Source organism: Amaranthus tricolor, chromosome 9, assembly GCF_026212465.1.
Source record: "Amaranthus tricolor cultivar Red isolate AtriRed21 chromosome 9, ASM2621246v1, whole genome shotgun sequence".
NCBI lineage: Eukaryota > Viridiplantae > Streptophyta > Magnoliopsida > Caryophyllales > Amaranthaceae > Amaranthus > Amaranthus tricolor.
The window spans coordinates 29,344,322-29,488,500 of record NC_080055.1 but is presented as its reverse complement, the minus strand read 5'-3'; the positions used below and the strand labels follow the sequence as shown (position 1 = coordinate 29,488,500).

General features: G+C 33.4%; 10 protein-coding genes, 1 long non-coding RNA gene and 1 pseudogene across 16 annotated transcripts in view; 6 read left to right on the top strand and 6 right to left on the bottom strand.

The window, feature by feature from the left end:
* Positions 1 to 6,889, bottom strand: part of LOC130823570 (RNA polymerase II C-terminal domain phosphatase-like 1) — an 11,266-nt gene extending 4,377 nt beyond the window's left edge. Inside the window, exons 1-11 of the mRNA XM_057688221.1 lie at positions 5,873 to 6,889; positions 4,826 to 5,302; positions 4,393 to 4,603; positions 4,091 to 4,248; positions 3,927 to 3,997; positions 3,569 to 3,674; positions 3,314 to 3,397; positions 2,363 to 3,091; positions 2,104 to 2,167; positions 231 to 361; positions 76 to 129 (exon numbers count right to left, since the gene is read on the bottom strand). Coding sequence (XP_057544204.1) covers positions 76 to 129; positions 231 to 361; positions 2,104 to 2,167; positions 2,363 to 3,091; positions 3,314 to 3,397; positions 3,569 to 3,674; positions 3,927 to 3,997; positions 4,091 to 4,248; positions 4,393 to 4,603; positions 4,826 to 5,302; positions 5,873 to 6,166 — 2,379 coding nt within the window. The 5' untranslated portion in view covers positions 6,167 to 6,889. The remainder of the gene's footprint in view (positions 1 to 75; positions 130 to 230; positions 362 to 2,103; positions 2,168 to 2,362; positions 3,092 to 3,313; positions 3,398 to 3,568; positions 3,675 to 3,926; positions 3,998 to 4,090; positions 4,249 to 4,392; positions 4,604 to 4,825; positions 5,303 to 5,872) is intronic.
* Positions 6,890 to 16,886: 9,997 nt separating this feature from the next.
* On the top strand, positions 16,887 to 19,744 carry LOC130823569 (late embryogenesis abundant protein D-29-like). Its single transcript, XM_057688220.1, has 2 exons — positions 16,887 to 17,282; positions 18,701 to 19,744. Exons 1-2 carry the CDS (start codon positions 16,970 to 16,972, stop codon positions 19,675 to 19,677), a joined length of 1,290 nt encoding a protein of 429 aa, XP_057544203.1. The 5' UTR covers positions 16,887 to 16,969; the 3' UTR covers positions 19,678 to 19,744.
* Positions 19,745 to 28,524: 8,780 nt separating this feature from the next.
* On the top strand, positions 28,525 to 42,734 carry LOC130823568 (wings apart-like protein 2). Its single transcript, XM_057688219.1, has 13 exons — positions 28,525 to 29,283; positions 33,666 to 33,765; positions 34,263 to 34,602; positions 35,892 to 36,004; positions 36,664 to 36,789; positions 36,957 to 37,053; positions 37,198 to 37,308; positions 37,449 to 38,098; positions 39,341 to 39,612; positions 40,807 to 40,951; positions 41,367 to 41,464; positions 41,560 to 41,641; positions 41,835 to 42,734. The coding sequence occupies exons 1-13, from the start codon at positions 28,736 to 28,738 to the stop codon at positions 41,916 to 41,918; spliced, it is 2,766 nt and encodes a 921-aa protein (XP_057544202.1). The 5' UTR covers positions 28,525 to 28,735; the 3' UTR covers positions 41,919 to 42,734.
* Positions 42,735 to 43,417: 683 nt separating this feature from the next.
* LOC130823567 (uncharacterized) lies at positions 43,418 to 54,089 on the top strand. Its single transcript, XM_057688218.1, has 18 exons — positions 43,418 to 43,823; positions 43,979 to 44,098; positions 44,192 to 44,317; positions 44,445 to 44,507; positions 47,114 to 47,221; positions 47,802 to 47,879; positions 48,888 to 48,980; positions 49,110 to 49,196; positions 50,570 to 50,671; positions 50,749 to 50,868; positions 50,985 to 51,047; positions 51,135 to 51,280; positions 51,635 to 51,716; positions 52,117 to 52,175; positions 52,292 to 52,343; positions 53,000 to 53,091; positions 53,260 to 53,329; positions 53,729 to 54,089. Exons 1-18 carry the CDS (start codon positions 43,572 to 43,574, stop codon positions 53,798 to 53,800), a joined length of 1,785 nt encoding a protein of 594 aa, XP_057544201.1. The 5' UTR covers positions 43,418 to 43,571; the 3' UTR covers positions 53,801 to 54,089.
* Positions 54,090 to 59,733: 5,644 nt separating this feature from the next.
* Positions 59,734 to 61,376, top strand: LOC130823566 (dof zinc finger protein DOF1.1-like). Its single transcript, XM_057688217.1, has one exon. It carries the CDS (start codon positions 60,087 to 60,089, stop codon positions 60,927 to 60,929), a length of 843 nt encoding a protein of 280 aa, XP_057544200.1. The 5' UTR covers positions 59,734 to 60,086; the 3' UTR covers positions 60,930 to 61,376.
* Positions 61,377 to 64,359: 2,983 nt separating this feature from the next.
* LOC130823565 (uncharacterized) lies at positions 64,360 to 65,857 on the top strand. Its single transcript, XR_009046593.1, has 3 exons — positions 64,360 to 64,495; positions 65,234 to 65,361; positions 65,643 to 65,857. It is a non-coding gene; the product is annotated as an uncharacterized LOC130823565 (long non-coding RNA).
* Positions 65,858 to 67,133: 1,276 nt separating this feature from the next.
* On the bottom strand, positions 67,134 to 92,924 carry LOC130823564 (protein MOR1-like). Its single transcript, XM_057688215.1, has 54 exons — positions 92,567 to 92,924; positions 92,345 to 92,450; positions 92,147 to 92,270; positions 87,290 to 87,369; positions 86,554 to 86,731; positions 86,399 to 86,463; positions 84,610 to 84,692; positions 84,249 to 84,334; positions 83,937 to 84,050; positions 83,705 to 83,824; positions 83,379 to 83,481; positions 81,854 to 81,990; positions 81,625 to 81,690; positions 81,415 to 81,532; positions 81,298 to 81,332; positions 80,807 to 80,878; positions 80,598 to 80,702; positions 80,399 to 80,504; positions 79,699 to 79,811; positions 77,865 to 77,952; positions 77,649 to 77,749; positions 77,324 to 77,431; positions 77,082 to 77,187; positions 76,922 to 77,001; positions 76,701 to 76,847; positions 76,490 to 76,565; positions 76,243 to 76,367; positions 76,021 to 76,131; positions 75,776 to 75,925; positions 75,587 to 75,661; positions 75,406 to 75,487; positions 75,196 to 75,323; positions 75,011 to 75,112; positions 74,825 to 74,899; positions 74,644 to 74,739; positions 74,470 to 74,571; positions 74,062 to 74,163; positions 73,369 to 73,551; positions 73,175 to 73,286; positions 72,378 to 72,454; positions 72,228 to 72,307; positions 71,590 to 71,652; positions 71,354 to 71,480; positions 71,039 to 71,161; positions 70,873 to 70,950; positions 70,638 to 70,796; positions 70,402 to 70,560; positions 69,235 to 69,332; positions 68,941 to 69,097; positions 68,719 to 68,835; positions 68,517 to 68,612; positions 68,347 to 68,418; positions 68,000 to 68,276; positions 67,134 to 67,917 (listed from the first exon to the last, which is right to left on the bottom strand). The coding sequence occupies exons 1-54, from the start codon at positions 92,727 to 92,729 to the stop codon at positions 67,655 to 67,657; spliced, it is 6,069 nt and encodes a 2,022-aa protein (XP_057544198.1). The 5' UTR covers positions 92,730 to 92,924; the 3' UTR covers positions 67,134 to 67,654.
* Positions 92,925 to 95,165: 2,241 nt separating this feature from the next.
* Positions 95,166 to 106,165, bottom strand: LOC130823562 (TATA-binding protein-associated factor BTAF1). 6 transcript variants are annotated; one of them, XM_057688212.1, is made up of 7 exons: positions 99,774 to 106,121; positions 98,933 to 98,988; positions 97,550 to 97,631; positions 97,264 to 97,336; positions 95,729 to 96,252; positions 95,559 to 95,625; positions 95,166 to 95,270 (listed from the first exon to the last, which is right to left on the bottom strand). In XM_057688212.1, the coding sequence occupies exon 1, from the start codon at positions 105,901 to 105,903 to the stop codon at positions 99,808 to 99,810; it is 6,096 nt and encodes a 2,031-aa protein (XP_057544195.1). In that variant the 5' UTR covers positions 105,904 to 106,121; the 3' UTR covers positions 95,166 to 95,270; positions 95,559 to 95,625; positions 95,729 to 96,252; positions 97,264 to 97,336; positions 97,550 to 97,631; positions 98,933 to 98,988; positions 99,774 to 99,807. The 6 variants fall into 6 exon arrangements, with proteins under 6 accessions (XP_057544195.1, XP_057544193.1, XP_057544194.1 ...); XM_057688210.1 differs by having other exon boundaries at positions 95,166 to 95,625; positions 99,774 to 106,165; XM_057688211.1 differs by having other exon boundaries at positions 95,166 to 95,625; positions 97,550 to 97,626; positions 99,774 to 106,165.
* Positions 106,166 to 112,636: 6,471 nt separating this feature from the next.
* Positions 112,637 to 114,711, top strand: LOC130823561 (polyphenol oxidase, chloroplastic-like). Its single transcript, XM_057688208.1, has one exon. The coding sequence runs from the start codon at positions 112,657 to 112,659 to the stop codon at positions 114,481 to 114,483; it is 1,827 nt and encodes a 608-aa protein (XP_057544191.1). The 5' UTR covers positions 112,637 to 112,656; the 3' UTR covers positions 114,484 to 114,711.
* A 2,625-nt stretch (positions 114,712 to 117,336) lies between these two features.
* On the bottom strand, positions 117,337 to 118,226 carry LOC130823560 (polyphenol oxidase, chloroplastic-like). Its single transcript, XM_057688207.1, has one exon. The coding sequence runs from the start codon at positions 118,056 to 118,058 to the stop codon at positions 117,546 to 117,548; it is 513 nt and encodes a 170-aa protein (XP_057544190.1). The 5' UTR covers positions 118,059 to 118,226; the 3' UTR covers positions 117,337 to 117,545.
* Positions 118,227 to 129,764: 11,538 nt separating this feature from the next.
* On the bottom strand, positions 129,765 to 131,622 carry LOC130823480 (polyphenol oxidase I, chloroplastic-like; annotated as a pseudogene).
* A 2,970-nt stretch (positions 131,623 to 134,592) lies between these two features.
* LOC130823559 (polyphenol oxidase, chloroplastic-like) lies at positions 134,593 to 136,617 on the bottom strand. Its single transcript, XM_057688206.1, has one exon. It carries the CDS (start codon positions 136,580 to 136,582, stop codon positions 134,762 to 134,764), a length of 1,821 nt encoding a protein of 606 aa, XP_057544189.1. The 5' UTR covers positions 136,583 to 136,617; the 3' UTR covers positions 134,593 to 134,761.
* Positions 136,618 to 144,179: the final 7,562 nt, after the last annotated feature.

The following is a 144,179-nucleotide window of genomic DNA, read 5'->3' as shown; positions in this document are numbered from 1 at the left end:
ATTAAGAGGATAAGCCACTAGGTCCACTACGATGGGAAAGCAAAATTCATTTATGCAGTAAGATGGATAGACAACCTCCATAGAAAACTTCAACTCCAGGGTAGCAGACAATCCTGGCTTAAATTCAACCTACAAAAGCACATACATAATTAAATCATGTGGCTTGTAGAAAAATGAGATCGAAAGAAAAATCAACACCATAAATCTCTTTAGAGAAACTCGGCAACTACCTTTGTTCCACATTTCATTGCAATGTCATGTAAAGCACCTGAAGGACTCTCTGCCAATGAACTGTTTCGTTCAGGCTCAACTTCAAAATCCTTGTTGCTCGAAGAATATCGGCTCAAAGTAATTTCATCCCCTTCAAAAAGGAAAACAATGCCAAAAACTTAATCCAAAACGGGCAACGGAAATGATGATAAAATTACACTTTCTGCCCATTGTCACCAAGACTATCACAAATGGTTCCACAGCATCTCAAAAAAAATAGCATTACCACTAAGCAAACATATCCTCACATCACATTTGTAAAGTGTTATTTCTCAGCAATGATATTTGAAACCACCAGGCTGTACGCCCAAAACACTTCAGGGGTGTTCTTTACAACAACTAATTCGTTGGGGAGAATAGTCCCTTCATCAACGATACCATTGGTGTTTAGGCGAAAATGATACCACTCAAACATGAGTACTCTATTTTGTGATCTAATTATGTAAAGCATGCATACAGACAATTGAAGTGGAAATTGCAGTTTGGCTGTATGAAAGTATGTTCACAATAACCAAAAAGGTAAAATAATACTCTATTGTCAAGCAAAAGAGCGAAAAGAAGTATCATGTGTGATTACTAAAAACCCATGAGCACATTGACAAAAAATTAAATACAGCATAAAAATGATGACAGCAAGATGCAAGATATAATCAAAAAATATTCAATATGGATCTCGCAACAGGCAAGCATTGACCTCAAGCATCAGCCGTGTTCAAAGCACAAATTAACACGTAGTGGAATCCTTTTAAAGGATGCTTTGACAAGCTAACAAAACAGCACACTGAATAATTAAAACACAGGCATTGACACTTGTATATACAAGTTATGAACCAACAATAGTGATAAAGTATGGCGACCAAACTTTTTATATGAAAAGAAAGGATAGACCATCGATCAAGCCATGAGATAAAGAATTCCGATAACAGCGGTAAGGGATTATCACGGACAAAGCCCAAAATTTTAACAACCAAAATAATCCCAACATTTTAAGAAGTATTATCAAAAAAGGTCACTGTAAAAAAGACTGAAGTATGACATTTAAACAAGCACCCTACTCAGTGCTCAATTCAAAACATCCAAAGCCTATAATTATGACACCTAAGCTTAAAGCAAGCAGAGCAATTATAAACTGGCCAATGGCTTCGAAGTGATATCTTGGCATTGGGCATCTACAACAAGGTGGCATAAATATGCGTGAGCTCTATCAGAATACAGAAATGACAGATCAAATATTCCCTTTTTATAATCCAACCTAGAAATAGAAGACAAAACAAAGAAAGTCAAAGTGCATGGTAGGAAAACTTGGCTGGAAGCCTGGAACATATGAACATTTATTTATATATAAGATACCTCATACCTTCAAGCGACCAAAGTCCAAAGGAACCAAAACCCTTAAAATTGCTCAAATTATACAATGATCTTAGTAACAGAACAAAGTGAAGCCAGTATAAGGGTGTCTAAATAAATTTTTTTAGAAAAACAATACTGGAATCCTGGCATTTTGTTGTGGTTTTTATTATTTCTACACAGAACCTGACCGAGTATGATTAGAATTTTAAAGGGCAATTAAGAGAATCCAAAAGGTAGCTTTTAGGAGAGAAGACAAGATGATTAGTCACCCAAATAGAACTTTCAGAAAATACTTAATATTTACAATGTCTAAACTCAAAGAGGAGATTCACTATTGGTAATGCACCACATAATAACAAAAAGAAAGCCATCACATCACTGCTCAAACTATTTCAAATTGTCACAAAACAAATACCAATCACATATATCAATGCACTCATCTCAAATACAAATACAAACTTTGTGACTTAAGTTCCTTGTTACCTCGAAATGACTGATGACTAGGCAGTGAATAACTTTGCCGCAATCTGTCCTCTCTACGAGAAGCCTGCAGATGAAGATTCTTAGCATGAAACAAAACTTTCCAGTACCAACGTCGAAGCAAAAAAAAATTATTAGTTACCACTATGTTATAAAAATAACATATGTATGTTGTTATAAGTAAGAAGGCTATGTTATTAAAATAACATATGTATGTTGTTATAAGTAAGAAGGCAGATGTATGAAATACAACAAAACTTACCTCCCTTGGTGGTCTTTGTTTTTCATTAAAAGTACGATCAGACCAAACTGAGCTTTCCACTTTTCGAGGAAATGAAGGCGGAGGAAGACGCTGCCTCTCAACAAGTAAATCAGAAGCTATAGGAAACTCTTTAGCTGCTACTCGAGACGGAGGACCAGGGCTCATGTGGTCCTCAACTGGAAACCAGCTCCCACGTGATTGTACCCGAGAAACTGGACCTGGGACAGGACCATGAATGGGACTAGGAATGGGGACAGAAACTGGGCCTGGACCAGAACCGGGGGCTGGAACAGGAACAGACACAGGAACTGGACCAGGGACCGGGACAGAACCTGGACCTGCAATGGGCGTTTGAACTGTGGGTCTTACTGGGAATGGGGGTTCACTCGGCATGTTTTCTCTCATATCTTGTCCATGCTGCAAAATGAGGAGTCGCCTCCTTGTATCAGGATCTAGCTCAGATTCAGGTACTTCACCTTCTTCACGGGCGGGGGAATTGTGCAGGCCTATATCCTGAGAACCAATGTTACCCAATGATCTAGCTAAGGGGCCTGCTTGCGAGAATAAATTAGAAGGGAAAGGTGAGATTGGCGCTTGAGGTACAGGCTGTGGAATTGTCATGGAAGTAGTAACAGTGTATGGAAGAGGTGATGCAAGCCTAGGATCAAAGTTAACAGTAGCTGTTGCTGAAGAAAGAGAAGAATCTGGAGAAGAGGACAAAGCTGCTTCCTGAAAAAGAGGAAAGCCAATATCATTTTTGTTACCATAAGAGCGTCTACAGTTAGGAAATCAAAAAACAGACAAAGCCAATAGGAATTATCTTCATAAAAACGAAAAACAGTGATGATTAAGGTCTAAATATTTTTGGAAACAGATTTTCACCCACAAAGAGAAAAGGATTAAGGGAAAGTGCAATTCCCACAGTTCTCCCCCAAAAGGCATAAAGATTACCTTAAGCCTTCTTTCGACCTCCGCATCTGCCATCCCGTCAAAACAAATTGATTCTTTGTTTCCATTAGAACCAGAGACATCATCCTGCAGACTAGATATTAAGAACTTGCAAGCGAAGAATACCAGCTGACAAACTGATCTCAATGTTGCCCGGGTACAAAAGCAGAGCAACAAACAACTGAGAACAATTCCAGATCTTCACAAAGGCCAGACAAATCAGTAAGAATGAAAACAAAGAAAAAAAGAGCATAATACCTCTGATACCAAATAATTGCTCACGTCAGGTGGAGAAGGAATATCTTTGGGATCGTCTTCAAATGAAACCTCAGACATCCGTTGCAAAAGGCCCTCGTCAAAATCTCTGGAAAACCCCACATGTCAGTTCCAGCAAAAAAAAAAAAAGCATGGCATAATACGCAACTACTCAAGAACAAAAGGTTTATTTAAGACCAGACCATGGTCAAAATTAAGGAAACTGTTTAAAAAACCATAAAATAAACAAGTTTTTGAAAATCAAGATTAGTATGGCATATGAGAATATAAAAGTTTATGTATGGTCCTTGCAAGATCAATACAATGAAAACTTACTTTTATGCAAATGAAAATTACTTACTTGAAAAAACCACCTCGAACATTACATGCTACATTTCTAGCCACACACAGAATAGGGATAGCATTGTTGGCCTAAAAAAGGAGATAAAAATAGTCAAGATGGAAGGTAATTAGTAGGAAGGACTATCAGCCATTAATGCCTCTAGTAAATACTTTGGTACATACCTCGGCTTGGGGAGCATAATAAGGAGCAAATGCGGGAACAACATGCACCCGAGGCTGATCTTTCTCATCCCACACGTTAAGGCGATCATCAATAACCAAAGCCATTTTGGGATGACAAATCCCACCATGGAAAACATTGAAAAGCGACTTCTTTGATCCTATCAAACACAAGAAATATTTTAAATGAACATCACATTCCAAACAAAAAACAAACTAGCCTAAGTGTGCAACCTCTTGTCATCAAAGGCAAAAGAGTAGAAGCAAGAGATTTTCAAATGCAGACTATATATTTCAACTCTTACCAGACTTCACACAAACAATGCGATCCAATAGCTCTCTCCCGCTGATCAAATTTGCATCTGGATCGAGAAGTCTCCACATTTCTAAAGCATAGTCTCTTTCAGCCATTGTACAAACATAAACTTCAAAGCGCTTCCGGCCTCTGGCAGTTAAATAGCTGCGTAGATCATCCCATGCAGGTCTTAGCCTTACAAGTACACTTGTGTCACGAATCTGAAGGCATACAACGGTTAAGCATATAAAGTTAATTACATAAAAACCAATTGGCTTTATAAAAACCAGCAAGTGCCATTTTCAATATGCTTGCAAGCAAAGAGGGCACATCTAATTGTCTATACTTGATTACAAGATGATATACAGCAAAAGATAAAAACAGAGGAAAACCAAGTGATACTAGCAGTCATAACTGCATAGACTATCTGACTGAGGATATACCTGGGGATTAATTCGAGTAAGGACAATATTCTTTTCCTGTAATCGAATAAGGGGGCGGACAACAGTTTGGTGATTGTCAGAAAGAGCTGGAATAACTTCTCCTTGAATTTTATGGATTTTCCCATTGTCTACCACTTGATCAGTATCAGCATATTGCTTGAGTATAGCTTTATCTTCCTGGTAGCGTTTCACTTCTGCCATCATACCAGCAATCCGTTGTGGGTCAGTTTCCACGCTTATTTTCCTCAGCAAGGCTTCAATTCTATCCTCAAAAGATCGCAGTGTGTTTGCAACAATTAGCGTTTCATCAAGATCAAACACAATACCCAGACATCTGAGGTTTAGCAAGCCAAGACAAGACTCATACAACCCTGGCATGACACAGAAACCCCAGAAAAAAGGGGTTACACTGCCTGTTCTTCTTGAACGCATTGCCACCAAATGAATCTCCTGCTCACCAAGTGGCACCACAGCAGTCTGCAAGCATTCATATAGTTTCATCACTGCAATCAAAACAATCAAAATTTACAAGTACAAGGTCCCCAGTCGATGACTTCAACACCCCAAACAAACCAAGCCACTGAAACATACAGACAAGACCCCAACTAAAATGAGCTCAAATCAAGTTTATTATTTCATTTTCTGGGATAGATTATCAAACAATGAAAACAGACCTTCAATTCCAACAACACTACACAACAAAACTCTGGTTTATTCAAAGGTCCAACATTTTTTTTTATCTCGAACTATGAAATGTTTCTTGAACAAACTATGTGTCCTATACCTTGTCATGATATGTGTCCTATGAAATGTTAGTCTTCACGTATTCATTCAAAGTCAAATCAAATTGGTACTTAGATTCCGTTAATTGTCAATAGCCACATTCCAATTTTACTTTCTTAGCTCAGTTTCATCAAATTTAATAAATTGCCCTAAATGAAAAATAATAATTCACTTCCATTTCTGTTTGAGCTGCTATTATCTTTTCGTTCTTCTAAATTATGTCAATATATCCGAGATGAAAGATTGATCCATTTAGGGTTTTACCTTGTTATCTCTGAGACAAGTGGCGTGCACAGCAAAAAGCTGAGATTCTTGCTGTTGTTGAAAATAAAGCATCTTGTTGTTTGAAGACTCCATCATTTTGAAGTAAAGTCCACCATTTCCATTACTGGTAATCGTATGAAGTACAGAAAGTGGTGTACATCGCTCACTTGCTTCTGAATAATAAGTTATCCTCATCCCCTTCATCAATCCTATTTCTGTATTGTTCTTATTGTTTTCAAAATATATATCTACTTCCCCCAGTAAGTTTTCCCCATGATATACTACTGTTTTCATTATTGTTCCCTTTTTTAAGAAAATCGAAATCAGGTTTAAGAAATCAACAATATCGTTCAGAAAATCTCGATCTGATAGGGTTTAGATTTATAATTTCATATTTCTTCGTCTTCCGTTAGACTAATCGACAGATCGATCTAATTAGAATCAAAATCTCACCAATGAAAACAAAAAAAACAAAAAAAATCGAACAACCAAATTAGGGTTTAGATTTCGGATTCGGATTCTTCGTCGTCTTCGTCGTCTTCCGTCAGATTCACAAATTCAACGATAGATCTAATTAGAACCAAAATCTCACCCAAAAAAGTTCAAGAAAAACAAATTAGGTTTTGTGAGTGATAATCGAAGCCAAATTTTAAGCAGATCTGTGAGAGGACGTACTTGGTCGTCAATGAAACCCAGAAAAGGATATCAAATTCAATTGATTTAGTCCGTCATATACGTGAAAATATTTTAATTAGGGTTTTTACGATTTCATTTTTGCTCTATGTAAATTGATGGATGACGATGATGATGATGGAATCTTCCTGAGAGAAAACAAAAAAAGAATTAGTGAGAGAGAGGGAGGGGTAGGAGAGAAGAGAGAAATAGAAACCCTAATTGTTCGATCGAAATCGACGGATTAGGGAAAATAGGTCAAATTCGGAAAACTCCGAAAGTCTGTGGTATTGGCCAGTGGGTGTTAGATTTTTGACATAGAAATTATAATATTTTCCTTTTTAAAACGGGACTATACTTCTTTATTTATCCAAGTAATAATAAAATGGGTTACTCAAAAAAAAAAAATTAATAATAATGTGATGGTTTTAATAATAAAGAATGGAGTAATCTAGGAGGGAGATTAGAGAGCACGAGTGGAGTGATTTCTTTGTTTTGTATTTGACCCTTCGGCAAGTCTTATATGAGACGGTTTCATATGAAAATGTCTTACCGTGTGATGGTCTTAATAAAGAATAGCTAGTCTCTTGAGAGACCGTCTCTTTGAGTTACGAATCTCAAATTCAGCTCATTAAAAATTAATATCTACTTACTGAATTCTTAATGCCTGCTTATATTTTCCGTAATGCTTACCTACTGTATCCTTAATGCCTACTTTCAATATCGAATCTTTTCCCAAAATATTGTAACTTAGGAAAATAATTCCCACTTTGCGTCAAAGGGAAAAATAATTCCCTATCTATCGTCCACGTCAGACAGATTTTTCGAAAAAAAAATATTCAAAGTAAACCGCCATCTAGGATGGCGATTTGGTAATTTTATTGAGATAAGGGTTTGCTTTATCCTATAATTTAAAAAATGCTGAAAATGTAGGGCATAGGTTTCAAATTTCAATCCCACAACCTCACAGCTTAGCAACTTAAGTGCTAACCACTAAAGCAACGGAACTTCTATGAAAAAATAATACCTACGCACTAATTTAACTTTGTATTTAGAAATGAGGTAAATCTCAAAATTATTACATGAAGCAAAAAGAATTATACTAAAGTTAACAGACATCTGAGATGGCGATTTGGTGTTTTCATCATTTGTATCAAATCGTGTTAATACCAACCGCAATTTTGGCATAAAACTGTTTTATGAACCAACTAAAACCGCCAGGTGGCGGTTTTGTAAATATTGTAATTTTTTTTTAAAGTACTGTTTTAAATAAAACGCTAAGTAAGGTAGCGTTTTATATTAGATGTTACACAAAAACCGCTGTTTTAAGTGGTGGTTCTAGCAAAAAAAGGCAAAAAAAAAAAAATCTCTCGGCCAGTCCTAAGTGGCCGGTAGATAAGGAATTATTTTTCCCTTTGACGTAAAATGGGAATTATTTTCCTAAATTACAATATTTTGGGAAAATATTCTTCAATATCTTAAAAGTCTATTTATATCATTTATAATGTCCACTTACAATATTTTTTGTCTAATTAAGGTCCAATTGACCCAATTAAAAATGGTCTCTCAAAGAAATCGTCTCTGACAGAAATTTGTAAATAAAGAATTATCGTTGACCAATACTTATTTTTTTGGCTAATTATGTCCCAATTAACCCAATTTAATTAATAAATAGCTTGAGTTCTGAATGATGGATTAGGGTCTGTTTGGAAATGATTATTGAGTATAATCCAATTGTTTAACTTAAAATTTAAGAAGATATTTGGTAAATAGTATTTGATGGTTGTTGATTATTTATTATAGAAATGTAGGCCAAAAATCAAAGAAAAATAATAGGTTTATAATTTTAACTTAAAAGTCCCTTATTTAACACTTTTTTTAATTATTTGACAAATATCCTCTAAGAAACTTGAATACCTATATGGAGATCACAAATTCTCCTTTGAAGTGTCTCTTAGAGAATTCACTCAAATGAGCCAGCCCAATAAAAGGGTTAAATTAAATACACAAAAAGAGAAATTAGAATAAAAAATGTACCTTCATTTACCATTTTATTTTGACACTCATTCAACTTTCATTGTTCACTATTTTCCTAAGATTTCCGCCACATAAATGCATTTTCTAGTTGAATTTTGTCATCTTTTTCAAGCCTATACACATGTCATCTTTATATTTTTGAATTCGTAATTTATTAGTTTTTTTTACCTATTTTGAATTATTAGGGTTTAATTTTATCATTTTACTATAGAACTTTGAACTATTAGGGTTTATTTATGATTCAATTTTTGTTTGCTTGCTCATTTTAATGCTAATACTTCCTTTTTGAGAAACATTATTTACATGATTTAATAGAGATTTAGACTCTCATGCTTCATAATAATTTGTTCAAATGCGGAGTTACTCTTATAAAATAGTTTTTTAAGTTTGCAAAGTAGTTGTTTTGTAACATAAAGTAAAGTTTTTGATACATAAAGTAGGAGTTTAGGATATGTCAGTAGGTTTAAATTACTCTCACAAAGTAGGTTTAAGGTATGTCAACACTAGTAGAAAAAACATCATTTGCTGCGTTTTTTGGTCATAATATGCTGCGGTTTTGACCCCAAGCATGAGTGATAGAAGTAGATGGCCTATTTTAAATGCTGCGTGTAAAACCGCAGCAGAAAAGTGCACTATATGCTGCGGTTTTGGGGAAGCAGTATATAGTGTATTTTTGATTTTTTTTAAAAAAACTATATGCTGCAGTTCTCCAAAAACGCAGCTTATAGTCTTTTTAAAAAAAAATCAAAAATACACTATATGCTGCGGTTTTGGGAGAACCGCAGCATATAGCATATATATATTTTTTTTGTTTTTTTTGTTTTATAAATAATCCAATGATTAATGTACAATGTAATGATCCAGTGATAATCACCAATTATCACCAATAATAACCAACTAATATATATATATATACACTCTTGATCGTATATATAATACATATATAATTTAGTTATATATATATATATATATATATATATATATATATATATATATATATATATATATATATATATATATATATATATATATATATATATATATATATATATATATATATATGTACGATCAAATAAGAAGGATCTTAAATTGAGAAGGGTGAGAAAGATTTTTGTTTGATTTTGTTTGGTTACTGTATATACAAAAAAGGATACTATGTTATAAATTAAGAACATTTTAAAAATTATTTCATAGTTACCTTTCTGTGTAACATAGTTGCTTTTACAATTATGATTTTTTTGGCTTAATCGTGACCATAGTTTTTTTTAGTGAAATCAAGGGTGTAGAGTCGTTCTTACCCTTCTCATTTTCAACCTCTTCTCAATGGATCCTTCCCCTATGTGTGTGTGTGTGTCTATATATATATATATATATATATATATATATATATATATATATATATATATATATATATATATATATATATATATATATATACCTAAATCTAAACTAATTACATTAATTACCAAGAACATAAATTAGCAAGATACGCGGCAATCTTGTCTTTCAATTCGCGCATTTCCCCATCTCTAAAAGCGCGTGTTTCCCTTTGAGTGTCGAATAAAACCTATAATATAATATTATATGAAATACTTAAAAAAGTTTAAATTAAATGATACATAAACATTAGATTTTACCAATAGTAAATATATAATATTATAATTTAAGAACATAATAAATATTTATGGCATCAATATTTTCAACTCCAACGTTCTTCACGGATTGTAAAATATCGTCCATGTATTTGAGAGTGTAGTAGCCGCAATCAACGGTATTATCTTGTCGAAATTAAAGCACTAAGAGAAAATAGATGTTAGTGCCAAAAACGCTTAAAAACCCTTAAAATCGCAACTTAGCACGTAATTTCAAGCATATGACTATGATTTTCAATTCTAACCACTTCAACACAATAATATATACCAAATAGTGTTGTGTGCCAAGTTTCGTGCAAAACAAACCAAGTTTGAGCTACTTTATGCGCGAAAGTGCCAATAAAGCTTAAAAACCTTAAAATCACAACTTAGCACATAATTTCAAGCATATGACTATGATTTTCAATTCTAACCACTTCAACACAATAATATATACCAAATAGTATTGTGTGCCAAGTTTCGTGCAAAATAAACCAAGTTTGAGCTACTTTATGCGCGAAAGTGCCAAAAACACTTAAAAAGCCTTAAAATCGCAACTTACCAAGTAATTTTAAGCATATGACTAAGATTTGCAATTCTAAATATTTCAACACAATAATATATATTAAATAATTTTGTGTGCCAAGTTTCATGCAAAACAAACCAAGTTTGAGCTCCTTTATGCGTGAAAGTGCCAAAAAAGCTTAAAAAACCTTAAAATTCATACTTCATGTACCCGCCCGTAGTATACCAATTTAGCATCAACCGGTGATTGATCCTTGGCACTCGCGTAAAATGTAGATGACGTCAAAATAGAAACCCCACTATTCTGTAGATAAGATGACATCTTATCTTGACCCTCAGTCCAAAATGTGAAGCCATTGACATCGTAACCGTCATATATGTTGACATCATCACGAGGACCAAAAGCTAACCATTTAACAATTTCAGATACACCCTTGAGTTCTTCACATATTACTCGATTATGAAACCAATTAATAAACGTCTTGTTATGCAATTGCATCAATCCCCTATCCCTTTAGAAGGATATTTTGAGCGCAATATATCTAAATGCTCATTCAAAAAAGGATGGACTTTAGGAATATGGTGCAACACATACAAGTGTGCTTGTAGAAGACTGTCTCGAGGAGGTGTGATCGATTTGGACCCAATTATTCCTTTTCCCTCAAGCCTTCCTTCATGTCTAGAGGTGGGAAGTCTAATAGGCTTTGCCATGGCCAAATACTCGACTATAAAGTTACCAATCTCATCGCTCATAGTCCCTTGAATCATACTCCCCTGAGGTTGTGCTGGATTCCTCACCTTGTTTTGTAAAACACCCATGTGTCTTTCAAAAGGATAACACCACCTTAAAAACTGGGACCCAAAAGCTTGATCTCACGAACGAGATGGACAATAAGATGAACCATTATGTCAAAGAAAGAAGGTGGAAAATACATCTCAAACTTGCATAAAGTTACAATCACGTCGACTTGAAGAGCATCAAGTTTAAAGGGATCAAGAACTTTACTACAAATTGTGTTGAAGAACGAACATAGCTCGGTAATAGCATATCTCACATGTTTTGGCAGTATTCTACATATTGCAATTGGTAAGAACACTTGCATCATTACATGGCAATCGTGAGATTTCATACTTCCCAACTTCAACTCACCATTTAGGGTCACAAATCTCTTCATGTTGGATGAGCACCCAGACGGAACCTTAATGTCATACAAAGACTCACAAAATGCCCGCTTCTTTGCTTTGGATAATGTGTAGCAAGCTGGAGGCAAATAAACTTTGTCATTACTCATCTTCTTCTTACCGCCCTTTCCCTTGTTACTGCCACCAACTTCATCAGCTCTATTTCTTTTCTTACTCACCTTAACTTATGCCCACAACTCCGGACGAATACCCTTACATTCAAACCAATCTTGCACGGCCTTAACATCCTTTGACTTACCCGGAATGTTCATGAGAGTCCCAAGTATGGCATCGCATATATTTTTCTCTATATGCATAACGTCAAGACAATGCCTAACCTGTAGATCTCTCCAATATGGAAGCTTCCAAAAGATTGATTCTTTTTTTCATAATCGGTCTTCACCCCCTTGCAACTGCCCTGTTTTACCAAATACAGTCTCAACTCCCTTAACCTGTTCATAAACCTCATAACCGGTCAACAGTCGAAGAGCTACACAATCCTCAACCTCCCTGTTGAACCTCTTCTTCTTCTTACGATATTAGTGATCTCGTGGGAGGAACTTTCGATGATGCATGAATACGTGTTTGCACTTAGGAATCCACGTGGATTCCATGTCATTGATACGTACTGGGCATGCTTTCTTCCCTTTGTTCTTGTACTCCGATAAGTTTCCATATGCCGGAAAATCATTAGCGGTGCATAAAAGCATTGCACGCAAGGTGAACTTCTCATTAGCATATGCATCAAGCACGGAAAAGCCTTCATCCCACATCTTTCTCAAATCCTCAACGAGAGGTGCAAGATATGCATCTATGTCATTGCCAAGTTGTTTAGGACCCGAGATAAGAAGCAAAAGCATAATGTAGTTACGCTTCATACACAACTAAGGTGGCAAATTATAGATCACTAAAAGTACCGGCCAAGTACTATGTCGAGAACTAAGATTGCCGAATGGGTTCATTCCATCCGTACACAGTCCAAGCCTTAAATTATGAACCTCATCCCCAAAGGTCTTATGCAACCTATCAATACTCTTCCACTCCGAAGAATCAGATGGATGTGTGAACAAGTGACCTTTCTTCACCCTATCTGCATGCCACCTCAAATTTAACGCGTCTTTCTTTATATAAAACAAGCGCTTGAATCTAGGTATTATTGGAAGAAACCACAATACCTTAGCCGGGGGCCCTTTAGCATCCCGAGCCCCTTTACGCTTGTAACGAGATAACCCACACTTAGAACACTCTTCTAAGTTCTCATTTTCATTCCGATACAACACACAATCATTCAAACACGCATGAATCTTCTGGTACTCTAAGCCGGAAGGACACATGAACTTTTTGGCATAATATGTCGACTTTGGAAGTTCATTTCCCTCAGGAAACATCTCACCTAACGCTTCTAATAACATTGTGAAACTAGCATCACTCAAATTGAACTTTGACTTAATGTTGAAAATTGTCAACACGGCTGTTAGTTTGGTGAACTTTGTACATTCAAGGTACAAAGGCTTTTGAGAAGCCTATGTCAACAAGTCAAAAACACGAGGACGTTTTCCTAACTCATCCTCGACTCTCTCCATCATCTCATCAACACGATCTACATCCTCATCGACGTACTCTTCATTTGTCTCATACCCATCAACACGATCTACTACATCCTCATTGACATCCACATTATTGACATTCTCAACGATACTTTTTTCTTTGTAAACTCCCTCCTCACCATGCCAAACCCAAACATGATATTGAGGCCTAAACTCACATCGAAGTATGTGCTCCCTAAGGATATCAACACTATCTACCTTTGATACATTGCTACACTTGACACATGGGCAATAAAAACCAACTCCCTCTCTTCCTAACTTGATGTTCAACGACAATACTACAAAATTTTAATACGCCGTCAATAATTTCTAACGATTCAATGCTTCCATACATCCAAGAACGAGCTTTTGTCATCCTAAGTGTGATTCATTAATTCAAAACAAAATTAATAATCACCTTTTAACATATATACTTAACCCTTATTTAACCATAAAATTAAGTAATAATCATTCATTTAACCCTAATTTACAATAATTAACTTTTATAATCTATAAATTGTTCCAAAAATATGTATATTCTAATAACAACATTGTTTTAACCCTAATTAACCCTAATAATAATACAACTTTTTTAAATTGTCCAAATTATATTTATTCTAATAACCATTATTAACATTCATACTAACAGCTAATACTAACATCATATAAAAACAATAAAAATAAAATCACATTCATAAATTTGGACAACTAAAAAATTCATATTAACCATAAACAACCCTAATTAACCCTAATTTACAAACTAATAATAAAAATTATGATAAATGTAAAACTTAAAAACAACAACATACATTCATGAATAAAATGAAGAAATTACTTAAAAATATAACAAAACATGATATATAAATAGAAATTACTTTGTGATTAAGAGGATAATGGTGTGCTCTACAATGAAGTTATATAACCTACAATGGAAAAAATCAACAACATTAGTACACAAATATTTGAAAAACACTAAGCCCTAACATTTAGATATTGAAGAAATTGAAATATAAAATTACCTTGAACAATAGCTTGAAGGAGTTTGGTTGGTTGAAATTTAATGGGTTTAGGTTGAAATTTTGTGGGTTTGTACTTGAAGAAAATGAAGAAAAGCTTGAAGAAAATGGCGGAACTTAGGTTCAAGACAATGGCGTTAAGCGTGAGTAGTAATACTACATTAAAGAAGAAAGCTTGAAGACAATGGCGAAATTTAAGAAAGCTTGAAGACGATGACAGAATTCTCAATGTCGAAGGTTTTTCAATGAAGAAGAAAGCTCGAAGAAGAAGAAGAAGAGGCGGGTTTTTTAATTTTACAACGAACACATACAGTAACTTATAATATTAGAGAGGCGGATTTTTTTTTAAGTAAGGGGTATAAGCTGCGGTTCCAAGAAAACTGCAGCATATAACAAATTATGTGCTGCGGTTCCCTTATTTGTTTTGAATTTTTTTAAGTAAGGGGTATATGCTGCGGTTCCAAGAATACCGCAGCTTATACCCCTTATTTTTTTCTTCATTTTTTCAACATATTTTATGTTGCGTCTCACACAAACCACAACATATGTTACGCAACACTTGACATTTTTTCCACTAGTGCAAGTAGGGGTTTAAGGTATGTCAAGAAGGGGTTTGATGTTTGTCAAGTAGGAGTTTAGAGTATATCAAATAGGATTTTAGGGATGTCAAGTAGGAGTTTAGGGTTTGTTAAGTAACGTGTTTAAAGTATATGTGTTTATGGTTTATGAAGTAGATATTTATACTATACAAAGTATGTATTTATTGTTTGTGTAGTAGGTGTTTGTTGTATATGTTGTAGTTTGTTTATTTGGAGTTGTTGCTTATGTAATTTTAATGTATTTTTTTTGTCGTTTTTTCAGGATTTACAAGGCTATATATACTAACTGCAAATCCCATATATTTTTGTACAACTGAAAAAAGGAGATGAAGCTCACATCATCAAGTTCAAGTTACTGATGTGACAGCTATTGGATGTTGAATTACAAAGATGAAAAGGTAGTGTTTATGGGGTATTAAATTTTGTAAAAAAAAAGTATATATATATATATATATATATATGTATGTATATATATATATAAATATATATATATATATATATATATATATATATATATGTATATATATATATATATAATATATATATATATATATATATATATATATATATATATATATATATATATATATATATATATATATATATATATATATGAATTTAGTTCAAAAATACTAGTTTTGTACTTGAAATGTAAGATTTTTATTGTGTGTAATACATTAAAGATTCAAATTAATAATTAATATCAATTATTTTTGATAAATTATGCATTTATTACAAAGTAGTTGCTAATGGTTGATAAAGTAGGTGTTTACTCTATTCCTAGTAGGTGTTTATAGTACCCATAATAATAATATCTGTGTATAATACATAAAGTAGATATTTGGGGAACTTATAGTAGGTATTAATGATACTTTGAGTTGGGTATTTATGATATTTTAAGTAGGTGTTTATGGTAACTTAAGTAGGTGTTTGTGGTAGATAAAATATGATTTGTATGACCAGTAAAATTGGTATATGTCATTTATATATTTAAATTTTTGCATAAAACAAATGTTATACTTGCCCCCCTCTTTGGTTTCCATTTTATGTTGTACAAAGTAGGGCTAACTTTAACTTATGTTATAATAGTCACTGATTTATGTCATTTATAGTAGCTGTATCCTATTCCAAATCAGACAATTAGTATTTTATCTTATATCAAGTGTTAGTAGAATATAAAGTAGATGTTCATGGACATTAAGTAGGTATTTATAATACCTTAATAGTATGTATCATATTTGTTTTTGATCATTAATAAAGATAAGAGTGAACTTAAAATTTTAACAAATTTCAATGACATTCCAAAAAAAAAAAAGAAGGATTTAATTTTGACACTGAATAATTTTGACATAAAAATTATGAAAAACCTCAAAGATTATCATCTAAAATTAAAACGCTTAAAATGTACTTCATAATATTTGGATTATAGTATATAGCCGTATATTTATTTAATTAATCATTTTTAAATTAGAAATGATGACTTACTAGATATTATATTTTAGCATTTATTAAAAATTTGCGTAATTATTATTATTATTATAAACTAAAAAGCTTTGTTATGTATTTTTTTTAAAGAATTGTTTAGGAAAAAAACTAAATTATGTATAAATGGTAATGTGTAACAAAACCATGAAGCCACGAAATCACCAAAATCCAAACCCAATTTATTGACAAGTGTCCATCTCTTTTAACACGTTAGTTACCACCAATTCCTTTATATTTATATATTTTCTCCCTTTCTTCCCATTCATCAAATACACCCCATTTCATATCATCTTTTTCCTACAAAAATCAATTAATTACGTAAAAATTAACGCAAACAAAAACGGCGACCATTTTTCGACGTAAAATGAAGGTATTACATGCAATCCTAATGGTGATGGTGGTGGTAATGGTGGCGTTGGCGAAGGTGAAGTGTAATTATTCGATAGCCTCGGGTGGAGGAAGGGCGGCGACAGATGAAATGAAAGGAGATAGCGATGCGGCAAGTAAGGGTTCGGCTCAAGTTGTTAAGGAGGTTTACGAGGAGGTGGGTGGTGGCGGTGGTGGTTCGTGGACAGAATGGGCTAAGGATAAGATTCAAGGTGGGCTTGGGTTGAAGAATGGTGAAAAGAATGAAGGTGTTGAAGAGGGGAATAACAAGATTCATCAAGTTATTGATGGTATTTTTTTTGATAAAATAATATCCACTTATTTTTAATGCATATTATTGGTATTTTTATTTTATAATTAAATGGGAATATAATAGAGGGACTATGTTAAAAATTAAAATTGGATTGTGTAACTTAAAAGGTGTTTAATTTGACAGAATGATAATATTTTAAATGTATAATGTTTTTATGTCTAATATGTCACATCAATTGTGTTTTATGCCTTGTTTCTTTTGAATTTAATTATATATTTATAAAAAAAGTAATTCAATTCAAAGTTTAAACTAAATATTATTGTGAAAGGTGGCAACTTTTTTTCATGTAGTGTTTTAATATTAATATGTTACATCATATGAAAAATAATTCAATAACAAATAGTTGGTTTTGAAGAGAAAAAGGTTTTATTTGGATAGTATGTCTATTAAATTTTTAATATCCTCATTCCCATAACAGTTTTTCTCTAATTAAATAAAAGAAAATTAATTATTATTTTTATCTTTTAACAAAATAGTTTTTCCATAGATTTTTAATATTATATCACCAAAACGAACATAATTAAACAGCCTTTATAAATGTTTATTGTGTTGTTATTTGGGTGTTTATATAATTTTATTATCAACTAGTGAATGGTTGAAAAAACAGAGGATTGATCAATAAATTAAATGTATATATTATATTAATTTTGGTACGTTTTTGGTTTTTTTTGGTTGGTTTAAGATTTCGGTAGCATTGGTTTTTAAGAAAATCAGTTCACTTTTTTTTTTTTTTTTTTTTTTTTTTTTGTCGATTTTGGATAACATGTTTCAGATTGGTTTAAATTCGAGTCTTATGTCTAAGGTTGGTCTTTATGTAAATGGTGGTCATTTTATTTTATGTTGGATCAAATTAAATTTGATTATAGAGTTACGTAAATATGGGGTATGTTTGGAATATAAATTATGAAAATATTGTCTCTCTTGTTTTAAGACATCTTGCACGAGAGTATCTGTTCATTTAATGGGTAAAAAAATGAATTTTATTTTGTGGAGGTGATAAAAAAATATTACTCTTAAATTGAAAGTTGATAATAAATAAAATAGAAAGTTGATTTATTTTCAATCTGTTTCATTATTATTTTTGAGTTTTACACAGTGCCATTAATTAATATTTTAATATATATCCTGTAGAATCAATTCAACTAAAAGTTTAAATTAATGGTTTGGTTCAGATCCTAGAATGTGTTATATATATATTTAACACGTGAGAGCCATTTAGGCCAAGATACAGCATAAGCCCTTCTTGACGAACTTGCAGCAAAATATTCTGCTTTCTGCTTGAATTTGAGGGATGGAATGATGGATATTGAATTTGAGGGATGGTTGGATTTCGACATATCAATGATAGGATATTGATATATAATCTAACATGTGATTGATTTGTTGTTTGTGTAGATACAGAAGAATTTATATCAGATGCAAAGGCCAAGTCATATGAAGCTTTCGACAATGCCAAGGGGACTTGTAACCAAGTAAAGGAGAAGACTTGCGAATCCGCTGAAGGTGCAGGCAACATGGCTTCAAATGTTAAGGATGCAGCAATCGAGACGACTCGAGAAGCAGCCGAGAAGGGGTACGAAACGGCTAAGGAGGCTGCTAACAAGGCTACATGGATTAAGGATGAAGCTGTCGAGAAAGCTCGACAAGCTGGTGAGAAGGTTCGAGACACGACAAAAGAGGGGTATGAAACCGCTAAAGAGGCAGCTAATAAGGCTTCGGCGATTAAGGATGAAGCTGTCGAGAAAGCCCGACAAGCTGGGAAGAAGGTTCGAGAATCGACTAAAGAAGGCGTAAAGAAGGCGAGTGAGACGACAAAGAATACGTCGAAAGTGATGAAAGATGGCGCATCGAACGCGAGCAAGAAGGCGAATGAGGCCGCAAACAAGGTGTCAGAAGCGACGAAAGAAGGAGCGAAGGAGGCGAGCAAGAAAGTGAATGAGGCCACAAACAAGGTGTCAGAAGCGACGAGAGAAGGAGCAAAAAAAGTGAGCGAGAAAGCAAACGATGTGGCAAACAAGGCATCATCAATGAAAGATGCAACCTTCGAGAAGGCCAAGGAAACGAAGGAGGAGGTCCAAGAGGGCGTAGAGGAAGCTTCAAATAGGGTGAAAAACAAGGCACACGAACAAGTAGAAGCAGCCTCAAAGAAAGGCAACGAAGCCAAGGATTACGCAACTCAAAAGGTCGAGGATGTGAAGGAGACGGTAGGCAATTCGACGCCCGATAAGCAAAGGGCGGAGACGGGCGAAAAGATGAGTTGGGCCAAGGAGAAGGCCAAGCAAGGATATGATGCTGCTAAGAAGAAGGTTAGTGATACTCTTCAAGGTGCCAAAGACAACGTTGATGAAATGCCTATGAATGAAGAACTTTGAGTATGTGTTTGTGTTGTGATTTCCTCTGTTAGGATTATGCCTCTGTCCTTGAAGACAAGGAAATGAAACTTGTATTAGCTATTAGGTTAGATTACTTTTCTTAAAGGAATCAACCACATATATATATATATATATATATATATATATATATATATATATATATATATATTTGGCTATTAAATTTTGATTTTTGTTTTATCTAATATCGATATAATGACATACAATAGAAGTAGTATTTTGTAACCAAAATATCAATGAGACATTATAATGACTATGATTAAGATAATATTATATAATTTAAAAATTAAATAATATGAATAGTATTTTGTAACCAAAATATCAATGAGACATTATAATGACTATGATTAAGATAATATTATATAATTTAAAAATTAAATAATATGAATTTTGCCTAGTTATAATATTTGTTTATAAAGCCGAGCTTTAATTTGCGTGTACAAATTTTATTTGGCCTTATTATGTGATCGGTCATTGAGAAACAGTTAAAAAAGTTATTCACTGTGTTTATTCATGATATATAGTTAAATATTAAAGCTCTTGCATATGGTCTATGGATGTTAATTGAGCTATAGAGGACTACATGTCATAAGGAGCAATAAATATGTTGAATTGTTGGTGAACAAGAAATCTATTTGATATATGATTTCGACAAAAATATTTTATGGAGAAAAAAAAAATTTGATTAAGCATGAGTATTTGCATATGATAGCAAAATTATATTAAAATTATACTCTTTTCGTTTTCATATGTTTTTCTCAAATAGAATTTACGAATTTTAGTATCAATATTTTAACTATGATTTCTCATTGATCTATATGAAAAAAACATATTCATATGGAATCTTGATAGATTTGTCTTAATATATACTTTTTTAAATATCAACTTTTAAAATTTTTGAAAAAATACAATTAAAATTATTTGACATCTAAGTTTACATTGTTCAAAAAATAAATGAAAAGAACAAATAAAAATAGATAGAATATTAATTTTCATTATCATTAATTTCATTATGTTAAAAACTTATTTGAAGTTAATGGTTAGCCTCAAAGTTGTGTTATATTGTTATTTAACTTAAAAATAAATATTTTATACCCTGTTACACTTTGAACAATGATAACAAAAAAACAATATTTATGACTCGATGATATTTGAGATGAAATTAAGCAGTTAAAAGCCCCAAAATTTATTATACAATTGTTATATTAATAAATCAAAAGGAATATTTAACATTTATGATTTAAATATTAAGTATCAACACTCCTAAACAGTTAGGGGTGTTCAAAAAAAACCCAGTTTGCAAAACTCGATTCGAATTATTCGGTATTCGATTTAAAGAATCGGATAATTAACCCGATTTGTCAAAATTGGGTATTTCGGACCGGGTACTCGGTATCCATTTAAAAAAAAAAAAATATTTAAATGCTTTTTCTTAATATATATGATATAATTAATATATTATAATCATTTTACCCTAAAAAAATTAAATGTGTTAAAATTCAAAGCAATGTGTTAAATTATATTCTATTACTGTCCTTAAATAAGAATTCAAACGGCATATTTCAAAATAATGTTTTCAGTAATTATTAGAGCGATAGCATGTTTCATAAAATATCTCATCCAATTATCAACTCAAGAATTTGAATTATTGAATACATGATTCGTTTAAGAAAAAATTAAATATTGATTTTTAAAACTATTTATCAAATACATCCCTTTTTCATTCAATTATACATCTATAAGTTTAGATCACCAAACACCAAGCTCTTTTTTTCGTTTATTGTAGGTCAATTTTAGAAATAGAATTCTAGATTGGTTAGTAATTGATGGTTAGAATTTGAATTTTATATAAAAAAAATGTTAAAAGAAATAAGGAAAAAACAGAATTTTTAGGAAATAAACAAAATCGGGCATCCAGTTTCGGTTTAAATCGGGTCAGAATCGAATCACATTTTTAGGTATCCCAAAAAGCGGGTACCCGATTTTGAACACCCCTATAAACAGTAGTGGTTTCGAAAAGTTTTCTTAATCTCGATCAAGGGATGAGAGTTGGGTGTACACAAAAATAAATTATTATGGTCTAACTAAAATTAAACTTTATTATCAACTGAATTAATAATATATTTTAAAATAAATTTTCAATTAATTCTACTCAGCCAACCTAATAATAAAAAAAATAATATTTATGACTCCCATAACACGTCAATCCCATAACGCCATATATAAACCTTTCACTTATACATATGTTCTATGTATCTAGCCCCAAATCTTTCATCACATCAAAATCAAAACTCTTCGAATAATTCACAAAAAATAACATAAATTTGATTAATAAAATTCAATTTACCTACTTAATATGTAATTATATTATATGGGATATATATATTTATAATATTTACTGCATATGTACTTAAATTTATACTAGCTAGCTAATCATGAAGTTGACGAGGATGATGCAAGGGTTGTTGTTACTAGAGGCTGTTGTGGGGGCGGTGGTGGTGCCCGTGAAATGCAACTATACGATTTCTTCGGCAGTGGTGGATGAGATGATGGATGATCCAGAAGAAGCCGCCGAAAGTTGGATTCGAGTCGGTAAAGAAGCAACTGAGTGGGGGAAGGACAAGGTTAAAGAAGGGCTTGGGTTGAAACAACCACATGACCATGAGGATAATATAGCCATATAGGTAATTAAAACAAACTTTGTGTTATTTATGTACGCACTAATTTAATCCTTAATTAGAAAATGTTCTGAGAGGTGTTTAATGGGGCGGGTCGCATTTTAACTAGTCATTAGTGGGTCGGGTCATTATCTGGCTTTGGTGTAAAGGGTCGGGCCAGGCCGATCCGGATAATTATAGAAATTGGTTGTAATATATTTTTCTACTTTTTTTTTCTATATTTTTATATAATATTATTATATAATAGGTGGATCGACCTAACGGGCCATAAAGTAGATTAAAATACTATTTTTATGAACTTTTAAAAACGGGTCAAAGTGGGTCGAATTCAAACGGGCTTTGATCCGCCCTACCCTGTTTAATATTTGACATCACCCGACCCGACTCGTCCCATTTATATTTTGATCCGACTCGGCCTATAGAATAACTCTAGTTCTGAGCGTGTTTGCTGAGCATATTTGACCGTATATGACCCTAAAAATGTAAGAGCCTTAATATTCAATTATGTAGTACTCCCTCCGTTCTCTAATATTCTTCCCATTTGGAATATTTCACTTTAAAGAAAGAGACATTTGATTAATATTTTTGTAACATTTGAGAAATTAATATTTTAAGACGAGTAAGTTTAAGAGAATTATCAGTGGAGAATGATCTTAAATACACATGACATGAAACATTCTCAATTTAATTTTTTCCCTCTTTTCCTTTTCTTTTATTTTGATTAAAATACCCAAAATTTTCTTCTCTTTCACGACATTGAACCCAAGCATCAACATAATCACAACCCTCATTCTTGAAGCTCTCCTTCGAACCTCAACAATGGCGCCACTTCTCTGATTCCTCCTTGATTCTCTTCTCCTTCCCTTGATTTTTCAAAGGTAATCTAACCATTCTTCACCCTCTTCGATTCCTATAGTCTGCGACACACAACTCGCACTTCTTCCTCCAGAAATTTCGAAATTTAGGGCATAAACCCTTTCTTCTTCGCACATTAGGGTAAAGCACGCCTTAATCATCTTTTACATTTGGTTTTCACAAGAGACACCGCAAAATCTTCCTTGCTTGCCTTCGTTTCATAGAATGAATCAATAGATTCCCTTTTTATTGGTGGCGTAAAATCAAGGTTCGAATCCTCTTAATTCTTATGAGTTATTGTTTTGATTCGTTCTCCTCCTATTCATTATGATTTCTTTTTCTTCTTTTCAAGAATCAAGCCATGGCCGTCTAAATGATAGGATAACTCGTGAAACAAATTGGTGGTGATTCTTCTTTCCCGACCTTCTCTAATTTGGGTGCTGCTGTCAAGTAAGAGCTCAACACAGTCTCAACCTCGACACTTCTTTGATGATTAATTGAGGTAATAGCTTAGCTCTAGTCAACCCTACATAATTACCTAGATTTCTTTATACATATATTCCTTATTTCCTTTAGTATGTTATTCATTTGCTTATTCTTCCAAGAATTTCGATCAAAAGGCAAGTATTAAGCCAAGATTTGTATTATGCTGGTTTTAGTTATATCTTTGGCCAAATTAAGTTTTTTTTTTTGGAGTATTGGATGCTTGTGGTTTGAATGGTTACTTTTATGTTTGATGACCTTATATAGAGAAATTATGGATGTTGAATTGAGTTGGTGGATCTTGATGATTAGTATGAAAAGTATGAACTTAGAAATTAAGAAATTGGTGAAAAGTGGTTATTATTTGTTAGGATTATGGATGATTTAAAGGTCTTGTATGAATTAGGAGGTACCTTGGAAAACCATTGATTGTGGGATAGAATACTTGTTCTATATGTTGATTAGATGGTTAGATATTCTTGATGAGATTAGTAGATTCTTTTGGATATTCTTGATTTTGGGTTTAAATATACATATTGTGTTTAATTGGAATACAAAGGGAATTGTGGAGACGTATAATCTTTACAAGAATATAAGCTAGACTAAAGCAAGGTTATTTATTTTGATGATATTGAGGGTTGGAGTTAGGACTTGCACAATCTCTGAAATGAGAAATATTAGAATAGAAGATGGAACTAAGATGCATTCTTAGGATGAGATGCAATGAGCTATATGAACCTAGTTGTGGTATCGTATGCTTTGTTGTGATGCTATATTTGTTATGCTTCAGGAGGCGACATTATCGAGAAGCCCTTTTAATGATCGCGGAGTACCAGACTTAGCTTCTTGAAGCGTTCTTTTTGGTGAGTAGTAGCAGTCCCTTAAAGGGTCTGGTCAGACTACATTCTTGAAAATAAACTTTTTACTAAAGCTCTTTTGAATTGGAAATTGTTGAGACAAATATTGTTGTGAATGCTTATGCTGATATTGTGATATGTCAATGGATCGGGCCTGCGAGCTGGTCATTGACAGAGTTGAGGAACATTGTTCCCTATTCCCTGTTTTTGAAGCGAATTGTCATTCAAATATTGACTACCTTCACCCGAGAGTGACATAGCCCTAGAGCTATGGATGTTCCTCTCAACTAGACTCCCTGTGCACCACATAGATCTAGGAAACTGATGTTGCTTTTAAACCTATGACTTGAATTACTGTGTTTTGTTGTTTTGGATTGTTACATCTCATTCAGTTTAATCTGACCTTCTGTTGTTTTCAGCTTTTAGCTTGTCTACAGATCGGAACCAGTCGGGAATAATGCATTAGAGAAGGTGATTAGAGGTTCCAAGGATGTATATTGAGCTGAGCACTTAGGAATTTATAGTTTTGTATTAGGATTTTGGATAAATGTAAATTTGATTTGACTGTGTTGGTTATATCGGAGTTGTAGAGAATTGTATGATTATCCTTTGCTTTAGTTAAATGTTTGTTTTGAAATATAGTTGAGTTAGTTACGTTAAAAAACTGGTGATCCCTTTACTCAAGTTTTGGAAGTGTGATTTCAGTTTCTTGGGAAATGAACCCCGTGATGACTCTGTTTACTCAGTCAACGATAAGTCGGGTTGTTACAATTTTTGACACATATTTAGAAGATAAAATATATTCACGTGAGATGTCGTTAGATTCGTCTTAATGTATACCTTTTAAACATGTATTTTTTATAATTTTTTATTTTGTGTATTTAGAAATATTGAGGTTTAAAATTTGCTTTGAAAACTGTGCAAAAAGTAGATGGGGAGAACAAAAAGAAACGAAGGGAGTATATCTTTAGTCTTTAAAAGAACAAAGTTGTTAGAAGAATATTATATTTTTTAAAAAGATATGATATTTACGGCCCTTAGGCTGTATAAAAATTAACAAATTTTTTTAATTAATAATTTTAACTTTTACAAAGAATCTAATCTAAAAATTAGAAAATAATTAATAAATTATATAATTATTTTAACCCCTCAAAAAAGAATAAATAATAAATTAATAGAGTATAATTAAATACTTATATTTTTAAAGAAAAAATAATATTAAATTATATAAATAAAAATATAATATTTTTTCTTATATATACAGTCCTTAGGATATTATATATATTGACTTTTTTACTTAAAAAAAAAGTTTTGTAATTTTTGCTCATCCTTTGTCCTTCATATCTCTAATTATACGTAATTAAAAATTTAAATGAATTAATATTAATATTAAACAAATTTTTATTTAATTATGTCTTAATTTATTAATTAAGATTTATATAAAAAACTAAGATTAAGATTAGAATAGGGGACAAGGAGTAGGAAATGGAGTATTTGTTAAATGAATGGTTTATTTGATTATTACATATGGTAGAAGTATCAAAATTGATTCATGTAAAGTTGAAATTGTTTTCAATAATTGTATTTATACAATACCCCTATTATATATATATATATATATATATATATATATATATATATATATATATATATATATATATATATATATATATATATATATATATATATATATATGTCTTAAACATATCTTTATGTTGGAATTAATAAGTTTACTATGGTGATCATAAAATGAAATCATAAGTCTGATTAATCATTTCTAAATTTGGAGTTTACATCAAGTATATGCAAGAAACGTAATGTTCTTATTGTTATTATGTATTTTATCTTTTATCCCTTTAATTTAAAAGGACTCTATGAAATTAGACATCTTATACTTGCACATAATCACTTCTGATTATTGATCTTTTCTTTTAAGAAAGCAAACATGTGCCAAGTTTGTCAAGAAAGAAATCCAACTAAAAGCAAAAGCTAATGATTGAGACTCCAAAATATGTTACATATATCCTCACGCGAGAGCTTTTGGGATAAAAGTATGCATACAACACACCCTCTTCAAGTCTTGGGCTGAATATTCCACTTTAAAATGAGGGGTGATTGAGATTCAAGTTCGTGATTTGATCTTGGCATGTTGGTCTCTATTATCATGTCAAAAAACAATTTAACGAATGAAAGCTTAATAAAGCTAATAGTTAGAGACTCTATGATGCTTTATACTATATTCTAACAAAGTCCACCGTGATTCAATCTTGTTTTTATGCATACAATGGAGACCGTACTTCCAATATTTCTAAAGAAACAAAGTCAAAGACATGTCAAACCGTCAATGATAACTCCGGCAACACTGAACAAAAGTGCAAGCATTTGAAAGAGAACACATACAAAACCACCACAATTAAGGAAACAACACCCGATCGAGAGGCCCATGAATCGAGCGACAAAGGTCATCCGATTGCTTACGAAGTTGAGGACAAGGTGTCATCCACTAAGGACGCGACTTCGGAGAAGGTCGAGCAAGTGTGGAATAAGACGCGAGAGTACATTCACAAGGCTTCGGATAAAGCTAGCGAGGCGACTTGACAATCTTTCATTGCCATGGAGGAAAAGGTACAAGAGGATGCAAAGGAAGCCGCAATGAAGGCTAAGGAAAGTTTGCATAAAGCTAAGGAGAAGGTTTTGGGGAAATCTACGACACATGAAAATAGCAATGACGAGTTATGATTTTTTTGTTCTTTGCAAAGTTCATAGCTTTTGATCTAATTTAAAAACTTGTGCAATGTGTAAATTAATTTTATATATACCTTTGTAATCAAACACTTTATTAGTCTATTATTCTATTAGATTAAATTGTCGATCTGATTAAAATAGAATTTGAGATTAAAAATAGAAATATAATGTAAATAAGGATTTTAAAGGCATTACGTAATGAAAATAAATTATCTTACATTTTTGCAATAGGCTTCCTCGATGATTTGAATTTTAAATCGATAATTTTTAATCACACAACATCACGATGCAACAAATTCTATTACTCCTGTGAGTTAACCTATTGTTTTGAATTCTTTTTAAGGAAAATATATGTGTATTTTATTTTTGTTCTTTTGTTTGATGAATTCAAAATTAAATCATAAAAAAATTAAATTGTGTGGATAATAAAAATTATAATAATACAGAATGTAGTAGAACTTTAATTATAAGATGAGGCAAAATGAGTAGAATAAACCAAAAAACCTCACAAATCTAGAAAAATAATGTTGTAATAGTAATAGTATATAGTAATTATGTTGTAATAGTAATAGTATATAGTAAGTTATGTTTTATTCACCATAAATAATAAATGATTGGTATAAGAAAGTTTTAATTGGTAAAGACTAAAAAGTAAAAGTCAATTTTAGTTTATGAGTAAAAATCATTTGTAGTATATAAATTTAAATCAGTAATAATAGTAAAAATCTATTTAGAAAGTAAAAATTAATTTGGATTATTCTAATAATTTTTAAAAAATAATATGGTCATTTAATAAATAATAGGGAAATTTCATTGAATTTTCAAGAAATGCTAGTGGTAGCACTTTTGTAAGATTTTTCCACATGGTAGCATTCATTTTATACCTTATCTAATTGTACTAGCATTTTTTTGTTAAATTTTTGTTTATTTCCGTTTAATTCACTATTTTGACGTTTCTACCTTATTAAGTGTTGGTTGTTTGTCTTTATAGTAGTAGCATTCATTTTATACCTTATTAAGTGTTGGTTGTTTGTCTTTATAATTTGCCCTAAACTTATAAGAGTGTTGATGAATTAAATTTTAAAGACAACAACAACACTTAATAAGGGTAAAAATGTCAAAATGGTGAATTAAATGAAAATTGACAAGAATTTATAAAAATAGTTAAATAAAGTATAAAAAATTTCCATAGATGATAAAATAAAAATCTAGTTTACCATTCTCTCTCATCTTCTAATGCTGAGCTCGAAAACTTCTTTTTCATTCAAGCTATTTTCCCTCTCCCGAAAATCAAAAACCCTAAATTTCTGAGCCATTGATAATCAATAATCTTCCATAGTCAAATCCAAAATTTATTGCAGACATTCAATTCCATTCATATTATATCTAATGAAAATTTTACATCCAAATTTTTGAAAAATCATGATTGTAAGAACATACGGTAGAAGAAAGATCGGAAGAACATTTTCAGACACATATTCAAATAACGAGGAACAAGAAGAAGAATTGTTGATGGCGGAAGAAGAAGATCCTTTTGATTTCAGTGAACCTACAAATTCAACAGCTTCAACTTCATATTCTCTTTCTCAATTTGAAGAAAATCGAGATATTGGAGACTTTACTTTCTCATCTCAAGATTCAACTCGCTGGGTTAGCTCAGAAGCTAAAAAATCCTACGCTAATGATAATTCTTCTCCGTCGTCATTGTCGTTGCAGTTGTTGGCTCCGAAGAAGAAAGTTAGGAGGATGAATGATGGAAAGAGAGAGAAGGAGAGTTTTCGGGCGGTGGTGACGACATCTTTGATGGAAACGCAAGAAAATGGAGAAATGATGGAGTGTATTGATGAGGTTGAATTTGCTCTTGATGGATTGAGAGGTGGGAAAGGAATCAGGGTTAGAAGGTCTAGTTTATTGAGTTTGTTGAATGTTTGTGGAATTCCTCAACAACGTCGTCTGCTTAAAGCTCAGGGGTAATTCTTTTCAATCTTTTGACCTCTATTTTTAAATTGAATTGGAATTGAATCGAATTGTTCCCTAAAATTTTGGAATTGAAATGTGCCCCAAGCAATTAGGGTTGGAAGGTTTAGTTTATTGTGAGTTTGTTTTGGTTTCAGTAAATAGAATTGAATTGTTCCCTAAAGTTCTTATAATTGAATTATGGATTTGGGATAATGATGTCTATTTCTATATTAATTTGCAATTTTTCTGAAATGGTTAGAATTTGCTTTTTCGGTTTGAAATTAGCAGGGCAATAATGATTTTGGTGGCGCTAATTTGAGTATGTGGTATAGTGTTGATAAGATATGTATCATGGTAGCAGTCTTCATTTCTTTAAGAATGTTATGTGTCTTCGTATCATATATTGGGGTAGTTGGTCTGTATCCTGGAATTGGCCACTATTTGAATTGTTATTTTTGGGAATAGCATATTCTATATGTTTTCACCAAAACTTGCCCGAGACCGTCTCAAATTGAGACCAAGAGTGGGTTGGCCCAATTCGCGCGAGTAACAATATCACACGTTCTTCTTGTTTTTTCATTTTCTAGGCATTTATCAATTTTGACCTTAAAAGGTATCAATTTTGACCTTAAAAGTATCAATTTTAACCTTAAAAGTATCAATTTCAACGTAAAGTAATACTTAAACACATCAATTAAAGTAAAAAATTTCAATTTGAACCTATAAGTGATCAATTTTAACGTTAAACTGATCAATTTCTACCTAAATATGGTTCTACTGCACAATTTTTAGAACGAAGTTATATGAAATGGTATTATTCAATCATTCTATGGATGAATTTCAAACAACAAATGAATGGTCAATAAAACTATCAATAATAGTGTTAAAACTATTAACATATTAAATTTGAACTAAATGCTATACAATATATCTATACAATTTGAATACTTATTTTTAAAACGATAATTGAAAGATTAGAAGTTCAAAATTAGGTTAGATTATAAAAATCATTGTCAAATTATATGTCATAATTTAACTATTAACATATTCAATTTGAATTAAAACCTATCCAATATCTTTATAGACTTTGAAATACTTATTTTGAAAACGATAATTGAAGCTTATACGTTTAAAATTGAGTTAGATCATAAAACATCAATTGTCAATTTATGTGTCATAATTTATCTATTAACATATTCACTTTGAACTATTTACAAATATACATAAATGTGTTGAAGAAAGAGTAATATCACTATTATTGATTGATAATTAAAGAGTACAAGTACTCTTATGTTCCATTAGAACCATCATGTTGCATTGAATAAAAGTACTTGTATTGTACAATGTTTTAACACTATTATTGATAGTGTTATTGACCATTCATTTGTTAGTTTCAAATTTATCTATAGAATGATATAATAATGCCATTTTATTAACTTCATTATCAAATTGTGAAACAGAACCATACTTAGGTAGAAATTGATTAGTTTAACGTCAAAATTGATCACAAATAGGTCTAAATTGAAATTTTTGTATTTTAATTGATCTGTTTAAAGTTTACTTTAAGTTGAAATGAATGCCTTTAAGGTCAAAATTTGATACCTTTAAAATTAAAATTGAAAAATGCCTAAAAAATGGAAAAAAAAAAATGAGAGAAAGCATATGAGGTTGATACACGTGCGAATTGGATCGGCCCATATTGACGGTCTCATTATCTCATTATGAGGTCGTCTCGTCCAAGACCAGCTGATATGTTTATGTTTGTATTACCGCGACCATCTCAATGACTTATTGTACTCGTGCTAGGGTATAGCTGTAACATGTTTCTGCAGTCTTAGCATTGTTGTTAAGGTGAGCGAAGTCATTTCCATGAGAGCTTTGGATTTGAACTGCGAACATGCTATTTTTGGAACAAGGAAGGGTTTTTTTTATGGAACTTTTATTTGTCTAGTTCATTGTAGGATTAATTTAAAGGTGAGAAATTGGTACCTTTTAGTCGTAACCTTTTAGTTATGTTGTTGACCCACTTATTTGAAGACTGAAGTACAAAAATAGAATTGCAATGTGCTTACTTTGCAGCATTATCTCGACAAAGAATTGTAGTTTCTACTAAAACAGAGACTCGTCTTACGGGTACTCTACTTGAAAGAAATTAGATAACCGTTTTGCTTAGCAATTCTTGAATTTGATTGTATGGTGATCATGAAGCTTAGTTTACCACTGGCCGTACAAGTGGAGCATCCCAATTGTTGTTTCTCATTTGATAGAATGACAAAATCCTTTGGTCCTTGTGTTATGTGATTTGCGAATGGTCCATCAATACATAGTAGGGTTTTCTAGGAGATGAGTTTCGTTTTTTTGCCCTTTTTTTTTGTATGCTAGAATAATAGTGTATGAGAAATCTATTATTATTGCATAAGGATGAGCTTGCGTTTGGATGTGAGGAGCCACATTTGTAGATTAGTTTAAATAGCTATGGAGTAGCTTCATGTTTGAAATAACTATTAGTAGACACCACTCTATTGGAAGTCAATACACTAAAAATTTGATTGAGCCTATCATATTTAGCAAGTTGGGCTGCTCTTCAATGAAATTAAAGATACGTTGACCTTGTTCTTTTCACTTTTATAAATAGTTAATGGAAATATAAATTTGATAAGGTTAGATCCTAGATGTTTAGATTATGGCAAACAAATTCTTTTTACAATTGAAGTCCAAAAAGGTCCCCTAACTTATAGAAAAGGTTTAGTGAGTAAAGATTCATATAGGCTCCAATTTGAAATAAATAGATTGAAAAGCCTTGCTTTAATGGGATGGGTAACAATTGTTGCTTATATAACATATTGGTATTTCAAGAGAGTATAGTTTATATTTTCCGTTTGAGGTAGACTTGTTCAGAGAACTTGTTGGCTTTGATGCTTTGAGTATCCTATACCACTGGGCCACAAAATATATGGATTGATATCTTCTCTATATATCTAATACACACTTATCTCTTAAACAATTTGGTTGGCACGTGTGACCAACCTATGGTGTCAACACAGTGGAACTAATAGCTTGTTTGGTCATAGGCTCATTTGATATATACTATGACTCATGAAGTCATAAATTATAGCTACGTCAATGATTGTTTATGTAATTGTGTGCTATATTACATGCAACCTCGTGGTGTATCCTTAGTTTTAAGAGGCGAGAGGTGAAAAAATTTTTTTTTAGGCGCAAGACGTAAGGTGAAGGCGCGGGCTTTTCATACACGAGACGCACAATTTCGCTAAAAGGCTCCGAAATCAATTTTTTAAAAAACATATTTGATAGTGATAAACAGATAAACCCGAAACAAGACATGACTAATCAATGGGTTATGCTGAGTTCAGGGTTTCTCACGGATAAACTCGTCATATTAGGGTTAGAGGGTGCCAATTGTACAATCTCCGACATGAAACTAGCGTGATTCAACCCATTTGCGATCTCTAAATTCATGCTTAGGGATTGCAACATATGCGGGTGGATGCGGTATGCCCTCCCCCGTATCCATACCCACCTAAAATTTTCATACTCAGCACTTACCCACCGCCTATGGCCATAGTGCAAAAGTACGGTCGTATTGTATTACAAAGGTTTTCATATTTATCGAACCAATATTACTCGTATCGTAAAGGTGTTACAGTGTAAAAAAACTCGCGTTTTAGGCCGTTTTAAGTAGTCATTCATGGTATAGGCCAAAATTTGGCCATATGATAATCGCATCAAGTCCGTTACTGTATTACCGTGTTCATCGCCGCAATCGAGACTATTATCGTATTTTTGCCCTATGCACTTGGCAATTAAAATTATCATACCCATGCGCCACCTGGGTATGTATTGAAACTCATCCCCAATATGGCCAATTGGGTATACGCACCTTATACTCGCCTCTCATTCATTCCAAGTCCGCATTATATTCTCCATAAATCTTTACAAATTTAATTGTACATCTAATTTTGTTTAAACCATACAATGCAATAAAATGAAATTAATATTTTTAATTTTTTGCCTATAATTTTTAATAAAAATATACAAAATTGATATAAATTAATACATTGGAGATATAAGGCGGCGGCTATGGCGAGGTGGGTGGGTGGGTAAGACCTCATACCCACTACCTACCACTACTTGGTACAATTTCCATACCCATAATACCCATTACCCACCAAATTTGTACCTAGTTGGGGTGGGTGCGAAATCCATATAATTTACTTGGTCTGATATTTATATTGCTTGTTTATTGCTACTCTTTGCAGGTCTTTAAAGTTCTCCTTGAAAAATGTAACATCATTTTTTTTTGGCACCTCAGCATAGGTTCTCGCTCCTGTTTTTTTAATTATTATCTTATGTTGTGGATATGTTGTTTCAGCATGGCAAAGGTGATTATTGATGCCATTTCTGATATGGGCCTTGATGATTCACCGAGCAATTTGGCTGCTGCCACTCTTTTTTATGTTTTGACTAATGATGTAAGTATAATTTGACTTTCGTTGTAAACAATTATCTTAAACCCTTTTAATGTTGAACTTTATTTGACTGTTCTCAATCTATATCCTTTTTCACCAGTTTACATTTTAGGCATATTATATTACTGTTTTGACTTGGATTGTTTATCAAGATTTTAATCTTAAAAATCTCATTAATAATTTTGTCCACATTCAATGCCCTTGTAATCTGCCTCAAGTTTTTAGGTTTACCTATGTACACCTTTGGCAAGTTGTACCTAAATTTTAATTGTTCCTTTGAATGGTTTAGAATGACGAAAATATAATTGTATTTTATGGAAAAAAAAGATGGTTACTGCAAGGGTTCTCTTTGTCTTCTCTTAAGTGAGTGTGGGTGGCGGTAAAGTTGCATTTTCTAGGCCAAATCATATAAAGTTTTGTTTTGTGCTTTTTCTTTTCTCAATTTATGGTTTTAAGCTTTATTTATCCAAGTGTTACAATTATATATATTGTTATTTTAGTGTCAGAACAATTACGTTTTGGATTCATTTTCATCCATCCGGTTTCTGCTAAAGCTGTTGAAACCAGTAGTTGCTGACAGTGCTCCAGACAAAGCACCTAGCATCAGCCAGAGACTTCTTGCTCTTCGGAAGGATATGTTTCTGTCACAGGATATGACAAAGAGGGTAGATTCAAGCTCCACTACTATACTTCAAAAGGTTCTTGAAATTCTTATTAGTTGCAAGGATTTAAAGGCTTGCAATGTAGAGAATGATGACATATCAAGGCCAGAGTTGAGCGCAAATTGGGTATCTTTGTTGACTATGGAAAAGGCTTGCTTATCTGCAGTTGCTGTTGAAGGTTAGACAAGAGACATATATGTGCTGCCAATGTTTTATATCTTGTTGCTAGTAACTTTAGGATGTAGTACATCCCACAATTTGTAGTTATCATGTATTTTTATGCTCAGCTGTTTTCCTCTTGCTTTAGAATTTTTGTTTCCCATCTTGATGAGCTGGTTTTTCTCGGCAATATATCTTGACCTGCTTAGTTTTGTGTTTTATATCCTGAATCATTTGAGTTGGTCATAGTCTCATAGACCACCTTTTTTCCGCCACCAGAATGACCAATTTAGGGTAAATAGGTAAATTTAGAAATGGGGCAAAAAGTACTTGCTCTTACGCCCCCAAATACAATTTTAATGAAGGAACCCCAATAAGCTAAAGTACATAAATTTAGAATTAGTAAAAAGGTGTATTAATATTTAGCAGCATTCCTGTTTCTTAATTCTTTGATCCAGTGCTGCCATATGCCTATACCTTGTTCCTCTCCGTTGCAAATCATAGCAATTGAACCTACAGCAAATTGTCTTAACTTTCCAATTGTGGAGAGGCTTTCTTTCTTAGATTTTTACTTCCAGATATATAAATTGTTAAACTGATACTTGTGTTGTGGGTTCTTTTCACCCCTTTTTTGTTGTGGTGCAGTTGCTATGGCTTTGCGCAGATTTTGCATCACCATCTTATTCCCTTTTATTGATTTTTTTGGTCCGTACTATTAGTCATTGATGATAGGGAGGCTATGGAAGTTCCCAAAAGTGGGTTGTGATGTTTTGAATATGCTAGTGGCTCAGTTTCTTGTCTCCTCCCTTGTACAGTTAACTCTACATTTTTTGAAATTTCTTCAATATTTGAAGTGGATCGTTGTTTTTAGTTGGAGAAGAGTTCAGTGTTGATGAATAGTGTTTGTTGTCTTCAATAGGAAATAAAGCTATTTGGTGGTTGTGTTCTTATTCAGATATTTTGTTTGGAGCCCTTCCCCACCTTTTTGCTTTATGTGCCTAAAATCTGACTTTACATCAATGAGTCTAGCATTCTGTATAGTTAACAATGATCCAAATCTGCTTACGGCTTAGCCTAGAGCAACGAAAGATGAAATAAGCTAATTAGAAAACTAGGTTCGTATGCCTGTAACCCATCTAGGAGTGTACATACTATGTAGATTGATAAATGTCTTGTCTTGCAGACTTGATTATGTGATTACGTAACTGTCATATGTTTTTTTTTTCCGCAAGACTTCTCTAGATCTTATTTGATAGGATTTTTTCGTTTCCGCAATCACAATCTTTTATGGCTCCCTTGTTTTCTCAGATGCCTCTTGCACAGTAAGGAGAACTGGTGGCAACTTTAAGGAAAAGCTACGAGAATTTGGGGGACTTGATGCTGTTTTTGAGCTTGCTATAAATTTTCATTCCACATTGGAGGTGTGAGCTTGTATGTTTACTCAATTGTGTTTTTTGTTTGTATTGCTGTGAAAAGCAAAAGACTATAAATGATATATATTTATTTAGAATAAGTGTGATGGATTTTGCAAATGGATCTTTTTAAAACCTTCAGTAAAGCTGCAATGCTGTGGATAGACTGTTCTTTTGTTATGTATGCTTGCTGTTGTGTTTGTATTTACTACTATGGGGTCTTTAAATTCTGGCCGTTTGTGGCTTGGAATATAGCTGAGCTTGTGTATATTATTGGTTCTTTAAATCTATCTCTGGCTTGATTATATGACTGAATTGGAAGTTGATAAGTTGCTTTGAAATATTATGGATTTTTATCCAGTAAACCTTTCAATTAATTTTTAATTTTGTAAGATGAATTACTATGCTGCGGAAAAATTGTTATTGGTTTGAGCGGATTTGATTTGAAGTTTATGAGCAATTAACCCGTTGTTGATGGTTGCATATTTGTTTAAATTAAGTTATTAAAATTAAGTTATTTGTTTAAATACTCCTTCCTTGGGGTAGGCGGAGGGAATTTATGTGGCTAAGTTGGCATGGTTGATTTACCACATTTAAAAATTGATGTGTTAAATATAAAAGTTGGCTGTTCTAATTGTCTTCTATGCTGTTTGAACTGCCTTCTTCAGGGTTCGGTTGAGCTCTTTAAATCTTCTTCAAGTAAGTCGAACGATGGCAGGCTACAATGCCTTCCAATGCTTTTGAAGTGCTTAAAAATTATGGAGAATGCAACTTTCTTAAGCAAGGAAAATCAGGTAATTTATCTTTCGTGGTTTGTTGCTTTTGTAGTTATGTTGATACGCTCCCAGCGCGATAGTCTGATGTTCATTAAAAAGTGAGCCTGGAGCTTATCATTTCTGATTTTCCAGTCTCTTTGATTTTATTGTTTTTTGCTCTTAGTTTTCCTACATCCTGATCACAGAATCATTTGCTTGGACTGAAAGGAAACCTGGCTGCTGGTCAAGCTTCTTCGTTATCCTTTGTGAAACTCATGTTCAGTTTTATCAAGATTCTCTCAGGTATCTTTAATAACTTGCTGATCAACAATTTCTTTGTGTCATTGTTGTTTGGTAAAATCTTTCTTGAAGTATCTTTACCTTTTTGCCTTGATACGAACTACCTGTTGTTTCTTAATTCTTTTTACTTGATAAATCTATTTACAGAACTTTCACTACTGAGAAGTTCCTCCGTAAATTCTAGTCCTGAAATGCCGGCAAAATTTTTAAATGGGACCAGTTGCTATGCTGCATCATTTTTAAATGCAGGACAAAAAGGTACACCCGAGTCATGTACAAGCTTTGCTTTAATAAGGGCTCATGTATTTTTAAAGAAATTAAATTTTGATAAAGCATCCTGTTGGTTGTGTTTTAACTGTTGACTGTTGTATACTTGTATGCATTTTTAAACATGTTAGTGCACAGCAGTGGGGTTTCATCCTTGCGTTCTTCTCAAGAGTGTAGTAGCTCGGGAAGATTCTTATCGGATTCAGATTTGTGTAAATCCCAGAGAAGCCAGCGGTTTTCTAGCTCCCATTCTGGGTCATTACCATCACATTCTAGTGCTACGACACCTTTTGGAGTGGGAGTTTGTTTGTTAGAGAAAGCAGCCAGTTCCGTTGGATCTAATTCGTCCAGTGTTGCTTCTAAAAATCCAAACAAAGGATCATCTGCAAATGGTGATAGCTCAAAAATGATGCTGCCTCTTGCCAAGAACCCATATGATAATGATGACAACATGCTTATAGATCTAGATGACAGTCAGGATCCGTTTGCATTTGATGAAGATGATTATGCATCTTCTAAATGGGAATCGCATCCTGCAAGAGATCGAGGACGGCGTAAACCAAAAAAAAGGCCAGGATTTAGAGATATTGTGGATGAATGTTTATTGCTGCCTATGTTGAGCCCGGAAGATTCTGCATCTCAGCCAATGTTAAGCCAGGATGATTTTGGTAGTGAGGAACATATTGATGGGAATCCTATTTCAAGTGATATCTCATGTACAACTGCTATTGATGCAGAAAATTCAAACCTTGTTGCTGAATGCTTGTTGACTACCATCAAGGTAAGATTATTTGCTCATCTTTTGCTAATATTCTCTTAATGTTTTCTTTGTTACTTCACTTATGAGCCTCTCACCAGGAAAAAAATTATCTTCATATCCTTGCATCTACAATGTGAATCTTGGTTGATAATGTAAACCCACCTTTTCTTCTGTCTGTACAAATTCTCTATCTCTATTTTGTTGTGTTCTAGATTGAGCTCCTCTCTTTGGAAAATCTTCTCTTCAGGCTAGGTTAAAACGTTTTTGTTCTACCTATACTTTTGGGCGGACCATTCTATTGAATATCAATTCTAGGTAAAGGACTCAAAAATATTTCATGTTTGATGCAATTGTATAGTTGAATTCCATTTTGATATGATTTACACAATAATGTTAAGTTATTAATATTTTATTTTCTAGTCAAAGTTTTTACCCTATGTTCGGATAATAATTTTGGAGAGAAAAGAAGTGAAGGGAGAAGGGTAGGGGGAAGGGGGAAGGGAAAGGAAGGGAAGATAAATAAAAGGAAAGTAACTGTTGTTGTTTGTTTAGGAGTGAAGGGAAGAGAAAAGAAAGGAGATGAGAATTTTCCCTCTAAATCTTTCTGACTTCAAAGAGATTGAGACCTTAACATGTGTTTGGATAGAGCATTAGGATGGAAAGGAAAGAGAGGGAAGGGAAATGAAGTGGAAGGAGATAATTTATTTGTTTGTTAAGAGGAAAATAGAAGGAAGAGAAAGGAAAAAGGAAAGATAAAATTTATGTACTTAAAAATCATGGAAGGAAAATGACATAGTTTCATCCAGATTAGAAAGCAAAATGGTAACAGTAAAAGTCATTTTCGTTATTTTAATTGTCAATATATCCTTTTCCCTCCAAATCTTTCCAAAATTGAAAAGATTTGACTATTAACAAAATAAGACTAAACCCCGTCAAATTCTCTCAAATCCCTTCCTCCCAAATCCCCCCTCGTCAAAATTGCTATCAAAACAAAGGAAAACCCATCCTTTCAAATCACCCCTTTCCTTTCTTTCCAAATCCCTCAATCCAAAAACACAAGTGTAATAGAAATTATTCATCTAATCCCTCCCAATCCCTTCCCTCCCATTTTGTTATCCAAATAAGGAATCCTTCATACCTCCAAATCCATTCCCTTCCTTTCTTATCTTCCAAATACACCCTCGATGTTTTTTTAATAAACGATTTCCTCTTTTTTTCAGTAAGAAATTGTTTTAAATGATGATCTACTGTACATATTTACAGGTGCTCATGAACCTGACAAATGATAATAATGTTGGCTGCCAGCTAATTGCTTCTTGTGGTGGGCTGGAAATGCTCTCTTGTTTGATAGCAAGGCACTTTCCTTCATTCGGTCGTTTAACGTCTGATGAAAAAAAGGGGAATACTTTGTTCAATGGTGCAGCCTTGGGACTTGAAATTCAAACAGATATACATCTCAATGAGCAAGAGTTGGACTTCCTTGTTACAATTCTAGGCTTGCTAGTTAATCTGGTGGAGAACGATGCTGATAACAGGTTTGTCAAATTACTACTCTTTTTTAATCTTCCTTGTTTGCATGCCTTCACTGTGAGTCCAAATTACTGTTTCTTTTCAAAATGCTTTGTGGTGATATTTTTGTTATGTGATTGTTTTTTCTTTTTGTCTATCAATTTTAAACCTCTCTTGGTGGTCTATCAATTTTAAACCTCTGTGTATTCTGTAGTGCTCTTTCTGTTGGCTCATCTTTCATGAGGACTTAGGAGTTGTGTAAAGAATTCTATTATCTTTTTCTTTGTCCTAATTATTGTCTCATCTAAGCCCTGCTATTATTATCTTTAGAATTGATTATTGTCAAAGAATTCTATTCCATTTCTCATCATTTTAGACATAGGACTTAGGAGCTGTGTAAAAAGATGGATCTGATCTTATGATTTATGTGTTACTTGGTACGGAAAAGATAATAATTATCAATTTTTACCAATAAAGAGCTGCACATTGGAAGGCTGTGGAATATATATTCTCTGCTTCTAGTACTGATAGTAGTTGCTTCTTGTCATAACTATGCCCTGTGTTTGTTTTGTTTCGATGTTTCATTGTGATTTGTGAACAATGTAAAGATATGGGATGAAGCTTCATATATATATATATATAGGGTCAAGTTTCAGTGAGAACCAAGCTTATATGAGCACCGTGAGAACCAATCTCTCAGATTAAAATGTGTTACTTTTTCACTGAAAATGTGTTACTTTTGGACAAAAATATGTTACTTTTGTTTTTTAAAAAATATGATACTTTGTAGCAGAAAAATGTTACTTTCAGACAAAAAAAATATAAATACAAAGTAACACGTTTTTTGCGAAAAGTAACACCTTTTTATGTTAAAAGTAACACCTTATCATGAGTTTTTTTTCAGAATTTTTGTTCTTAAAGTAACACTTTTTTGCCTATTAAGTATCATCTTTTTTTTCAAAAAAAAGTAATACTTTTTTGCTTAAAAGTAACGCCTTTTTAGTAAAAAAGTAACGCCTTTTTAGTAAAAAAGTAACACTTTTTTGTCAGGAAGATTGGTTCTCACTGTTCTCATATAAGGATGGTTCTCACTTGAACTTCTTCCTATATATATATATATAAATATATATATATATATTTATATATATTTGTATATTTGTGAATGTATATCACGTCTATTACATCAAGTCTTTAGATCTTAACTGAGATGTTCCTTGTAGATCACGGCTTGCAGCTGCTAAGGTTCTGTTATATAGCCCAGGTCAGTTGCATGAAAATCATACTGGTGTGATACCACTACTGTGCTCCATCTTTTTAGCTAACAGAGGAGCCAGTGAGGCTGCAGAAGAAGAACTTCAGTCTTTGGTGAGTGATGGAGCTTGTCTATTTTGCAGAGATTGTCATTCCTTTTTGTTACGTCTGAATGATTTGGCATGCATATTAGGAGATAGGAAGATAAGATCGTGTGATGTAGAAAAGTTGATATTGTTTCTGCATTTGAGACTGTTTGAGAAAAAAGCAGACTGCATATTTGAGACCATAAACCTAATTAAACAACTAAATTACGGTTTAGTCCAGTTTAAACCAAACTTTGTGCAGCCTAAATTGTAAATGAAACCTACACTTGCTTCCAGCTTGCACTGAGATATAGCTCTTCCAAGTTCCATGTTATTGACTGTCCTTGTATCTAACGAATTAAGAATGGAAAAAAAATCAATATAGTTATGGAAAACCTTAAATTGTCCAAAAGTTTACTAAGATTTTTCTCCTACCTATACAGGATAATGACGAAGTGGTCTTGCAAGGGGAGAAAGAAGCCGAGAAAATGATTGTAGAAGCATATGCTGCTCTGCTACTGGCATTTCTCTCCACTGAGAGGTTTATATTCTCTCTTGAATGTTTCCTTGTTTCTTCATTTTTTAATGCTGTTTTTGCTTCTAAAGCTGAATTAATCTCCCTGACATAAACAACAGCAAAAGTGTACGCTGTGCTATTGGAAATATGCTCCCTGATCGCAACTTGAGAGTTCTTGTCCCTGTACTGGAAAGATTTGTGGTATGTTCATTTTTTTCCTTTTGTATTATTGTCCTTAATCGGTATGAAGTATGGACTATGGACTACACCACAAAAAATGCAAATTAATGTTCAGTTTTCACCTTGTTTTCCCGTTTGCATTTGCTCATATCTGCAAGTGTTCCAAGAAAATGACTAACGGAACTGACCTGACCTTTTCTGTTCTCTCTTCCAGACGTTTCATCTTAAGTTGAACATGATCTCACCAGAGACGCACAAAACCGTTAGTGAAGTAATAGAATCATGTAGAATTCCTTGAAGGAGCAAAAGAGCAGAGGGATGTGTACAGGTTTGCCTGCTTATATTGGTTGATTATGTCTTAAACTTCCGGTTGAAGAGTTGAAGATCAATGCTATACCAAAATACTCCCTTAGTAATAACAATGTGGGGGTGTTTGATTCTCAACCGAGGTTGAGAATTATAGTTGGCTGTTTAGTTGATAAGCTGCGCCTTTTTTATACGATCTGTATTTTTTATGATCTTTGCAATTCTTTGCCCTACTCATAGTATTAGCTGATAGTGTGTATACGGAGGTGACAGATGGCGGATGCCAGTTATTAAAGTTGTAATGTGTAGTATTTCTTCTTGTGTATTGCTCCCGTTATATAACAAGTCATAATTAGGGTTTCAACTTGTTACTTCACATACTTATTCTTAGTAATTATAGCTTGTAAATGAATCATTGCATGGTATTTGGTAACAAGTCCTGTCAATTTTACCATATTCAATCCCATTGAGGACTTCTAAAGTTGTAGAATCGTAAATAATCTATTTGTTATCACTGATAAAAGTAACGTGTTGTGAGCTCCACATTAGTTAAATGTGATTTCGTCCATATACAAGATGTATTTTTGAGGACTTGCTCGTAATCGATGCTACACGCAATCAACTTGTTCCATACATAATTCAAATAGGCACTTGAGTTGTTTGTTGGACTTTCATATAAAATCCTTTTTATTGAATCTTTTATATATTAGTTTACTCCCACGTAAAAAAAGGGAATAAGAAATTCTTTATCTTAGAAAGAAAATTCACTTTATCGCTGAAAAATAGGATGTATCATATATTTTATTCACGAGCAACTCATATCTTAATAAATTGAGTGACGTTGAAAAATATCACATTTAAAAATCATATTTGGTCAAAATCGTAAAGATTTATGTCAAATATAAAGTTAACTCATAAATGACTTGTTTAAACTATGTTCTTTGGTGTCAAAATCTGAAATTAGTAATTTTTGATTATAATGATTCTACCCATAACTGAAAATTCAAAGTTTTTTAATAATAAATTGTTTTTTATTTAGTCATTTTCTTTTCTCAACTTACTCTTTTTTTATTAAAAAAATTTTGCGAATTACATATTTAAGATTTGGACTTTTTATCAATTACAACCTTATTTTTTAAAATTACAGCCATAAAAGTATCAATGTCTATGACGTTCATGTCAAATCACATAATTACGTGGTCGAAAATTCAGGTTAAGTAGTTGAAATTATGTTATTTGGGACTAAACGTTTTAAACATAAATAATTTGATAGCTATAATTCGAAAAAAATATTAAGGTTGTAATTTATAAAATGTCTAAACTTTTAAACTAGAATTGATAAATTATTGTCAATAAAAATCATGTAATCAATTTTTTTTGGAATGTTAAGCAAACCATGTAATTAATCTTGATCCGACTATAATCCAAATTTGATCCCATTAATCCAAATCAAATTGGAATACTACTATCTATGAGTCTATGACCTAAGTTAACTCAAAATATCTTTTCAGAAAAAAATAAATAAAATTCTATGCCCAATTTACTCTTTCATTTGTCCTCCCTCTTTCAATCCCCCTCTTCCATTTCCAAAAAAAATTCCGAGTAGAGAGAAAGCTCACACAAGAGAGAGAAAACAACGGTGAACATGACGGTGGAGGTAGCGAGCAACAATGGAGTAGACACTTCTTCAGCGGTTGCAGTTTTTCAGAATGGCGGCGTCGTTAATGGCGATTCAAATTCTAACCCTAACAATAAGAAGTCGAAGGAGAATGAACGTCGACGTCGCCGACGTAAACAGAAGAAGAAGAAGAACAACGTTTCTTCGTCTTTGCAAAGTAAAGAAGATGGTAATGAGAGTGATACTAATGATGCTGATGGTGATGCTGCTTCGCACCAGGTTTTTCTCTCCCGAGATCTTTTTTTTTTTGGGTTGGTTTAATTCTTCGCACCAGGTTCTACGAATTTTGGGGAGATGTGTGATTGTGTAATCTGAAATAGATTTATGGCTTTTATATATTTATGTATGAATCTTGCTATTTGTTCGAGTTTCAGATTTTGGAGCAAATTGAGGTTAAATATGTGCCAGAAAAAGCGGACCTGGATGATTATTTGCTTGTGGACTTCAAGGAGGTTTTTGAGAAGTTTAAATTCATAGAACCTGAAGGTGATGAGGTAATTGCTGTCACTAGTCTTTTGTAGATGTTTGAATTTACGTCTTAATTTAAGGATCAATGGCCCTTATTTGTTTACTTTCAATTTACCAAGGATGAGAACAAAAAGGATGAGACTGTTCAAGATGCAGCTGGAAAGAAGAAAGCTGATTCAGATTCAGATGAGGAAGAACAGGATAATCAGCTAAAGGAGAAAGGAATCTCAAATAAGAAGAAAAAGGTGTTGTTTTTATTTGACAGTTCCATGTTCTTTGCTTCTTCAGTTCTGCTCTTGGTTGAGTTTAGTTTCTTGAATATAATGCCTTCCTTTCCTCAAATCAAATATTTTTTTGTTAACTTTCTTTCAGTTGCAAAGGAGGATGAAGATTGCTGAGCTGAAGCAAATTTGTCGAAGGCCTGATGTGGTAGAGGTATGGTGGCTTATAATTATTTTTTATAAAAATAAGAAAACTGATTTTAGGTTACAATTAGTAAGGTAGGTAGTAGTGGCAGTGGCAATGACTTCAGACAAAAAATGAACTGTCACATTGGATTCAATCATCAGGGTTCTATTAATTTTAAGGAGGATATAATTTTTCTGGTCCGCAACTCCATTTTGTTGTGGAGTATCACAAGTTTTTTGATGGATAAGGCCATTTTTAAAGATAAATTGTTTCATATCAAGATTAATGTACTTGCCACCATTATCAGATCATAAAATGTGAATATACATGTCATATTAAGTTTGAATCATTTTACAGATGGTGACAAACACATCAAATAAATCGGATTTATGTTTCAGATTGTAAACCCAACTTATATGAGTACAATCATCAATAAGTATGAAATACCATGTGTTAAATTCGGCCGTAGGGCCTCACACATCATAGTGAATTAAGATAAAAGGTTTTTCAGATTGAGATGAACTAGGTAAATATGATTGTTTATTACTCTTGGCAAGTAAACAAATTTTACACTCTAAACTTATTTTTGGGGTTTTAAGAAAGGGAAAAAGATATTTTAGATACAAGGATGCCCAAAGCTACGGTCGGTAGATCAATGAGCAAGCATTTCATGACCTTTTGAGTCACCTCACCATCATAATGCAATTTACCTTTTTCGATACCACTTCAGTAGTCTCTCTTGTTTGAGCATCTTGTACAATACATCCCAAAAAACATTTAAGGAATATAATTTAATTCTATAGTCAATCAACTAATGAAAAGTAATTTATGAAATAAACTAGGAATTAAGAGGCATTTAACTAAATTAAGTTTGGATGCCACTTCAATAGTTTATGCACGTTCAACATTGACCATTTCACCGTTAGTAGCTTGAATGTGGGTTCTTTGTGTTGGTCCATTTTAGTATGTCTTTTGAGTCATAAATCATAATATTATTTGCCCCACTATCAAAGATCCATGTGTTAGAATTAGCAAGGCAAGATAACTCATGACTTATTTGGGTTTGAGTTTGGGCCAAAAGTTTTGTGGGTTAATCTAAATTTTTTGTGGTTTGATGTGTTTAGCTTGTGGGTTTAGGGATTTTTGTTTGGTCAATATTTTGTGGGTCAAGAAAAATTCTTGAAATTTGTGTGCTTTTATAAGACAAGTTAAAATCTTGTACGTGTTGTGGGTTTTGACCCTTCTTCTCCCTTCTTTGTCTTTTTCTCTCTTTCGCTATACTTTCATGGTTTGTCTGTGGAAGGTTGAATTTGTGGAGGTTGAGTTTTGATTTATTGTTAGTGTGGGGGCAATGATGATTTTGAGCCTTCCTCTTCCATTAATAGCCATATTCATAGTGTTCAGCCAATTTGAGATTTCTAGATCTTGTAGATGTTCTATTTATTTGGTCAAGAATACCAAATTATGGTGAGGTTTTTCTTTCTTAAACTGATTTGTTAGTGTTGAACCATTTTGTTTTAACAATTTGGGGTTTTGGAAAGAACAATTTTCAATCTTCTCCATTCTTTGGTTGCTAATGAAATCAAAAAATATTATCTTACCGGTCACCGGAAAACACCATCGACTCTTGATACCATAATAAAAAGTAGAAAACAGATTTTAGGTCATACCTTTTAACCAATATATTTTCCTACTCGTAAATGTTACAAAGGCATATATATATACTTAAAGCAATTATGTAAGGTGTTCATGAATTGTAGATCATAACAGAATCATTTTGAGATTAATTCTAATTCTAGAATAAGAAACATATTTTGCTAAAACAATTTTATTTTCTAACATCTTTTTTCTTTAGTAGTATGAGTTAGACAACATTCAACGGTTATTTTTTTTTTTTCGGGTTGGTGGTTATGCATGGTGGAAGCCGGGTTATAATGGGGGCTGAAGATTTTGTTAGATGAGAATAAATGAACGTTGCCACTATGAAAGTTGATTTTGTGGATGTTGAGCTCAACGAATCACACTGAACAAATTCTGGAATGGAATTTAATCATGATTCTCCAGTGAGAAGTTTTGACCTTGTAGGGTTGTAGTAGTCAGATGTTCCGAACTTATTGGTTAACGCCTAACGGAAATGTGTTTTCCTCAACATGAAGATAGTATGCTATTAGCACACCTCATTTTTTTTCAACTCATAGGTTTTGTTAATTTACGCTCAAATTAACTTGATATAGTTTGGCATACAGTTTAATCCAACTCCTGCCTAAGTGGGATTGAATTGTTTTTTTAATTAAATGTTATGAGCATTCAGATATGCTGATACTTTTATTGGTAGAGCCCTTTTAATACCTGTGTATGTGATTATTTCTTTTCTTTAAGAACTTCTATTTATCATTCTGTTGGAAGGGTATTATATTTGTTCTTGCTAATTGATGTTGGGTGGTTGTATGTCATTTGTGCTTTTGATTGACATGGATGGTGTAAACATCTTAAAGCTACCCCTTAAATATTGTGAATGTACTTTGTAATTATGCAAAAATTTGTGTGCATAATGTATCGGCAATTCTAGAGTGACTATATCCATTTTATGTTGCCTTTTTCAGCTATAACTTATATTGTTAAGACATTTGCAGATTTGGGACGCTACTGCATCTGACCCCAAGTTGCTGGTGTTTCTGAAGTCATACAGAAATACAGTTCCTGTACCAAGGCATTGGTCTCAGAAGAGAAAGTATTTACAGGTTGGTAAATGCAATTGATATGCTTTCTACTTGTTAAACTACGAATGCATAAACTTGGGTCTGTTGTTGTGTGAATTAGGGGATAGGTTAGGGTTGATAACAGTCGATGAGGTGTTATCTTATACGTATATATGTGATTCTTGCAGGGTAACAGCTGTGACATACATGGAGGATAAACGGGTAGGTACCTGGGGGACCCTTTCAAACATTGAATGGGTTCTCTACTATGTGTCAGGCTGTGTGGGCTGGGATGTAGAATATGATTGATACAAAATAAAAAGTTTTAAAATGTTAAGTTATAAAATTGCTTTGTGCCTTTGTCCACAAACCACATTGACATTTATGGTTTTTTTTTTCTCATGTCAGTGTTATGTCTTTTACTTGGTTTCAGATGCCTCACCACAACTGAGTCATGCTTAGCCTGAACATGTTTTCTCCAGATGATCTTAAATCTGGCTAAGATTCTAGATTGGACTCAGAGCTGTGCTTCTGAAAATTTACAATGAGCTTACCAGTTAAAATTAATTCCCTTATTGGATAATAATTTTTACCTCATGGGTTATTGGTGATTGTTTTGCAGGGCAAGCGTGGTATCGAGAAGCAGCCGTTTCAGCTTCCTGATTTTATTGCTGCAACCGGTATTGAAAAGATTAGACAGGTAACCTAATTAAATTAGTAGAGATTGTTGGAACATACTTGTTTATGAACTGGGTTGATGGAAAATTTATTTAAACAAGCATGCTCTTTGTATACTGAATTCTGAAACCTTCTTGTCCAACCAGATTTCGATACATGCATCATCAATTACTATCTAAAATTTATGTGGTGCTGTCATATTGACTTGTGAATAAAAAAATAGACTAGTTTGTAGGTTGTATTTCTCTTTTCCATCACTTGTGCTTCATTACATTTCTTTTTGGCCTTCTTGTTGAAGGGAAACATAGCCTCAAGGTAGGCTTTTTGCCAACCCGACCTGAACCTAATTCGAAATTAGTGGGTTTGGGTTGATACTTTTGATCCATTTAATTAAATGTGTCGACCCCACCTATCTGTTTATTAAATGGGTTAGGTTCAGGTCAAAATTTTAAACCTGAAACAAACTTGTATAACCCATTTAATTAAACGAGTTAATTCGATGTTAAATGAATAAGTATAACCTAAACTTAATTCATTTAATATTTTTCTATTTTTCATACTAAATACAAAATAAACAACTCAAAAACAAAAAATTTTAAATTATAGCATAAAAAATTAGATGTAGTCAATGTTAAAAACCCTAAAATGAAAACAAAAAAATCTAAACGGGTTAAATGGGTCGAAATCAGGTCGACCTAATCTGTTCCAGGTTTGGGTCAAGGGGTTTCTGACCTGTTTATATATGAAGCGAACCCAACCCAACCTGGCTACTACAGGGTCTCCAGCTGTGAGTCTTTGAATTGGCGTAGCTTCATCTTAACAAATGCTTACAATCTGATTGAACTGAGATTTTGTTGCATTTTGAACTATCTTACTGTTTTCTGTTAACGCTTTGCTATTGTAGAATTAACACATAGTTAAGAATGTTCCTGTGTGACAGTGATGATGAAACCTGAAAAGTTGCACTTTCAGATAAAAGGTACACTTGGATTCAATATGTTGTAACCTTATCTGTTTTTTGTTTATGCAGGCTTATATTGAAAAGGAGGATAGTAAGAAGTTAAAGCAGAAACAACGTGAACGCATGCAGCCAAAAATGGGAAAGATGGACATTGACTATCAGGTTTGTTGCCTTTTGTGATGTCTGCTATGCACCTTATTGGAGTTGCTTTTGACTTAAGGGTTTGGAAAGAAACACGCTCAAGTACCTTGGTGTTGGTGTTTTGTCATTGGCTTTTTTGCACCTTTGCAGGTTCTGCATGACGCATTTTTTAAATATCAGACGAAGCCAAAATTGTCAACATATGGTGATTTGTATTATGAAGGGAAAGAGTTTGAGGTATGATGTTTTTCAACTCCTAGTGTCCATAGATGTTGATCCCTCTAATGGAAATGTTTAGTGTTGTGCCAAACTGCTATCTGTTTATATAGTATATACATGCTTGATCACCATTATCAGAAAGTAAGTCATGTATGCTGCTTGCATTTCTAAGTTTGAGCATCATACGCATGACAATTTTTCTCTAGTGGTTTGATCTTTGATGTGCTTTAGTAAAATTCTATGCTAAATGATAATGTCAATGGATTTCCCTTATTCTTATATTTTGACTATGACAGAGAGGAAAATGCCCATGCTCTGTCTGCTTACCTTTTAGTCCTAGCTGTTTTGTTTTGTTTCTTTTCTTCTTTTGAGGGTCTTGAATGAAAATTCTCGATCTCAAATAGTTTCAATAATGTTTTAAGCTGCCACTATGTTACCTCTTTGTGCTTCCTCTGATTTCTAATCTTCTGGAAAATTGCTGACATGTGTACTTCTGGACTAAGACTTGTAACATTTATGCTGTTATCAATCACTGTAAATCTCTTTAAATACAACACAGAGATGGTGAAAATGAACATGGTATGGGGATACAGGAAAAGTTATACTCAAAATGTTTGTTTACTTCTTGACAAGAGTTGGCTCGTCGACAATCTGTGATGTGTGATATTAGGGATCTTGCTCTTGAAGGGGAGGTAATGCAAACTCCGAACAGGCTTAGGGAAGAAACTCTTCACAATAAAGAAAACAAATTTAGGATGTTTCTGTCCTTTTCCACTGAAAATCATACTCATTCAATTTTGTTTGTTTACTTTGTATTGGGTGGCTTAAGTAAAGAACATTATCATTTATGTATTCAGTGACTGACCTTTTTTACGGCTGAGCATGTGTTCATATTTAGTTTTTTGTTACCCTCTCTACATCTTCTAGATATGTCTTTTTTGACTTAAGTAAAGAACTCATTTGTTTCATTCACTAGCGAAGTTGACCTCTCCAAATTAAAAAATCGAGTAGAAGTCGATTTTTCCAACATTGAAAAGCAGGCTGTAAACCCATCAAAGCATGCACTTACTTTCTCCTTTTACTCACAGTTTTCTTGCATTGGCTTGGTTGCTTTTTGAGCCTTTCTGTTTTTGTTTCTAGTTGAAATGTTTATAACAGGTGCACTGCTTTACGTAAGTGAGTCTCATGAGGGGTTTTTTGTTCATAGTATTTTTTTGCATTTCAGTGCCAGTGTAATTGCTTAATTTTTGTCAGTTTAGACATTGGATGAGAAGGAAAACCTTCTACTAGGTGACAATGTGATGAAGTACATCAGTACATGTTCCTCCATATATGACTGTAGATGATCAGTGAATGGCATTAGTGTCATTTTTTGTTTGTTTCTGATGCAGGTAAAACTAAGGGAGATGAAGCCCGGTACTTTGTCTAAGGAGCTGAAGGAAGCTCTTGGTATGCCTGAGGGTGCTCCTCCTCCATGGCTCATTAATATGCAGGTAAGTTGTGTAATTGTTTCACATTTGGTATGCATACAGTGTTTTTGTTTTCTTATGTTCGTTTTTATATGTTTCAGAGATATGGGCCACCTCCATCGTATCCACACTTAAAAATCCCTGGGCTAAATGCCCCCATTCCACCTGGTGCCAGTTTCGGTTATCATCCTGGTGGCTGGGGTAAACCTCCTGTTGATGAAGTAGGTGTTTTATACTTCTGTTCAACTTCATGCTCATTTAAGAATACATTCCTATCTCTCTCTGCCTATGCTGCCTATTGGCTGATATTTTTGTGTCCCTGTTGCTTCGTTGACAGTATGGACGTCCACTGTATGGAGATGTCTTTGGTGTTCAACAGCAAGAGCAACCAAATTATGATGTATGTATCTGGCTTTTTCGTGTTTATTTTAGCTAGTCTCTTATTTCATTCTTTTTATAAAGTGGAATAAATTTGTGATGGATTTAGGAAGAGCCTGTGGACAAGTCTAAACATTGGGGAGATTTAGAAGAAGAAGAGGAGGAAGAAGAGGAGGAAGAGGAGGAGGAGGAGGATGAGCAACCTGAAGATGAAGAGCTTGATGATGGTATTCAGTCTATTGATAGCTTGTCAAGGTATGTCTGTTAGTTACTATTGTATATTTCTTTTTCCTGGATGGATGATATTTTTTTTAATTCAGACTGCTATTGAGATCTTATGCATCTATGAAGTGTATAATGCGGCCTTCTTTATTGTCCACGTGATAGAAAAATAATGACTTCTCTTATACTACTATGTTCCTTAGAGTTTGCCCCCTTTGACCAGTTTTTGTGAGTGCTTTTTTGGTCAAATGCGATAAATTCTGAGGGACAGAGGGATTACTATATAACCACTTAGGGAAAAGCATTGGGAGTTTCCATCTATTCTGGATAGAGGTTCCAGTTATTTTTCTGTGATTTTGTTGCTGACAGTGCTAGTTTTTTTTGCAGTACTCCTACTGGTGTTGAAACACCTGATGTCATTGACCTTCGTAAGCAACAGAGGAAAGAGCCCGAGAAACCTCTTTATCAAGTAAGCTATAAGGGATTTAGACTGCTTGTCTGCAAATGTTCATCAATAGTTTTAATCTTCTACATGAAACATGGACCCACCATTTTTCACAAAATGTTAGGTCTTTATTTCAAATAATACTACTTTGTCCCATTTAATCTGCATCCAATTACTATTTTGGGTTGTGTCACTTACTTTGCGCCTTTTCTTCTTTTGGTAAGGCTCCCCACAACTTTCTTTAATCCCACCCACAAATTCATTATCTCTTTTAATCTCATCCACAAACGCATTCTCTTTGAAAAGTGGTGCAAATCAAATTGGACGGAGGGAGTAAGATACAGATTATAGACCAAGTATGTAAAGGATGTTGACTGCTATTTTAATATTTTGGTGCTTATCTCTTGTGGAATTGTTTTTTAAGGTACTTGAAGAAAAAGAAGAGAAGATTGCCCCTGGCACATTGCTCGGTACAACTCACACGTATGTGTTCTGTCCTTGACAGTTTATCTGCAATTCTTATCATTCGAAAATTTTAATTTTGTATTTCGGCTTTGTTGTTTCTTGCACAATCATAAAATCTCTTATTTTGTTATCAGTTATGTTGTTGGAGCTGCCACTCAAGACAAAGACAAAGCAGGAGCTAAGAGGGTAAGAAAGGATAAATCTTTGTCATTCCTTCCTCTATTTCTGTTAGAAATTATACGTACAGAAAAGATTAGATTTAAAGAATTGTATACCGAAAATGATGGTCTCAGTCTTTCAGGATGCTGTATGTTGTTGCCCTTAATCTATATCTTGTGAAGGGTTATTATGTAGAATATTTATACCAACTTCTTACTGGCTAATTTTTACCAACTTCTTACTGGCTGATTCTTGTCCAAGTTTATTAATTGTTTTCTGTGGTTACTGCAAGTATCTTAAACAAGATATCTATAACTTTATAGTAAAAAGTTGAACTGCTAGAAAGAGAAATATGGGGGGCGAAGGAGGAATTGGTTGAAGGGAAGGAATGATATTTGTTTATTTGGAAGGGGAGAGAGGGAAAGAATCTTTGACAGCAAGGTTCAGTTGCTTTTCACCATGCCCTCAATTTTGTCATATAAATAATGAATTGTGCGAAATTATGTACTTGTTCTGAGGCATTGTAGCTGAAACATTTCAGTAAAACCCAGAAAAAGCTTAAAGTTTTTGTTGCAGTTATGAAGAATGAACATTTTATATGTGTCCGCTTTTGGAGAATCCCGTGTTTCATGTATATAAAGGCGTTGAGTACACTGATTGACATCTGTTGGTTTTGTTTACAGGTTGATCTTCTTAGGGGTCAAAAGGCAGACAAAGTGGATGTGTCTCTTCAGCCAGAAGAGCTTGAGTTAATGGAAAATGTAGTGCCTGCCAAGTAAGTTTTGATCCTTTTGGCTACATGGAAGGTAGCGAGTTCAAACGCATAACTAGTGTGGAGGCCTACATCTTACCCATTGCCTACCTTGCTATCTTCCATTTAACTTGCGACAAGATTTCTATTACTTTTATTCTCAATTTTTAATCACCAAAATAAAAATCTCAGGTACGAAGAAGCAAGGGAAGCGGAGAGACTACATAGCCAACGTGAGGATTTCAGCGATATGGTTATAGAGGTTGGTAACTTGCTTGGCAATTATTATTATTTATTATTCTACGATTTCTATTGTCTTAATTAATATTTTACACCATTCATTTCAATTTAATTGGCGGTTGGAGTGTGTACATTTGGTAATGCACAATTGGCCTTTGACATCTTTTGTTATATACAACATACAATTAACTAGAAATAAAAGTTTAACGTATTAAAATTATGCATTAAGATAAATTTAACAACATAATATACAACAATTTTTTTGTTATGAATAGAAAAGATCTCTTATTCTTTATGGTTGGAGTATGAATTGTGTCAAAAAGAAACAACAGAAACCCATTGACTAATTTATGATGGAGGCCTATTTTGTTTCTTTGATTGGTATTGTTTTTTGGTGATGATCAATGATTAATTCCTACAGAACGAGAGGAAGAGGAAGCGAAAGATGCAAGAAAAGGAAGGGAAATCAAAGAAGAAGGATTTCAAATTTTAAAATGTCGGATTTTGTTCTTTTCTTGAAAATCCGATCCCCTCGGTTGTAGTACAGTTGCTGCTATGTTTTATAGCTTAGAAATATAACCCAGCGATGCATCTTATTCCTTGGTACTGTAATAGCGTTCCTGCTATATTTTGGGTCACATAATACTTCTCTTTGTAGTATAAAATGTTTCTTAGTTTCGATGGAAGGTTGAGTAATTTTGTCTTGATTTTTAGATATTGCAACCTTTAAATTCTCCTTGTCGAATCTATGAAAGTATCATTTAGTTTTTGAGTTTTGTTTATTTTCCGTTCTCTTTTTTGTTTTTGCCTTTTGCTTTTATCTTTATTAATACTAGTATTTTAAATTAACCTTTTTTTTAGAGTTTGATTTTTGAATTACCATATTAATCAAAATTTACCACATTTAATTTTTTAATGGGTTTACAATATTAAGCACATTTTTGGTATTTTATTGCATTTTCCAAGACACTAAAATATTGAATGAGCATGAAATTAAAAAAGGGTTTAAATACTTTTCTTTTCTTTTGTTTTTTTTTTTTGTATTACTTACAACTTGGGTACTTATGAACTTATCACTTATCCATTTAAGGAACCATACAAAGTGGGAATGAATAGATAAAGTTTCGTTAGTTCAATGTAGCATAAGTACAAGTAAAACTAGTATCATGTTACGAGTCTAGTCTAGCTATGATGAGTACTCTATGAAGTGTGTCATTAACTCATTATAATAGTATTATATGTTCCTTTAATCATTATTTGTACCAATTATTAGTTTTTGGTAATAATTAACGTTGTTGAAGTTGATTGTCCTACCATAAGATCAATGTTTCACACTTAATGCTATTTTTATACCTTACTTCCTTGGTATCCTATCAAAAAGAGTCCACGAGCACAAGCCTTAATTGCAAAGAAAATATATTTAAAAAAATATGTGTAATTAGTGATTATTATGTGTCTTTACATTGAACCCACTAGTCCGTATAATTTTTTGTTTATAGCACTCTGTATAATCCATTTAAAACATTAAATTGTATGAATAAAATTAAAAGTGTATTAATATGTATGGATAAGATTAAAAAAAATTAATGAGCTACTATCTATAAATAAAAATAACACAAAATATGTGGAATAGATTGAAATAGCAAATGATGTTAAATAAATGTGACCCGTGAAATAGTTTGCGACATGAGTCTTTTTCTAATACCATTTATTTGTCAATTTAGTTACGTGTATGTATTCATAAGTAGTAGATGACAAAGTTAACAATTTAACATCATATTAAAGTGAAGTTGATGGTGATTTTACCTATTTTTGATTGACAAGAATCTCAAAGTTGTTTGTTTGTATTATAAGTGGAATGAAAATGTTTACATGAGAGGTTACAATCAAAGCTAATCAACATCAATAGCAAATTAAAGGCAAATTATTTTATTTAGCTTGATAACTAAGTCATTATTAATTAAGTTAATTTGTTGAGTGAAATTATTATGTATTATGTTTTATTATGGTAATCTTTCATTAATGTTATCGAAATCGTAATTTAATTTGAAAAATCGAAATTTAGTTAGTTTTTTATCTATTATTAATTTGTAAAAGGAAGTTATAGAATGAAGCAGAGTAAAATATGTAATGATTTTATGTAATTTATTTTACGTCTTTTTATAATTTTAAGGTCTAAATTAAACTAAAGTAAAACCTTTTAATTTAAGAGGTTTTAAATTGTCAAACATATGTTCAAGATATAAACAACCCTAATTATATAGAATAATAAATTGAATTGTTGAATTAGTTAAATTGTTTGTAGGATTCGAATCGCGTTTCTAACAAGTTTAGCAAAATGTCGAACTTCTTGTTTTGGTGGGCATGGTGGCATAATAGTCAGCAAAAAGCACCTGAGTTGATCGCATTATAATCTAATGTAAAATATCTATGTATATCATTTTTAATGCCTACTTATAATATTTTAAAAAATATATAATGGACCGACCCAATTAGAGATGATCTCTCAAATGGACCGTCTTTCATAAGAACTTGTGTTTTTAAAATTATTTATCCCTAATCAACTCATCTTGTATGAAACCATTTTACTATAAAACGACATATATAATTAACCTTTTTATAATTAATTATTTTAAAATTATAAATAATTATTTTAAGAAACTAAATATACGTACATCAACTCAAATAATCTCAATCTCGCCACAAAACCTTTCATTTATGAATTTGTAATCCCTTATCAATCCAATTTGGTATGGTGGTCCAAACAATTGATATAAAAATACCACGTGCATGCAAGATCTTTGCGTTATTCCCTTCACCTATTAATTATTTGATTGTGAAAATAATAATCAAACAAAGACTTATAATTGTATTTAATTTATTTTAAAATTCAAAATGTTGCTTGCTTTTTTAGCTACAAATGCAAGCGGGGCCAGTAAGTGCTAGCACGCGTATAATTATTTAATTAACTTCAATTTTGATGTTTAGTTTGTTCTAATATTATGTAACTTATCCGTTTGTGTGATAAACCTTGATTTATTCTTCAAAATATAAAATTCTAAGCATGTTCAACATGTTTGACTACACACGACCTTAAAGAATTGAAAACATTAATATTAAATTACGTAGTATATATTAAGTGTTTAAAAATACAAAATTGTTAGAAAAATATCATAATTATTAAATTTACATAGGACTTTAAAGAATTTGTCAATTTTTCCTTTGTTTCTGATAAGATACAAAATAGTCCATATCTAAACGTGAGTTTTTTGGCAATTAATTATGTTGCAAGTCGGGTCATTTTTAAATTTTTAAGCTTTATGCATTTCACATATTGATTTAGTCTTCTTATATTGTTTATTTACTTTCGATTCAGATCCAATCATACTTAGATCATATTTAACTTAAGTTACCTCACATCGACTGTGTTATGAGTAATATGAACGAAAGAGTTTGGGATAAAAATTGCTTATATTATAAAAATTGTTCAAGATCTGTCATTATCTAAGTAGAACAAGCTCATTAAGATTGATTACATGCTCATAATTTTAGTTAGTCTAGAGTGATGGGATGACAAAGAATATACGTCCTATTTCAATAAAGCTAAAAATCTATAGTTCTGTGATTTTAGATTATAATGAATAATTATAATAAAACAATTCATTAAATTATTTACACTTCTTATTTATGTAAAGTTTCAGATGATGTTTACCATCAAAGATAGTCAGAAGTAACCTCTTTATCATCACAAGTTTATAAAAAAGATAAGGTTGCATATATTCAACTATTTCAAAATCATTTTAGGTGGAAGCCATTTAATTTTATATTAGATAATGTAATATTGTTGATGGCTAAGATTATATCAGTTGACAGATTAGAACACTTATAAAGGTTTGAAAATAATTAGAAGAACATAGTGATGATAGAATAATATTAATATTAATAATATAAAAGTATCAGAATAATATAATAAATAATTAATATGACTTGGAATAATATTGACGAAGGTGGCCATTGTCTAAGTTGTTGGGCAAAATAATATGATGTGATTGGTTCTTAGAAAGATCCTCTTTACCTAACAACAAACCGACCAAGATTTCCTTAATCGTGATTTGTGGGCTGGACATTCTTATTTATTTATAATTAAACCTCATTTTCCATTTTATTTTCCTTAATTTACGTTTTGAAGTTCTAACTTATTTAGGAAAATCTAAGTATGTACTTGCCCAGTCTATAATTAAACCTCAGATAGTTAGATTAACAACTCCATAAATATTCAATTGTGTTAAATAAAAAAAGTTGTTATGATGAATTAGTCCAACGCATGCATATATAAAGGTCAGTGACTGAATGCGAATATTCGACATGCCCTATATTAACCTCTTGAATTGACATATATAACTTTTACTAATTCTACGTAAATTGCTTAAATAATTAGTAAATTAAAGTGAGTTGAGTAAATTTATTAAAGTTAAGCAACATGTTCCATCCAAAAAATGCTAATTACATCGACTAATTATTATGTTATATATATATATATATATATATATATATATATATATATATATATATATATATATATATATATATATATATATATATATATTCATCCATTCTTACATGATAATGACATTAACATTTAATTATGAAACCTATAAATACAAAACTATTCTTTTATTTAATGGTAAAAAAAAAAGAATTGTCTACCAATATAAACGAAATAGCTAATTTATCTTTTATGTAAGTAAAACAGAAATTTTTTTTCATAATAACCGACTAGTAATTTACCTTAATTTTTTTAGATTATAATTCCATTCCAAATTTGATCTTTCAATGAAAATATTGTTAAGAAGAATAGAATGTGGTGGTAGGTTGTGACTTGTGAAGAGAATATTAGGGGCCGTACGGAACCGAGTGAGATTTTACTATGTTAGTTGTTAGTAATATATTTAATGTCCTTTATTTCTCCTATTTATTGTCCTCTTTAATTAATTACTTATTTTAAGATAATTTTATAAAAACAATTTAGTAATATTTGTCTTAATTTTCATAAAAATTGATTTCAATAAAGCATTTTCAAATGCAAAATGAATAACACGATTTTACTTGTTTTTCATCTGCATTTGAGTCGAAAATTTCATTCAATCCATACACATCAATTCAGCTAAAACTTTCAAATTTTAGAATAAAAGAGATTTCATATAGTCTAAGCGGAGTGAATTTATATATCCTCCAAGCCATCATAATGAATAACTCTAACAAACACCAGCTAGCAAGACTAGAAAAAAGCTTCAAAAGCAAGGTTTTGAATGTTAATTATCTTCTTAATCATATCAATTAGACAATTAACCAAAGATTTAAGATATAATACAAACCTACGAGAATTCAGATGATGCCAACTGTTATTTTTATCAAAGGAATACAATGACCCGACATTCCCTAATAATAGTAGAAGGCTAATTTCTCCTTTCACCTTCCATTAGCTATCCAAGTCACCACAACCTACTTTTCATTTGTTATATACAATAATTTTAAAACACAAAATATATAGTTAATATTTTTTATAAATATATAAATTAATGTAGAATAAAATTTAAAACCCTTTTTGTTTCTATGAGTAGATTATATAATCGAATACCTTACATATGTCTAAAATAATAAAGCTTAATTATAATAATCTTTTATTTAACCTCTTTCCAAATTCATATGTTTACTTCATGGGATTGCATGAAGATCTTCTTTCCCATTATCCCTCTTTAAATGTCCAAAACAAATTGAAATGGCCAAACATATTACAATGCACTGTTCTTGTTGGTCCACGTGGCAAATGCCCAATTGAACTTAATCACTAAGTATCCAATTTGTATATTTTTATATCCTTAGTAAAATATCATCATGTAAATTTATTGTGTATAATGCATATGTTGTGAAAATTTGAATATGATCCTACGATAACAATTTGATCTGTTATTGATGGAATTTACTGATTATATGATGCCATGATAGTTGAAAAGTATAGCTAGGGTAACATTTCAAATAAAAGAAGAGAGTTATGATAGATCAGTGACAACCGATATAAAATATTTTAGTTGATAAGTATGGGATAATTATTACTATCTTTTATTCAGCATAAATACTTTATTTCACTTTTGATCTTATTCATCAGTTACAGTAGATTATTAATATTAATTTTTCATAATTTTTAATTACACAAAATTAGAGATATTAATAATAAAAATAATGCCTTTAGCAAATTTTTCATGCCTAATAAAACGCTTAAGCTGAATTAAATGGACTAACATCTAGACTTGAAAACAAACATCAAATTACATAGTGGCCCCATCCCTTAGGTTCTTGATTAAGCAAAGCTTTTTTTTTTTTTTAATAAATGAACATTCTTGTTTTCTTTGCTTGGTTCATATAACTATTCCATTTAACAAATATGCTCTTGATACATAAAAAAAACATAAGATAGACATACTAGAGAAAGAGAGTGTATTGGACATCCTCACTTCTCCTAAGCTTCCAAGTCACTTCCTTGCATCAACCTTTCTCTCTTTAAACTTATATCTCATCAATTCAATTCATTCTTAAACTTAACTATATCATCATAACTTCTCTTGTTCTTTTTCATATATCACTCTTCTTATACCACAATCCAAAAGGATATACTATTAAAGACAACATAATTTCTAGAACATAATATTCTTCTAGAAGTTTTTTTGATTAGTGTTGATCAATAAAAGTTGTTTGTAATTGGTATTGATTTTGCTTTTCAAATGGGTTTGAGCTCAAAACAAGTTTCAAGTGATAAGCATGGTTGGAATCAAGATTTTTTAGAACCAAAATCTCCTTCATTGAAGAAACAAGCATCCAAACTACTACAACAACGACAAGATGAGGCATTAAAATGCCCTAGATGTGATTCTACAAACACGAAGTTTTGTTACTACAATAACTACAACAAATCACAACCTAGGCATTTTTGCAAAGTTTGTAAGAGGCATTGGACTAAAGGTGGGACCCTCCGAAACGTTCCGGTTGGTGGTGGTCGGAAAAATAAGCGGCTTAAGGCATCAAATCTTGATCCCAAAGCCGCCTCAAAAACCGTAACCACCACCACTACCACCACCACCCCCACTAACAACCTTAATAAAATGTTGTTACAATTAGGTCAACAAAATCAATCAAAATTTAGTCTTCCTCTAGGAGAATCATCAATAAATGGTTTCCATGAGGCATATTACCAAACCCTAATCAAAGAACAACCATCTTCATTACAAGAATCCACCATTACATTCAACAAGGGTTTAAATGATGGGATTAATTTGGGTTCAAGTATTTCTATTCCTAATCACAATGATCATCAAAATGATGATCATTTGCAATTGCCATACACAAATTTGGGTAGTTTTGATAGTAACCCTAATAACCCATGTTCAATTTCTTCCCCAAATTTTTACAGTTTTACAGGAAATCAAGCAAATGGGGAAACAATGATGAATAGTGAGATTGATATGTCTAACAATTGGGGTTGGGATGAATTTGATAAATTTGTGTGTGTTGAAGCTGATCTTTCCATGCCATGGGATGAAACAGAGATCAAGCCACATGGGCCTTAATTAGAATATTATGCGTAAAAGATTTAATGACGCAAAGGTCGGATTTGAAGATCCTTTTTTAGTCGAGTAATTATTTGACTATATTCTTCTTTATGGGTATGAGTTGTCGTCATTCTTTCCTCTCCAGTCTCTAAACATAAATTTTTATGAGCAGGATACATTGGTAATTTTCTATGAGCAGGATACACTGGATATGATGATAGCTAAAATTTTTAAAAGTTAGATATTCTTAGAATTATTATTTTTTTTATAGTAGATGATGATCATACTGTATTTACGTTAGATTAATATGTGTTGATATGGATTTGGGGGGTTTTATTTATTTTTAATTATTTTGAGGTTAAATTTTATGATGACTTTGGGCTTATTTTTAATAATTTGTTTATTTAATTGTTGTAATGTAATACAAATGAGTCATGACTACTTAAAATCTGCCTTCATTTTATATAGAATTTTATTTTGAAAAAAGGTTAATTTGAAAAACAAAATTTCAAATAAAAACTAATAAATTCAAAAAAGATATATAAATAGAAGCTTAATTAAATGCTTAAATGAGTGTCATAAATATTTTCTCTTGATGGAAAATGTCACCAAAGAGTTTTTTTTGTATTTTAGAGAATCCTAAATATCGTAAAATACTTACTCTCAACTGTTTTGATTAAATGTTTAACAAATGTCGGAGAATTATGAGGTAATCTTATAATTGAAAATTTTTCCTCTCACTTTTATGATAGGAGTTCGATTATCACACCTATAAGAAAATTCAATGTCTTCAAAAATATCTTGAAATCGAAAAATATGGTTGGTACGTAATGTAATTTAAATTGGTATCTATCAAAGAAATTTGGTAAAAATAGGGAACAAAATGTTACTCCATTAGATAGGGATATAACAAGCAAAATAATGGAGTCTCCCTCCAGCTATGATATTCATAATTGTCCGAGATTTGATAGAAGATTCTTGTGGTTGTGGACATTATGTATGTCAGTTTGGGATATTTGGAAATATGACCCCAAAACTTGCATTATTTCTCAAATTTATAGCCACTACTTCTCAATTTAGAATAATTCTCCTATGCACCCCCCACCACAATCAAACCCTTAAATTTATATCATACTAGGATGTAATGTAACACAATAATCAAGTTAGGCAGGGTCGGTCTTATCGGGTGGTTAGAAGTGTGCTGGATTATTCTTAAATAATTATGAATTCGTGATAGTATTTGTTAGCGAAATGAATATAATTAGTTTAATCTTATGAATATTTTACATTCTTTTACAAGAAAATCAATTATCCTCCTCTTGCCTATGTGAAAACTTTTCTTAATTAATCCGAATAAAGAACTTTTAGTTGTTGCTAACATACATTTGCCTAGCTATTTGATCATTTACTTCTATATAGTATGCCTATATTATTCCTTCGTCTCATAAAGATTGTTATAATTAACGTTTTTATATGAGAGTTTTTCAGCTAGTTGTAGCAAATTCTGTTAGCAATCTCAATAAAAAGAGAGAGTATATAATGCTTCATAAAAAATGTCAATGAAATGAAAGAAACGATGTATGATGAGCTTGGGTGGGTCATGTTGTAGCTCTATGATATTCATTCAAACCCTACCTACAAAGCAGAAGCACTAATCTTTGCTTATAGAGTGGTCCTTGACACTCCTCCCCACATACCCAATTGGATCTTTGAACAATGTGCATCCTTAGGTCCACTTCTATATTGCTTTGTTCCATCATTAGTTTTTTTAAGATATACTAATGTCTATTGCCTAATAGTAATGGCATCGGATGAGTTGGCTTGAGCGCTTACATGACACGACATAAAAAAATATAAAAATAATCTAGTATGTCCTATATTTAACATTTAAATCTTTTAGCTCAATAGGGGCGTGGATAATACGAGCAAGGTCAATTGAGTCGTGCCTAATGCCTATATATGTTTAACTTTTATAGACCGTTAACACCAACGACACGTCATAAAACACGTAGTATGTACGTACGGCATGATTGATACGTCAAAATCTATTACCATCCCTGTATACTACAGCTTATGAACTAGCTAGACATACCTTGTAATATTTTTTGCATCTATGAATAAGCATGCATCGTGCATGAAAAGTTCAAAGTTGATACCCTCATATGTTTCCTAAGTTGTATTTGTATCCCCACGTACAGAACTCCTCATAACATGATAGTTGTTTATGTATGTATATGATACTCCATAATATCATTTTTGTTGTAAGCAAGAACCTTTATACTCCTTTGTCTCACTTATTTTACATTATTTATTTTTTTATAAAAGTAGGACATAGGAGTATATGAATGCATATATAGATTATTGTTTTCTTTTCATATTGACAATTCATGCTTGTGGATCATTATTTTCATCTAGATCATACCTGGTACCACCAATACACAGGAGGAAATCAAGTTCGGAGTTGTCTAGGTCATGTCCCAATCATTTGATTAAAAATCCTATTAATATTGAATTGTATAATAGAGTATAATATAGAATATTGATAGTTAATAAAGTTAATTTAATACACATGCAAAAACAAGGATTTAGTCTAACATATAGTAATATGTTGGATTCGCGCTAATCATACAAATACCTGAAGTCCTAAACCCTATGAGACCTATACATATAAATGCATCATGAAGAGTCCAAAATTGGCACCCATCAGAGTACGGTTGATATCCTAAGATTTATCAGCAATTAAACAGGACTGCAATAAATAGTCACTTTCATGTGAAGAATGCCAAAATGGGATAGGCTGGGATGGCCAATGGGTTCTAGTGTGGAAGGTTATACCTGATGATGGACACGGAGTGGGTTACCCAGAACCGAACCACTTGAAAATCGTTTCGAAATCGGAACTGTTCGCGACAGGTTTCGAACTGTCGAAAAAAGTTGCCGGAACTATGAAACCGCCAAAACCGGACCAAAGAACCGCGGGCCGTTTCACCCGGACCACCGGTTCCAAGGAACCGCCCCGAAACGGTTCACCCGGCCCAACAGTTCCTTGGTACCGGAACCGAAACCGTGCGTTTCACCCGGCCCAGCGGTTCTTTGGAACCGCTCAAAAAGTAGCCGTTGGGATTTTTCTATATATACTTCACACTTTCAATCTTTTCATTCACAATTCATCTCTTCTCCTACTCTCTCTACTTAATCACGCAATTATTCTCTTAATTACATTATTAGTCTTTTAATTATTTTTTTATTTCTTAATTACATTATTATTCAATATTAACATGTATTCTTTTTTTAAAAAAGCCTCTAAAAAGTTACTAAAGTGGCAAAATCATTGGGAGGTTCTAGCTCCAAAAGAAAGGCCACTTCAACTCTATCGGTATCAAAAACATCTTTGATTAATAATTATAAATCAAATTATCCATAAGGGTACGACCAAAAATTACACGATTATACAGAAAAAGTGAAAAGAGAAATACAAATTGAAGAAGAAGAAGAAAAATCAACGACCCCTATTAGGATACTTAGATATCGATAGTCATCAATGAAATCACAAGAAGTACAACAACAACAAAGATAAGCTCATGGTAAACGAGTTAATTTCCAAAGTATCGGTTAGTTTTATAATTTTATTCTTCAAATTGATTAAATTTTAAATTATATATATATATATATATATATATATATATATATATATATATATATATATATATATATATATATATATATATATATATATATATATATATATATATATATATATATATATATATATATATATATATATATATATATATATATATATATACATATATATATATATATATATATATATATATATATATATATATATATATATATATATATACATACATATATATATATATATATATACATATATATATATATATACATATATATATATATATATATATATATATATACATATATATATATATATATATATATATATATATATATATATATATATATATATATATATATATATAGTGGTATTTGAGTATGTCTTTATATTTAGATTTAGATGTAGATGAACTAGTTAAACAACCTTTTCCGGCAAAGCCACCTCCTAGTGGTAGAGCTGTTTCACATGTATAGTCGTATTTTACAAAACAACCAACCGAAAATCCGGATGTTTTCTTATGCACTTGTCAAATTTGTGAAAGTCAAGGGGTAAAGTCCTTAGTTTCATAAAATTTCAACAGAGATAAATACTTTTTAAGTTTTTATACATGATATTTATATTTTGTAAATCAAGAATGTATTAAAAATTCATTTATTGTGTTTTGTGAATACGTGTTAAGTGGTGATACGAGATCTTTCAACAAACATTTGGCAAAGAAACATGAAATCACAAAAGAAACTCATGCAACAAGCGGCAACAGGACCACAAGTGGAAGCCGATAGTGGACAATGGACATCCGCGGCGGAGGTATGCCTTTTAAATATAATCGTAATGAAATGATTGATGAAATTTTTAAATATGTAATTTGTGATGAGTGCCATTTAACCATGATGAAAGTAAGGCATGCGAGTATTACACTAGAACTAGATAATTATCTTAAACATCACTTAAAAATGAACAAGGTGGTTATAATATTTTAGAATGGTGGAAAGAAAAATCAATAAAATTCCCCATATTATTGATAATTGCAAAGGATATCCTTGCAATTCCTGCTTCTACTATTACGTCGGAGTCTGCTTTTAGTGCAGGAAGAAGAATTCTAGATGAAAAGCGATCTCGTCTTACTCCACATACTATTCAAATATGTGTTTGCAAGAAAGATTGGGATCAAGTGGAGATCCGAACACAAAGACTCAAGTACGATGGATGATCCATGGATGATGATGGATACATCTGCATCATCGTCAGGAGGAGAGTCAGCAGAAGCATCTAACCAACAAAATGATGATGACGAGGACGAATAGGATCATGAATATCGGACAACGATCAATCAACATTCAACAACTACAAATTAAAGGTATGACAAAAAACTACGTGGTCTTTGATTCTTTCAGGATACGTAGGCAGCTTAGTATTCCTTCGAGATATTAGGTTCAAGTCCATTTCCCCCTCTTTTTTATTAATCATCTTTATCATTTCTTATTAATTTATTTTTTTCCTTCTTTTTAGTAAATATTTTAATAACGATTCGCTAATAATCAAGTAATCAAAGGTTCATCCGTATTATTATAGTATTTTTATATTATATTTAAAGGAAAAATAAGAATGGAACCGATAGTCTGACCCGCCCGACCCGAAAGTTGGAACCGCCGAAACCTCCTCATGAACCGCCAAGGAACCGTTTGGAACCGCCCGGAACCAGGACCGTTTGAATCAGGTTCCAGATGGAACCGGAACCGGATGGAACCGAAACGGAATCGGCCCAACCCGAACCGTGGCCATCACTAGTTATACCCTTGTACTTCATGCAAGCTATATGTTACTCCTTTCCTTGTGCCTTAACTTATTTGCTTTTTTTTTTTTTTTTTTTGAGAGTAACATTATAAAAAATAAACACAAATACGATCTTTTTGTGAGACATGCCTCATGCATGGACTCAACTAATATAAATAATTAGCATATGAGCTCTTTGTTATGAGATCGTCTCATTGAGATATAATCTCTCACAAGAGTAACTAATCTAGATCAAACTGTAAATTTTGGTTTGAAATTTTAATATTTGGAATATATTGCTTTAGCCCTCATTGGACCAAAGTGTTTGAAATGTTTTGGACCAAATTTTAATATATCCTTATTATTTGTACTCCCTCCTATTCACCTTAGGAGTCCCATTTGACTTTTCACGAAGGAGAGTCAAAAGTAGGACCCTATGGATAGGAAAAAGAGTGGTATTATAGGTTTTTTAATGTAAGGAAGGAAAATTAGTATGGGTAATAGAGGGTATAATTAAAAATAGGATAAAGTTACTAAGGGCATAAGTCAAAAACCCATACCAAAAATAAAAATGGAACAATTAAGATGACTTGACCATAAAAAGAAATGAAACACATAAGCTGAATAGGAGGGAGTATTATTTAGACTATTAACTTATAAAACACATCTCACAATAAAATTACCTCATACAACAATAGTGTTTAATAAAACCTAGTGCAAAGAAATTCAATTTTGAACTTAAAAACATGAAAGAGAAAATGTATGTTAACAAATGGAGGCTTATATTAAGCAATCAACACAGTGAGTATCAAAATTTGGTCCCAACTTCCAACTAGTCGGCTATTGATGATTCATCGATAAAAAATAAGATTAGTATCACGTAACTTTGACAGTAGTATATAATATAGAAGTATATCAAAACAAAAATGTTCTTCAAATTACAGTAAAAAGTTATATTTTTTCATGTATGCTTCAAATATCATATACAAATGACAATCTGAAGGATGGCTAGCGGAAGAAAACAATTTCGACTGGCACGGAGTGAGTCTCGTCAATAACCCAAGTACAAGCCTAGGGTCTCTTGCAGTTGAATGCATTACGCCTAACTAGCAAACCATGAGTTAAGAGCCTTTCGAAAGAAGCTTCTCAAGGCAGCTGTTTGAATGATCCTTTACACTTTGCATAGAACTTGAAAAATCGTCCGTCAAACTTGGCCGCGTTCTTATTTACAAAATCCGAATATATACAAGGCTACTCAAAAAAGGCATTGAAGGAGATGCACAATGTGATGCACGAGTAACTTGTATCATGAACCTCTTTTTCTGATTTATACATGATCGAATGACCCACTCTTTAGTCTTTGCATACGAGCTTGCAACCCAGATAATGCCTTTTCATCCATAGGAAGAACTCCACTGTGAACCGGGTTCTCAGCAGAGCCATCATCTAACCCATGCTGAACTTGATTGTGAGTGACATTACCATTCATTGGCATTAATGGCCTAGTTCCAGAATCGGAATTCACACCTGCTGCAGCTAACTGGATGCTTTTCATTCTCTCTCTAATAGCATCGAGTGTTCCAGTAGATACTGCCCAACCAACAGCCAAAATCAAAATCACCGTCCCAAGTTGAAAATAGAAGTAACAATAGAAACAGTAAAAAGAAAGTACCTCCAGTCGGTAATCTTTCACTTCTTTGGTCCCCAAGATGATCAAAAGCTGGACCTCTAAAGGTAGCATTTCCGGTCCTTTCATCATCTCTGAATGGAGGCAAAGTAAAATTTGTGGGCTCCACTCTAGAATTCACTAATTTTGAATCATTTACTGAGTTTGTATGTACAGGCGATAAAGGAGCCAATTTTGGTGAAGAAAGAGTTAATGAGGATGGGGGAGGAGTTGGTAATGGTACACTAGAAGGCGTCCTTCCGGCAGCAGCGTTCTTTTCCATCTGCAGCAGACAACTGATGAGTACAAAACCAAACATCCTTATTTCTGATCAAAATGATACGACTGCATACCTGCGCTAATCCATCTCTTATATAGGTCCTAAATGCCTCACTGGCATTTTGGAGCTGAGCAAAGATATCAACCTGCAAAATACCATTATTCAAAATACAGGAGTACAAGATCGGTAAACACAGGAGTACTAGATAAATATACCCATCGGCCATCACACAAAAGAACTTACCTTGGGGTATAATTGTGTAATACGGTATAGTTCATAAAGACCGATACTGCATGTCTGCTTATCTCCAATTTTTTTAAAAATTGCAGCCAGTTCTTGCTGGAATAGGCATACAAACATAGAAAGATCACAAGTTCATCACTAAGCACAAATGAATGTGACGGGCAAAAATACACTGAATGATGACAAAGCAGTCCAGCATTACCTTCAGCTGGGCATCTGCAGAGTGAGTGGCAGAAGATGGATTATTAGCAGTTGAGTCACCCCAATGAGTTTGTCCCACAGGTCCAGTAGGGGTAAGCATTCTCGCTGCTGCCAAAGTCTTAGAAAAGAGGACTAATATATGAGAGACTAATGAAGCACATGAGAAATTAAGTAAAAGAGAGATAACAAAATACACCATGACCACAAAGTTAATTTTTGATACCTGAAGATTCAGATCTATGTAGGCAAGAATAATGGGTGGAGGCTCCATATCAATAGGAACCATGGAGAGATGACCTTTAATAGCTGTTCCCCGAAGTTTTACCAGTTCATGCAAAACAGTTTTGACCATACGCAAAGGTTTGTCATCCGCTCCCGCTCTTCAAGTTGACGAATTTTTGTTAGAAGGATAACAAACAGCAAGGAGCCAGGAGAGTCGCAAAAAAAAAAAAGAACCAGAATCAAATATGCACAAAAGAGAGAAATATTCTGCATTTTAGTGTCCAATTTCACTTACCTTCTCCTAATCTCTTCCATTCCAAGCTCTTGAAGATAGACATGGATACTCTGAAGAATTCGGTCTAGGTCTACATCGTAAATAGTATTTTGAAGAACCTGTAGTACGAATTGTCAAATTACGAAAAAATCATTCCCTTCCTCTCTTAGAAAAAAACCACAAACCATAAAACAAAAATGAAAAGAAACCATAGACTACTTTGTGTAATCGAAGAAAGCATTTCAAGGCTTAATCAGTAATCATATGACCAAATGTTTACATGTTTCTAGCATGACCATCACCACATCACTGCCTTCAAGTAATCACCACAGGAAAAAAGCAATAGCTATCACAGCATTGCACACACGAGAAACATCAAGCCAGCACAAATGCTATTTTTTGGTCTAGACGAAGGCAATTTCACAAATTCTCATCACTAATCATGCTATTCAGTTTATAGCATTAAGTTTAAAAACCAGAAATTTGCAGGACTTAATATGCAAAAGAAAAAGTATTTCTCAGTTCCTTGCCCATGACATTCAAAAGCCAAAATGCTAAAGGAAATGTTATTACTCAAACAACTATAATAGAAGTTGAGGTATTTACATCTTTTATCCCTGCAAACCTTCATGAAAAAACTACTTTTCCTGCTTTTTTTAGTTGCTCCACTTAGATTTTTGCACTACTCCTGTATTTTGACCAAATGTATTTACCATATATAATTTTAAAAACACTATAGAGCACAATGATGGCTCATTTATGGCTTTAGTATTCAAAATAATTTTAGTGAGAGTTGAACCTAAATTCCCATACAAGTAGAAGAGGGAGAGAGTGTGTGGTCATCATGTGAGTCGGGATAGTGTGCCATGTGGATGTGATAAACTTGTCCTACACCACACAAAGTTTTCATCGAAAGGATTGGTGCAGTATATTAGAAATTTTCCAAAATGGAAAGAATGTTACAAAGATATCAGTAGAGCAACTAAAAACTTACTACACTAGCTTTAGTTACTTTTGTAAGGGGAAGGTGGAATTGATAGGGAAACCATGTCAAGAAGAGAGAGAGATAAAAATGGTTTCAAAAAAGAAATGTAGCAAAACAATTGGGACAACCAAAAAAGGAAAGTGTAATGAAATGAGTAAGACAAAGGGGGTAATCAAATTGCACAGCAATATATATAGACTCACCTTTGTCAGTTTGATGAGACATTTAACAACTAGATCAGAGAACTTCTGATTTCTGACAGTAACAGCTTCGTCTGACGAGGGAGCTGGCCATCTAGAGGGCTCCAGTGGACGTAGTAAATTAATGAGCACGGCAAATGACAATGTTCGGTCTGCATTATCCTGCATACTCATTACTTTTAGATAGGTTTCTAGGAAAGCCATGAAACAAAACCAAATATGGAACAATTCATATTTACCAGAATCTTGAGCATCAAAACATTCAAAGCTTTCAGAAGTTGACCTCCATCATCCATGCGGGGAACTCGGTCATCCAATAGCCAAAGCAGAAGCTCAGTAATCAAATTATCAAGAGTGCTCTCCTTGACAGCATGAGCAAGATTCTTATTTTGAAATGTCTGTAGCACACTAAACACGATCAGAACAGCAGAACAGGCATAAACTTTAATTAAGTTGCTACAAAAAGGAAACCACCTGCATGAGAGTGTTCAAAACATATTTACATGACCTCGAAGAAGCTCCACCTAGACTAAAGTCAAATGTCTTGGAAACCTGAATGAATTATCCAACAATTTAAGGAATCATCTTATATAAATACAAAATGGACCAAAATACATGCAATGCAAAGAAAATCCTGCACCTTATTTGCCAAGATTGAGACAAGTCTATCTGCATCTTTGACAATGTCATCCATCGTACTTCCTTCAGGATCATTTGTAGCCTGTGCCAACTCATGGCAAACCACCTTCATACCTTCCACAGACTGAAAATTGGAAACATTTAGAAAAGGGAGTGCAAGATGCACAAAAAATAGACATTAAAAAGAAGAATTTCAAAATATAAATCAGAACTAAAGTTTATCTGAATACCAAGGGAGCGGTGCACTGTACATCAACTCAAGAACAAAGGAAAGACGAAAGTTTTCAGATGCATCTGAATTTAAATTGATTATTACCTGCTCTGGTGCACCATAAACTATGATATCAAGTGCTTCATTCCAATCTGTTGGACCACAGACACCAGCATGTGCTCGAGGCAATGGATTTCTCTCCATGTGCATTTCAGGATGAACATAGTGCTCCCTGAGATAGGCAGTTAAAAGATGACGACATAGAAACCAAACCAATGCAACAAAGACAGCAGAAGACAATAAGACACGAAGGACAACGAGGAGAAAATCAGGGGTTTTACCTGGCAAAAGCTGGCCCTGCAATTGACCTTGAAACTTCCCCACTCTGTTCAGCAATATCAGACCTATATTTTTTCATTAAGATGTAATGTCAATATCTCAAGAGAAAATTCAAGATATAGTGACTTGTAACCACTAACACGAGTGATTAGATCATAAAATTGCCTAGAAGAATCAAAAAAAAATCTCAAGGGTTTGAGAGTCAAGATAAACTAAACTATACAAGAAGCACAAGACACAAACAACCAAAAAAGAAAATCACCAGCAAAGGACAAGATATAAAACCACAGAAACAAAATAAAAGATGAATACAAAAAAAAAAAAAAAAAAAAATCCACCAACAGCTTCTGTATAATAAATCGCCAAATAAAAGGTAGGCCTAGAATATAACATTCCAAACCATAGATCAAAAGAAAAATATATCAGATGGGTACTAGAATTACAAAGAAGCACTTCTAGTTTCCAGCTCTTTACTTCAAGCTATGATTCCTCAATTTTACATAGGGTGACATCGACAAGTTAAACCTAGGGAAGTATTGGGAGTGAGCGAGCGACCGAGAAAGAGAGAGAGAGAGAAATCAAGTATATCCTAAGAAATAAGATAGTAAAGCATTACACAGAAATAAAAACTGATCCTCACCCATTATCCCTGACTGAACGTCTCAGAGCAGCCCTTGCATCTCCAGGTTTCCCTTCCCTCCTTCTGTCCATCTCACGAGCCTAAGAAAACAAAATAAGTGATCAGGGGAAACAAAAAGACACTGAGCACAAAGTAGGCATAATATAGTACCTTTGTTTTAAATTTTTCATCGATCATACTTCTTTGAGCTTCTGTCAGTTTTCCAACATATCTCCATATGTCCTCACCTATAAAGAAGAGAAAATATATTAAAAAGCAAAAATAACAAGCATCTCTCTTTCTTCACACAGATACTTTTGCATTGAAACAGCTGCAATAATGAAGTCACCCAATATTTTATATAACATAAACAATAAATTAGATACCCCAAAAGAACTGGTAATGGTAACAGCTTACAATTTTACGAAATTCTTAATGATTGTATAAATTCTAACACATCATTCCCATCATTTTCATGTAACATATAGAGAAAAGTAAATCAAATGACAATCAGAACATATTTAATGGAAAGAAATGTTAACTACAGATTGATGATTGCAGAACACCCATTCATATTGGGAGCAGTACTCCTTCCTAATTTTTTAAAAATAACTTTTACTAATAATCTAGGTCATACTTTAATATAAGCTTTTTGTATTCATGCACATAAACATCATGAAACTGAAAATCTACAGAATTATCTTCAAAAATATATCAACACTATTGTCACATCTATCTATTGGAAAGCCAAAGGTTATAATTTTGAACTCTTATATCCAATGTCAATTATGTTTTTTTAAAATGGTCAGCACAATTAAAATTTAAGCTATTGGAATATACCAGAGATCCAAGATGATATCTTTAAGAACAGTAAAGCAAGGAAAAAAATTAAAGAAAAGAGCATGCATTATATATTATTAAAAATGGGGAAGCAAAAAAAAAAAAACTAATATTCATTGCTTTTGTACCTAAAATTTTGTAACCAGTGGCAAGAGCATTCAGAGCAGCTTTCCTAGTTTCACCATCTCGTTCAGCTGTTAGAGTTGCAACAATCTGCAAGCTTTTCAGCTGTCCACTTATCTGTGGAAAGATGAGAAAAAGTAGGTAAGTCTTTCCCCAATTTAACTGCAATCCTTACAAGAAAATTAAACACCAAACTTGCCTCAGCTCCATGGTTTTCAAGAAGAAAACCAACAAGATCAGCGCACTCTATCCGTGTACGGTTATTTTTTGAACGTAAACCCTCCACGATGTACGGAAAAAGTTTTGCTGCTGAATATACGTTGACAATATGTTTAGTAAGCTCGTGGATTTTTTCCCGTAGTTTCTCGATGTTATGTCCAGACTGCAGAAATAAAGTTGCAACTAGATTCAACTCTGCTAGTATTACACACTTTCAAATGCAAAACGAAAATTACACTATAAAATCTCAACGATGGGAAATACAGAAACTCAATTAACACAAAGAAGCCGATATGCCTCGATGATATTGCATTCAACCAATCAATGAAGTAATGTGATTATTTGAAAATGCATAAAGGAGAATATGATTACAATGCAAGAGCTTCAAGACGTTCAAAGCATGCCAGTTCTACAAAATGTCTCAATGTTACACCATTTATCCATCACAAATTGATGTATGAGATGGTCTCACCAAGAGTCCCACCTTATATATGGGTTAAATAGTCCATCCGATATATATAATAGAATATGGGCATGCTTTGAGGTTGTCTCACCAGTCTCTCACAAGAGTAGCTTTTTATCTATTGCCAGTATGGACAACTCAATAAACCCAACAGCAACAAAATTATATCAAATACAACAAAAACATTTCTACTATAAAAAATAATTGCACCTTTTCAACCAAACATGGAAGGAATATAGTGGCTTCAGCTTCAGTCAATGCATAACCCTCAATCCTCAATGCCTCAAAAAGTTCAGGAAGAAACTCCAAAACCTGCAATAAATAAACATTAACACAAATTCCATTATCAAAAGAAATGAAAAAGGCCCAATATGTATTTCTCCATTCTCAAGTAGCTGTACAATTTCCCTTTCACATTTTTTCTCTCTTCTTAAAACTAATGTCATTGATTAAATGTTAGCAAAAAATCATGAAATGTTGATCTTTTGAAAAATGCAAAGGGAAACAAATTCAACAAGATACCGTCCAATTTTAAACATTTGTGGAACAATACAGTTAAAACTTGAGAACAAAAGTAGTACACAAGTGGAGGCTTGGAATTTGGAGAAAGTTTTATACCTTCAATAAGCAAGTAGTGTTGGATTCACAAAATCTTAGAACAAACCACCTCAAAACAATATCCATTACTTCTATTAGATCCTTTACAATGGACGGAAGTGCCTGTATTACATATCACACATTAGAAAGGAATTTTACAAAAAAGAATCTAAATACTGAAAGACAGAAATTCACCCTTTGTAGCATTTCGATGCCATCCACATGCTTTTTGAAATCTGTACTCAGAAGCCTTCTACTCAAATCATCCCTAAAAAATCGAATAATCCCACTCTGCAAGAAAATAATAGATTTGCAGATATTCTAAGTAAAACATTCTTATCACTTAAATTCTTCATGAAAGTATATACCAACAAACCTCAAGATCCTGAATTTGCTCCAATCGTAGCTCTTCAAATTTGAAACGGCGGACAACAATCCTCTCTCTATCTTCCTGCAAAAAAAAAAAAAAAAAAAAAAAAGAGAAAATACATTGCAATGTTAAACATTGTTCCGCTGGAGTAAAAAAGACCATAACTGAAAAAAATGACCTCCAAATCCCAACCTTGTTGGAATCCTTGACATTTAGTAATGGCTGAGATTGTATAGCAATATCATTAACAGACATGATTGACTCCGCTCTTGAGTTCCTCATTGGAGCAGACCTCTGTTGAACAATCAATATTTTGAATTCCAAAAAACTTTGCACTCATTTTGTAAGGCAAAAGACTGAACAAAAAGGACACACACCGATGATGCTGATTTCATTCCATGCTTAGAAGCACGATCACCAACCGCATTTGAATTAATTTTACCAGCTCTAGCGCTACTTTTGGGATTTGAAGCAGTCGAAGTTATTTGAGCAGAATCATGCAGTTCTGGTAGCAGTAACGATCGATAAGTTTAGACATATCATATGAAAACATTTTTGAGATGAGGAAACATGAACAAAATACACACCTGCAACAGCTCCATAAGGCTTCAGCTTCTCGACTACAAGGGCCACAGCTGATCCTGGAATATCTTTAAGATTTTTCATAACCTGGACAATTAACGATCAATATTTGGTCGACAACAAAGCTAAGTTAAATTAAAAATATTTCTAGCCTAGAATTCATCAGGGTTGAGCTCAGCAATGCACCAGTTCTGAACCACAGGCTTTTACAATCTCTGAAAGGCATGCATCAGCTGCTTTACGAACATCTACTGATTTATCCTGAAATTGAATTCAAAGATTACCAAGAGCACCCCAAGGAAAGTCCGATCCGCAAGGCATAAGATTTGTCCCGGGAAAAAACAATAAAAGTAAAAAAGGCATGTCAAGAAATACCGTCATGGCAACAGCAGCTGGTTTTAATAGCTGCACAGCATCAGGGAAGTCGCTTAGCTGGGAAAGTTGCCTAGATAACCATTCAAAAAGATCCTTACGCCCCTCTGCACCAAGTTTTGATTCTGAAAAAGCAGCTGCAATGTAGGGAATCTACATATGCCGAACATAAAATCAATTTTAAATTCTCTCATTTCCTAATTCGTTTCTTTTACTCGAAATTCCAAGAGAGTGATTATAGGACCAACCATTTTATCAAGGTGGACAGCACCATACCACAAGTCCAATGTCGTTAAAGCACATTCTCGCATTTGCTTTTTATTGTCACCAAGGCACTTCAAGACATCTGAAAGAATACCCTAAAAAACAACTTCCAAGTAAACTCTCCGTAAAAAATTTAAAAAGCAGAATTCTAAGTTAAAAAGTCATCAAAACATGTATAGCTTAATCAATTGAGGACTGTAAAGCACCTTGCTTGCCTTCTCAACTGCTACACCCATGGCGGATGCTACACCACCAATGGTAGATAATGCTTCCATCACCAGCCTTTTATTGCTATCATACAAACGCCCTCTAAGAGCACCAAACAGTTCTCCTGAGATCAACAAAATGCTATGAGCAACTGGTGGGTAAAATACACCAACAATCAACACTGACATATCAAGTTGAACAGAAACTTTGAAACTTGTTTGAACATTGACCACAACAAAGACATACCAGTTCCAATGGGTTGAATTCGCTTATTGGCCTCCTCCAAAATTTTATTAACAGCTTCAATGGATTCCAAACGTGTCTGAAAAAAATGAAGCACAGAAGATATGACACATTCGAATGCAAATATATTTGATGAGGTAAACTCTTACACATAACCTTAACAATCCCACATTAACACTAAATATATATCCACATGTAAAACTTAAGTAAATACCTTCCAATCAGGGCTTTCAAAGTTTTTCAGCAAAGTAGCAGTTATCTTAGCACTGATATCTTCACGTGGCAAGCCATCTGAGCCACCAACAGGAACAGATGATGAATCAGATGCTTTCACCATCTTTTTTGGAGCTACAGAAGGTCCCTGCAGCAAAAAGAACACTAGTCTAAATACCTGTCAGCCAAACAAAAAAGGTTGCATATAGCGAGAGTACATACCTCATATGGATTTTTTTCATACTCAGTGTCAAGCGCACTAAGAAGGGCAGGTTTAACATCTGCAAGGAAACCCTTAATATCTGCAAAAAACATGTATCATCCTTTCAGCACTCGACATAAAGAAAACAAAATTAAACACATAGTTAAGAAATATAATTACCTGGGCCAACAAACCTATGTAAGACACCAATCAACTTAATTGTGGCATTTCTAGTTGCAGCAGCACTTGATTGCAGTCCCGTGTCCTTGCAGAAATCAATCAAGTCCTTCATAGAGGAAAAATAATTATCTTCAATATTAAAATGAAAGGCATCAATTGAGACAGATCTCAAGGATCAGACCATAATTTTGTAGTGAATTAAAACACTCTTCATCTGGTTGTTTATGGAGCAGGAATATCACCTTCAATTTCAAATGAGAAACACCAAAGTCCTCAACAGCAGAAACCATCCATAGAAGGCCTTCACTAAGAACCTTAGGATTCTTGTGCTCTTTCATGATTTTAAATAGCTGCAGAAAATAAAAAATTAGAATATATAACCAGAGAACATAACAAGATGGTGGAGGCACATCATACTGAACCACCACTCAGTTTGACAAAAAATTCTTCACTATCAAAACAAGCACTTCACATTTCTTTACAGGAGAAACACTGAAAACACAGAAGAAGTATGAATTAAAGGCTTCTACAATGTGAAATGACAGCACGAGAAGAAAATGGACTTACTCTTTCAAAAATGAATCCTGGACCCACTGCTTCTGAAAACGTAGTCAGACATTTCATTGCCAGAGCTCTGGTCTTAATATCTGCCACTCTTTCACTTAGGCCTATGAATTGAAAATGCAACAATCAGCCCTACAACCAACAATAAGCATACCCTATCTCGTCTTTTGTTCAACTAGATAGTCTTAAGAGATAAGCAATATAGAACAAAATACCCACCAAGGAGACAGAGAACAACACACTTCTTGGGAAACTTTGTTGCAGTTGACGCAATATAAGAAATAACTTCAATTGTTTGCTGCTGGACCTGTTACATTCAAAGGAAAAGTCGCTCAAAACAATAAGATCCAAATCAGATCAGATACCAAAGCATTAGTAATGAAGATGAAACTTTCATGCTTACAATAATTAACTTCATTAGCCGCAAACTTACATGGCCTCACCCCAAAGGAACTCAGAAATTAAACCAAAAGAATTTTAACCAATTTATCATTTCATAACACAATACCCTACATGAGCTGATACACTTTTAAATTCTCATTGTATACTAAAAATGAGGCCGTGCCATAACATAACAGGTTACCAGCCTGTTTTGTAATAGATTTTGAATCTGCACTTCTGTGAAATGCTGTCCTGTCAATAAAAATCATACCATGACATCTGTTATACATAGTTAGTTTACCACTTTAGTCATTATAATCCATAATATAATCTGAATAGGGTTCTGAAGATATACTTTAGGCTTAACTCCAAAAACTAATTAAAGAAATTTTACCAGACAAGAATTCAAGGGGTTGCATTATACATTTCACCTTCACTTTCATGATGGCTTTACTCGCTCCTCATTAGCTTAGTTGGTGTGTGCCTTGTTGAGGTTCTAAAACAATAGTGAAAGTGCCATCAAAAACAAGGTCGCTGATGAAACTCTTTTACTCTTCAATAATATATTTAATTTTAAGGATGTCCTTCCTATGATTCTATCTCTCAAGTCTTGAAGGTTGTTCCTAAGATTAACTTGGGAAGCCTTGACCGAGAGTATTGCCTAAATTGACAATGTCTCGTGAAGTGATAATTGTTAAACACACTTGCTAGATCATCTAAGAATTTCTATTGCGGGGTGGTCCAAAATGCAATACCTTTTTTTATCCAGTGATCAACAAAGTATTAACAAAACATGATAGTGGAAAGGGTCTATTCTTGTACAGAAAAGGACATATCACCCTCAGTCATCTTAGTTTAACCAGCATGCACCAATACTTCTTCTCTGTGTTTAGCATTCTCAGCCCCCAGGCATAGCTAGGAACTGGCTGACACTTATCAGGAACCTTTTAGTGACAACAAGGTGAATAGTGAAGGGTACTCCAGTTCCATAATCGGGCATGCAGACCTATGAGGACAGCAAGCTCTTCGGGCTGTTATAACAATATCTCACTAATGAAAAAGAAGTTACAGAGATCCCTTTTTATGTAGCAACTTCAACAGGTAACAAAAGGAAATTGGATAGGTCAATAATTATGAACATGACAAGATCCAAAACTGGTAACCAAATAAGTCAACATAAGATTTATTTAATTTATGCATACAGCCAGCAAACAAGAGTACAAGACCAAGTCCAACTGACTTTAAGAAACTAGTATCCTGATGAAGTAAATTACTCTCTAGGGACACAATCAATAGCATTATAAGTTGAGCACTAAAGCAAAGATACAATGCCTCCACTAAATTACCAAACTAATTTCTCTCCACAACTCGCATTTGAAAGGCTAGCTTACAATAATGAATAACTCTCAAAAGCTAACTAAAACACAAGCCTAATCATACCTTCCAGCAAGCCTCGTCCATTATAAAGTATACTTTGTTAGCCTAAGACAAAGATTGCCTAGCATCCACAGAATATCCTGGGACAGCGATTGAGTATACACAAATTCTCATTTCATATAAATTTTCCCTGTTGATAACTTTTTTTAAACCACCTAGCAACAATATGATTATATTTTTTGATCAACACAAGTTACCAGGAAGTAATTGAAAAATGAGAATGTTGACTAAGCACCTGGACATTTTTCTCACTCCATCCAGGAATAGCACATAACAAACGTATCAAAATCTCCACTGACGGATCGAGTTCCTGAATACCCTCCACTTGAGACTTCAATGAGGAAATTGCTGCACAAATATGTACACAATGAATGAGAAGTCCATCTATTAAGGCTAACAAAAATACTCAAAAATTCAGTAATGCAATTAATGTACATCAATTTAATCTATTATAAAGTGTAGGGCCATTTAATAGTTTTCCCTCTTGAACTTCCCTCCTAAACTACAAAAAAAGAGTGCATTAATTAAGTTGCAAGGCCTTCAATGATTTCTTATTGTAGTACTGAAAAGTCTAATTTAGTTGATATACGGTAATGGCATATTGAATGGAGAAAAGTGGGCCAACAGTAAACAAAAAAGGCTAGAATGGAGAAAAATAGAGAACAAAAGCAAAAAGATTCCAAGTGAACAAACAAAAAGGCGCAACTATACAAATATAAACAATGGACGTGATATTGCACACTTGCTTTAGTATAGGCTCTAAAAAAATCCAGGCATCGCTTATGTATCACCTAATAGCAAAACAATGCATAGAAACTAAATACACATAAAACTGGAACAGATACAGAAGGAAGATAAGACGACAACATGCCACAGTATGATATTGCTGTAAAAACCCACTCATATAATCTCAGGAGAAAAGAAACATTTTGAACCTTCAAGTCTTTCTTTCCATGCAGCACTCTTCAGTTGAGATATAGTCTCCGCTTGCATAAGAGAGCCCACTCTGCTTTCAATTTCCTCGAGACTCATCTCTGATGGCTGTTCACCACGACACCCACAAATAAGCAAGATTACAAGCGAGAAAGATGGAAACATCAATCAAGAAAATATGCATAATCAACTCAAAATTACCTCAACATCTTCAGGTTCAGACGTTTTTGAGGTTTTTTGCTGCCCACCTCCATCAAGCTTTTTACTGGTAGCAGGTTTTGCTGAAGTGCCTTTCTTGGTAGCAGGCTAACAAAAGAATGAGGAAGCAAAGGTGAACATACACAGAAACCCAGAAGTATAGAGCTAGAAGTCAAATCAAAGGAATAAGCCAAAGAATGTAAAATACTCACAGCTGCCTGGACAGGCCTTTTACCACTTAACATACTTGCTGCTGATCTCTTTACAAAAGAGCTTCCTGAAGTCTATCAACACAAAAAGAAGTGTATAATTGGCTTGTGACAAAGCCAGTCGAACATATAGTAGACTCAGTAAAAAATATACATACATTTATTTCTCATAGAGTCAACAGGCAAGTAAATAATCAATTCGATCAATTCTAAATTTAATGCCAGTTAGCTACTCAGGAAATTCGATCAATTCTACTCAAAAATAACAATGCGGTGGAATCATTTTTCAGCTTGGGTCAAAATTTACTTGTCCAGTTTTCTGCCTTCTTGATGGTACAATCAAGTCCATGTCAGCTAATTTAATCAGGTCCATGTCAGCCGTCAGGTAATTTAATCAGGTTTAAATATGAGTGGTATTACTTTGCGCATGCATTATGGAATCAATTTAAGTACGTACAAACATAACATAGACAGTAGAAAACAACATAACACACCTCTGATGCAGCTCCATTTGATGTTGGCGCATTACCTGACATGAAATTCTCATTGTGAGAAGATGAAAGGATATTCAATTTCAAAGAACTACACAGATGTAAAACGAAAGATCAAACCTGAATTTCCACTAGCAGGTGGGCCACTTCCTGGACCACCAATCATATCATTAAGCTTTTTTCTTCGAACATCATCAAGTTTCTCCAGTGACCTTTCCAAAGGTCTCATACCTACCGACTAAAGAAGAACAGTAGATATGCACTTCAGTTTCCACATTGCAATATGATACCAGTGCAGAAGTAATAAAGATAGAAAACTACGAGGTTCACCTTTGCTATGGCTGTCAAAGCAGAAAAGGCTGCATCTCTAACTTCTGGAGTTCCATCATTAAGGCACTGTTCAAACAAATCCTCACAAGATTAGACTTAACAATAGTTTTAGCAGCTTAAAGCCACAAAATTTCAGCATATGTTACAATCATGGAATTACTAATCAAATTATCAAAACTTCATCATTCACACAGCCATGATATATAGTGCCCAAGTAACACTCACTAACCTCCATACAGATTGGAACATAATCCTTGTGAGCCTTTTGAATGACAGACTTATTACTTGACTCAATACAAAATGTGAGCCAATTTAGAGTCAATGATCTCACAAGAGGAACTTTATTTTTCACTGCTGCCTTAACATCTGCAACGAAAAATCAGGTTTTGGATAAGCTAAAGAGAATATACAGCAGAAAAAATTCAGATAAGCAAATTCCACAAACAAAGGAATTAATGAAGCAACACAACAATTACTTCTCACCGATAACCATCATAATTACAGCCTTTAAATTATAAAAAAAATACTCCCTACGTTATCCATATTTCTCAGCATTCCAATTTAAACAGTCCACAAATCACCTTCCTCTTACTGTATATCAAAATACTTATCCCCCACCCCAAACCGGGTGATATGGGCTAATCTCTCTCTCTCTCTCTCTCTCTCTCTCACAAACACACACACAGACACTCGCCCCACCTCATACTCACTCTAGTTCAATCATACATAGAGATCCCAGATCAACTAGCACACCTCAAATTATAGACTCAGCTTACATCTGTCTTCATCCTTTGATAGTTCAATGCATAGATACAAGGATACTATACTTCAAGCTACCATATGGTGTTAATTTACATGGGAATTGTGTTACACCATCAACAAAGTTTTGAGGGGAGTAGAGCACCTAGAAGCTGTTTAGTATATAAATACAGAACGGAAAATAATAATCTTATAGCAAGATTGGAAATAAACTGCAAGAGACCATGTAAATGCATGTTTCTTTTTCATAACCTTTTTCCCAAAATTCCTTGTAGATATGCTCACAAATGACAAAACCCTAAAGTTGATGCAATTTGTGCACCTAAGTTCTCAGGCCACATGTTGCATTGCCCTGCATTGGATTATGATTTTGTGAGGCCACACCATCATGACAAAACCTAGTGTACACACAATTCATCCACCAGCCACCAACAAGATCACACCATTACTACATCTTCATACCTTTGACCATTACCACCACAACGTTTGCAAGTAATCGTAGTAGCCCTTCACACACAAATCCAATCCCTTAATTCCAGACATTTCCTACCACCAAGAATCCATCGCCTAGAACCGCCTGGCGCCTTCCCTCCAACCACCTAAATGTAATCCCAAATTTAAGGCACTTCTTATGCCTTTCACATAGAGAACAATTCCTTACTTCAACCCAATATTTGCACTTGTAATGTTTTATTTTACTTATTATAATCCAAAATCTTGGAGATTAAACAGAAAAGAAGCTATTCAAGAAACAAATAACCAAACTATTCACAGGGATAACTGGACACTTAGACTACTATGCATAATACAGAATTGAAGCTTAGCCATAACACTTAATTTTTCCGCACAACTTAACATAATTGATGTCAAAAAGGAAACATAGGAGAGGGGTTATTTGATTAAATATGCACGTAACATGAAATGCATCAATTTTAGAACCAATAAAATTTAAGAATATAAACTAGTACAAATAAGTTAAAATACTATAAGTTTACCTTCAAGTACATCAACAAGATTTAGACACCCAGACTTGTACAATGCTTGTAATGTTTGAGTTAAAGCGTCAGTAATAGTAGGCTTTTTCTCCTTCAGTTTTTCCTGTTGAGCAAAAACATGTAACCTTAAGTCAATCACATAATAGAAGGTTGCGAGTAGTAGAATAATATACATCACATAGTAGTCAATATAGTTAAAAATAATATGTAGAGTCCATGATAACAATACAAAGCTTAGACAGGGTCACAGGCGGCAAATAAAGCACAAAAATTAAAAAGAATAAAAACAGCCATATCTTTCCAAAGCTAGCATTGTGATCGCTTACTAGTAAAATAGGAAGCAAAAAGCGTGAACTCCCTGAAAAGTGTGCCCGTAATCCTCTTGCAAGGTTCCCAATGGCCTGTATGGCTTCAACTGAGACAGCCAGATTCACATCTATGACTAGCTGCAGCGACATTACATGGGAAAACATATTGATGTTAAAAGAAGAAATGGCAATCAAAGAAAAATTCCGAAAAATGAAGAAATGATAAGCCATAAAAGGGTGTCCAAACTACCTTTTTAAGAGTTCTGCAGACTTCAGTGAAATCGCCTGGTGCTATTCTCCTTGTAGAAGCAAGTTTTGTCAGTTCAGCAACAGCCTCTTTCCGCTCTGACCACTTTGTAGCTTTCTAAGCACAAAATAATAAATAGTAAAAGTAAGTCTCCCGCACTTCTCCCATAAAAGAGGGTGTTATCTCAACATAACAACCATTTCTCGGCATAGTGACATAAATTCTAGCATCAAATTACCTCGGTTTTAATATAACCCAAAAATAGTAATATCAAGATGAAAATTTTCAAACTAGTAAAGTAGAGATGAGACTGACCACTCCATCCCAAAATCCTGACTTCTCTAATGGCGTTAGTATGTCAACTGGATCAACTAGCTCGTATTCATCTATTTCCTGTGGAGCTGAAACATAAGGGCTGCAATCAGTTCCAACATATAATTTTGACAGAACTATATGGCATAGCATACTACCCTCTTTCCAAAAATTTCATAAGTTTGCAGCAATATTGGATATAAAAATGGCACCAAACAGAATTACAGGATACAAAACCATCTGTATATCAGCTTTCTAACTGCATCCACTTTTGCTCACAAAACTGGCTCCTGAGTTCTGACTAATTTAAGCGACATTGCAAGACACTGAATAAAGTTCAAAATTACCAAGGGAAATTACATACCATCAGAAGTAGACTCTTCTGAAGGTCCAGCGCCTGTCACTTCAAGAACAATTTCTGGTTCAGGTTCTTTGTCTTGTTCTGACCTGGAAAAAAATAGTAAAACATGAATTGGCCCCTGCAGAAGGAATGTCATGCAGATTAAATTTGTCAAGTTTGCTGAATAGATAACAGCAAACTCAATTCTACTTAAAGCCTTTCTATGCAGAGTTTGAAACTCGTCCCCAATTGAATGTTCACCAAGAATGGAATGTTTTAACATCTAGAAAGTCGCTTTGGACAATTGGAGAACCTCACAATGATAAGGAACTAAAAGAGTAATCTGACTACAGTAAGAGCACATTCAGTTAAACCAAATTAAACAAAACATATACAGAAGTAAAGCATTTAAAAGTTAAAACTAGGAGAAGAGTGGTAAAGAGGAAAGATCAATTTTATAGAGCTTAATCTGTCTCTGAAACAACGAAAAGAAAATAAAAGATGATCACTGCAAACGACCCTCTCTCAAGCCTCAGGTCTTGGCCAAAAAGATTTTCATAACCAAGATACAAACAGTAGAAACATACAACTCAACAAGTGCTTAAATCTTGCATGGAACCAGCCTCAAGTCATAAATTCGGTAGTGTAATATTGGCAAAGTAACACAGGAATCAAACAGCATAACAAAATATTATTTCATAAAAAAAACATTCAGAAACAACATAACTGTATCTTAGGTGTGCATCGGACCGAACCCAGAACAGAACCGAAACCGGATTAATGAAATTATGAGGATCAGAGAACGGTCCATTTTCCATCTGGCTCGGGCCCGGTTTGAGTGCTATTTGATTAATACAATACAAATGGTGATCACTAATGTCATTATACTGAGTTTCATTACTTAACCATAAAAAAGTAAACGAATTGACTTGCTAATATAAAAAAACAACAAAATTCATAATTAAATGCAAGAAAACAAAAGAATATGCTAATCACGAATTGAATAAGCAAATGATTCAAACACATCAGGTCAAAAATCACTCAATAAAAGAAAAGAAGTATAGAACATGTTAATCAAAATGAAGAGCAGTACATCTCACTTATAAGTTTATAACTGCACAGTAATTTTATTACTAATTAGTCCTATATATATAAATATATATATATATATATATATATATATATATAAGCCACAATATATATTTTGACATGGTGTTATCTTCTTGTTGATATCAACATATAGTAGAAATATACAATCTTCAATGAACAAATATAATAATGTTACTGTTTTATTATTTGCAATATTCATGGTCTTAACATTAGATCTGACCTTAAATAATGCCCTAAGGGTAAAAATTATGAACTCGAGTGGTTAAATTTATCATCAAAAGATAGTATACAGTAGTAATACCGAGCAATATATAATAAAAATTAAATATGTAGCATATCTTCTCTGGACTGGGTTTCTCAGGTTTGGACTGGGCCAGAAACCCGGCAGCATAGATTTGTATGACCAGGGGTCTGGACCGGTTGACCTAGACCGCTGATCCTTTCTATTTTTACACAACTACATATGCAACAAAGCTAGTTTCTTAATATGGTGAATCACTAGACTAAAACCTCCCTCTGTACAGTTAACTCGTTACAAAAACAAGACACAGCAGAGGTGAGTAATGTAACTACCTGTTGCTAATCAGAGAAAACAATAGAAAAAAATTCAAAAATCCAGGGACTTTTCTTCTTAAGAATAAGGTTTACTGATTACCACATACACATACACCATACTGCAAATCACAGTCCATACTCGAATTACCTTATTTTTCGAGTGGGCTTTGCTGTTCCTGTAACATTGACAAGCTCTGCCTCCAGTTCTTTTTTCTATAGTAGCAAAATGGCAGTCATAATTCAAAATTCAAAAATATCAAACAAAAACATAAAGACAAAAAAGAAGCGGTATAATATTCTTACCATTGTATCCCTCATTTTCTCCAATAAGATGGATTTTACCGGGTCCTTCCCGATCCAACGACATAATTCTAGGGTCAATCCTTTAGAGGAAGCACGAACATTTTGGTCCGGATGATCAAAAAGCTCCGGCAACATCTTAAGAATTCTTTTGGGAGGTACAACCTTGGCCCCAAATTCACTATATAACATCCCGAGGACAAAAGAGTACCATAATAACAAAGTGAGCAAAAAAGATGATGCATAATAATTATATAATGCCTCAATCTTTTAATAGTCAATATGCTTGACCAACAAAGCTCTCGCATAAAACATCAAAATTACCATCTATTAATTGACCATACATACATATATATACAATTACACATACATATATATACATGTGTGTGTATATATTTGTGCGACTGTGTGTGTGTATACATGTGTGCGATTGTGTGTGTGTGTATACTACTTTACTTATTGTGATTTTTAATAGTTGTTGGTTGCAATTTTTATTTTCACACTATACAATGCTTATTTTGCCCTTAATATCTATGGTACTGTAAAATTATAATTTATAAAAACTTGAGTGTGAAAATATGCATCGAAACGAACAAACAAGATCCCACTATAGTATGTTTTTTCTTGTAGATTATCAAAAAATGCAAGACATATTGTTTGATAAACAGTGGATAACATGCAAGTGTAGCAACTATTAATAAATGGGGAACAACAAAAGGCAACAGTGTGGCTTATGAACCTTAACGCTTGAAACATGACATCAATGGCTGGTACAACTGCTTTAGCCACTTTATTTTTAATAGCCTTCTCCATTGCATCCTAGCATCAAAAAGATATAAAATTGACATGAGTTGGACTAAAGATTTAATTTAAGGTAATCTACAAAGCTTAGAAGAATATCAAATGATTTCTAGAGACAAAACCTAACTATAACACAAACAAACACATAAGCATATGCGTAAACACACCCACATAAAGAGAAGCATCAGATATTGCTTAGGAAAATGCATTGGAGTTGGATAAAATAAAAGCATGGTCTACGTTTTGCAGATGCCCACATACATGTATTATATATTATATTCATATGAAATACTATTATATTACACATCCACTGTTAATCTTAATTAACAAATTTATGTTTACATTTTCGCAAAACAAAAATTCTTCATGAATTAACAATGTTGATCTTCCCCATATGGAAGGCTTCCAGGGGTCTCAAAACGTCCTTGCTCTGGATGATTATGATTATGTAATTCTATTCTATTCTAGCTCTCACTTGAGAATATCGCTCCCATCATCTACTCCTAGCTCTTCAAGTAACTGCTCATAAAATCTTGGTTAAAAAAATCTTTGATTTTCCATCATCATAATCACTGCATTCATTTCCGTTCTAGATTCCCCCATCTGGCCACCATCAAAGACCCATTCATTATTACCAAATAGTCTGCAACTTGATTCATCCTTTCTTAATTTAATTGTTTGATTAGAAAAAAAAGAAAAAGTCAAAAGAAAAAAACTAGGTTAGAGCTAAAAGTAAGAACCTAACTCCTCCCTACCAATTCTAGAAAACTTCAAACAGGTGATTATGACCAAGATTGCCCATGGAAATGGAAGGCCTAAAATATAAAAGGTGTGTAACAATGGCAATAGAAATAAAACAAAGGGAAATCTAGGTATCAACCTACTACTTCGTAGCACTAACTTTGTAGATTTACATGATTCGGTTACTTAGATACATGTGTGAAAGCTAACATGTTGACCAAAGAAAACTACTTGTGTTGGACTATTGCATGAGAATTTATAGATAATAGACATATTCAAGTCGAATCTTAATCATTATTTTGAAATTTGCGCCGCATGGGTTAGTGATTACTCCTCGCATGGAAGCACTAGCCATTATGCGTCGTGAGATGAGAGGGTATTGTTGCCTCTTAGTTTAAAACGGTACTTTTACATGTTGAAGGCGTAATTTACTAAGGTTGTGATAGATTTTTAGTTCTTACTATTTACATTAAATTTTGTTTTTTTGAACCTTCACAGATTTATACAAGAAATTTAGGAAAATCATTAGTAAATAATACAATGCACAAATATTCAACTTGCACTTCCTCCAATTTGGATCAAATGTCTCATTCGTTTTTTGAACTATTTACTAATTACACTAAATTTATATTTTATTCTATATTTTATAAGTAAAAACAAAGTCAAGTAGGATCTTGTTTGATTAACCTCAATGTAAATTTAATTAATCTCAACTTTTTATTATTTTTAACCAAGAACAATTAGAGATAATTAGAATTGAAATAGTGTATCGGCAAGTGCGCAAAATCAAATGGGACATTTGATTAGAATAGGAGGGAGTATGAGAGAAGATCCTTCACTACTACTTAGTTCCTATTCGAAAGTAACCAAACGAAATTGTTGTATTTTTAGTGGAAAGGGGAATTGGGTTAGAGAATAAGACAAAATACAAGTGGATGGTAGAAATGAAAAGTTAAGATGAAGAAATAATAAGTTTGTGGATGAGATTAAAAGAAAGGGAGAGATCATTGTCGAAAATAAAAAGGGTGCACATTGAGTCTATGTTACCTGGACTCATGTACGGGTGTCGGATACGGGTTTGGATCCTAGTATCCGACACGTTATTTTTAGAATTTTAGGATACGGGGACACCGTTCTAGTTTTGGATACGGGTACGAAGATACGGGAAAATTAAAAAAATCAAATGAAATATATATTAATTCTTAAAAATTACATAAAGATATAAATATTTCATAAAAAGAAATTCTATTAGAATTATATATTACTTACAGTAACTAAAAATAAAATGTGTTGGAGCAACTAATATGTTTAAAAATCTTGATTGGAAATCAGAGTCTAAAACAAAAGATTGTAAAAATAGTGGGAAGAGAGAAATATAAAGCAGGTCTAGTTGTCTGCCAATTGAAAAACATCAAGTAAAGTTTTATAACTAGTTGCTTAGTGTTAAAAACATAAAAAATAAACAAAAGGCTAACACATGTAGTTGTTACCAGCCGGTCGGTCATTATGACAATCTCTTTACCCAACTTTTACCCATTTTGAAATACTTTAAGATCTCTAGTAGAGAGAAAAAATTGCAAAACAAAGTTTATGCGGGAGAAGAATGAAATGAAGATGATGGAAAAAGTATGAAATCATCAATAATAAAATGACTATGGTGGAGTTCCATCAGTTGGCAATCAAAAGCCCTTAATTTCCGACTTTAACTGTTAAGGTGAGATTTAAAATTCAGATCTAGGATTTTAAAAGAATTGCAAACCCTAATAATGGTAGTACAACTGTTATCTTTCCTCTCTACTTTTCACCTATCGTTCCCATGTTTGGCCAGCCATATCAGACGCGTGTCCAGCACCAGTATCCGTACCGAATACCGATGAGGCGGCAAAGTCGGCGAGTCTGAGTAACATAGCATTGAGTGGGAACAAACTTTAATGGGAAAGGTGCTAATTCATAGAGACGGAGTCGGAGAGGGTATAGAATAATTTTGTTTCTTGAAAAACAAAAGTAAGAATAAGATTGATAAGTAATTTCATCGAATACTACTTGAAGCGACTTTTCAACTTTCGAACTAGATAATTCTCAATGGACCATCACCATAACAATCCAACAGAATGATCATTCATATTTCTCTTGTTCCATGACCTTTGTTCTACCAATTTGTCAATATAATATCAATCAGCATTTCTTGATAGAATAATTCCATGGAATAATGGTTTAAGAAGGTTTCAACAAAGGTGGTATTTGGGGCAGCTTAAACCAATAAGATTGAATCGATATAAGTTCAATTTTATTCACTTCAAAAGTTCCCTTCAATCAAGATAAGTTCAATTCCGTAAAAAGACTAAAATAGGTTTTATTCAATCAAAATAAATAATGCAAAAAAGAAAAAATAACATGAATTGATAAAAATAAGTTCACTTAAAAAGGATTTGTTATAGAAAAATAATTATATTTAAACAAAAACTCATTTCGGACTTTCGGTTAAAATAAGTTTTGTCAAATGTCTACTAGTACTTAATACATGTACCCTCCACCTTATCTCAAAACTGTAGGCACCAAATTACTTTTCTAAAATAAAAATCAGCAAAATGAAGGAGCTCGAGGAAATCACCAAATACATCAATATTATATCTAATCTTTTCTAAAAGGGACACAAAATAACTTAAGAATCAAAGACGATATAAAGGTGTGTAAACTATAGAAAGCAAGTCCCAAAATAGAACTTTTACTTAAATAATAACCTTCAAAGCATCTTGCACCTTACACACGATTAATAATTTTACAAATTAACACCTAAAATCTAGATACATGTATTTTGTGCTGCTCTCAGTAGTAAAAAGCTTGAGGGTTGTGAAGCAACGAGAGGCAAGGGGCATTTGGGGCGCTTTTGAGCACTTTTGGGAAAATGGCACAACCTATAATACAATGCAGTTTTATCCAGATTTTTTAAAATTATTTTAGTTAAGGGGACCTACACCTCAAGCGCCTCTTGTAATGCGCTTTGCTTGGTACAATACTCTATAAAAGTATTTAGCATACACTTGGTGAGACCTTTGTTATAAAAAGCTTGCCTAAGCAAGCATGACTAGCCTTAGGCTCATAAAGGGAGGGGCGCCTTGGTGAGGCAAGCAAAGGGGACACCTCATAATGCTTGATAAGCGCCTTATAGAATATATTGGTCTTAATCACATAACGAGCCCATGTTATGCGGGCATCCAACAAACACATTTTCTCTTCCCTAGTTCTGTATTTCTCTAGTTCTTTTGGGCTTTTCTTAGGTTTTTTGTAGTTTCTAATTATATTTTATAGCGGATTTTGCTTTGAGCAAAACACGTCTTTTAAAACTAATCGAAAGACTCATCAAGTAGTATAACTGCATAAGATTAAGCACATCCACCCACATCTTCTAGAAGTATATTATGCCTCGGCTTTTACAACAATCCCTAGAAGCTCAAGTGAACTTAGAAATATACTATGATCTTCCATCGAAATGAAGTATGCTCCATGTGGATTAAATTCAAGGTAAACTAACTCTATCAAAAAAATTCAAAGTTTCCAAAACTTTAAAACCCACCTCACATTTAAGATAGAATTTACAGCAACACCGTCAATTACCATCTCATATCATCTCCAATGTTCCAAAGGCCAAGCACTAGTGCATGAATTAATTTTATACACATAAAAGATCAAATCTTAAACAATGAGCGAATAGGAAAAGGGACCCCATACAGATATCACAACGCAATCAATCATTTCAAATAATCGTGTCGGACCCGTGACACTCTAACATAGGTAAGACACACGTACAAATTGTACATGGGAGTCTGGGTAACATAGCTAGTTTCCACCATAATCAATGTACTAGGAAATACAAGCCCCTACCACAACCACTACATTTCCCAAACAACACAAGCCCATAGTTTCAAAACACGACGCTGACACTCCCACAACACCTACTCAAGTATACCTCACAAGAAGGAAATGCAATACAAATCAAACCTAGTATAAAAAAAAGTAACTGAAAAAAAAATAAATAAATAAAACTTCTTTATACCAGGAAAGCTTCAGCTGCCTCCAGCTCCACCCAAAGCATAAACGCTATTTGCGCCTTTTCCACTGTCTTTGTCCTCCCCATAAGACATTTCGCAGCGATTGCATCACATACTTCTTTTCCATACCTACATTACAAACCCTAACTCAACAACTCAACAAAAAATATACTGTATAATTTCACTCCTCAAAAAATACCAACCTTCCAACATCAGCATCAGCAGCTTTTAAATAAGCAATTAAAGCATCAAGTGCTTTCTCTTGTACAGGTGCATTAGAATCTGACACTGTCTTTTTAAAATAATGACCTAAAACACAAACAGCAAAGATCCAAATTAAAAATAAATTCAAAATGTAGTACTAAAAACCATTCAATTTAACCAGATCTAAACAACTTAAAATTACAAAACCCTATGAATTGTACCAAATTCACGAAGACGAGCATCTTTTGGATCGGTAATTGAATCAAATAACGAAACTAAATCAATATTCGCATCATTACGAACTTTCCAATTCTTGTGAAATAATCGATCTTCCCATGGAAGTTTCTTCGCTTCTTTCAATAACTTCTCATCTTCCGTCGACATTTTTGCTAATTACCGAAAATTGAACTTAACTTTAGGTTTTACCAATAAAATTTCGAAGAAACTCGATATATGAATGTGAATTTGAATTTTAGTTATGGAGTAAGAAAAATGTGAGACGAAAAGTAATTTTGATTTTCAAAATTTTTAGACCTAGATAGAGGGGGAGGAATTGGGAGAAGATAGAGAAAAATTTGAAATAAATTAAATATAATTGAATTTAATGTGGAACGGTCTACCATGAGATATGGGTTAAAAACTTAATTAACTCAATTTATAGTATATGGACTATTTGTTTTGAGTTTGTCTTATCAAAAACGATTTCACGAAAGTAGCTTAATATAATTGATAAATTGGCTAACTCAATTGATTCAAAAGAGCTCTTACGGTGAGACTGTTACATACAAGACGAGTTGATAAGGTTAATAGTTACCCAAGGATGGCAATGAATTAGACTCGAATCGGATTACGCATGCTTGGATTTTGCTCTCAATAAAAATTGGACATTTTTTACCTCTACCTCCAACTCCGACTTGAATTTCATGTTCTCTGACTTTGCTCAAACTCGAATTCTTAAACATCTGGCGAAGTCAGATCATGACATTTTAAATAAAAGATGTTGTGACTATCATATTTTACCATATTATTAAATAAAAAATAAAATGATATTTACAGTACTAAAGGCTTATACTTGCACATAAAATCTAACAGCGTCTCTTTATCACCAATTAATCAAATTTTTATAAAGAATCTAATATGGGAATAGAAAACAATCAATATTTTAAATAAACATTTTAACTTCCGATAGAAAATTACAGATAAAATAATAAAGTTTAACAATAAAATATCATATTTTCATAATAAGTACAAGATTCAGTTATGTTACAATTATATGTTTTTTTATATATAGTTTTAAGGGTTGTATATATAATCTCCCTTAATATAATTATTTTATGGGCAATTTAGTCCAAAATTTATTCATCAGAAATGTTACATAAGTTTTTGTAGCAAGTATTTCCAATTGGACGAAGTATGTGTTCTATACTTGTATTGTGTATGTGTTTTTATCTATTTTTTGGGTGATGTATTTGTTTGATTTATGCTACAAATACATAGATTTTGGGAAATTCAAAATCTCACTTGTAAATTCATTTAGAATCCATACTCAAAATCTAACATGTATTCAATTAGAATCCATAAACTTGTTAAGACCCTAAAGTTTTTAAACTATTAAGATAATAAATAACGATATAATTGTTCGAATGAATATTTCACTGTTTCGTTTAGATAAATTACATTATACTTCGCACATATACAACACATGTTATGAAAATAAAACTAAAAAGTCCTATTATAGTTTTTCAATGGTGAATTAAATTAAACAAAGTGTATATTATTATTAAGTTGTGTATAAAATAATACAAAAAATTGTGTATATTCAATTGGTTTGTCACATTTTGACCAAAGTAGATTTTGTTTTTCCAATGTGTGACATACCTTTTATGACAAATTGAAGATTATAAAATAGTAAATATATAATTGATATTATTTTTTTTAAAAAAAATAGTGCGACTTACTTTTAGAAATACCTACTAGTCTACTACAATTTGATGAGGTTAGGTGTTGCAATACTTGCAACTTTTGATTCTACTTTCTCATTGTCATAGTCTATCATTTCCACAATATACAAGGCAATCTCTTCTATTCATTAAGTTCGTCATTCCACTTTATACTTCAATCTCAAATGCACTCCATGTGAACCAAAAGACAACTTTTAACCTACATGGAGTAAAGTGAGCATATTCACAAAATTATAATAGATGCTTAATTTACTTGCATTTTCTAATTTAATCACGATCTGAGGCAAAGTCAAGACTTCGAAAATAAAATGCCGTATATATATATGCTATGAAGTTTGAAGAGTCTTGACCATCGCCCACTAATAGCTTCGCCAGCATAATCAAGACTATTTTCATAAAATTGTCATTTGCGGAATCATATAGTTTAGCATCAACCCATAACATTTGAGCTTGAATCCAAGTAACATAGCTAACGGGTAATTGACACAAGCACAACCACAAGGAAATTGAATCCCATTCCCTAGCTTAGGTGGGGTAAACAAATACAAACTAGAGAAAAAATGCATTCTCAACCACAGAATGAACCATCATCTTCCAGCTAAAATGGTCCAAACCAATTTGACAAAGCTTGAATTCTCAGAGTATATATCAGTATGGCTAGAATCACATCCTTATAATACATTTCATCCGTTCTAAAATACTAAATATTCGAAAGACTTTAATATGTCACTATCAGTTATAAGTATTTCAGAATAAGCTTTGAATAAAGAGATACAAATATTCAAAAGTGTTTTACATGGTCCCACTAAAAGCATCGAAAAAAGTTCGACAGCTACACGAGAAATATGAAGAACAAGCATTGATGAGAAAATCACAGGAGCAAACGCAGCTGAAATTTTTTACTGTTGAGTAATGTTCTGCATAAGTTATAGCAGAAGAAAGTACATAGAAGTTTGTTCACAACCTGGGAGTTGGAAAAAATAACAAGTAAACAACTCCGTCTCAATAAATACGGAGGGCATAAAACTTCTCATCTAAAACAATGTACTTTGAATTCTACAATGTATTAGCATTACGATGCCATCGGGATTTAACTAGGTCAGATCCGAAATATAAAAAATAAAGACCTCTAGTCTATTGTTAATGAGGTCTCAATCTACTCTAAAGTGAATGCTTCTGCATCTCAATAAAAAATCATTCTGTACAGAGATAGCTAGAATTCAAAAACAATTCAAGATCCAGAATCCAAAACCTGCATAACCATATTGTTGGGTCAGCGGAAGTCGACTTTGCACTTGTTCACTTCATCTGCCGTTTACCTACAAGAAAAAATAATCTAATCACTGAGAACAAGTCATTTAAGAAAACTACTGAACTCGGAAAGAATATCCAAAATAACCCGCTTGAACAAAAAGAACTTACAATTTCGAGGTTGAGCTAACAAGCAAACCAGGAATTAGACTGGATGGTTCTTGGTAGAACCACATGAATCAACAGAGTATCCTACTTCGATTTGGGCTGATCTTCATAATAAAAGCCTTCGAAAATAATAACGATGTTTTCCAGAACGAAGAGGTTAAGACAACACAAATGTGACTTGCAGGAAGAAGCTTTTAGTTTATCATGTAGAACAAGACAAGAGGGTCAAGTTCTTTTCTCTCACGACAGTATTAGAGTTTATTGCTCACACTTTTGGGAAACCAATGTGTGCTTAGGCACTTAATCAACCAACCAACCAAAATTAATTGGCGTTATTTCTTTGATTTTAGAGTTTATTACGATTATGATTTCTTTTTTTATCATGGTAACAAGTACGCCGAAAAACTACAACTCCAGGAAAACGATTGCGCTGATCTTGAACACATCTGAACGATGTCCGTAACACTTGAAAAGTTGATTGTTGAACATGGTGATAAGTGATAACTTCTACAGAAAGCCCAACCAACCTGGGAGCAAAAAATTGGCAGTCAAATAAAAAGCAAGTAGTTTCTTAGTCTTTAGGCTCTCTACTGTTGGGTTAAGCATCACCAAGCTTAAAAGGATGAAAACTTGGAACTAACACTAATACATAAAGGGACTTAAAAGTCAAAGTTCAAACCATTTGGATCATTCTAAATAGTCTCCATAGCCATTCTGGCCATCTAGAATCTTCCTCACCCAAGGAATCCATTCTACTCCACTTTATAAACAGTAAACTTTGAAAGCCAATTTTATAATAACCTTCTGCATTAATAAAACTATATCACTCTACTAAAGAAAATTCAAGGAGTCCAATGCCCTGATGAATGACTCTTACTCTAAAATTAACCCAAATCAACGGGATACATAGATTAAGAACAAAAAAAATGACATGTGACAAAAACAGCTTTATGCTATTGAAGTATAAATGGAAGGATATTTAATGTAATGCAAAATTTTAAAAAATTAGTACCATCTAGATTCTATACTATAGAGTATATATAACTATAGAGAATGGAATGTCCTTGTTTGAAGTTTAGAAAAGATTGCACATTAAAGTACCGAGTTTGAACATTCATATACATTGAAGAAAAAGTGCAATCAAAATTAGTAGGTAACCCATGAACTTTGTACAAAAACCAGGTTCCACAGATTACTCAGGGCTTAGCCCTTCCAAATTTGAGCAAAGAAGCCAACATCCAAAATAATAAGAACTTTCTTCACCACCTTTCCCCCCTCCACACCTCCCTCTTTCTGCTCAGCCTCAAGTCATCAAATTACCAAAAACAACTGCATACATAGTACACAACCAAAAATATAAGATCTAGAAGATATTTAATCTTTTCAAGTAATTTGACCTCTATAGCACCATCAACACAAAGGAAATATAGACACATTATAAGGAGAAAAATAAAGGCCTAAAATTTGATGAAGTTACTCAGGCAATTTAGCTACATACGTTAGAAAACCAAAGAAAAGATGCACAGAATGCTGCTAACCTGACAAAAATGGCTACCCAGACCGATCCTTTGGCATATCTTTACTCAATTAACAGAAGTTGTCTGTGCAAAACTGGAAAGAGAAAAACCAATTTTAGCTGGCCTAGATCATTCACTTGAGCACATTACACATGTATTTGTGTAAATTCTCGTGTTACAAACTTAAATACACTCCAGAAATCGGAATAACAGCACAGTACCAAGTACCAACTGAACCTAAAAAGAAAGTATTTAAGTATAAGCTCCTAGCAAGGAAACACATTGCCTTTATGAGAGCGTAGAGTACCTTGAAAGATCAACATCTAATTCCTCCGTTACATCATTGTGCTTGACCTTACTCCTCCCGTGAAGCATACACAGATCCTAATCTTGTGAAATATTTTTGCAACAAGAGAGTTATTAAAACTGATTTTACATTTATCATATCCCCAAAATTTATTCCAAATATGAAAATTTAACAAAAAATTGAAATTACCATTTTCGTTACCAACAAAGATCCATAAAACTTGCCTCAGTTTTCATTTTGACAAAATCTAGCCTCACCTTGACGCTGCGTTTCTTAAATCTTTTACAATACCTAATTGCTCTAAATTTCAAAAGCAATTCTAGTTTTACTTAAAATGCTAACAAGAATAGTCTCAACTTTCATTAATCTTCTTTTGGTTAATTGGTAAATTTAAGCAATTATCTCGTATAGTTAGGTTGTTGCATCAAGAGGTCATTACTCAAACCCTCCAAAGGCCTAACATATGAGCTTTATTTTGAGCTAAACAATCAAAATAGGGATTAATCAAACACACATGAAGTTGTAATTTACTATTAAGCCTTATTCCTTAATACTAATGGTCAAATTACAATAACATAGATATAACTATCACATCCAAAAAGTGTTACTTGAATTGAAAAGATAAAAATTTCACAATTAAACGCAACAAACTTCGTCACATGTGATCATATAACCCTCCAAATACCAAGATCTATTGAATGTTTAATCAACTCGCCGTTTGGTTGTTAAATAGCCACCAACTTCAAGTAGATCGATTTTGATAGACTTTCTAAGTTGAAGTTTATACTCCTTTTTCATATTTGAAAAAAACCCAATGGAAAATATCCTTCATTTAGTAGAAAAAAGGGACAATGTAGACTAAACATTGACAAGAGATAAGCCACAAAAACTACAAGCAAGTGTAAAGGTAAAGGACTAGATGTCCCATTTTGGTCACCATAAAGGACTCCTTATGCCGCATTTTGATGTTGAACTAGAAACATTTCTTAGTTTTTAAGTCCAGTTTATTTTGTCTTGAAGTCCGCAAAAGCTAATGTACTTGCTTATAGCACATCTTCACAAATACCACGATATCGAGTGCGTGCAAAATGAAATTTAGATTAAAGAAATATCAATAGTGATAACAATCAACATTGCCACACTTTTCATTCTAATTCATTCCTTTTACTTTGGTACAGTTCCCTTTTATGGAAATGCACTTTCTTTAATTATTATCTACACATTTGCTTTCTCTTCTAATATATTCACATAATTTAAATGACTCCACCTAATTTTAAACTTTGTGTCAAATGCTATTGTTGCAATCTCTTGGGGATAGAGGGAGTAATATATAGCAGTGATAACATGTAACCTTATAATATATATCAAAATTAACATACTCACATGAAGAAACACTCGATAAAATAAGGAGCAGCGTTTAGCTGTGTTGAATAGTATACCTGTAATGAAACGAAAACAGCAGTCATTTCGAATGCCTTATATACATACTTCAGACAGCTAACCGTCTATATGAATTTCTTTTCACTATAGTACACTAGAAGCAATAAAGGATTATATCTCCCCTCTTCACTCTTATGACCATATGCAATCATGTACATATGCAGTAATATGCATGCATTATGTAAGCAATAGGTGTGCACATCCATTAGCATCTTGATGTTCCATCATCATCATCATTAACCCAATATCCCATTCAAAGACAGGGTCTGGGCGAGGGGAGGTGACGGACAATCCATACCCGTACTTCCTTGAGAGGGAGTACTAGAGGAAAGCGGTCAATTTTACCCCCAAAAGTTGAGAGCCCTGCATAGAGATGAATGTGAAGCATCTTGATGTTCCATACTCCGGCTAAATTACTTGAACCATGCATCTAACCTCAAATACAGAAGTACCCAAGTAAGATCCTAACTTCTACATGTATGACACTTGAACCCCTCAATTTTGGCAAAAATCTTGAAATAGCAGAGTCAAAACACTTGGACTCATACCTGAGTTCGACCCAAGTACCCCGAGTGGTTACTATTATTCCAATGTCTAGTACCTACCTTCTAACCTTAGTTTGACAAACATTTTAGAATTCCACAACAAAATCGCGCATATGAATGTTAACTGTATAGGAAAGAAGATAGTTCAACTACTTCAAATTTAGATGCAAGTGTTACGAATTCAAATGAACAAGACCATATAAAGACACAAGATCAAAATTTTGGATTTATGTACTCACGGGAAATTTACAAATTATTAGCCGCCTTTGATGGTCAACTGTTGAGCTTCGATAGAAAGTGGTCAAGATTATATTCTTCAGTATATTGTGATTGATCCCAGAGCTCTTCCAGACCATTAAGAATGGCTTTCAAACCTTTGCCACTTCCAGATGGCTTATTTTCATTTGAACTGCCATCAGAGCTCTTCAATTTAAAGCCTCCCTTTCTGGAGTTTTCAGCTGGTGTGAAAAGGTCAAGGAGCTGATCTGTGTTCATAGTTTTCAAGCTAGCATTGTCCGCATTGATAACAGAATTTGCAACTGATACTTTAAATTTCTGAAGGCTCATAACTTTCTCCTCTAGAGTTCCTCGCATGATGAGACGATGGACATTCACTACTTTCTTTTGACCAAGCCTGTGTGCTCTATCCATTGCCTGGAGATCTCTCATGGGATTCCAATCATGCTCCATAAAAACAAGAGTGTCCGCTGACGTCAAATTCAAACCAAGGCCGCCAACATGAGTTGTAAGTAGCAATACATCAATGGTAGGATCAGAATTAAAGGCTTTAACAATATCAAATCGTTTTTCTGTGTGAACAGATCCATCCAGTCGCAAGTACGCCACGTTCCTCATATGGGCACGGAACAGGTCTCTTTCAATTATGTCCAACAAAGCCTTGTGCTGGGCAAATATCAAAACTCTGTGCTGACCAACATTTATCATGCTTTCAGAATTTGATGTATCCACACCAATACCACACTCTTCCAAGATCTCCTGAAGAGCTATCAGTTTAGGAGAGTGGTGAAGTTTATGAAGTTCAGACAAGATGTCAGGATTTGGAAGGATATCTGACAAGATATGCCCCAGCGAATCAACAGCTTCATCACTAACTACTAGCAGTGGATGACTGCAAAGTTTGAGCAGGTACTGAAGAGCCTGGAAGATATGTGATGATGCTTTAGGTGCAACCTTTTCGTCTTTTGTCTCTTTGGAGTCATCCAACCCGACAATACTTGATATTTCCTTTTTTGCATGGGAACCTGAAAACTGCTCATATAGCTTCAACTGAACAGGGCTCAGATCACAATATCTGTCCTGGATGATTTTTTCCGGGAGATCAGATAGAACCTCATCTTTTGTTCGTCGAAGCAAGAAGGGCATCACCTGCTTGTGCAGTGCTTCCATAGCCAATGCACCTGCTTCTGCATCTTTAGCCGAACATTTAGGATCTCTTGCTGCTAACAAAGGCTTTCCATATGTAGCTTGAAATTGTCTCTCAGATCCAAGAAAACCAGGCATCAAAAAATCAAAAAGAGACCATAAATCCAATATGTTATTTTGGATTGGAGTTCCACTGAGAATAAGCCGGTTCTGTGCTTTCAACTGTTTCACAGCAGTGGTAATTTTAGATCTCGCATTTTTAATTATATGCCCCTCATCCAAAACACAGTAGTTCCATCGAAGCTGCCCAAGGAAATCAACATCTTTACGCACAACATCATATGATGTTATAATGACATTATGCTTGTTGAAGTAACTTCTAATGGCGATACGTTCCTCCGCAGAGCCAACGTATTGAAGAGTACTAGCAACAGAAGGATCAATAAACTTTTCTATCTCATATGCCCAATGACCGACAAGAGTTGAAGGGCAAACAATTAATGAAGGAGAAGGCTCTTTACCATTGTTTATGGTACGATATTCAGCAATATCTGATGCAACGATCGCAGAGGCTTGAAGCGTTTTTCCAAGCCCCATATCATCACATAAAATGCCATGCAACTTGAATCGTCTTAGGAACGCTAACCAATTAACGCCCTCCTGCTGGTATCTCCTAAGGGTAACTTTTAACTCGGTGCAAAGTTTGTAGTCATCAATACTGGAGTTATCAAGAAGCTGCTCTAAGAATTTTGCATCCTCTTTGTCTCGTAATAAGCTATCATTGATTCCAGCAGGAGGAGGAAGACCCCGAGCCAGAGGGAGAAGAGGCACCAATGCAGCAAAACTCCGTGTCACACTCTGCCTTACTGAAGCATCAGAATCACTCATGCACCTAAGAAGAGGAACAACTAACAATGGAGCATATGGGACCAGTTCCACCCCCAATCCTTGGACGAGTCGACCAATAAGCATACCTGCTCCTTGTCTAGCAGGAACAGACGCCGGATCACCTAACATAGGAACAGCATTCTCAACCACAGATGCCATCACACTCACTATCATCGACTTTGCCATTGTAGTAATACACCTGGAAGCAGCCAATCTAACAGCAACGTGGGAGTGGCGAACACATCTAAATATGCATGGGAGGAGAATAAGCAGTTTTGGCTTCAATGCATCATCTAACAGAGGGGCAACTGAGCGTACCACCTGTATATTATTAATTAAAAGCTGAGGATCCTTTACAGATTCAATTGCTACTGTAATCTTCTGCTCTTCAGCTGCAACTTCCGCTTGCAGATCAATAGGCTTTAGAACTTCTGACAGACAATCCCATAACTTGGGGATTTTGTCAAACAACAAAGCACCAAATTTTTTACACAAATGCTTCAGGGCAAGTTCAGCTCCTCGCCTGCTAATGAAACCTTCAGTTTTCGACCTGTCTTCTCCAGTAGCTGCTGGACGACCCCTGGATCTCTGATTTGAACTCATGCTTCGACATAAAAGGAGATCCTGCTCGTCAATAACTTCCATAGATGTTATCAATCCTGCTTGAGGCGTCTCAGAAGGATCCATGCAGGTTAGACTACAAAGGTTCTTGATGAGCTTTTCATTCGGACCAGGTTTACGAGCAATACAAACATCAATCAACTCAGCAAGAGCCTCAGCAGCCTTCAGTTGCAATATTTCTTCTTGTTCTCTTTTAAGTGAAGCCATCAAGGGTAGAATAATTGGATTAAGCCTTGCAGGAAGATCTGAAATCCATACAATTGCAGCAGCCATCAAAGACGAAACAGTAACATGCAAATTGCTTTGCACACATTTCAGATAGCCAGTAGTTGTCAGTAGTCGTTGTCTCGAAGACTCAACATCATCTATTACATGGTTTTCTGCAGAACTCTCCACAGAGAAGTCATAATTAGGCAGCATAACTTTTGAAGCAAAGTCTACAGCATCATCTATGCTCAAGTTTTCCAGGTCAATGTTAGTTGTCAACAAAAGATCCTTAGACAATCCACATGATCCAACAAGGTGGAACAAATGACCGGCTTCACCGCGCATTTTGGAGTATGTTCTTGAGAGCTCAGCATAAGGCAAAGGCGAATCTTTTGTCGGCAAAGAAGGATCAGTGCAGGTTAACAAATCCAACAACCATTTTTTGAACTGTTCAAAAAGAGCAGAATTAATAACCTGCGCAGCAGGTACTTCAACATTTTTCATTTCCTTAAACCAGGAAATCAGGATCATTGCCGAAATTTGACGCTGGACGCCAGATAAAGATGTAACATCTTTCCACAATGGATCAGTTATATGGTATATAGACGATTCAGGCCACTTTGACGCAAGAATTCCCAAAGCTGCCGAAACCACTACTCGTGTGCGGGTTACTGATCTTTCCGAGTCAGCACCAACAACTATCTTGAGTGAGGTAGCATCTCCAGTGTCAACTGAAATGATGCCTTTGCCAGCAGCTACATTAACAGTTCTTCCACCATAACTGTCCATCTTCACAGCCCGCATTTTTGCAGCCGTAGCAACTCGTCTCTTTTGGGATGGGGCAACTGGCCAAAACATCTTCGAAATATCTAATTCAGAGCCGTAAGGGGTAGTTGCTAACTCCAACCATGAAGAAATATGGGATCTAGCAGCAGCTACTAGATCTGAAACAGGACAATGAAGCAATATTCTCCACACTCTCTCACTACACAGCAATATATCATCATTTGACTCCAGCAGTAGATTCTGGAAGACAATTCGAAGTGTATCACCTAAAATTGAGGAAGGCCAAAAGGAATTAGCAGAAGGCTCGGATGTGTGTTTTCTATATCGAGCTTCTAATAGTCTTTCTAGTGTTCTTATGGCCGAATAACGGACTGATGTGATAGTATGCCTCATAAATGGCCATAACCGTGGAGCAAGAGCTGATAGCATATAAGGATTTTCTTTTCGTGCTGGTGCCTCTACGTCATCTCTAAAAGATAGAACTTCATTCAGATCAAGTTCCTGAGAACTCCCCAGAGTCAAAGTGTCGAGCATATTTCCAGTCATCCCTGCATGAGTATAAATTTCTGCCAGAAGATTCATCACACTACTGGTGGAAGGGCTAAGATCATCAAGATCAAGCAAGATATCCCACAATAACATTACAATTGGATGCAACAGCTGATCCATATTAGAAACAATAGTAGAAGCAGCGGGTATAAGAGCATCAGCAGCAACTGCTCGAACATCATCATCAGGGTCCTCTAGTCCAGACTTGCAAGCAGGTAGAACAAACCCAAGCAAATCAGATAGCATCTCCTGCCGCACAGCAATAAGATATTTAATACCTAACAGGCTGCCATGACGAATTTCCCATTCGGGTCTCATCTGCATTTGCAATAAAATGTTCATAGTTTCACGCACTAACTCAGGAGCCATGTACTTGAGCACAGCACCTAATGCTTGCGCACAAGTTTCCCTCACCGGAGCAACAACTTGGTCTGAGACATAATCTCCAAAACGATCCAGTGACAGTACACATAGGAAGCAGATAGCACAGTCTTGCAGAAACTCACAATTTCTAAGCCACGAATTTCTAACTGATCCAGCCAAGTTCATGAGATCAGGGTTTCTACCAAGATTCTCAACCACATCAACCTTCCCAGCAAAACCCTTCTTCTCCGTAACATCAACTGAACCTATCAGAGGTGAACCACCTCCTTCAGTCAAACTCTTCGCCTGTAAAACATCAGATTCAGAATTCATTATTACAGAGCCGATATTAGCTTCTGGCACAAACTGGCTGGAACCAGTTTCTCCATTTTGCTCCACCTTACAACCTATTTGCACAGTAACTGGTTGTGTAACTTCAACCTTCACCCTTTTTGAACCCTCTATACACCTATCCTCCTGAACATCCAAATTCAAGTCAATTCCTCTGTCTCTCTTCACAGATAAATTAGCCTTCTCACTCACACTCCCCAATACATGACCACCACTGTGGGAGCTCGAATCAGTCATCGATACACCAGCATACGAACCCTGATATGTCAAAATTTCCCTCAAAGCCATAATACTCCCATGACGAACCTCCCAAATAGGATCAAACATATCAACAAGAAGCTGTTCAACAAAGCCATGAAACGGCCAATGTCCATCTCCCTCATGCTCCACACCATCCTCATCCGTCGCAGAATCCACTAATCCTTTCCCTAAATCCGAACCACCACCACCACCACTTGAAGGGGGTGCTATCGCTTTCTGCATCCCAGCATTCACCCCAGACCGAACATCACCAGAATTAACCTTCGCCTTTCTCTTCAAAAGATTCAATTCTCTAGCACTTGGTCTCTGAGACCTGAACACACGAAAATCACCCCTTTTCTTGCTTAAATCAATACCACCAGAACTAAAATTTCTACCTGATTCCGACGGAAACATTACAAGATCCTCATCTCTAATCATATCATTCATATCCATAAACTGTTCACACACATCAAGTCCTAATCTCCTACGTAAATTCCTTTTTTGTCTAGCCAATCTTTCTTTAGAATTATTTCCATTATTATCATCTTTAATGTCATATTCCTGTCCCCCGGATGCCAACAAGACCCCGAATTCCAACACTTTATTTATATCAAAACTACGAAACGACGAAATACTTGCCTCATTTCTCAGCTGTCGACACAAATCCAATCCAATCTTTTTCCTCGCAATATCAACCAACTCATCAATAGAAATCTTCCTTGAATTCTCCGCAATCGAACCAATAGCTTTCGCCGCAGCAACACGCGTATCCCAATTCCTACTTCTCAAATACTGTGAAACCTTCCTCAGCAATGGATTCAATTCCTGAGGATGAGATTTCGCGATACCCCCGATTTGCCTCGCTGCCGCGAACCGAGTTTGTTGAGTTGACCCGGTGTCGAGGAGCGTAAGAAGACGATTGAGCCGCGAAGATGATTGCTGATGTTGTTGTTGAGGTTGCGGAGATTGCTGCGCCATGACACATTACAGAATTGATTTGAAGAGAGAAAGATTGAAACACCAATTGATAAAAAAGGGGAAATTTAGGGTTTATGAAGATGAAATTAGGGATCTGAAAAAGGCAAAAATAAGCCGGAAAATGGAAAACGAAAAACATTGGGGAGTATATATAGAGAGAGAAAGGGAAATGAGGGTTTGAAGGAAGAAGAGGGAGCTATGTATCCCTCATTTTCTCTTGTTGATCGAGGATTTCCTCAATACTACAAACGCCCCATTGTGGGACCCATATTTATCTATTAATTTATTTATTTTTTATTATTATTTTTAAATTTTTTAGTTTGTTTCCATTTTTTTAATTTTACTATTTAGAGATTGTGATTTATTTAATGTAGTATATGCCTAATGATTTTAGGTTGCCCATTCCATACAAATTTGTAGTAGTTATATTGATTTTAAGGTTTTCTGTTATGTTTAGGTTTTGGACCATAAACTTTATTTTGCTATTTATCTATTTTATTTACAATCCTTGAGTGAAGATTTTAAATCACACAAAATACTTTTGTAAAATACACAAAATACATCTAATCATCGTATAGTGTTTGATAAAAAAACAAATAACAATGCAAATTGAAAACATAAATGCCCTCTTGAAAAATACTATTTTTATTCTCTAATGTTCTTTTTATTTAATATATTTCACCTTAAGAAGAGAGAGAAATTTAATTAATGTTTTTGACATATATTTAAAAGATAAAATATTAGATTCGTCTTAATGTATATTTTTTTATGTATTTTTTATAATTTTTAATCATATGCATTTAAAAATATTAAAGTTTAAAAATTGCATTTAAAACTGTACAAAAAGTAAATAAAAGGAAAAAAACGGAGGGAGTAACATCTAATATCTGAACACAAGTAAACATCCTCATGATTTGCCGAGAAAAAAAAGTAACATTTGTTGTTTATTCTTTACATTGTAGTTATACTTGGAGTTTCTTTGTGTTAGCCTGAAATAAAGGATAATTTTTTGTGAGAAAAGGGAGAATTTTTTTTTAATTTCATACTAAATTGATTCCAACAACTAACCAAAATTGATTTGAAATAATTCATGAGACCTAAATTAAAATTTCTACAAATTTGTTAGAAAAATAAATTAACTCTAGACAAAATATTTCAAGGATTAAGAAGATAATGTTGATATGTATATGAGATGAGATCATAAATGGTTCAACAATTTGTAGATAATGTTGGATCCACTCAATCTTTTAGATCGTTAATATGCGTTGGTGTTACAAATATTTTTGTATGTTGGATTTGACTATTGTCATTTCGCCAGAAAGTTTAATGATATATTTATCAACATCATCATAATGAATAAGCAATTACTCTTGTGACTTGTGAGAGACCGTTTCAAGTAAGACGACATCAAATTTATAGATATAATATTAAGTTATTTAATTTATGTAGGAGACATTTCTTAAAAGTGAACTAGAGGAATTAAAACTACCGTCTAATCGGTTGGAAAAATTTTGAAAAAATAATTTATCAAGCAACCAAATTCCGAACAGAAGCTACACTCGCAACAAAAGCAGGCCATCCAATTAAAAAAAGATTGTGGGCTGTCTGATAGTAAGAGGTCCATTTTGTATTTGAGTGGACGCCTTAAAGCCCATTGATGAAAAAAATAATTTTCTTAAAATAAAAATTTTCAAAATTTCAATTCTTAAAAAAAGAAATTTCTTGTCCTCATTTAAGGTCTAGTTTGTTCGCTGTTACGACAGTGCACAAGAGAAAAAAAATTATTACGACTTTGTTCGTTGTTACAAATTGCAAACAAAAGGGAAACTATGTAATAACGTTAGAAAAGACAAAAAAAATATTTGTTGTTGATAACAGCGTACACTATTTGTTTATTTTTGTCCTTTTAAACACCATGACATTATCTTATTACCTGTTTAATAACAAATAAAGTCGTGGCAAATTTTTTTTCTCTTGTTCACTGTTGTCTGTTAGTAACAACGAACAAACCCGACCTTAAACTCGGACATGAAGGTATTTATTTTAGAAATTAAATTTTTTACAAAATTCATTTTATTCAATTATTGCCTAATAAAAAGGAAGACCGAGGGCTGGTCTGCTACTAAGCCACCCAATTCTGTTTGTATCTGGTCTGCAGCGAACATACTGAAGAGCCCACGGTTGCTACCCCTTTTGTAATCGAGCAACTCTTATGAAAAGTGCAAATTTCAGCTCGTCTTATATGAGATTGTATATTATGAGAAGGGTTTAAATAATCATCTTAATATGAGATTGTATATTATGAGAAGGGTTTAAATAATCATCTTATTTTTATAATTGATTATTCTAAGATTACAAGTGATCACTTTAAATTTATAACTTGTAAGTTATAAATGATCACTTTAACTTTAAGACTATAAAAAATAATCACATTAAAATAATAAGTGATTACTTTAAGATTATAAGTGATCAATATATCATGTTAATCAATAAATATGGTATGACTGAGTGACCGTCTCATTTGAGAATTTGGGGACAAAATCAAAGTGATTCATCATGATTATCACCATCGTACTCGATGTATCTTGCTCAAAGAAATCTATAACACGGGTTTAGGGAAGAAAAAAAAACGACTACTCATACCTATAAAAGAAGATACGGCCAAATAGTCCCTCGGTTTAAAAATAATCCCCATAAGGTGACTTCTAATCTATTAAATTGGGTGTTTTAGTATTGAAAGCGTCAAATTCAACATTAAACAACAAAAAGTAAAAATTTTAACAAAAAAATAATTCTTTTATCAATTTAGTTGGACAATCTAGCTCACCACAGTCCTAAATAACAATCAACCGATAGTTTATGTTTGTATACTCACGGCTGCCAACTTGCCATTATAGCCCAATTGGATACGGAGAAATACTCCTTTAAACTTGCTATAATTTTTACTTTTGTCCATCCTACTTAAACTACTATGATTTTTTTACTTCGTTTAATTCTCATCAGCAAAACTTTTTTTCTTTTTTATTTCCATTTATATAATTTAAATTCCTAATTTATATTAGTCATCTAATTGTATAGCAAACTCAAGAAAATATAAAAGTGTATTTATAAGTAAAATAAGAACAACAATATATTTAAAATAGTAAATATAAAAATAAAATAAAAAATAAAATTATTCACAGCGTGATTTAGTGATAGTACTAAATTTTATGTTATAATAGCTAGGTAATATATCCTCTTTAACAAATTCTCCAGGGCGTTCGTTTGCAAAATTCTTCAAACACTCTAAATTAAATTTAACATTTATTTATCTATCCAATCAACAAATATTTTAGTTAAAAGATGATTATATCGACTGAAAATTAAAGATGTTTCCTCTATTTGAATGAAAAATTAAACTAGTTGATATAAAATGTCAAGATCTAACATTGATAGATAATATGGATATTCATCTTTTAAGATGACAATTTAATATGGATATTGTTAACGAATGCTATTGGGTATTTGTTAATAAGCATATATAACTTAATATAACATAAAATTTTACAAATATCACTAAATTATCATAATTATTAGGATCGGGATTCTACTTAAGATCGTTGAAGGGATAGGATCGAAATCGATAGAATCGAATCGTAAGATCGTGTGATCCTACAAATATGCATTAATGTGCTTTAGATTATTAATTATCAATTATATTTGTTCTCTTTTTAAGTTTTATAGAAACTTGTTTGACTTCATCTATAAAATTTTGATAAAAATAATTTTAATGATTATTTTTAAACTGCGAATCAAGAAAAATTTAAATTTTATAAAGATATTAATATAATTATTTTAAATATATATTTATACGTAAGTGAAATCTTTATTATATGAAGATATTTCACAATTCTAACTGCCGAATTAGGATCGGATCGTTGGATCGTAGAATCGTTATTATCCTACCACCTAAATTCTTGAGCTAAGTAGGATCGCACAATTCTACTACATTAAGATTCTACCTACAATTCGGATCGATCACTTACTTTTGAATCGTAAGATCATAGAATCGTAGATCAGAATCGGGATTCTAATAACCATGTAAATTATACTTTAAATATATTATAGGAAAAATTATCTAGAATATCCAACCTATTCGTGATTTTCTTAGAAGAATCATAAAGTAAACCCGGTAACCGGATGACTTGCTATAGCGAGTTTTTTTTAAAAAAAGATAAATTAAAATAAAATGTCGGAAAATATTTAAAAAATGTTTAAAAATTTTGATTTTTTTATTATTTAGAAATTTTTATGTAAATTTTTAATTTTTCTCTAATTTTAAATTAATTTTCAATTTACTTTTTTATTGAATTACCTACTATAGTAGGTCATCAGGTTCCCAAGTTTACTCTAGGCAAATACCCAAGTTGGGATTATTCATGATTAATTAATAGGTGGAATTATTATACGAAAATCATACAAAAATTGAATTATTCTAGATGATTTTTCATATATTATATTATTTCTATCTTTTAATTTGTTTTCTAATATAGTATTTTAAATATGTAATTGTCCTTTTTAACAAACGGTCAACAAACTAGAACGTTAGTTAACTTTTTTCCATTTAATATTAATATTTATGTAGTGATGGCTAGTAGGCAGACTTTTATTTGTTTTTTCTTCTTTTTTTCCATTTAATATTAATCTTTCTATATTGGCTCATGCCATTTATTTCTTTATTTGTCAAGATTATATTACTATATTGTGTCATTAATTAGATTTGAAAAACTACAAATGTCATGGATGATATCATGAATGGTTTGACTTGAGTGTACAATTGATGTGTGCATTTAATGTGAGTATATTAAGTTGAGTCTTGATGATTGTGGTTTATAATGGTGATTAGAAGTATGAATTAATGAGGTAATGAAGTGTGAGTTATATTCATGAGAGTTATGAGACTTAATGAAGAAGTGCAAATGTTTAATTCAAGATGTTTTACTATGCAAGTCGAGCAATGCTGTCAGAAGCCCTCTGAAGTGCCGTTCGATCAGCTCGCTCGATCGAGCGAGCTTCATGGTGGGTCGAGCGAGCAGACAGAACGTAACCAAAAACTTCCTGTAGCCCGCTCGACCGAGCGAGCCCCTGTTTTGGTCGAGCGATGTTTCTGATACTCCTAGGATGCTGTTTTTGACTTTTCAAGTACCTGGGGCTGTTTTATTATCATTTATTCATAGCTTTAATGTACTTAATGGTACTTAGTGTGATATCTTTTATAAATAGAGAGCTCTCATACACACATAAAACACATCAAACACAACCCCTAAGCCAAAAACATAGTCTATTGATTTTATCTTTTACTCAATTGTAATACTTCACTTGTAAGAATATTTTATACTCCTTTGATATAATATAAACAGAAACTACACACGATGGAGGACGTAACCATCATTGGGTGAACCTCCTTAAATTTTTGTTTCTCTTTGCAAGTTTTACATTTTCAAACATTGTTTAGTTCATTGTTTTTGTATCGTTCATCAAAGTTCTTAGCTTTATATCGATCTTGGCAATTATTTCAACAAATTACGTTATTATCATCTCAATTAAATAAAGTCAGTAGTCGAAGATTCAAAATATATATTGTATCAAATCTTAAAGTCCTTTAAGTATTTTTTTTTGATGTAGTGAAGGTATAACTTAATTTTTAATTTGCATACTTATTCGATTTAATTATTTAATATTTAAATATTACACTTTAAAAATTATTAATCCATCACTAATTACTCTTTTGAAGATCTGTTCTCTTTCTTCGATCGTTCTCTATTTTGGATTGTATTTTGAGAACCGGTAATAATATTAAATATATTATTTTGGTTTTTTTAACACAACTATAATTCTCTATTTTATGTTAGAATTGATTGTGAAAAGTGTAGCTATCAAAAAAAAATACTCCATAAATAATTTAATTCATCAAGTAAATCATGATTAGGAGCAATAATTAATAAACAAATAAGAGTATTACTTCTATTTTATTTGTCACGTACAGTCTCACAAAATAATAATGGGGACCATACACGAGATTTGCTAAATATCTGTCCACAATAATTAGCGATCGGCGGTGCAAATTGCAAAATTTTAATTTTATGGCAGCTTAGCAGCCAAGAGGCTCAAGCCTCCGGGTTGTTTGACTATGACAGTTTAAAATGTTGATTTATTTAATTAGTTGAAAATATTGAATATTTTTATTGGCTTTTAAACTAATTGAATTAATTAATTAATTATATAATTCAGTTTTTTTTGAAAAATATTTGGTAAAGTTAAATATTAGTTGTTGGTTATTTATAAGAAAAAAGTAAACTAGTCAAAAGCCAATAAAAAGAACTAATATAAAAGCCATTATCAAATACTCATTTCATATTCAACTTTCACTACAAGAAACGTAAAAATAACGACGACCAAAAAGAGACAAATAAATATTTATCGCCTTTTTAATAAATAGCGATTACCTGAAAGGTCGACACAACTTAGAAACAAAAAAACTTTTCGTACTTCCAAATGTCAAGAAAAACAAATTTAAAAAGTATAAAAGCATTTTCAAAATTCAAAATATAGCAAATTCATTAAATAACATAAGATAAAGTATGTATGGATCAAATTCCGGATGTGAGCCATTTTCACTAGTTGCATCAGTTCAAGCTTACTAAGGCCGCCTAGTGTATAGTGAGTTTGTGATACTATAAATGTTGTGACACTTCCTTTCTTTTATTTAATTCCATGTATACCAAAACACAAATATTACCAATGGCCACATTTTCTCCCTCAACTAGCACTACTACAACCAATAACAATTTCTCCTCCATCCCAATAAACCCTATTTTATCAAAATCCTTTCGATTTCCATCCTACATATTAACCCAATCTCAAAATATTACACCTAAAATGTTATGCGATGCAACAAAAAACAACGACCCCCATTCTAAATTAGATAGAAGGAGTGTACTTATTGGGCTTGGTGGTCTATGTGGGGCGACTACCACTTTTTGTGGTACGTACCCCACATTAGCTGCACCAACCGCACCGGATGCTACCCAATGTGGGCCATCCAAATTAGATAATGGAAAACCCTTAGATTGTTGCCCACCAAAACCATCACAATTTGTAGAGTTTAAACTTCCTAAAACCAATTCTAATGAATTAAGGATTCGTCCGGCAGCCCATTTAGTCGATGACAAATACTTAGAGAAGTATTCAAAAGCCCTTGCCTTAATGAAAGCTCTTCCTGAGACTGATCCTCGTAGTCATATCCAACAAGCTAACGTGCATTGTGCTTATTGTAATGGTGGATACCATCAAGTCGGGTTACCGGATCTGGATCTTCAGGTCCATGGATCTTGGTTATTTTTTCCATTTCACAGGGCTTACCTTTATTTCTATGAAAAAATCTTAGGAAAATTGATTGATGACCCCACATTTGCTATTCCATATTGGAATTGGGATCATCCAGATGGGATGACTTTGCCTTCTCTTTATAATAACCAAAATTCTCCTTTCTTTGATGGGTTACGAAACCCGACCCATCTTCCTCCAATGGTCACGGATCTCAGCTATGATGGACCGGGTCTAGATAACAACTTACCGAAAGACGATCAAATCGCTCTAAATCTTTCCGTGATGTATCGTCAAATGGTTTCCAATGCAAAAAAACCGAGTTTGTTTATGGGAAATCCATATCGAGCTGGTGATAAACCAAATCCGGGTGCTGGATCCTTAGAGAACCAACCACATGCCACGGTCCATAACTGGACGGGTAACCCAAGTAATCCCATGTGGGAGGATATGGGTAACTTCTACTCAGCAGGACGAGATCCAATTTTCTATGCACATCATGCTAATGTGGATAGGACATGGTCTATTTGGAGAAACTTGTCCAAAAAAAATAAGGATTTTAAAGAAAAAGATTTTTTAAATTCCTTTTATTATTTCTATAATGAAAATGCTGAACCTGTTAAAATCTATGTGCGAGATTGTTTAGATACAAAAAAACTAGGTTATGATTATCAACCAATGGATTTGCCCTGGCTTAAATCCAAACCCAAACCGAAACAAACAAAAACAAAAAAATCTTTGAAAAGGATAACCTCAACAGAAAAAAAAGTTTCGGCAGAGGAAGTCAACGTACCAACATTGACTTATCCAAAAACCCTAGACCATATTATAAGAACGTACTTAAAAAGGCCAAAAAAATCGAGGAGTTTAGAAGAGAAAGAGGCAGAAGAAGAGATTTTGGTAATCGATATTGAGGTTAAAAAAGATGTTTACTCAAAATTCGATGTGTACGTAAATGACAAAGATGAATATCCTACTAAGGAGAATCGTGTTAGGACGGAATATGCTGGAAGTTTCGTGAATGTTCCACATAAACATAAGCATGGTGGGAAAGAAGCGGAATTGTTGAAGACTAGTTTAAAATTAGGGTTAACTGATCTTATTGAAGATTTGGGTGCTGATGATGATGAAGGAATCGATGTTATTTTTGTTCCGCGTACAGGATGTGATTCTATGGTTATTAAGGATGTAAGGATTGAGTTTCTTTCTGATTAAGTTCTAAAAAAAATTGTTTATGATTAGTAAAAATATTTACTCTAATGAGAGACTGTATTATTATTATTTTTTTTTAATATTTATTTGCTTGAATTGGTATCCATGTTATTGGAATATGTCATGCTAGACAAAAATAGTTGTCTTTTTAAGTGATGGATTTTAAGTTTTTACATTGTTAAATGCTCTATTTGTTTTATTGAGTTTATCTTTATCGCTACTTTAAATTTATGTATTGATGTTAACACTTGGTCTTTTTATTCATTTTAACTCAACTATTTAATTATATCAAATGCTTAATAATCGGATATACACTTAGATACTTTTTGACTCAACTATCTATGTATGTTATTACTTATTATACCTTTCATTTTCACTAAACTACTTATGTCTAATGCTTAATAGTCGGACATACAATTAAACTCTTTATTTTTAAACAAATTTTTACATAGTTTAGTCGAGTCGAACATCCGAATAGGTATGCATGCCGGATAGAAGTTTCTGAATTTAGGTAGCAGAGATAATTTACTATAATTTTTATTTTTGACTATCTAAATGAATTTGCTACAATTCACTCGCTAAAAGTAATCAAGTACACTAAGGAGGTGTTTAGTATGAGAAATGTAAATGTAATGGAAAGGGAATGGATAGAGAAGAGTAAGGATAACGATAAGCGTTATCATTAATGAGTGTTTGGTATGAAGAACAGTAACAGGATTGAAAAAACACGAATAAACACCTCAATTTATTTTCGGTAACCAGTCTAAGCACCCTCACATCAACCTCCCCACAACACAACCTCTTAATCTCCCACCATTACTCAACCACAACATACCACTACAATAATTGAAGTAAAAGACACATTTCTTCTTTTACAATTTTGTCCCAGGAATTCATCTTTGAATTTCAGTTGATGGATTTCAATTGTAACATATTAATTTGAATTTTAATTTTTAATAGCTTCTGTCAATTCAATACAATTGTCATACCTTATCCTAAATTGAATTAACATCCTCTTTTTATAACATACTCATCAAATTCTTCAAAATCAGAGAAGAAAGAAGTTGGATTTCATTTTCAATTGGCCAAAGTAGCAAAGAGATAGATATGATTGGCTTCAACAATGGTGGTGACATCAAGAACAAGCAAACAAAAGTTGTTGTATGGTTGCAGTCTGTGTTCGATGATGGAGGATGGAGAATTAAATGCTAGAAGGTTGTTTGTTGTGTTGTATAAGAGAGAAACTGAAGATTCAAAATCAAGGAAGCTAATAACAAATCTATTTCTCCTCATAACTGTGCAGTAACAATCTAAGGGTAATTGTTACTCTACTATAACGGAATCGGTTAACAATAATACAAACCAAACAAACTTTAATGGATTGCCTTAAGCGAATCCGTTTCTAACTCCTTAATTTTCTATACCAAACACCTTCTAAGTGTATTTTTTTGGCTTTTATTTACGTGGGGATGTGGTCCTTCATCTGAGGGAGGAATGGTTCAAGTGCCACAACATAAAATTAAGAAATTGTTGAGAAATATATAAGTGATTCAACTATAAATGAGTATGATGCCTATAATAAATCCATGCATACTCAATCTAAAGCGCATAATATTATACTGGATCATTCATGACTGATGGACCCAACAAAAATTACCATCCCTTGTCTTTCTAATAGTTATATTATTTCTATAATTTATTTTTAAAGAAACGTAGGATTGTATTATTTTACTTTTTCCGTCCCACTATACTTGCTACATTTAACTTTTTACGCAACCTAATATGTTTTTTTGATCAATTATATATTGAATTATGCATGTCTAAAAATTACAAAAATTACTACTGTGAAAGTATGAGATTAGACGATTTAAATAACATCTCACTTGACTATATTTTTTCTTACGCATTAGTCATAATATATAAAATAAGCATGAAAGATGAATAGTGCCAAAAGCTTATGTAGCGAGTAATTTCAAAACGGAGAAAGTATATTGTTACTATACATTTATATGATCAAACCCCAAATAAGATATTTACAAGCAAGTACTCACTCCATTTCAATGACTTTGTCTCATTTGGGTACAAAGTTTAAGAAAGTGGAGGGGACTAATATAAAGTAGTACATAATTTGTTAAATTATTAGTAAAGGACAAGAAAAGGAAAAAGGACCACTTAAAAGTAAGGTAAAATAAGAGTAATATTGTAAAAATAACCTAATAATTAAAAAAATGGGATAATATAAGTGAAATGAACAAATAAAAATTTAGGACAAAGTCATTAAAATGAAAAGAGTAATAAAATTCAACTTATTCTTCAAAATCTATACCACAAAAGAAAAACTAACATACTAGAAATTTAACCATTATTTTACATCCATACATATTTTAGTAACTCTTGAATAGTTCTAGAGTTCTAGTCGTATAAGATCATCATCATCAATTTAATATTTCGCTTGAAAATAAGGTTTGAATGAAGAAATTTAATAGTTAATTTAGATCATACCTGTACCCTTTGAAAGAGAGTGATAGAGAAATGCGGTCAGTTAAAGTTGTTAAAATCGGGATTCTTCTTAGAATCGTTACAGAGGTAGAATCAGATCGGTAGAATCGGAGCGTAGAATCGTACGATTCTACAAATAAACTTAAATATATTTAAATATCTAGTATCTTATCCTTTTATCCATTTCAAAAGTCTAAATTTATGAATTGAAGTTTCTTTGACTTTATTTTTAAGAATGTAAAGAAAACTTTTTAATAATTAGTTTAAATCTTTATACCAATTAAGTAATTTATTTTTTTAATAGTTTTCATGATATAACATTTGAAATTTATTTATATATGTGAAAGGGATTAGAGAAAGATTGTACATAAGAAAATTTATTTAACGATACTAAATTAGTAGAATCGGATCGTTAAATCGTGGGATCGTGTTATGATTCTACCTCTAAAAATATTATTCCAACTAAAATCGTAAGATTCTACAACTTCAAGATTCGACCTACGATTTAAATCGTTAACATGTTTTTGGATCATAAAATTGTAAAATCGTGGATCAGAATCGCGATTTTAACAACAATGCGGTGAGTTATACAAAACATCAAGAAGCAAATTCAATCTTAGCTTGATACCCTTAATAACAACATTATCAATCCCAGATTTAGGAATCAAACTTACTATAACGTCATCATCATCATCATCAGCTCCTAAATCTTCAATCAATTCACTCAAACCCAACTTCAAAGAAGTCATCATCATCTTATGATCATCATGATGATCATTATCATTGATTCTATGACTATGATGATGATGAGGAACATTTACAAAACTCCCAGCATACTCAGTTTTGACTTGATTTTCCTTAGAAGGAACTTTATCATCTTCATCATTTATATAAACATCAAACTTTACATATTCATCACATCTTTGAATCTCAACATCTATTATCAATATTTCTTCTTGATCATGATCATGATCTTTTTGATCAGTTTTTTTTGGTCTGCTCACGTTTGTGCGTACCACTTTGTTCAATTGTGTTGGGAATTCCATTTTTTTTTGGTAGACCGGAGAATTGCTACACATTATTGGGACAAAAAATTTATCCTACCTGCATATATGTAATGAAAATGAAATAATGATACACTAGGCTAACACACCATTCTTAAAATTTCCATGTGTTTATTAGATGGAATTGGATTTTGTATTTGGGTGTGTTGTTGGATTAATCTCGAGGCAAATGAATGTTAATGTTACAATGGAATATAATGGGTAGGTTCTAGAAAAAAAAATAATTGATGTCATGTGAAAGGATAAAAATAGGTAAATGGTAAAAAGGTTTTTTTTTTTTTTTTTTTTTTTTTTTAAGTAAAAGTAGTGTGAATAAAAAAAAAATAACAGTTCCTTTTGTACGAAACTGTCTCACTGTGAGATAAGTCAATTTAAAAGGTCTATTATAATTTATACAAGAATTGTGAAAAAATAGAAGTGATTGTAACCAAAGACCTAATGATTAAAAGATAACAACTCAACCTTACTTACACACAAATACTTCTACTATTTGTTTTTTCTTAAATTTAAATGATGTAATTTAACTATCTTAAAACTCCTTTTTTTCCGCCACTAAACATAAATAATTTCTATTATTAAATTTGCACTATATAATTTGAAAAGTTTTATTGAGTCATATAATACATACTTATTATGTATATTCTATGTTTATCTTTTAGTGTTTGCAAAATTTTATTATCTTTGGACTTTTTACAACTATTATTATAATATACATGCCCGACATGTCTAGATGTAGTAGCTCCACCACTCACCGTCTTGGAATTTTATATTTATGGTTGTATTTAAAAAATATTTGATGACATAAGAATAGTGAATTATTGTATATAATATTTCTATCATTTAAAGCATTGATCATAAGTTTAAAATTTTGACTATAAGTATAAGTTTTTGGTCGAGTTAATTTCTTATAACATGATATATATTAGAAGGGATTATGTATGATTGACGGGTTTTTAAAACCCGATGACCAAGTGAGTTCAAAAAAATAATGCCACTTAAAAGGAAAATTTGAATGAATTAAGCAACAAATTATTAAAAAAAACAAAAATAAGTAATGTTTTAAAATATTTCACAAAGTAAGCACTTTTTTCCTACAGTTGAGGTTTGGGTTACAGCGAACACAGAGGTTGGTAAAAAAAGTCAAATTTTTTGTTCGTTGTTACTAACAGCGAATCAAAGACTTTGAATTTTTTTTGCCAGGTCTTTGTAGTAACTGCGAACAAAGAAGACCTGGTCAATCAAGGTCAAGCCTTTGTTCGCTGTTACTAGTGAATAAAGGTTTGTCCCTGTTCGACCAAGTAAAACCTTTGTTCGCTGTTAGTAACAGCAAATAAAGAACTTGACTTTTTTTTGACCCGCCTTCTTTGTTCCCCAAATCTCAACTCTGGAAAAAAAGTGCTTACTTTGGAAAATATTTTAAAACATTATTTATTATTTGACTTTTTTATATTATTTTGCTTATTTAATTTAAATTTTCACTCAAAAGGGGAGTGTTAGAGAATGACCAACTCATAATTAAGTGGACTACTTTACCTACTAATAATTGATTTTTGTAAGAAAACTCATCAAGCAAACGTGGTTATAGCTAGTCTCTTTAAGAGACGTATCTCAAGCCTATACGTTAAAGATTAATACCTACTTATCATATTCTTAATGACTACTTACATTATTCTTAATGCTTACTTGCAGTATTCTTAATGCCTACTTTCAATATCTTAAATGTCTACTCGCATTATTCTTAATGTCTACTTACAATATTTTAAAAATATATAATGAGCCGGTTCAATTAGAAATGGTCTTTCAGAGAGACCGTCTCTCACAAGTATTTGTAACATGGTTATAGATGACTCTCCAATAAGGATCAAATGTGTAAGCCCAACAAATGCTATATCACTCGAGCAATATAACTGTTAAACTACTAAGAACTCTTACGGTCCGTTTAGTTAGTGGTATTAAATGGTGGTAATGAAAATGATTTATAGTGTAAAGTTTTATCAAAAGTTTCATATCATTACTATGGTAATGAAACTTTGATCACAAAAAAGTTTTTTTGTTTACAAATTTTCATTACCACCTAATACCACCTCTTCCAAAGGTAATATATTGGAATGAATTTCATGAAGAAAATGAGATGATTAAAATTGGACAAGCATGACCATCAAGGTAACCAAGAGATTTTTCAACCAAAATTACACTAGTTATTCAATTCCCATTACCATTCTCCAATTGCTTGAACAGTAACTAATAAACTAATAAAGATTTATTTTTGTGAGAAATCGTATTTTAATGAGACGACCTCAAAACAAAATTTATATTCTAAATAATTTGTATTATTGTACTATCCAACCAATACATATAAAGTGCACCTCACAAACATAATAAAAAATATATAACTACACATCCTTAAAAAGTGAAGTATATAGGCTTTGAGCAATTACTAATTAACTAACTATTCATTTTATTTTTTAATCTTAAATACTTGTGTTTTTCTTTTATTTTCACTCTCACTAGCTATCTTAACTCTTTAATATCTCTTTCCATCTTTTAAATTTTATTCTACGACATTTAAAAAATTTTCAATTTATTCATAGTATATTCAAAATGTATAGAAATACCTATAACCTATTCTACTAAAATGGATCATTATTTCATATCTTTCACGTGTATTTCAATTATGTCTTATTACTTTTCTTTCCCTATTGCAAAGTTTTTCCTCTCTTGTAAAGATGCTCTTTCATTGGTTTCTCCCACAATTTTTGAAGGAGAACATTAAAAAAGCAAAGAGAATATAAATGATAGCTTGTTTCCAATTCAATCAATGTTTATGAATTTTTACTAATCGATAAATAGTAAGAAAAAAAAAACGCTATATTTTAACTTTATTTATTCATCAACCACTTATCACTTATCAAATGTCTTGCTAATTATAAGTATACTATTGTCAAATGTCTTGCTAACTTTATCTCATTAATAACTTCTATTTGTATCTTTTATTAAAATAAAATCTCAAATTCTTGTATGAAACAATTTCACCGTAAGATATGCTTCATACAAGAGTTAAATAACTCAATAGTAGAAACTTTTAGCTTATAGAGTTCTTGTATTGAGATCGTCTCACTATGAGACGGTTTTATACAAGACGAATTGTAATAAAATATACAAATAGTACTATTTGTATATTTTATTTTAGCAAAAGATATAAATAACTTTATTTGTATATTATAATTACATAAAAGATACCAATAATGTATTATTTGTATCGTTTGTAAAATAAAATATACAAATAATACTTATATATATCATTTGTTAAATAAAACGATACAAATAATATTATTTATATTATTTGTTTAAACAAAAAATACAAACAATACTTATTTATATCATATTTGTAAGACAAACAATACTAATAATAAATATGAATTGTTTTTTTAAAGATACAATCCAAATTTGAATCTTTTCCAATAATATTGCAAAAATGAAAAAATATTTTCCACTTTGCCTGAAATGGAAAAGTATTTCCCACAATATCGTTCACGTGGCAATTTTTTTTTTTTTATAAATATTCCAGGCAAAACCGCCAAATGAGATGGCGGTTTGCATTAACCAGTAAACCGCCACATGATGTAGCGGTTTGGTTAGGGCAAACCGCCATCTCATTTGGCCGTTTTGTCCTGGTAAACCGCCATCTCATGTGGCGGTTTGCTCTGTGCTCGTCCAGCATTTTACTTTTTTCTTTCAATTCCCATAATGTTAGCACAACCTGCATTAAACTAGTTCAATACCATCTATTCCATAATAATCAACTACGAACCAGCTTGATTTGAAAACATTAATTATGAAAATAATACGAAGATATATTACAATCATGGAAAGTGATACAAGAAGTTCAAATCATATAAGTTGATACAAAGTTTGTTAAACTATAATCCCCGACCCCTTTTGTTGTGCGCACCGGTGGATGATGATGGTGTATACTCGTCATGCAATGACATTAAGAGCAGGAGATCGTCGTTGACTAGCACGCTGATATGTGATGATCCTTTGCGGAGGAGATGGATGTGGAGGAGGAGTGGTCATGGAAGCTGGAGGAATGAATGGCGACATAGCACCGGATGTCGATAGGGATCTGGAAGACCGACCTCGAGTAGATGAACGTTCGCGGCCTCTTGTGGACCGAGTACTTGATCCTCCGGAAGAGCTACCTCGGTGGGTCGAACTCCGTGGAGAAGGAGTGTGGAATGTGTCATCCACCTCGCCAATGATGGGTGGAGTCGGAATGAGGTACTCATACCCCGCCTGACTCAATGCGTCGGTCAATGACGCGTTAATGGAGCCAAGGGTCTGAGAACATAGCCCATACCCCACATCAACTGGAGATGTAGCGGCCCCGTGAATTGTGTCATTGCATTGTATGAGCACCGATCGGATGCGCTCAGCCTATATGTTATCATTATATTGTTAAAAGAATCACATAAAAATATTACTATATGTTATGAGTGTTAAAAGAAGACGTACCAGTAACGTAGATGTCGGATGGTAATGTGATTCTGGCTGCGCAAATGTGGTGTTCGTTAGGCGTAATATGGAGATCGCCTGTACCAATTCTTGTACGTACCAGAGCTATGACCGGTGTAGTTATCTCCTCGAACCAATCGAGATGCTCGGTCATTCCATGCATCTACCTGCGATCTATGTCGTACGACGTAGTTCTTGTCCCCAGTCCTCCGATCAATCGCATGTAGTTGAGGTTGGGTGTCACAGGCATGCAAAATAACCTGCTCTAAATCGAATTGACGCATGACACGATCCGGGAGATATAGCTCGACGATGTCAAAGCAAATAAGTGTCAACGCGATCTCCAAATCTCGTGGCTCGATGTACATATGTGTGGCAGAGCGTCCATCTTAGCCGCTATGTAAGGCTGCCATGTCATCTGTAATAGAAATCAATATACTCAGTAATATATACAATTTATTCATAACTATACAAATAGTAAATGTTAATAACCTGCTTGTCCCGTTGTCGATCAAGTGCGTCTCTGTAGTAGAGAATAGTATGTGGGGAGTGGGACCTCGAAAGATATACACGAAGCCAGCTGCAAACAAATGAACATTGTTTAATATTTTCATGTATCATAAAATAGTGAAATTTTGAATTTGAATAGTGAATTGAGTGTTGCTACCTTACTGCTAAAGGATCCATCCCATAACGGTGCTGTGAACCTACTACCGGTTCAAAATCTTCCGCGTCATCTTCCTGATCATGTTGCCCAGCGGGTCGAATCGTCCGAATTATAGGCTCCCTATATGAATATGCTCCCACGACCACAAAAGGTCTTCTTATATGTGGATATGTATTTTGTAGTGTGAAATGAAGGGTCCGCAAAAGCATCATACGAAATGTTACGAGCTCGATATACTGCAAGAACATGTGAGCACGGTAACTTGAAAATGGTTGGTTTCTGACAGGAGCATGATGTTGCTGTGAGGTCAACCATGTAGCATTTTCCACCTTTCCTGCTATCCTGTTGCCACAACCAGTGGTGACCTCAAATATCCCACGTACTGTGTCATATATCCTAACATCGTGAAAGCGTGCTTTTTCAGCATTCTTATCAATCGTATCAGTTGGTTTCTTGGCATACACATGTCTATTCTCTAATCTTTTTCTCCCTAAATCCCTCCTTGTGGCAAAGTATTCGTTAACTCGGAAGAATGTCATCATAACCAATGAAGTGATTGGGAGACACCTGGCCCCCTTCTTTACGCCATTGAACGCTTCAGACATGTTTGTAGTTTTCACTCCATATCGATGCCCACCATCATGAATCAAAGTCCATTGGCGCTCAAGAATAGAACCATCCACTAAGTACTTATACGCGTCCTCATTAAACTCTTTAAGGCGATTCATGTAGAAATTATATTTCCTAATCTTTGTCTGTTTAGAACCTTTTCCAAATAAGTTTTTAACTACTATGTTTTTGAACTTCTTATGCACGTTCGAAGCTAGATGACGTTTACAAAACCGATGGAATGCAAATGGCTCTTCCTAACCTTTTCCAACTCTATTCATTGCATGAAAAATTTCCTTGTGACGATTAGATATAACACATAAGCCGTCCCTCTTAGTGACATAATGCTTTATACAATCCAAGAACCAACCCCATGTGTCGTTGCTCTCTCCCTCCACAACGGCAAATGCAAGTGGGAACAACTGAGAATTTGCATCTATCGCCATAGCAATCATAAGTGTGCCTCTGTACTTTCCGTACAAATGTGTACCATCTATAGAAATAAGGGGACGACAATGGGGAAAACCCTTAATGGATGGTCCGAAAGCCCAAAAAATTCTCTGAAACATCACTCTGGTAGGATCCATTGTCGGTTGGACTTCCCATTGCACCACTTTTCCTGGATTAGATTGCATTAATGCCTGCAGGTACCTTGGAAGCTCCTCAAAGGACTTATCCCAACCCCCAAATACTTTTGTTATAGCCTTATTTTTGGCCAACCAAGCTCTCTTATATGTTATAACAAATCCGTATTTATTTTTTACATAATTAACGATTGACTTCACCTTGAACGCTGGATCAACTCTGATCATATCCACGATAAGATCAGCAACAAATTCAGAACTAAGGAGGGGATAGTCGTCACTGTAATGTGCCGAGCAATCTTGATTATGACCCTTATATCGCACAATCTTAAATGATCCCGTGGCGGTCATAATAGCTCGCATCCTCTATTCACAACCTATATCCTCCGCATTAGGGCATTGGATAACGTACTTTGAAGGCTCCGACTCAATTACACGGAAGTTTCTATTGTTAGAAATCGCCCATGCTTTAACATTCTTCTTAAGGTGGTCTAAGGAGCTAAAACTCTTGCCCTATCCTAAAGTCTCCATTTTCACTCATGGAGTTGTCATTGTTCCAGGTCATCCATGCATCAATCAATCTTTGATCAACCTCATCGATTCTAAGCCAGTCTTGAGATGGAGCACCATCTCTAATCGCTGCATCTAGAGCTTTTCTTCAGTAATCATCCTCCTTTGAATCAAAATCAATATGCTCATCCTCCTGATTTAAAGAGTCAACATCGTTCGCATTATGCCTACCCAAGTGACTCGTGGAAAAGGTCTTCATTACACCACCACCAATGCCACGCGAATGAGTTAGAGAGGTAAACTCATCCAAGTGCTCATTAACGTAATTTGGGTTACTTAACATTTTTGTGAATGTATCATGGCGTACACTAGGACCTGATTCTGAAAGTTCCATGTTATTCATGACTTCCCTCGCATTATCCAAATTTGCAACCAATTCAACATAAACCTTCATTGTCGTTCCAGGGGCTTGTGATGCCGCATAAGCAAGAGCACTTATGCTTTCATCATTCTTAATCGGGACTAACATATTTTTCCCAGTCATCGGATATTTCATCTCTATTTTTAACATAAAAGAATTGCGATCACAACCAATTACATTACAGATTTTGCTATGAAACACCTCAAAATTAGTATTCTGACGATCGATAAACATCACTGTATTTAATCCTCCATTATACACAACATCGGATCCAGTATAACTTACTTCCCCACCCCAATACACTATAACGGGATAATAATCCATATTCTGCAAACACAAGCATGTTTTTCATGTGATTTCACATATACTTTATTGTTGATTGTGAGTAAGGGAAGTGTAAATGTGAATACAAGAATTTATGATATTAAGGTATTAGAACACTTATTAGAAGATTCAATTCAAATATAAAGTTAAAAATACCATGAATATATACTAAAACTATTAAACTAACCCTACAAAGTAATAAACTTTCATTGAAGCATTTCATCAAATACTTTATATGCATACAAACCAAATCATAAAATTCAACTACAAATGTGTAAAATGTAAGCTTAAATCATGAAATCAAGAGAATGTAACAAACAATCAGTGTATTTATAATTTCAAATGACAACAATAATGAACAAAAAAACAATTTGCAAATTGAAAAAAATTAGGGTTATATTCATACCTTAAATGAGGATGAAAATGAACAAGTAGAGAAGGAGAAAATGAAAATGTAGTTGATTAGTTTAGTTGAATGAGAGGAATTGTAAATATGAAGTAAATGAGAGTGAAGAATTTTTTTTAAGAGAGCAGTGGCAACAAGCAAGGAGGAAGAAATGAGATTAAGTGAACAAAACAGGAAGCAGATGACGTTTTGTACAGCTACAAAACCGCCATTTCAAGTGGCGGTTTGCTTTATATATATATATTTAAAATTGAAATTCATGAAAACCGCCGTTTCATCTAGCGGCCTACTTCAGTTCCTAAACAAAACCGCCATTTCATCTAGCGGTCATATTAAAAAAAAAAGTTTTTCTCACATCTGAACGGTATTGTGGAAAATACTTTTCCATTTCACGCAATGTGGAAAATAATTTTACCTTTCGCAATATTATGGAAAAGGTTCTCCAAATTTGCATTTGCTGCGTTCTCACAATGACATTTTTCTGCACATTTTCAATATTGAATATTCTCCATGGTTGAATCTCCAAAGTTCTGGATTTAGGGTAAGTTTTCTTCCTCCTACTCTCTTGGTTTTCTGCAAAACTTAGGGTTTTGTTAGGGAAAATTAGGGTGAACCAACAACAATGGCGGGAAATCTAATCAATTTGACGTACAGGGGTGGAGTCGGAGATGGCGGATATACTCTCATATTACGGGATTTTTGCAAATTTAATTACTCTTTTGACTGGGAATTTGGGGCAGTCAACTGTTGTTGCAATCTAAAGCCCTCTCAAGCCCTAGCACTCTCATAATTCTCTTCCTCTTTCTCTGTCTCTTTCTTCTGCGGCCAGGGTTTCTACTAAGTTTTTTTCTCAGGTAATCCTTTATTCCTCTTCTTTAGGTTTGATGCTTCAAGAATCAAGATGCGTTATATTATTGAAATTATATGTTTCATTTTGTTAATTTTGACTCTTTGTTTATATGAATGAATTCGCTTTGGATGATCTGTTTTTTCTAAGCTTTTAGTTAATCAATGCTCATTCGTTTTATTTTGTTCAGATGACTTATTTGATTTTCTGTTTTAGGAATTATGATTATATGATGGATTATATAAACAGCTGATTTGAATGTTCATTTGTTTTTACATGAAATTGAATTTTGTTTTGCCAAAATTAGTTTTTACTGGAGATCAAGGTTACATTAAGTCAGGAAATTAATTTTGGTTTGTTTTTACTTTTGAGCTTTTGATAGTAAATTTATTAGTTCAGAGGCCAGAGCCATATATAGTTCAGAGTATTACTTCAATGCCAAGTTGTTCATGCCTAGCCATTTGGATATGAGCAACATTACCCCAATGCCAAGTTGTTCATGCCTAGCCATTTGGATGTAAGGAACATTACCTTTATAAATTACAAAGAAATTGTTTCCGATTCCTTCTTGATTGCATTTGGTGACGTTCTATTGATGAAGAAAATTCAGCGATCTACTTATATAGAGGGGTCTCCGAGGGTGTGTGAGGTGATCGACCGCACAAAGCCCCTCTTTCTCCCGTATATGAAAAAGTTAATCAAAAAAGAAATATGTTTAACTTATTAATAAAATAAATATATTTACTATAAATAAGGCGCAAAATAAAAGTTTTGCACAAGGCTCCAAATTTTTCAGGCGGCTCTAAGTCTTATAGAATTAGGTCAACACAACCAATTATAAAAAGCAGCATCAGTTAGGACTTAGGACTTAGGACTTAGGAGCATCTTATAAAAAACTGTAGTAATAAAATGTAGCTATCTTATACTCCTATGAATTATCCTCCATTCTATTATCCAATGCCAATTAAATGACTCCCACTTAGGCGTATTTTGGAGTTCGGATGTAAGCATCGTTACCCTTAGTTCTTATTAGTGATAACATATGTTGAACTGTCTTTCACTGAGGTTCTTACTCAGATTCATCGTATTGTGAGCAAGAAAGCAGTTGAGGCTGGTGATGCTTCTGCCTTGGCTGTACCATCCCTAGGACAAAGTATAAACATAAAAAGCGAAGGCTCAACTTGGAAGAACTTCGGCTGCTGCTCAAACTAACTAGTTGCTTATAATTGTAAGTCTTTGCTGCTATAACATTTTGTTTCCCCCCGAAAAATTACTTACTGGTCGAACATCCATAGTCGTGGACTGCACCCACCTCTTCTTCCCTCCAAAATTATTAAAAACAGTTATATTTAGATCATCATTGTCTACATGTCTAGACGTTTACACTTGACACAATTAGAAGAAGCAATTTGCATGTAATTTTTCTGCTTGGATAGCTGTATTTTGGATGATTTAGACGGTCATTGGATGATACAGCAGCTCTATGACACCTTGATTTAAATTGAATCTGCATTTCTTATTGCTATATACTATAATACCATTTATTGTTCTTTTCTTTTTTTTTTTCTGCATTTATTTCCCTTTTTTTTTTAATTATTTTGGTTTCAATACTACATTTGTTGCCTCAAGGGCAAAACATTAATGTGATCTTTAGTAAATTGTTGTCGAAGGTATTAGTCACGGGGAAGCATTTCATACTGCTGCCAAAATTCTGTCCTTTTTGATTCTTGGAATGTTCTATTTTTGATGATGTGCCAAATTCAGACTTGTTTTTCCTGTTTGTTTTTAGGCTTTTATCCAACAACGAATTTTCTGGCACTTTGCAATATTGTCTAACTTGATTCTACATTCTGCTGACTGAACAGCCGAGGTCATCGCATATTGTGATGTTGTCGTTGCTGTTGGCTTGACTGTCGCATGGTGCAGCAGCTGATGGTGTTGTAAGTACTTTGCAACCATCTTCTCTTGTTCACTTCATTTTAATTTGAAATGGAGGTGTTTTTAAATAATTCAAACATTTATTTAACTTTGCTATTTATGGTACAAATACTATAGCTAAATGAAATAAAACCGTACATATTTAATTTATTTTTACTGTATAAAATCATACCTGTTTGATTTATTTATACTAGCCTATTAACTCAATTTGGTAGAGTCCTATGCCTTTGCATAGAGGATGTAGGTTCAACTCGTACATAGGCTACTTTTTTGTTTATCTATATTTATCATTCCTTGTTATCTATCATTTTGATTATTAATTTTTTAAAACTAAAAATAAATGGTTATTTGTATATTTTGTTTGGAACAAACGACACAAATAATAGTTATTTGTATCTTTGGTTTCAAACCAAAGAAGCGAAAAATTGTTATTTGTATCTTTGGTTTTTAAAAGGTACTAATAATATGTTATTTGTAACCCTCTTATCAGTAATCCCCCAATACAAGATACAAATAGTCTTACACCAAACGTAAAAATAAGACTTTTTTTAATAGTGCTTTATTCATAAATTAAATTATAGATAACTGATATCTTATTTGATTCGTCTCAATGAAAAATTAATTAATATTATATTTTTTATAAATTTTTATTATATATTAAGAAATATAGTACATTGTTGAATTATTTTAATTAGTATGTTGAATAAAATAATCGATTCTTTGATTTCATGGATTTTAATCAACTCACAAAAAATATGAAATCCATTGAATTTGACCAAACAACATAAATCGATAAAACATAAAAATTCTTCTGAAGCAATGAAAAACAAACATTTTATTTCAAACCCTAAGTGGAAATGAAGTCATACCCATACTAATAATTAAAACCATAATACATTATTAATCAAGAAGCAAATTCAATCTTAACACTGTTATAACAACATTATCCTTCCCAGCTCTTGGAACCAAACTAACTGTAACACCATCATCATCATCAGCCCTAACTCCTCAATCAACTCAGTCAACCCAACTCTAAAAGTAGTCTTATGACCATGTTCTTCACCAATCTTATGTTTATGTGGAACATTCACAAAACTTCCAGCATATTCCGCTCTTACCTGAAACTTCTTTGATGGAATTTCATCTTCATCATTTATATACACATCAAATTTAACATATTTATCATGCCTTTTAACTTCCACAATGATAACTAAAACCTCTTCTTTTTCCTTCTCTTTTTTGCTCCGAGTCTTCTTCGGTCTTCCTACTTTTGTTCGTATTGTTTTGTTTAATGGTTTCGAAAGTTTACAGCCGTTGAGGTAGTTGATTCCATGGCGGTTGCAGCTTCAGGTGTTTGGGTAACGGATCTTGCTCAAACCTGAGATGTTCTTGGAGCGGGTTGGCATTGCGCCATGGTAGATCCACGTTTTGGTATGTAAACCCTAGTTGGGTCAGGTCTAAGCAATCTTTAACTTTGACTCTAACAGCTTGGGCATTTTTGTCGTAAAAGATAAACGACGCATTTAGCCAATCTGGTTCGGTAAAATCACGGTTTCTTTTAGATAAATTTTCCCAAAGGACCCACATACGATCCACGTTAGCATGGTGGGCATTAAAAAGTGGGTCCCTTGCTGCGGAATAGAAATTACCCATTGTCTTTAAATTAGGGTCACCGGTCCGAACAAGGACCGAACCATGTGGTGCGTTTTTGATCAAACCTCTTTCTGTGGTGAACCGGTCTCCAGCTTTATAAGGTTCGCCTAAGAATAACGATGTAGTCCTTGCATTAGTCACCATTTGGCGATATATTAGTGTGAGGTTGTTGGAGATTATGCGTTGATCTGACGGATCATTAGAATCGTCACCATCGAAGTTGAGATCCAACACTTTTGGAGGTCAAGAGTGCTGAATCTCGAATCGGATCATATAAAGGAGAGTTTGGATCGGTGTACATGGCTGGCATATGCATTCCAACCGCTGTATCCCAATTCCAAAATGGAATAGCAAAAGTTGGATCATTTATAGGTTTGCCGAGTATTCTTTCAAAAAAGTTAAGATACCGCCTATGAAAAGGGAAACACAACCAAGAGTCATGTACTTGGAGTTTTAAGTTGGGAAATCCAACTTGAGAATAGGATTCATTGCAATAAGCACAGTGCACATTTGCTTGTTCCATAAAGTTACGAGGATCATTAGCAGGTAATGCTTTCATTAGATAGATTGCCCTAGCAAATTTTTGTTTATATTGGTTGTCCACCAAATGGGCTGGTGGACGAACCCTTATGGTATTTGGGGTGGGTGGGACCACATAATCAACTATATTTGTGGCAAGAGGTGGACAACAATTTAGATTTCCAGCATTAGAAGGTAAATCAGCTGACTTACACGCACTTGGGATCGGGGTTTGAATTGGAGCTGCTAACACTAACGAAATATCACCGAGTGTGGCAGCAGCCCCATACATGCCCCCAAGCCCAATGAGCATATTTCTTCTATCCAATTTATTTTTGTTTATATCAGGACTTTCGTGGTCGTCATTTTTACTATGTTGCATGAAATTTTTGACGTAAATGGTCGACGAAAATCTAGCTCTCTAGAAAGTGAACGTTGGGATGTTTTAGGGAATTCCGGAAAGATTTGTGGCCGGGATGGTGGTGATGGTGGTGGTGGTAGTAGTAATAGTAGAATAAAGAGAGGCCACTGTAATGTGATTGTTGGCAAAACAAGTTGTGATTATACATGCGTATTTATAATACATTTCATGTGGTTTAGTTGTGGGATTTGAGTGACTTTACATCATTATCGTATCTAGCGTATCCCGGTCATAAAAAACTATGGTCAGGGTCTGGGAAGGGATGAAAGACGACAACTCATATCTATTAGAGTAACTTTACAATAAAATTAGTTACACAATGATGGGGTGAAGAGAGGAGTGATTTCTGGGATGGTGGTGACACACAGTGATGAAGAGGACCGAGTCTACGGTGTAGGCGGCACGTGGCAGCCGCTGCTGCTGGTTGTTGGGCAGGAAACCCAGCTGGTTGCTGCTGCTCGTGGAGGAGGAAGTGCAGCCTGCTGCTGCTGGTTGTGGGGAGGAGCACTGCAGCCTGTTGCTGCCGGCTGTGGGGAGGCGGACTGCAGCTGGGCTTGTGTGCTGCCGGTTGTTTGTGAGGGTGAGGGAACGTTAGGAAGAGAGGGAGAAGAGCGATGGCAGCCGGGTTTTGCAAGGTGAGGGAAGGGTTATCTCACTTAAGACCCTAGCCCATCATTTTTATTTGTTTATTTACTTATTTAAATACATCTTCTTGCGAGGCCCAACTAAGAACTCACCTCCGTATGGTCACACATTTTAATAAAATAATTATTTTGATTCGAACCCCTTTATTTAGAAATCGTAATTGTATTTTTAATATAAGTGTATGCTAATATTTAAATTCGTATATGAAAGGACTTTATTAAAACTACTTTAAAATTAATTTAACATAATTATAAAATCCCCAAAAGTTATTAAAATATTAATTAATAACGTCAGAAAATCTCGGAGTGTTACAGTATCAAGAGGTCATATCTTTTAATCTCATCTACCCCTCATTAAGTAGAATATTTAGCGCTATATGTATAAGAAGGCTGATATGAGTTGCATTTACACTTCTAACCTAATAAAATCTTGTATAAAGAAAATCTTAAAGTATAAAACATATCATATACTCTATGTAGGATATCTCTTTAATCTTTTTAGTTAAACAAGAATTATCAATATATGCCACTAGGACTTAAAAGTAAAAAAGTTAACGACAAAAAATCATTTTAATATAGTATAACAAATTGGTTGTTTAGTGGAGCATTTTTTTTTTTATAAAATACGCAGAAAGTTTGCAAATAATAATTATTATAATGAGATGTAAAAGTGGGTATTATTTTTTAATCATGGAAATCTAATACTAATCCAAGCAATTATACAATATTACTTTCTTTAATTAAAGGGATAACCTCATAAAATGGACATCATTTTGAAAAGGAGAGACTACATGGCAGACACAAATCTGCTAAGCTATAACTTTCAAGAATTTAACCGACTCAATTAAAAATTTAAGTTAGTTTTTAATTGAGTTAATTCTTAATACGGTATCAAAAATCGATATGATAAAAAAGATTCCAAGTTCGGCTCTCATATAAAAGAATGTTTAAGAGTATATAACATCACCCTATAAGCTAAACTAGTCTACTAAAGATGCTCTCTCATTGTTTTCTTCTTTAATTTATACAGGAGAATATTCAGTTTGGGAAATTTTTTTATGGTAACTTTTTTAGTTTTAAATTTTTTGCATGGTGGACATATATATATATATATTTTTTTAATTCGCAAAGTAACAGTTTAATTTCATGTAAGGCTAGCTATAACGTGACCAAAATAATAAATAACTTTTGAAATTAATGTTAATTTTTTCAGTTTTATTATATTATTGACTTATTTTAATGTAGTTTTGTAGATTGTTTTATTAGCAATTGATCATTTTGGGGGTTTAGTAATTTTCTTAGAAAAGAAGAGATTAAGATGAAATCCTTCCACTTGATAAGGAGGCTTTTGGATTTTTTAAGAGCGGTACTTAATTAATTAAAAAAATTTAACTGTGTTATAAATTAAGTGTTAGGCCATATAAAATCACATTTATCTTAATCTAATATTGAGGATTACCACAAGAATTTGAAAAATTATCCTCGATAAGAAAAAATTGAAAATAGCTAGAGAATATAAGTTTATAACCATAAGAAATTTCCCGTTCAAATTAAGTTAAAAAGAGCACAACCAAAATGAAATATTTCCAATTAAATGATAATCTTGTACGTCTATTGTTTTAATCAATTCCCAATAATCAAGTGATGTATTTACTATTCTAGTTGCCAAGTCCAACACTTCTCATATAATCTTGCAGGAAATGTACAACTATAAAATACAAAAATTTACGATATCTATATGAAGTGGTTAAGATCATTTCATCCCTTAATTATAGTTAATAAAAGGTCAAATCAAATGTATAATATATAGAGCTATATGCATAAAGAAAATATGTTTTGGGAAAGTCTATATCCAAATAAAAACAGTCAATCGGACGTCAGGTTTAATTTTAGGTCAGGTTGGATTGTGTCAGGTTTAATTTTAGGTCAGGTTAGATTGTATTTGGTAATAACAATCGGGTTTGATCCAACTTTTTTCATTAATTTTGAGTTGGATACGAGTCAATTTCAGATCAAGTCAATATTTAACAAATCCAGGAATGAATAATTTATTTTAGAGTTTAATTAGCAAATTAAACTTTTGTTTGAATTGATATTTTTTAGAATCACCTCTTTTTCTTAACCACTTATGATTATCATACCATTTGATTGAAATTTTATATTAAAAAAACATTTGTAACTTTCATTTTAATCAACTGAGGATTAATTAATGAAAAACTATTTGTTTATATGTATTTTATTTATTTATATGTTTTTGACTACTGCGGTTTATTATGAGGATTCATCTGTGGATTTTTCTTGAGCCGAGGGACTCTTTAGTCGTATTCTTTTATGGTATGAGTTGCCGCCTTTCTTTCCTTTCTCCACTTTGATTATAATTCCTATGAGTGAAATACGCTGGGTGTGATGATAATGATGATTTTAGTTAAGTTACATTATAATTCAACAAAAAAACTAATAAAACCCATTAAATTTCCCCAGCAAGCAAACATCAAAACATAAAATTCATCATAGAGCAAACAATCCATACAATAACAGAAATTAAATTCTTCGCATCAAACAATCAACGCCAAATTCAAACATTTTATTTCATAAGAAAATACAAATAATCAAGTCAACCCACCCAAAACATTAATTAACAAACCATAATTAATACATAATTAAGAAGCAAATTCAATCTTAACACTCTTAATAATAACATTATTCTTCCCAGCTCTTGGAACCAAACTAACTGTAACACTATCATCATCATCAGCACCCAACTCCTCAATCAACTCAGTCAAACCAACTCTAAATGTAGTCTTATGACCATGCTCTTCACCATGCTTATGTTTATGTGGAACATTCACGAAGCTTCCAGCATATTCTGCTTTTACCTGAAACTTCTTTGATGGAATTTCATCTTCATCATTTATATAAACATCAAATTTAACATATTTATCATGCCGTTTAACTTCCACATCAATAACCAACACTTCTTCTTCTTCTTCCTTCTCTTTTTTGCTCCGAGTCTTCTTTGGTCTTCCTACGTTTGTTCGTATTGTTTTGTTTAATGGTTTCGGGAAGTTTACGACTGTTGAGGTAGTTGATTCCATGGCAGTTGCAGCTTCAGGTGTTTGGGTAACGGATCTTACCCGGACCCGAGATGTTCTTGGAGCGGGTCGGGCATTGCGCCATGGTAGATCCACATTTTGGTATGTAAACCCTAGTCGGGTCGTGTCTAAGCAATCTCTAACTCTTACTCTAACAGCTTGGGCATTTTCATCGTAAAAGATAAATGACGCGTTTAGCCAATCTGCATCGGTGAAATCTCGGTTGTTGGTTGATAATGTTTTCCAAATAAACCACATGCGATCGACGTTAGCGTGGTGAGCGTAAAAAAGTGGATCCCGCGCTGCGGAGTAGAAATTCCCCATGTCTTCAAAATTGGGTTGACGAGGGTCGCCGGTCCAGACATGGACCGGCCCATGTGGTGTGTTCTCGACTGAACCTCCACCTGGGGTGAACCTCGCTCCAGCCCTGTAAGGTTGGCCTAAGAATAAGGATGTTGTTCTTGCATTAGTCACCATTTGACGATACATAAGGGTGAGATTGTTGGAGATCATTTGTTGATCTGACGGATCGTTAGCATCTCCGTCGAAGTTGAGATCCAGCACCTTTGGAGGTCGGTGTGCTGGATCTCGAATTGAATCATATAAAGGAGAGTTTGGATCAGTGTACATAGCAGGCATGCGCATGCCTGCTGATGTGTCCCAGTTCCAAAATGGAATCGCAAAAGTTGGGTCATTAATTAAGCTTCCGAGTATTTTTTCAAAAAAGTAAAGATACCACCTATGGAAAGGGAAGAACAACCAAGAGTTATGGACTTGAAGGTCCAAATTTGGAAACCCAACTTGAGAGTAGGCCCCATTACAATAAGCACAATGCACATTTGCTTGTTGGGTAAAACTTCGTGGATCACTAGCAGGTAACGCTTTCATAAGGGAAATAGCCCTAGTAAATTTTTGCCTATATTGATCGTCGACCAAATGAGCGGGTGGGCGAACCCGTAAGGTAGGTGGGGTGGGTGGGAGGACATAGTCAACTATATTTGTAGCAAGTGGTGGGCAACAATTTAGGTTTCCAGCATTAGGAGGTACGTCAGCTGGCCCACAAGCACTTGGGACTGGGGTTTGCATTGGGGCTGCTAAGAGGAATGTTCCATCACCAAGTGTGGTAGCGGTGCCATACATACCTCCAAGCCCGATAAGTATGTTTCTTCTATCTATTTTATTATTATTGATATTGATATCATTATTTGTAGTTTTTGGGTTTTGGCTGTCATCGTTTTTCATGATGACTTTGCATGTGATTTTTGATTTAAGGCGACGATTTATGTCTTTAGAAAGGAAAAGTTGGGATGTTTTGGGGAATAGGTGGCAGGGAAGCCCCGCCACAGAGGTGTTTGTGGTGGTGGTGGGAGGAGAATATAGGGAGGCCATTGTAATGTGATTGTAGGCAAGTAAACAACTTGTGATTTATTAGGTATTTATAATACAATGGATGTGGTGTAGTAGTGGGTTTATATTATAGTTAGTTTATCAATGAGATTAATTAAAAAATTAGATATAAAAGGAATCTTTGATATTTAATAATGAATTATTTAAATACTAATCCAAACCATAATGAAACTACCACGTGATGAAAATTATTGAAAGGCTAACCTCATATGGAGGGATTATGGTTGAAATTAAACAAATAGTACCCAAATTAGAAAATGTTGAATTTTATAGCTAGTAACAATAAACGATTTAATCAAGTTATAGGTTAAATAGCTAATGACAAGTTTTTAAGGGAGTTAATGACTAGTTGATGTTTTTTTTTTTAAAAAATTTTTTTTAATTATTATTATTGGATAGACAGAGGGAAAAAGAATATTACGTGATAATAGAATTTATGATTTTTCTTGAAAAATAGCACTTGCTTTTTAATTGAGTTAAGATTCGATTCTCAAGACTAATCGATGGAAATTAGGCAAATGATTAGTCTTACTACAAGTAGATTAGCTCACTAATGTAGCTTACACAAAAATTATTGAATGGATATGAAAGGATCAAAATGCCCTCGAATAGATCATACGGTCATCCCTCAAACACCTGTCCTCCATCCGTTGAACGCATAGGCGGATGTAGTGTATAACCTTGGATAGCACCTGCTACTCACGATTAAAAAAAATTAGTTTTGAGAGACTTAATTTAGTCTTCACGCTCGACTGTAGTATATTATTGTTGCATTGCCATGGGATTATTATTGTATTATACTGCTTGTACATGTCAATTTAGAGTAATGATTTTTTTGGTCGTTCATTTTACAAATAATATTTTACTGAAAATTTTACAATTTATATTATTTATTTACTTCAAACATTAGTTGCTACTCATAAGTTTGGTTCATGCATCTGCCCCCGAATACAAATCAAAAAATCTCTTTCCGTTTTTGGAAGGGCTTAACTCGAAAAGTCTGAACACGATCGTCTTTCATTTCCTGTGTAGAACTTTAGCTGGATAATAACGAGACTTCTTTAAAGCATAAAACAATACAAATTTTCATTTTTATGTTAATTTCCTAATATGACATACAAATATATTTTATTATCACAATTGGTTGAATAAATTAATAGTTAGGCAAGGTTTATATATAATAAAGTACTTCATAAAATACGTGCTCTCTTGTCCTTATTATTATTATTATTATTAATTATCAAAACAAGATATACTAAATATTTGATACTCTTGAAAAAGTCATCTTACTTTGAATTACGTGGGGGAGACTGCTTAATAATCTATAATGTGAATTGAGTTTTGTTTTAATTGGAGTAAATATTATTATTCTTAGATAAGAATTTAGTAAAGATTCAATTCTCACCCAACTGTCTTTATGGATAAACTTACATTGTAATAAAAAGTCTAATTAATAGAAAAGTTTTAGAGATTAGACTGGCAAAACATACTTAGACATTGCATTAATTGCGAATTTTATTCTAAATTTATAAGATAAACACGGTTAATTGGGATGTTATTTGGTTTATTTAAATGTAAATTATATTAATATCAATCAGTACTATTAGATTATATAGGGTCAAAAATAATATATCGGCAAGTATGTAAAATCAAATTGGATATTTAATTAGAATTGGAGTCATTATCACTTGCAGAACTCTAGTTACTTTGATTCCTCTTTCGATAAAAAATGCAATAGGCAAACAATTATTAGAATATAACAGTAATAATCTTTAGAAATAATATTAAGATCATAAGATAGGGCATAGGTTGCTATATTTTAATTACTCCATTCATTTCTATTTGATGTTCCTATTTTCTATTTTAGGTAATTGTATTTGTTGCTCTATTAGAAAATTTTTGTGATCTCCGTATTTTTTTACTAACTTTATTATATATATATATATATATATATATATATATATATATATATATATATATATATATATTGAATGATTATGCATAGCTTTTACTTTTTCTCTGTTAAATTTATTATTTAATATAAAATAATATCTCAATCATTTATAAATAAGATTCATCATCATCATACCTAGTATAAAGGAGAATCCGATTAAAGAGTCCTTTAGCTCAAGAAAAATCCTCAATGAGACAACACGTGTTGACCATTAACAAAAATTAAAAAATATAAAAGTAAAAATAAGAAGGTAGGAAGATAAAAAAACGAGTAAAAGTACAATATGTAAAAGTTAAGAAATAATAACAATAATAATTAATAAGTAAGTGGGACAAAATTAAAATAAAAATTTCAACTTTTTTTAATTTTCGTGAATATTTCTTATAAAAACACCAGATGAAGTCAAGTTTATAGTTTATTTTAAATATCATTTAAATTATAATAAGATAAGATAGTATATTTGAAGCATTTGTTTACTTTGGATATTGTTTACCAAATCTTACGTGCATCACTCCCTCTACAATTTGTCAAATTTTTATATGACCTCAGACCTAATAAGAATCGCATTGGATAAGCTATAATAGCTTTTCAAATTCGCCCTTTAATAAATAGCCAACACTCATTTTATAACTGATAACTAATTTCTATCAAAATTATTCATAACAATAAATTTAAAACAATTGGATTGAAAATCAACACTTTTAATTAGATAAATAAGCTAAAAACTCCGGTTAATCACTCTCTACCAATCAGACACTAAAAGAATAATTAAAAAAATGTTGTTTATCAATAAAATAATGTTGGGATATTTTTTAAGAGTAATTATTTTGCGAATTTAGTTGAATGTGTAGTTATACATACGCTAATTTAGCACCACTAAAATTAAAGAGATTTTTTTTCAAAAAATATATATTAAGATCACAAATCATTTTACTTTGGGATATTATTAGCTTTAATTTTTTCAAATAATAATAAATCATTATTATTATTATTATTATTATTATTTTGGGATATTGTTAGCGTTAATTTTTTCAAATAACAATTTTTTTTATGCAAAAAAGTTGCATAAAACAATTGAAGACAAACTGACAATGACAAATTGTGCTTGTATGAAGTACAGTTGTAATTCTACAATCCCAATCAGAAAACTTTTAATATATATAAAAAATTGAACAAATGAATAATGTATAGTATTATTTAAATTGTGATGCGAATATTTTGATTTTGATTCCGACCTGCTTGTATTTTTTTAGTATTCGTACGTATATGTATGTTTGTCAATTATCTTTGACCATGTTTTCATTTTTCCTTGTAAACTTGCTAGATATTGGTAAGAAGAGTATTCTCATTGAGTTTATTATTCAAGTCCAGCCTATTAAAGTATAATGCTTACTTATTGTATTTTTAATGCCTATTTACCGTATCTTTAAATGTATACTTATATTATTTTTAATACATACTTACAATATTTTAAAATTTTATGATGGGTCGACCCAATTAGAGATGGTCTCTAAAATAGACCGTCTTTTACAAGAATTTGTGTTTATTATTTATAGTAAATTGTCACTATCAGTAGCTTATTTGATAAGATGTTACACTAGCAAGAAAAATTTAGGGTTTAAATCTCAGCAACCACATTTTATTTTATATTTTAAACAACCTTTCTATAAACTTCTATGTGACATAATTGTTTATAAGCCGCTGTGTGACTCAGCGATTTATACATTAGATATACATTTTTCTAAAAAGGTTATATTTTCTATTTTTATTTAATAAATGAACTATTGTGTTACATAGCTATTTATTAAAAATGATAAATCGTTTTGTGTCATAGCAATTCACTCTACAGTTTTTGAAAAAAAGTAATGATCATACAGTAGATTGAAAAATAAATTTTAGTTTATAATAAAGTCAAAATTATATATTGTTTATTAATTATTAACAATAAGTTTTAAAGAGAAGTGATCTTTGGGCTTGATGAAATATGGTAGAATTTTTGAAATTCTTAAGTGAAAAAAAAAAAAATTAATTAAATAAATTAACTTTCAAACATTTTCCAAAAGTAAGCGTCCAAACCTCAAAGCTGTGCTTTGGAGCTGTTCGCAGTTACTAACTGCGAACAACATATAAGACAAACTAGCTGTTCACAGTTACTAACTGCGAACATATATTTTGTCTTATATGCTGTTCGCAGTTACTAACTGCGAACAGCTAATTAATTTTTTTTTCCCTTTATTTTTGAGTTGTTGTTTTTTGTAATTGCATTAGAGACATTAGAATAGGTAATTACAAGTCGATGTATCTTTAAGGCGACATGATTCATCGCCAAAACTCCGATCATTCATAAGTCAAAGTCTGGGGGCTATGATAAAGTAATTAAATGTATATACAACAAAATATATACAAATGTGTGAAATGTACAAGTCAATTAAAATATATATATATATGTACATAGTTGATCCAAATATACAAAAGATAATCGTTAACGCTCACGAACCCTCATCTACCTTATCCAACTGAGTTGGTCTCCTTCGCCTCCTACGATAGAAAGAGGCGTTCGCGTGACGTTCTGGCAGTGGAGGGGACTGGTACTGTGATGGCACAGCCTGCGAGGTCCCCGCAGCGTCAACGGGATATGAATGATCCATCTCCTCCAAATGGTAGTCATAAGAAGGAGAGCATGCCATGTGCGTATGGGAGGTAGTCGGTGAGTGCTGTGCAGCGACTTCTGGTATGAAGTGCTGGAACTGCGAGCCGAAGAGCATGCCATGCGCAATCTCCCTCACCGGCTCCTCCTGGCTGTACCGCATCACGTCTGCCGCACCTTGTGCCCGCAATTAATATTTAGCTAATGTAACATTTTATTATTTAATTGGCAACTTAATCAAATAAATGCAAATGAAGACTTACAAATTGGGTCATCGTAGGCGCAGCAGGTGCGTAATGTGCTGCTTCCAAGATGGCACGTGGTGTCATCCATCGACGCGTGATGGAGAGGAACCACGGCATATAGTCAGGTGTAGTAGGTGCGCCAACAACATCGATCGGCGCACCTTGTGCCAGCAGCTCAAGTCTATGATCCCAACGAGCGATGTGGCGCCCGTTGATCTCCATCCAGTTTGCCCCGGCTTGATTTCTTCGCGAAATTAGGTGCAGCTGGGGTTCAGTGTCACAAGGCGGTGGAATGCCCTGTACCAACCCATATTGGCGCATTACTCGCTCTGGCAGATGTACTTCGACAATGTCGAAGCATATGAGTGGCACAGAAGCCCTCCACGCCCCAGAATGAATCCCCGAGTGTTCGGGTACAGCTGCGTAGGCTTCCGCTGGGTATGGGTCCCACAAAAACTAAAATACATGTTATGAAAAAGGTAAGTGATATGTTGATTAAATTGTACTAATGTTAATGAGTACTGCAATGTTTACCTGGTTGGGTCGTAGGAGGTCTAATTAATCTCGGTAGAATCCTAGACTGCTGCCGGTGTGCTTGCGCGTCCGGCGGGCAAAATTCCACCTTGAACCGTACGCAACATCTGGGGCTGGTTGTGATGGAGGAGCAGTATCACCACGACCAACGGTTCTATAAGGTTGGCCGATAAGAATATGCTCCCACGCCCACAGCTAACGATCGCAAATGTAATTAGTATGTAATTAATCAAATGTTGATGAGAATTAAATATTATTGTTATTACTTGTAATATGACTAGTGGTCCTGCAATCTCTTTGACGTTCTTATGGGCAGCACCACAAAGCCTCCTGTACAAGTATGCTAGGGCTGCGGAGCCCCAGCTATACTCGGCGATGTGCTCCCACGGGTCGTCAATAATGTTAAGTATAGGAGCTGTATTTGGTTGCTTGTTTTATCGGCAAACAACACAGCACCTATCAAATATAGGATGTACGCCTTGGCGTACCTCGAAATGGTGCCCTCATCAGCATCTCCGGGGAGTTGCGTGTAGGTCTGAACCAACCATGTGCATCGCAAACCACTCCCCCTGATCACTTCCGGTGGAGGGCGTTCTCCCAAAATGCGATGCACCATGTCACGCCAGCCTGATAGCTGGCGTCCGCCTGTACAAACGACACGTACCTCTATGGGAAGCCGCGTTAGTAAGGCTACATCAAGCAATGTGATGGTAGCCTCACCTAGAGGGAGATGAAATGTATGCGTCTCCTGACGCCATCTCTCGACCAGTGTCGTGATAATGGCACGGTCAACTCTGCCGTATGCTACGAGGTGAAAGTCGTATAACCTCGTTAGCTCTAATTATGGGATGATCCTATCATTGATCACCCATGGAACAGAATCTGGATGCCTGGTGCCCAGTGTTTCCGCATCAGACACCTAAGAATATTGAAATATAAATAAGTTACTTGTATGTACGCAATAGTAAAATGTAAATCATAACTATCGTAAACTAACCTGGGCATCCCAAAGAGGAGTACTCCTGTGCTCATGCTGCATGGTTAACACACTAGGGTCTACGGGTCCTGGAGCTGCTGGATCCATCTCCTCTACTCCTGAGAGCTGCATGACAGAAGATGTCGAGTGAATGTGTCCAGCAGACACACTGTCACTACCCAATACACAAGAATCGTGCTTACCCTTATAGGTAACAATACGCCACGACGATAAATTAGAGTCAAACGTAGCTCTAAGTTTCCACGAACAACCCCGCTTGCACTTTAAGGCCAGGACAGTTTGGTTCGAGGTCTCCGTTCTGTACTCCACATTTCTCCCAATATGATACACTCTGATAGCTTCCAACAACGATTCCTTGTTATCAAACATCATACCCTTCTCAAACTCTCCCTGTTCGGTGTATGTGGTATCACAAGCCCAAGTCCTCTGCATACTCGTTTAAAGGTGGACAGAGGGCATAAGGTGTAGGAGGAATGATTGTAGGAATGTTGCCTAGAGTCATGTCATTTGCTAGCGCATCCTCATCGATATCCATATCGTCCTCAGAAGGATCGTCAATAAGCTCATTACTCTCATTTCCATCATCCCAAGGTCCCATCTCAGCAATTTCTCCTAAGTTAACCATTGAGGGATTTACAGTTTCCTGAGTTAATATAGGCATAGGGGTAGGAGTAGGGTTAGAAGCAACTACATTTCCTAATGGTACTTCTTCTACGTATAACTCCAAAGAGGGAATTTGGGTGTACTTTGAATGCTCCCACATCGCATCTATAGCCTCATCATCCTCAACAGGAAAGGCAATAAATTCTCCACTCAAGGCATATTTAAAACTTATATTTAAGGTATTTCTAGTAGGGTCCAATCCAATCTTAGAAGATATAAAACGTCTAAAGTGGTTCAAATCCATGTTCGAATTGCAAGCAAACAACTTACGTTTTCCCCCAACATAATGAACTTTGCCATTATTTTATCTAATACAACCATTCCAAAAGCATACTATAGTGACGCGAAATGATGCCATTTTCTAACATTAATACAAAGAAAATCAACATCAACATTAACTTATGTCCATACAAGTACATTATATTCATTTGATTATAATCTTTTTTGGTCTACAAATTATTCAAATCCATAATGTAGCCAATTTCATACATATATAATACACATAATCCAAATAATAAATCAATTCATAAGTTCACAAA

Bases quoted from the DNA above. Each gene is read 5' to 3' on its own strand.
- LOC130823562 (XM_057688210.1), bottom strand. From the start codon at position 105,903: ATGGCGCAGCAATCTCCGCAACCTCAACAACAACATCAGCAATCATCT.
- LOC130823559 (XM_057688206.1), bottom strand. From the start codon at position 136,582: ATGGCCTCCCTATATTCTCCTCCCACCACCACCACAAACACCTCTGTG.
- LOC130823568 (XM_057688219.1), top strand. From the start codon at position 28,736: ATGATTGTAAGAACATACGGTAGAAGAAAGATCGGAAGAACATTTTCA. The intron at 33,766-34,262 runs GTAAGTATAATT...TTGTTATTTTAG, and splicing joins TTTATGTTTTGACTAATGAT to TGTCAGAACAATTACGTTTT. The intron at 36,005-36,663 runs GTGTGAGCTTGT...TGCCTTCTTCAG, and splicing joins ATTTTCATTCCACATTGGAG to GGTTCGGTTGAGCTCTTTAA.
- LOC130823569 (XM_057688220.1), top strand. From the start codon at position 16,970: ATGAAGGTATTACATGCAATCCTAATGGTGATGGTGGTGGTAATGGTG. The intron at 17,283-18,700 runs GTATTTTTTTTG...TTGTTTGTGTAG, and splicing joins GATTCATCAAGTTATTGATG to ATACAGAAGAATTTATATCA.
- LOC130823564 (XM_057688215.1), bottom strand. From the start codon at position 92,729: ATGTCGACGGAAGATGAGAAGTTATTGAAAGAAGCGAAGAAACTTCCA. The intron at 87,370-92,146 runs GTATAAAGAAGT...TTTTGATGCTAG, and splicing joins AGGCAGCTGAAGCTTTCCTG to GATGCAATGGAGAAGGCTAT. The intron at 83,482-83,704 runs GTAAGCGATCAC...TTTGCTCAACAG, and splicing joins TTTTGCTTCCTATTTTACTA to GAAAAACTGAAGGAGAAAAA.
- LOC130823561 (XM_057688208.1), top strand. From the start codon at position 112,657: ATGTATACCAAAACACAAATATTACCAATGGCCACATTTTCTCCCTCA.
- LOC130823560 (XM_057688207.1), bottom strand. From the start codon at position 118,058: ATGTGTAGCAATTCTCCGGTCTACCAAAAAAAAATGGAATTCCCAACA.
- LOC130823567 (XM_057688218.1), top strand. From the start codon at position 43,572: ATGACGGTGGAGGTAGCGAGCAACAATGGAGTAGACACTTCTTCAGCG. The intron at 44,508-47,113 runs GTATGGTGGCTT...AGACATTTGCAG, and splicing joins GAAGGCCTGATGTGGTAGAG to ATTTGGGACGCTACTGCATC. The intron at 50,672-50,748 runs GTAAGTTGTGTA...TATATGTTTCAG, and splicing joins CATGGCTCATTAATATGCAG to AGATATGGGCCACCTCCATC.
- LOC130823566 (XM_057688217.1), top strand. From the start codon at position 60,087: ATGGGTTTGAGCTCAAAACAAGTTTCAAGTGATAAGCATGGTTGGAAT.